The sequence below is a fragment of the Cnephaeus nilssonii genome, assembly GCF_951640355.1.
Source record: "Cnephaeus nilssonii genome assembly, chromosome: 2".
Taxonomy (NCBI): Eukaryota; Metazoa; Chordata; class Mammalia; order Chiroptera; family Vespertilionidae; genus Cnephaeus; species Cnephaeus nilssonii.
Genome location: NC_137073.1, coordinates 109,489,740 through 109,633,918, shown reverse-complemented (window position 1 = coordinate 109,633,918; position 144,179 = coordinate 109,489,740). Strand labels below are relative to the sequence as shown.

Here is a 144,179-nt window from a genome sequence, read left to right as displayed (position 1 = left end):
GTCCCGTCCTGGAGCCCCGGGAGAGGGAGCACCCTAGGATAGCCTGCATGTCCCCTCGCTCTGAGCCCACCTTCTCTCTTCCACGTGGTGTTCAAAGCACCTACAACAAAGGCGTCCTCCCTCTGTGTCGGGTGGCAGGAAGGAGGGTGCTGGGGGGTCAGCTTGGATCTTGTATGAGGTCTGAATGCTGACCAAGCCCAGCACCTCTCAGGGCACTGTCCTCCGGCCCAGACCAAAACACCAGCGTCCTGGCAACCCCCGCCTGGTTTCTCTTTCCCTTGCCCTACTTTTTTTTTTTTTTTTTTCCCCCAAGCCCTTTCAACACAGCCTTCCCTTTGGACTAGAGCAAGGAGGGACAGAGGTACAGTGATGGCAGCTCCTGGTCACATTCTCGCCGGGACTTGGTGGCCTGCGCTTGAGGAGCGGTCACCCCATCCCTAGACCCCCACGCTGCCTGAGTGCCCACCCCTGCTGGCACTTGGGCGGGGTTGGGCCGCAGTGTGGTCAGCTGACACTGTCCCCCTTCCCCTTTGCTCCATTTCCCCTTCCTCGGAGAGCTTTCGCCACGGCCACCGCAGCTCCAGGCCCTGTTCCAGCAACTGCTGCAGGACCGTGCCCTTCTGCCAGGGGCCACAGCTCCCTGGCGAGTGCCAGAACCTTCCTTAAAAAGCCTCCTGGAGAAGCCTGTTCCTTACGACCCCAGCTCATAGCCTCCTCCTTCCAGAACCACAGCAATGCTCTGCCAGAGCCAATACCTCCATACTCAGGACTGCACCTGTACTCCCTCCGGAGAAATTCAATGCACACCCTCAGGGGGAGTAAACTGAGGCTAAAAGACGAGTGGCTCGAGGGAGGGCGAAGGGACCATCTTCTTCAGTGTCTGAGAGATACTCCAGCTCTCCCTGCATGATCCTCCGGTAAGGGTGGCTTTGGCTGTTTACTGAAGCTCACAGCCGTGAACCTGGCCCCTCCAACTCCAAACCCAGTGTTCTTTCCACCAAGCCAGAAAGAACACTGTCCAAGATCTCTGGGAAATAAGGACTCCTCACTCTCCCACACGCATTGTGGAAACGCTCCCACCTCCCACAGCCCCAATAACCATCATAGCTGCCTTTCTTCATGACTGTCTGGGAGGAAAGGCCAATGGCTTCTTCCTCCTTATAAACAACTCCCCTCTCCCACTTGGAGGTTCTCAACAGTATTTGCTTTAAGGATATCTATTAAGACAGACAGGAGAGCGCTCATTAGTATTCAGGCCAGGCTCATACATAAAGGGGACCCGCTGCTAATATGACCCACCCACCCAGCACCATTGAAAACATAACAGCTATCCCCTTCTGTCGTTCCATAGGGTTCAGTAACAGCCTCTATTACAGCTCTTGTCACAATATGGCAATTCAATTTTTTGTCCTATTTCCCTCCTGGACTGTGACTTCATCAAGGACAGGAGGCCATGAAAAATATTAACATCAGCTAATAGTTAATGAGTGCTAAGCATATGCCAGGCACAAACTAAGATAGACACAGATTGTACAGATATAGATAGATATAGATATAGATATAGATATAGATATAGATATAGATATAGATATAGATATAGATATAGATATAGATATATAGACATTTATATATAATTTTATGGGTGTGTATTATATAGAGAAATACATAATCTTATTTAGTCCTGACAGAAATCTTACGGATGTACTATTTTTATTATCTCCATTTTATAGATGAGGTTTACAGAGGTTAACTAACTTGCCCAAGTTAATACAACAAGTAAAAGCAGAGCCAAAAATTCTAGGAAAATGGTTTTATTATAATGTTACATTTTTTAAATCAGATGCACAATTTTACGTATTATATTATTCCAACTAGCTATTTTATTAAAAGGAAATACCATCCAGGGTAATTGTCCTTGGCTAGTGGAAGTATGCATAGCTTTTGTTTTCTAAGGATGCTTAATATTTTTCAAGTGCTCTATATTGAATACATGTTTCTATTGTTTATTTTGTTTACTTATTTAAAGACACAATAAAAGCTTTTGTAAAAGTATTGCTCCCAGGAAAATGGCAGATGCATCACCAGAATTTTTTTAAAAAGAGAAAATACCTCAGAGAAAGCACATGGGAAAGTGAGAGAGCCATTCTGGCTGCCTGCACCCCATTCTCGCCTCCTCCAAACCTCCTTCTCAAAATCTAGTTCAGGTCCTGCCTTCACCAGTAAGAACTACCCCAACTTAGGACCTGGAGTAAAAAAAAAACAAAATAGGAAAACTACACAAATAATGAATAGTGTCATAAGTGGTAAACATGAAGGTAAATATAAAAGACATTTCCTTTTTAATATTTAGAGTTTTTAAATGATAGCTGACTTTTGAAACAAACAAACAAACAAACAAAAGTACTCTGAGGTTTATACCATATGGAGTAAAATCCATCACAATAATAAAATAAAGAAAGGAAGTACTAGTATATGGCTATAAAGTTTTTAAATGTGCAGTAGTATAAAATCGACTTCCTACCTAACCCTCTTACCCTTATACTTTCTTATTCCATCAAATCCTAATGAACCCAGTCTTTGTCCTCACCATGAGTCCCAGCCCCTATGCTTCAACTCCACCAGCATCGCTCCCTTGCCTTCCAGCTCAGCAGGGCCCCAGGCCACAACCTAGAACCGTAGATAAGACAGTGCTAAGGGTTGGCCATTATCCATTGCAAAACCTCCCTCTATAGATAAACAAAGAGAGTTCAGGCTCCCACTACTTCCCCTGAAATGATGCTCTTTCCGTGGTCCTTTGCCTCCATGGCCAATGCTCCTTTTGCCTTGCCAAGCCCTGTGCTGTGCAAACATCTCCACGCAATTTCTCCTTCTCTTTATGCTCATTGCTGCAGTGAATTGCTTAAGAAATTAATTAATAGCATCAAGAACCTCTATTGATATTTTCTGCATCCAACCTCAGCCAAGATTTTAAACACAGCTTTGCATTCCTTTTGTTCATCTCTATTTAATTTCTTACTAGAATCCATAACTTCAGTCTCAGATGCTTACCTTGTAGTTTTCCTGAATCTTCACATACCCTCTTTCCTCCTGCAGTGAACATCTGTAAAGTTCTGTTTTCTGGCATTGGAACCATCCATACACCTTTATTGTTGGGGATTTCCCCACTGTGGAAGGCAGACTTCTAAAATAGCCTCTAGGATTCCTGGCCGCTGCTGTACACACACCTTCTCCCAGCTATTCAGACACTCACACTTGAACTCCCAGTTATTCAAACACCAATTTCAGATATAATTAAATTCCTGAGTCAACTGACTTTAAAAGAGGGAGATTATGCAGGTGAGCCTGACCTAATCATGGTAACCCTTTAAATCTAGGTCTAGAGATCAGAGACAGAGGAAGTCCGAGACATTTAAATCACTGAGAGAGGTAATCAATGAGAAAGTCTCAATCGCTGGCTTTGAAGATGGAGGGGCCACATAGCGAGGAATGCAGGCAGTCTCTAGTCTGAGTGGTGACTAGCTGAGAGCCAGCCCAGGAAGCGAAGCCCTCAGTATTACCACTACAAGGAACTGGATTTTTCCACAACCACGTGAGTTTGGAAGAGGACCCCAAGCTCTAGGTGAGTGATCAGTCTGACCAACACCCTGATCTGAGTCTTGTAAAACCCTGAGCAGAGAACCCAAGGCTTCTGACCTGCGGAACTCTGAGTGCTGTTTTAAGCCATTAAATTTGTGGTGGTTGGTTATACAGCAGAAAAAAGCTATCCCACGGTTACAAGCAGAAAACAGTCCCCTGCAGGAATATGACTTTTTACTAAGCGTTAACAATATCGTCGTTTTAAAAACGACAGGTCAGGTTCCAGTCACTCCCAGAGTATGGTGGCTTACACATGTTCTTGAACATTCCGCCCACCCTGGAATAGAGACGGACCGTGTGATGAACTGAATGCAGTAGAAATGCCACTGTGTAACTCCGCAATAAACAGCAATACAGCTTCTCCTTGGCTTCATCTAGAGTGCTTATTCTAGGGACCCCATCACCGGGCTGTGAAGAAGACCAGGCCACAGGGAGAGGTCACATACCTGTTCCTGGCCAACAGTCCCAGCTGAAGTCTCAATCGATAGTCACCGGCAACTGCCAGACACGTGAGTTTTTGAGATGATTCCAATTCTAAGCCTTTGGCCATAACTGAATGAGAGCGCCTGACTGATAATCACCTCATTTAGCTCAGACAACCCTAGGAGCCAAGAGAAATCATAATAATAAATGACTGTTTGGGTCTGTTTTATGCCACTAAGTTTGAGACAGTTTGTCAAGCAGCAATAGATGGGTTTATAGTCTAGTGGAGAAGAGCAGCCATTAAACAATCATCCAAAAACATAAATTCAATCATAAGGGTCCAATGAAAATCTCTCCTCCCCTGGGTCACAAGACACTCCCCCATCCCAGCTCTTCTCCTCCCTTTTCCCAGCGTCCCTGTCCTTAATGGTGTCACTGTCCTGACAAAAACCAAGACTGCTAAGTTTGAGTCCTTCTTGACCCATTTTCTTCACATCCATACTCAGTCAATGATCACATCCTGTGGATTCTATTCCCAGAGGTGCCTCGCCTCTAGCTGTGTCTTACTGACCTCACCACCGCCGAGGCCTAGTTCAAGCCCTCAAAATCTCATCCCCGGTTTAGTGAAATGACTTCCCCGATTGGCCATTCACTTCCTTGCCTATTCAGTGCTGTCTTTTCCTCCCCTGCTTCACAACAAAACAAAACAAAACAAAAAACCTGTACTATCTCTCCAGTGGCTAAGACATACGGTCCAGATATCTCAGGCCCTTCCTGGCCACTGCTGGCCCATGCTCTGCTTTCTTCCTACACAGTTCTGCTATTGCCCACTGCATTCGGAGAATCCGGACTCTCTGACGCCTCTGAGCGCTCCATCCCTCTACCGCAAGTGCCTTTTTCTTACCCCACGTGTCCAGGAGTCCACCTCCTATGAACTGCCAAGGCGCCTCTAAGGCACTAGACCTCTGGCTAAGGCATAATGACAGCTGCTGCCGAGTTGGCTTGTGGCCCACTGTTTCATACAACAGATGTTAGGAGTTTTAGGTGAGCTCATGGCCAGTAGACCACCCTTCTAATACAGCTTGACACATCATGTGAGTAAGTTCTGGAAAAAGGAATATAACCAGAAACGGTATGTGCCCTCTGGTTATACCCTTAAAAGGAACAAGCATGCCCTCCCCTGGCCTTTTGCCTTTCTTGCTGGCTGCGACATGGTAAGGGCTGGAGCACTATCTTGGTTTTAGAGATGGAGCTACATGTTGAAAATGAATGAGAGTCTGACCTTTTACCTCTGGACAGAGAAAATGAGCTTCTATTATGCTTGGGCTACTGGATTTGGGGGTCTCTTTGCTATATCCAGCAGCTTCATCCAGACCCTATCTAACGTCATAGCTCATCTTTATATTGAGAGTTTGTTATGTGGAAGATATTGTAGCCACATCATTTAATCCTTACAGTATTATGAGGAAGGGAATAGGAGAGATGAGAAAACTGAAGCTCAGAAAGGGTTTGCAGTTTGCCCACGGACACACAGCTAGTAGGTAGCGAAGTTAGAACTCAAATGTCGTCCACTTGATTTTAGAAACTGTACTTTTAGTCACTACTTGTCCCTTTGCTTTGATCCACAGCCATAAGGCATAGACAGACCTCATTGAGATTTGCTAAGTGTCCACATAAACACTTAGAAAAAAACGCGTTGTATGTAGTGGATACTCAGTATACGTTTGTTGAATGAATGATTGATCGGGTTTAGGGAAACAGTCTTTCTGAAAGCCCCTAAGTATAATAATACGATACAGTTGTTCCTGGCTAGTTAGTGGTCCGGCATCCCGGTTTTATACAGAACTCTCTCCAAAGGGCTAATTCCAGACAGTTTTCTCTCGGACCATATATCGCAGCACCTTTGGTCCGCGTCTGTATCCATTCTACACACAACCCACAGAGAGCCTCTGAGGATAGCAGGCAGTGGGGAGAAGCGGCCGGCCTGCTGCAGTCACCTGCATCTATTTACACAGCTGTTCTTCCCCGTGTCCCAGCAGCAGACTCTGGCCCAGAAATCAGAGATGGAAATAAAATTAGGGGCCTTTTTGAAGACTGCTGTGCAGTATCCTGCATCCTGGGCTCTCAGCGGGCATGTGGGGTCCAGGGACTTTCAAAGTCTTCCTTTGTGCTGTGTTAAGGGTCCTAGTACAAAGTGAGGAGTGCTGAGAGCTTGGGGCTGTGGGAGAGGTTATTCTGAAGCACGCATGTCCTGCTGGGAGGGCTGAATGTGTTCCCTTCTTCAGGGCTCTTATCTGGAGCCCCTCGATAGAAAAGGAATAAGAACAGAACGCTTCAACTGTTCTGGGGTTGCCGTCAGCCCTCTCCTGGGAAAACTTGTAGCAATAAACACAAATCAAGAGGAAACTAAAGAATGGTTTTTTAAAAAGGGTCTTCAAACAGCCAGGCTTTATTTTTTCAAGTGGGGGGACTAAAAGACGAAATTAGAGCCAACTTTCTTTCTAATTAAGTTCTACGGACCTCCCAAAATACAGCCCAGATGCTGGGATGAGCATGAACGAGCTCCTTCCGCGGAGTGTGCTTGAATTCAGTCGCCCTCAAGATAGAGAATGACTTTTAAAACCAAAAACGAAAACATAAAAACCATCACGCAGAGACAGAGAGAGACCATAAAAACTGGTTGTAATCTCATGGCTTGCATTAGTTGTTTGGGAGGTTACGCAATAAAGCGGAATGCCTTTTCATCAGTACACGCAAAGACAAATTCACTCTTCCCTTTTGATTCCAATAATGATGTACATTGAAGATTATTCTTTCTTTTCTATGAGCACCTACTGTAGAAAAAGTCAGCACTGAACGACATAAACTGATGAACAAAAATAGATCCAGAGACATAGAAGCATCAAACAGACCATCAAACCTCAGAGGGAAGGAGGGCGGTAAATAAACCTCAGAGGGAAGGAGGGGGTAAGAGACCAACCAAAAGACTTGTATCCATGCATATGAGCTTGACCAATAACACAGACAATAGGGAGGTAAGAGCATGTGTTGGGGGATGGGAGCAGGCGGGGAGAGGTCAATGGGAAAAAAGGGAGACATATGCAAAGCTTTCAACAGTAAAGGATTTTTTTTGAAGTCAGCATTATTTTGTTTCAGAATATATGTTTGAGAATAACGCCCCTGCCCTGGAGTTCCCTGGAGCCCTGTGTCTCAGGGCTGAGGTGCGAGGGTTGGAGAGGTCAGATGGATTGACCACCATGTGGATTAGGAGGAGCTGGATGATTATCGAAGAGGCATGTTTGACTGACTGGCGGTCAGTTTTCTGCAACCAGATCTCATGGGCTAGAAGTAGAATGAATGTAGAGTAGACGATTGCCCCTGGCCTCAAGGTCAAGAACTCAGGGAGGATGCTGGGTCTTCCTCCTCACCACTTTTAGGGTCCACAGCAATAATCCCATCGATACCATCAAGGACATGAAAAACACCCGGTGTAGAGGGAACCATGCGTGGTATCACTTGGAGGTTAATTCATGTGAGGTGAGAGAGTCAGGCAGAGCCGAGCTATGTAATAGTTGCCAGGAAAGATAGATGATGCTGTCTTGAAATAAGCAGCATTGGAAAAAGTTGAACTCAATGTCAGAATTTTAACTGGAAGCAGTTGAAGTTTGGGCTGAAGATTATTTGTCTGTAAGACTGTATTAAGGATTATTTGTAAATCATTTTAGTGTAGGGAAAACACCAATGGAGAAATGCATATTTATGAGCTTTTTCATGTTTACATTGGGTGAGAGAATATACCAACATCATTAATGTAGGGGATTTGTTGAAGGCAAATAGGCCTTGCATATGAAATGAACTGAGGTAGAAAATAAACATTTCAGTGTCTCTTCTTAACATCTCTGTGTATTATGCCTCTCATCTTAAACAGTGAAATAATAATTTAATCCTACCAGCATCGAATCATCAGAAGGGAAAATCTGTTTCCTTTCCTATGAAGGGTAACTTCCAAGGGCTCTTTCCAACCCCTCACTCACTCATCTTCAACGGCAAAATTCCCCAATACATCCATTCTATGAAACAGTGTGGGGGCTAAAAAATAGATTAATATTTTTTCTCCTACTTTCTGAGTTCTTCTAGCTGGGCTAATCATCAAATTCACAGAGACAGATTAACAGGAGAAAATCAAGGTTTTCATACATGAGCACAGGAATCCACCTGGGCATGAAAATGCCAAAGGAAGTGAGGCAACTTTGGGTACAGAAGGCATTTTGCACAAAGGAGGAAAGGCAAGGTGGGACAGAGTAATAGTTTTCAGAAGTAAAAATGGGTGGTCACAGGTAGTTGAGGAAGAAGGAACCATACATGGCAAGAAAATCTTTACTAGTCAATTCAAAAACCATGGGGCGCAGGGGATATCTAGCCAACAGGTGCCTGCCTGAAGCCCTCTATTTCAAATAAGGCTAAGGCAGCATCCTAAACTCTCCTTCCTGGAGCAGATTTCTCTGTCTGAATCTCTTGGGCAGGAATAAGGAGAGGGTCAAAGGTTCTTTCTGAATCTTGTTTCTTAATAAACAACTTAAAATCCGTATCCCAAAAAGGCAGCTTCAGGGTGGCAAAACTTTGGTTTTCTTCAATAGCAAAAGCAAACCAACAAAACCCTTAACAATTCAATAGATAAGCAGGTGAATGATATGAAATAGAAATGGCTCTTACAGGTAGGAAAAGATGCCCTGTATCATTCATCAAGAGAAACACGTAAATAACTCTACAATTACGTTTTTGGTTTTTTTTTTTGCCTATCACTATGGCAAAAATAAAACACCTACATAGAACAATATGTGGAGGAATCTGCGCTATCAATATATTATTGGCAGGAGTAAAGTTGATACATTCTCCACCGAGAAAATTTGGCCATATCAGTTATAAGTGTGTACATCCTTTGACCCAGAAATTCCTCTTCTAGAAATGTATTCTACCAATATATTTGCATATGTGCAAAATATTTAAGGTATTGTGCTGTGTTATACTAACTGCAACACTATTTATAATAGCAAAAAAATGAAAACTATGCCATTGCGCTCAATTAATATTTGACAAAGGAGGCAAGAACATACAATGGATTCAAGACAGTCTTTTCAATAAATGGGGAAATTGGACAGATACACGCAAAAAAAAAAATGAAACTAGACCACCAACTTACACAATACACAAGAATAAACTCAAAATGGATAAAAGACTTAAATGTAAGTCATGAAACCATAAAAATCCTAAAGGAATCCATAGGCAGCAAAATTTCAGACATCTCTCATAGCAATATGTTTACAGCTACGTCTCCTAGGGCAAAGGAAACTAAAGAGAAAGTAAACAAGTGGGACTACATCAAAATAAAAAGCTTCTGCACAACAAAAGAATCAAAAAATCAACAAAACGAAAAGGGAGCCCACTGTATGGGAGAACATATTTGGCAATGATACATTTGATAAAGGGTTAATATCCAAAATATATAAGGAATTCATACAACTTAACAAAAGGAAGACAATCCAATTTAAAAATGGGCAAAGGACCTAAATAGACACTTCTCCAAAGTGGACATACAGATGACCAAGAGACATATGAAAAAATGCTTAAAAGGCCCAGCCAGTGTGGCTAAGTGGTTGAGCATCAACCTATGAATCAGGAGGTCACGATTCCTGATCAGGGCACATACCTGGGTTGCGGGCTTGATCCCCAGTGAGAGGCATAAAGGAAGCAGCTGATCAATAATTCTCTCTCAACATTGATGTTTCTATCTCTCTCTCCCTCTCTGAAATCAATTTTAAAAAAATATGTATATATTTTTATGGCCAAAAATACTGTATTTTTAACAAAAATATATATATTTTAAAGGCTCAGAGTCACTGATCATATGAGAGATGCAAATTAAAATGACAGTGAGGTATCACTCACGCCAGTCAGAATGGCTACCATCAACAAATCAAATGACAAGTCTGGGGAGGATGCGGAGAAAAGGGAACCCTAGTGCACTGCTGGTGGGAATGCAAACTGTGCAGCCATTATGGGAAACAGTGTGGAGTTTCCTTAAAAAATCAAATATGGAACTGCCATTTGACCCAGTGATCCCACTTCTAGAAATATATCCTAAGAAACTAGAAACACCAATCAGAATGTATGCACCCCTATGTTCATAGCAGCGCAATTTACAATAGCTAAGATCTGGAAACACCCAAGTGCCCATCAGTAGATGAGTGAATAAAAAAGCTGTGGTACATTTACACCATGGATTATTATGCAGCAGTAAAAAAGAAGGATCTCTTATCTTATGAGACAGCATGGAGGGACCTGGAGAGTATTATGCTAAGCAAAATAAGCCAGTTAGAGAAAGACAAGTATCACATGATCTCACTCATATGTAGAATCTAATCCTATATAATAAAAGAGTAATATGCAAATCGATCGAACAGCAGAACCACCGGTCGCTATGACAGCACTGACCACCAGAGGGCAGATTCTAAAAGCAGGAGCTGCCCCCTGGTGGTCAATGCACTCCCACAGGGGGAGCGCCACTCAGCCACAAGCCAGGCTGATGTCTGGTGAGCGTGGTGGCAGGAGCCTCTCCCGCCTCTGCAGCAGTGCTAAGGATGTCCGACATGCCCTCAGGGCCCAGGCCAGGCTGAGGAGACCCCCCTCCCCAAGTGCACGAATGTCGTGCACTGAGCCTCTAGTGAACATAATAAAATAATTAACAAAATAGAACCAGAGACATAGAAGCATGAAGCAGACTGCAGAATCTCAGAAGGAAATCAGAGGAGGGTGGGTGAGTGGGTGGGTGGGAAGAGATCAACCAAAGAACTTGTATATGTGCATAACCCATGGACACAGACAATAGGATGGAAAAGGTCTGGGGTGAGGGTGGGACAGGCTAGAAGGGGTTCATGGGAGAAAAAAAGGGACATATGTAATACTTTCAACAATAAAGATTTAATTTGAAAAAATAAAATAAAAATCAATGAAAAAATATCCTCTGGTGAGTATTAATAAAGGATATTACATTATATTTAGATATTATGTATAAAATGTAGATGTAAATTTTATTGCATTACAATTGAGAAAAATGTTACCAAAACCATGAATTATTTTGTTTTACAAAAAAAAAATCATTTTATTGCATTAAAATTGAGAAAAAATACTACTACAAAAAATAAAACTAAATATTCATTATTAGAGAACTAGTTAAATAAAATATGATAAATCTTATTAAAATATAAGCTCTATGAGGGAAGGTATTTTTATTTGTTTTGTTCACTGCTATATCAGAGCTTAGAAAAGTGCTTCACACATGGTATTTCAATAAGTATTTGTCGACTATATCCATACAATAGAATTCTAAGTAGAAATAAAAGAGACTAAAGAACCCTTTAAATACAGATGTGAAATGATGTCCAAAATATATTAGGGAAAAATAGGAAGGTGAAAAACAATGTGTATTATATACTATTGCATGTGTGAACAGTACATATATTTGCTTATATATACAAATATTTCTATTTTTGAATAGTCAACCTTTTGTTTACCATATTTCAGCAGCTTTGTGTCTTTAATTTTTGACCCAAGTGAATGTATTCACTATTCAAAAGGTAAGTATGTAAAATTGAAACTAGCCCTAGCCAGTTTGGTTCAGTGGATGAAGCGTTGCCTGCAGACTGAAGGGTCCCAGGTTCCATTCCAGCCCAGGACATATGCCCAGGTTGCAGGCTCAATCCCCAGTGGGGGGTGTGCAGGAGGTGGCCAATCGATGATTCTCTCTCATTGTTGATGTTTCTAACTCTCTCTCCCTCTCCTTTCATCTCGGAAATCAATAAAGATATATTTTTTTAAATTTTTTTAACTATTAAAAAATAAAAAATAGTTCACTATCTTGATTGTGGACATATATCAAAGCATTAATTTGTAGTCTTTAAATATGAAGAATTTATTGTATATCAATAATACTTCAGTAAAGCTGCTTTTATAATACGGTAAACGAGGAAAACACTGACTATTCAATAAACGATGTTGGAATATTTGGCTACCATTTTAGGAGAACAAGTTAAAATTAGATCCTTACATCACAGCAGACATGAAAACAATTCCAATTGGATCTAAGTGCTAAATGAAAAATAAAATAAAACAAAACCCTATAAAAATGTTGGAAACGTCCAAACCTGTAAGAATTTTTATGAGTTTATTTGAGCCAAACTGATGACAATTGCCTGGAAGCAAAATCTCAAGGGGTTGAGAACATGCTCCAGAGAATGGCAGTTTTGCACCTTATTTTATACATTACATTCAAAAGATGAGGCTTAAGGGGGTTATAGGAAATTCACTCGTCATAGGTTATGGAGGCAGAAGAAAGCAAAGTGAGGAAATCTCTGTAATTGGATATAAAAATAAAACAAGTAGACACATACTTCTTTTACATAGGTGGGGTTAGGATAGTTAACAGTCAACAATTAACCTGATAACAATAACAATGAGGGGCTCTGTGGGCTCGGACTCTGTTGGGAGAGTGTGCCCTGAGGGGTCTGGGAGAGGAAATTACCCTGACATTTCAAAAAGGTATGTAATCACAGATGCAAAATGACAGTAGGCAAACTCAAGTTAAGGTAAAGATTGACCTTTGTCAAGAAAGATACCTGCCAGAGGTGACCACCTGCCATGACCTCCTTTTAGTTATGTTGGCAGTGGAAATGGGGTCCCAAGAAAAGCATTTCTGGGGACCCACGCATGGGAGGATGAGGTATGGTGGTAAGGTTTCTTAAAGCTGGAGCAAACACAAGGGACTGTCCCCAGGTGCCTGGCGTCTGGGTCTCCTCCACAGCCAGGCGGTTCCGTTGCAGCTGCTGTGGAAGAACTCCAGCCCTGTCTTCAGCAAGCCCAGAAGGGCCAGGGGCCAGAACTTCTGTGCCATCGGTTCCGTCCATGCCACAGCTGAGCTGGGTTCAGTCTCCGGTCCCTTCAGGCTAGCTTACCAGTCAGCCCAGGCTCTCGCTTGGAGCCTGCTCTGGGCCCTGTGCTGCTGCTAGGCCCGCGTGGCTGCTATGGGGAGAGAACAAGTGAAAACAACGGGCGAATGAGCACAGTTACCAAGAGAGAGAAGCCTCTGTTACGCTTTGATTATAGTACCTCAGGCTTTCCAATTGACCAATCTCAGTTCCAATCCTTCTGCGGGTTTGTGCTGGGCCCTCCCGCTAGCTAATCCGGCCTCTCTCCCAGACTAGACTCCTCCTCCTTATGGTCTCCCGCTGGGTTCCCACTGAGCGTTCCTCAAAGCCGACCTCCCCTGTGCCAACTTGGCTTCTCCTGGGCATGCACCCAGCAGAGGACACCTCTCCCCCAGAGTCCAGGGGAGTGAACTGGTGGTACTCCAGGTAGACTGGGAAGCCAGTCCTTCCTCCCTACACGTGGGGGTGGGGGTGATGGGGGTGTTAATCCCCATGGCGGGGCAATGCTGCTGGCCCCTGGAGTTTGGGAAGCTGTAGCTTCCGACCTAATTAAGCTTGGCCAGTTTTGCTCCCCTCTCTTTCATTAATGCCGACGCTAACAGAAAGTTTTCATGTCAGACCATCCTATGTTGTTACTTTAGGTCCTAAATTTGTAAGGCTGCCAGGCAGGCCTCCCCTAAATTGGTCAGGTCTAGTATGTGGCCCTTGTGTTGGAGACTATAGTACTTTTATATCTTTAAACAGGGAAAGGTCTTTCAATAAAGGGGATTAACACCCCTCCATCACCCTGCGTAGGGAGAAAGCACTGGCGTTCCAACCTATGGGGGGTACAACCAGTTCACAGAGGCCATGGAGAAAAAAGTACCAATATCCGGTTTCACCGTCTAAAATGTAAAACCTCAGGTGAGAAAAGACACCATGAACAAAGGTAATGTCTTTGACCTGAAGATACTCAAGATACTCAGCAGACTGCCATCCCATCTTGAAGAAGTCCGTGGTGCCGAGAAGGGGAGCGTGTGGAAATGATCTGAGACAGCAGGGGCTCTCCATCTTTCTGCGCCATGGTTCCTTCAGACAATTTAATGAGGTCTTTTCTCAGAATAAAATAAAACATGTAAGTACATAAAATCAAACACAGCAGACATTCGAAGGACTTGTCATGTATGAGATAATCGGACATATTGGACAACACTTCCGCTTTTTCCTCCCCTACCTCACTGTCTCTCTTCCAATGCCTCCATTTCTTCTCCATGGATAGACATTGGAGAGCTCCCACGGCCAGTCCTTGATGATCTCTTCTTCATCATCTATTCTCTGGCTACACTCCCTGCGGTTAAGATGACATCCACCTCATTAACATTAAACTACAATCGTTTTAAACAGTCTAGATGCTGATTATTCTCAAACTAGACCTCTCCCCGAATTCCTTCCTTACATCTGACAGCCTATTTCACAGCTTTACTTGTTTTGATTTCCTGCCCTGGCCACAACCCACACATATCTGTTCCTGGCCTTCCCCAAATCAGCAAATTACAACTATAGTCTTACAGTTTATCAGGCCAAACCCCACCCCACCCCCCCCCAAAAAAAAAAAAAAACCTTACTGTTCTTTTTGAGCCCTCCCCTTCACCCCCCCAAAAAAAGCCTAAAAAAATTTGGCTATCTAATTTAGCAATTCCATTAGATATAATTCTAGTCTTTGTAATGACGTCATAGTACCCTTTGCAATAGTGTACTTAGCATGTATAGTGTTAAACAAAATAACCGTGACTCTTTTAGTTATAGTGCCATTCCATTTCCATTATGCATCTTCTAAGTCTTCATGCACGCTCATGCACGCACTCCCTCGATGCTCTCCTGCAGAGCTGTAGCTTTTAATTCCATGTGTGGGAAAAGTCCCAAATGCGGGATTCCAGCTTCCTCTCTATCTTGAATGCCATTGCCAGCTGGGCATCTGCACTTGGAGATCTGAGAGGATCCACAACAGAACTCTTCATTCACCAACCTCCTCCCTGAACCTTTGGCTCTCCACCTCATTTCAGTGTAGCTCTGTTTACCCAGTTGCTCAAGCCCCAAATCTTAATTTTATCTTTACTGTTCTCTTTCTTTTATACCCTTTGTTCAACTTGTGGTCAATTCCTGACAATTGTCTTTCAAAATACTTCCCCAAATGAGGCCACTTCTCATCACCTCCCTGGTTAGGCACCTTAAGCCCAACCACCAGCATATTTCACTGATGCTTTTTCAGGAGCCTCCTAATGAATCTCTCACCCTCCTAAGCACTAAACTGCCCAGAATGGGCCTCACCTGCTAACTCCAATTTCCTGGAAGAATTTGAAAACAGAACCAGCAGTAAAAGTTCTGAGTCCTAGTGGATTTGGTAGAGAAAAGATGCAAGTATAAGCCGCCCTTAAGAAAGGGGGCACTCCATTCACGTGTCCAGGACATGAGGAGTGAGCTCTGTCTTAAATATTGCATTTTAAAAACATGGAAGACGTCTGAAAAGGGATCCCAGTAGATTATCTAATAAAAGTCTTCACCTCTTCTGTGTCTGGTGAAAACTGCTTTTTCTCATCTTTGCTACCTGCCTCGTACGTGTTAGCAATTGTTATCCCTTGGTGAATCTATTGCCCTGAAACAGATTTTCCTCTGATGGAATAGAAGGATGCCAGGATTTTGAGCAGAGGGTGGATTGGGGTGGGGGCAGGGAGGTAAGAAGGCATTCTGTTCCTGCTGATGGAGATGCAGGAATACAAAGACTGTTGGCCACCAGGAAATTGCTCCCCTAATGTCTTTGTGACATTTGGGTATATTCCTTTTGGTTCACGAAGAGTGGGTAGTTCTTGGAAGATTTTAGGGGCTGAATTGGTTGTGGTTGGTGTTATTGCTTGTTAGGACAGATTCTAGAAAAAAAAGAATTTAGCATTCTACAAAACACATTAAAATACGGCTACCTTTGATTTTGAAAGTCCCACCTGAAGATTTTTTTCAACTGAAGAAATGCTGTTTCCAACTTCTCTACTTGTCCAAACATGGCATGCTCTGTGTCTCCCGTCCTTTCTCTCACCTTTGCCACGTGTTACTAGCCAACCTGGAGTCCTTGCTGGTCCCTCACACAGCTCTGCGTCTCTGCTCCTGCTGGTTCCTCCACCTGCAATGACTCTCCCTCGCTATTTTCAACTGTGGAGAAACTCCCTCATTTTTTTTTTTAATTTTAATATATTTTATTGATTTTTTACAGAGAGGAAGGGAGAGGGATAGAGAGCTAGAAACATCAATGAGAGAGAAACATTGATCAGCTGCCTCCTGCACACCCCCCACTGGGGACGTGGCCGCAACCAAGGTACATGCACTTGACCGGAATCAAACCTGGGACCTTTCAGTCCGCAGGCCAACACTCTATCCACTGAGCCAAACCGGTTTCGGCGACTCCCTCGTTTTTAGAGTTCTTGTTGGAATGCTGCCTCTTCCATGAAACCCTGCCTTTCCCCCACAACTGAAAATAATCTTTCTCCTATCTGCCTAGAGAATTTTATTTTTTAATCTCTCATTTGGTCTTGTTTTGTCACATATTTCACATATGTTTTCTCTCTGATGCTTGAAGATGGCAACTATTTGGCCCTTCTCTGTGTATTCCACCTCCCTCTAGGCCTTCAAGCATATGGGCATTTGTAGAGCTCTGAGGGCAGTATTTTCACTGGGAGAGGGACTTCCAGCAAAGCAGATCTGTGTGGCACTCAAGTGCCCGAGCTTTCAATGCAAGCGGCCAGGGGTGGCTCCCAGTCCAACCACTTAACCAGCTTGTGACCTTGGCTGGTTGCTCAGAACCCCAATTCCTTCATTGGTAAACTGGGAATAATAAAACTTAGTAACAATAGGGTTGTTGTGACAAGTAAATGAGGCAAATGTAAAGCACTTGGCATAGTGCCTGGCACATAGAAAAGACTTAATAAATGGTAGCCGTTTTTATTATTATTATTGCTATTACCATTAGCACTGAATCTCTATGCAGAGACAAAAATATTCTCACCGCATATCACTCTATTTAAACAAATTGGGAGAGAATTAACTGGAGAGGGATTTTGCTAGCTCTGATAATTCCGAGGATTCCCCGATAAAGAGCAAATACCTCTATACTTGTAAAGAGAAATCACTATAGAACAATGCTATTCCATAGAAATATGAGTCCCATGTGTAATTTAAAATGTGCTACTAGTCCCATTCAAAGGGGCAAAAGAGCCTTAGGCGGTTTGGCTCAGTGGATATAGTGTCAGCCTACAAACAGAAGGGTCCCGGGTTCAATTCCGGTCAAGGGCACATGCTAAGGTTGTGGGCTGGATCCCCAGTAGGAAGAGTGCAGGAGGCAGCCATTCAATGAGTCTCATCATCGATGTTTCTCTCTCTCTTCCTCTCCCTTCTTCTCTGAAATCAATAAAAATATATTTTAAAAACTAAATTTTAAAAGGGGGGCAAAAACAACAGACAAAATTGGTTTTGTTAGATTTTAATAATATATTTTATTTAATCAATATCTAAAATATTATCACTCTAACATGTAATCAATATAAATAATTATGAATGAGATATTTACTTTTTTTTATTAACCCTTCAAATTCCTTTGTGTGCGTTACACTCACAGCACATCTCAGTTTGCACTGGCCACATGCAGGTGCTCACTAGCGACACGTGCCTAGTGACTACCATGTTGGACAGCACAGCTTTCCGAGACTAGATTTAAAAACATCTGTCTCAATACTGACTCCAAGCATTCCAGGCTTTCACTGAACATAACGGGTGTTATCGGACAACATGTGTCTCTGAAAATTATTGGGGCTGCAAGTGAGCACTGGGTTCTGCCCTTGACTTATTTGACTTTGGTCAAGCCATTAATTTGTCCTGCGGCTTAGCTGGGTCACAAGGTCATAAAAAATATGACTGGTCCCTCAGTCCAATCTGTCTTATCACCACCACCATCCCCACACTCCCAGGCCTAGGCTTGCGACCTGCGGCACATACACCCACACAGGTTACCTGTGGCTGAATGTTCTAAACAACTCATCCCTCTATAAGATGTATTAATTGAGGCATCACCAATACTGTGGGGTCTTGAGAGTCTACTTTACACCTTCTGTCTTTTCCTCAGAGCTTATTCCAGCTTATGAGAGTGTTATTCTTAGAATTTGAGTTGCCTGATCTAGTCGTTTCCATCTTGCTCTGGGCACCCACTCCAGAGGGAGGTCCAGATGCTGGTGGGGAAGGGAAGGGTAAGAGAAGAGGGACAGGAAAAGGAAAGTAGAGGAAGGGCCAATCTGGAGGCTCTGGGCTCCCTGGCCTAGGCTTATCCATGATATGCCACATTGCTGTTCATTTCATCATGAGATTTTATTTGAACAGACTAGAGGCCCGGTGCACAAAATTCGTGCACGGCAGGGGGGGTGGTGTCCTTCAACCGGGCCTGCACCCTCTCCAATCTGGGACCCCTCGGACATCCCTCTCACAATCCGGGACCACTGGCTCCTAACTGCTTGCCTGCCTGCCTGCCTGATCGCCCCTAACTGCCTCTGCCTGCCTGCCTGCCTGCCTGCCTGCCTGATCACCCCTAACCACCTATGCCTGCCTGCCTGATCGTCCCCTAACTGCCCTCCCCTCCTGGGCTGATCACCCCCAACTGCCCTCCCCTGCCAGCCTGATCACCCCCTAACTGTTCTCACCTGCCAGCCTGATCACCCCTAACTGCTTGCTCCCCTAACAGCCTCTGCCTCGGCCCCCGCCACCGTGGCTTTGTTTGGAAGGAAGTGGGACATCTGGAAGATGTCTGGTTGACCCAGTCTAATTAGCATATTACCCTTTTATTAGTATAGATGGTTTTTTTTAAAAAGTTTGAAACCAAGGTCTTATTTCACGTTTATTTAGATGGGAGGACCACAACATTTGCCCAAACTTACACAACTCAGTCTCAGTGAATTTTTATTCGAAATCTTATTACCTCCTACATTCACCTGTTAATCTTAAGAGATTTAGAAAAACTTGCTGGACTTACTAATAGAAATACCCTTTGACAACTGAGGCCTGTTGACAGGAATGAACTGGTCACCTTCAGTTAATTTCACATGAGCAGGTGTGAACTTGTGTGGGGAGGCAGGTGGGTGAGGAAGAGGGCTGCTTTTGCCTCTTCTGTGACCCAGAGGTGACCTGCCGCACCGGACAGCAGTGCCTCTGCCCCACCAGGGAAGATGGCATCTGTACGGATGCTGGAGGCTTTCTTCCCTGGTCCTCCTACTGCGAATCAGTCCATCAACACATTAGCAGAAGAAGGAGTTAACTCAGGAGCACAACACAAATCTCAAATGTGTGTTTTAAAGCATACACTAACTTTATTCTGACCTTACCCCAGATTATTATAATAACGTCCAATGACCAAAAGTTATTTCAGCCACTAAGGTTGATTTGTGTTCAAGGCCCAGACAGCCTCTACCATTCACCCTGTTTTCTCAACTCAAAGCTGCATTTTCTCTTGCTTAAAAAATTTGCATATTTTCTCAGTGCCTGTTTCTGACTCACAATAAACAATGCCCAGACCTCCTGCCAAAGAAATGTCCAAATGCGAAATAGTTGCCATAATGGTCGTTTTTGTGATGGCAACTTTGCGCTGTGTGCTTTTAAATTGTAATTACTTTTTTCCCTTACAAAAGATGGGTATCTCTTGTGATTGCTGCAATTATGATTCTATATGAGCAAGCACTTATGAAAGATTCATGTCATCGCTGTGCTTCAGAAAACCCGGGCCCTTCAGTAAGCTTCCTTTGGTGACTGTTTATATGTTTGTGTTTAATTTGTGGCAGAGAAATCTAATGAGAAGCCATTAATCACTGAGTGCATATAAAAATCTGTGTCTTTAACTAAATAGACCAAAGTGAATAGGGCAAGCCCGTTATTGGCATGAGTTGATTTAGAATCACAGGGTGCTAATAGGGAAAGCGACTTGAGAAAAATAATCTCTCTAACCTCATTTTATAGACGATATTCAAAATTCGGAGGGAGGAACGTGTGGTTTCGTGATTGAAAACCCAAGCTCGAAGCCTGGACCTGGCACTAAGGAATCATGGCACAAGACAGCTTGACTCCTCATTCACGCGTGTTTTCAAGGCAGATGGGTTGAATCCACGCATTGATGAAGTGCCTTAGGGCCCACCTGAGGGAAGAAAGAAGGGAACCCTGAGCTAGGCTGATCCCACCTCCCACCTAGTCCGTTAGAGCAGCCCCACCTGGGTCTATTTTATCTTGTAATAATTGGAAAGGGAATTTTTTGGCTTTCTTCACTATCCCCCTTTTTAAAAAATATGTTTTTATTGAGTTTAGTGAGAGAGCAACGGAGAGGGAGAGAGGGAGAAAAGCATCAACTGGGATCGTGCAGTAACCCGGGCATGGGACCTGACTGGGAATAGATCCGGTGACCTCTCCGTGCATGGGACCATATCCAACCAACTGAGCCACACCAGCCAGGGCTTTCTTCCTCCCTTTTAAAGTTTGATGTTTACTGAGGTCCTTTGTCCAAGTCTTAGGACTGGAGATGGATTGATGAACTCTCATATTTGTGGCTCATACAGCAACTCTTTACTGAGCACCTTTTGTACTGGTAACCGCGTTTACAGTGTTTATAAGCACAGGCTCTGATCTCAAAGATCCCACAGTCCAGAAATGGAGAGTCACAGAACAGGGTGGTAGCCACTCTGGGAATGTAAGCCCAGGAGGGAGCCTTGGGTGCACATAGGAGGAGCAATCAACCTGTCAGGGAGAAGAAGTTTAGAATTGACTTCCCAGAAGAAATACCTGATGGTAGACCTTCCTTTTAATGTTCCTTACTTTCTTTTCTATCTGTCTTTAATAAAAGCTACTGGGACTTCTTTTGGAAAAAGATGAGAAACCAAAGATTCAAAAACTGTTAACGTTTGTCACTCACTGACTGGAATCCTGGGCAAATTCTTTAATCCCTGTAAAGCTCCATGTCAACATCTGGATATACTGGCCTAGTAAATAATAGAGTGTACCTCTATTGTCACAAAAATTAAATTAGATAACACAAGTAAAAGTGCTTATCCTATGTAATAAAGGGCTAATATGCAAATTGTCCCCTTGACCAGGATTTGGACCAGGAGTTTGACCAGGGGGCGGGGCTGGCCGGCCAACCGCCTGCGACCCCTGCCCTGGGCCGGCCCCAACCCCGATTGCCCCCCACCCCTCTGATTGGGGCGGGCTGGTAGGACCCCACCCATATCCAAATTCCTGCACCAGGCCTCTAAACTATCTAATAATAGGGTAATATGCAAATTGGTTGGGACGCCATCATGTAATGACTGATCAGCAGGCTATGTGCGCAGCGAGTAGGCGGGGCTGTGTGCGCAGCGTGTCCACAGGTGCCAGCGAACCCAGCCCTTCCCCTGGCCTCACCCCTGATCAGCCTCTCCCACCCCAATTGAGGGTGGAGTGGCTAGCCAACCACCCTCCCCCACAGCCCCTCACCCAGGCCGGCCATGCCCCCACACTTTCCTGGGGCTGGGGGTACCCCAGGCAGGCTGCAGGCACGGTGTTGGTCAGAGGCAAAGGTCCTGGCTATCCCAGGCTTAGAGAGTCCCTAAAACCTCAGCAGTGACCAGAGACCAAGACCGAGTGGAAAGGTCCCTGCTGGCGCTTACGGCTCAAAGTGTCAGAGGGAGGCGGAGCGTCTTGAACCTGCAACCCTGGCGTCTGCACACCAAGCCTTGGGGCACACCATGCCATTGGCACTTGTGGGTGAAAGGGGGAGAGCAGGGAGCTGGGGTGCAGAGCTGGCGGTGGGGGGGGACCTAGAGTCTTCGGGAGTAGCCCCCACACCTGCCCCCTGGCTGTGGCGTCAGGGCGTCGGGGAGAGCCGCCTGCCGAGGTTGCTGTGACCCGTGCTGTCTGGCCACCAGGCCCTGCTCCCGGCCCAAATCCGGGTTCCGACAGGTGAGCGAGTTTCACCAACTCCCAGCCTCAACTCTCCCCAGCTGCAGGAGTGGAGGGAAGCCAAGCTCTGCTGTGCGACACAGCGTGCCGGGGACCACCACACACCCTGGTTTCCTACACCGGCTCCTTCAGCTTCCAATGTCCCAAGCCCAGCTCGGGCTTGGTCAAAGCCCCTGGTCAGCTCTGCCGCTTGCCTTCCAGGTGCGGCTAGCCCTGAGCCGGCTGGCATTGCGCTCAGAGAAGCAGCTGTCCCTGGACGCAGTTAAATAAGAGAAATCAAAGAGCCGAGAGTAAATATCCTCCCAGCCCCTTCCTACGCCCCCGGGCGAGGAGGGCTGGGGATGGGGGTAATGGAAAACGGCTGCTGCTTTGCATTTTATAATGAAAAGACTCCTGCTATGTAGAGAGGAGAGCTGATTCGTTCCCAGCAACACCTGGCGTGTTCCCTGCCCCAGCCCTGAAGCCTGACAGCACCTAGCAAAGGTGTGTCCGCACAGCCACATTGGTCTGTCTCCTGGAACTTTGGGAGCAAGTTTAAGCTGCACTGATTTAAAAAAAAAAAAAAAGTGAAGATTAAAAAGCACCTCTTTGTACTCAAATGGCACTATAAAATGCAGATTAAAGCATCTAATTTTGTCTTCTGTGTTGATTTTGAGGCAGAGTGCAAATAATTTCATGGGAAAAGCAGAAAAACAAAGGGAAAGGCAGAGGATTCTGCTGTCCACAGCACTGAACGTTGTTTTTTGTCATTTTTCCTTCTGTTCTTCAAGTCAGTACATACCATTTAAACCACTTTATGGCGTTAGGTAATGAGCTAATGCTTCCTCTATTAAGAGCAAGCAACAGTGCCTTTCATATGAGTCTCATACATTTAATCCATTCAAATGGAGCATACTGAGTGGAGAGAATGGTATGTGTCATTATATAAAGAACTTGGCATTATGATGCTATATGGCTAAATATTTTATTTATTTTGCAATTTAGAGAACGTAGACAAATCAGGCATTGAAAGTGAACGTGCATGCTTAAGTGCATTGCGGGGGCCAGATGCGGCGGGGGCCAGATATGGCGGGGATCTCCCTTTTCCGCGTCCAGCACGGAAAGAGAGATGAACGAACCGGTTCTAAGTGGAGGCGGCCAGGAGAAATAATAGAAAGAAAGAAAGAAGACGCAGAAATAGATTTAAAGCTGGGAGCCAGGTGGGACGCCATTCTCTCTGATGGAGAGGCAGCAACGACCAGCCAACGCAGCACATTTATTTTATACCCCCAATACCAGGAAGTATCACCAAAACTTAGGATCAAAGGAGCTTATTTGCATTCTTGAGTAGGCCGAGCATTCCTGGTGCTTGACTGGATTTATATATCAAAGTCCCCTAAGCCGACACCTGGACAAAGGTAAGAAGTCAGAACTGATAACACCCCCCCCACCTTCTTGGGGAGGGTGTAACTGAGACGCGGCTCTGCCAGTCGCCTCAGGCTCAGCTGACAACAATTTAAAGAATGTCCATGTGCCTTCCCAGGCGGCCCTCTACAGTGCATGACTTTATTTTCATCCGTAATGACCAAACGACCGGTCACCAGGAGGTGCATTGTTGGGTCCCATGCCATGGCGGGTCTGGGATCTCATAGTGCTGCAGGTCTGGGTGAGGCTGCATGGTGCAGGCCAGGGCCGGGGGACCTGAGGCCACGCCCCCCACCCTGGCACCGGGACATGAGGCTGCATCCCCCACCTGGCAGGGCTTGACGGGAGTGGGGCCGGCTAGGTCTTGGTGTCACCCAATGGGGGTGGGACCTGCTGGACACTTCTATTAAAGATAAAGGACAAATAGCAATATGAAAATATTTCCTCTAATTAATTCCCCTTTAATGTATATGAATTTCATGCACCAGGCCACTAGTAAAACTATAAAGCCTTATAAAAATGTTGACTATTATTGTTGCTAGCACTCTGCTGAAGGCTTTAATTCCAATAACCTACACAATCTTTTCCAATTAAACCAAAATTCTTGTCCTTCTGAGGTTTGGCTCATGTTGAATAACTGGGGAAAATGCCACTTCCCAATCTTACCTAATAATAGACAAACATGTAAATTGACCATACCTCCGCTACGCCCACAGCCAATCAGAGTGAGTATGCAAATTAGAAGGCCAAAGATGGCAGCCACCCAGCTGCTCCAGGCGCGAAGTGGCCAGGCGGGGCAGGATGCCTGCTATGAGAGGGAGGGCAGGGGGCGAAGGGATCTACAGGAGCGGAGTGCCGCAGAGAAGACAAGACTGCAGACTCTGGAGTCTGTAGCGAAGATGAAGATGGCAGACTCTGGACAGAGTCTGCAGCAAAGACGAAGAAGGCAGACTCTGGCCGGAGCAAAGGCCTGGGTCCCAGGTGCTGGAGGAAAACTGGTGCTGGAAGCCAAGGGAAGCAAGGCCTATTGCACGAATCTCTTCATGCAACAGGCCTCTAGTATAATCATAATTAATAACAATGACATCTTCATTAAAATGTAGACCCGTTTAGTTTTAATATGGAGAAAATGTGTTAAATTTCTTTAAACCACCATTATGTCCAACACTTAGCTAACTTGCAATAAAATGGTTGGTATAACTTCTCATCATCTGCAGATCTACTTAGAGGTTCCTCTTGTTCTTCTTCCCTTTTATGTTAGGGTTCCCCAGGCCTCTGCCCTTGCTCAGACTGCTTCTTTAAACCCCATCAGAGGTCAAAACATTAGAATGTACCAGGAGATCATGCTGGTGACTAAGACGAATGAAGTGGGCAGGCCACGTGACCTGGAGAGCACACACCTCCTGTCCTGGAAGCAGTCTGGACTCCATGCCAGCCTGTCCCTTGAAGGGCCTCAATATTGTGAGATTGCCGGCATTTTCCAATGGGATTTGTTTTTTTAAATGTGAGTGTGAACTATCCCAGTTTGCAAAAGCTCCTCCTCTCTCTTGCCTAACAGTAAAATCACTTCTATGCTTAAATCCTGTAACTCCCTCTTGCCTTGACTGGGAGTTCAAGTTCTTTACTTCGGTGTTTTGGGTCCGCTGCACATATAATGCTGAGCCAAGCGCAGTGCCTTGGAGGAGCGCTCAGTCTTGTAGGGAGACCTGGTAAATAGGCCTTCACTCAGAGGGCTGTAACTCTCTGCGGGGCCCTCCCCTTGCACACTGCATACTGAGGTGTGTTCCTGGGCTCCTTGAGGAAAGGGACTGGTGTTTGGAGCTTAAGGTTTGTTGAATGAATGAATGAATGAAATAGAAGTTCTTCATAGTTCACCTCTATTGGGGTTTTCCAGGCTTCACATAGGCTAAAATAAACCCAGTCAGTTAAAAATCCAACTCACCACAGTTCACTACAGATTTTTCTGTTGTTGTTGTTTGTTTGTTTGTTTGTTTGTTTGTTTTTACATTCAAACCCAGAAAGGAAAACATTTTTAAGACAAAACGAAAGACCAACTATCACAAGTGCTACTTTGAGTCCTACTACTTTGAGTACTTCCATGGGGGTTAAACCTGGTCCCATCCACTGTCATCACACTCTGTAATTTCCAACTTCTGGAAGGAGAACTGACACACTTCATGATGATCCTAAAGGCAAGCTATTTGAAGAAGGAATGACAAAATCCCTTATGAAGTGAAAAGTAAAAGTGAAAAATATTTGATAAACTTTAAAAGGTCTGCCAACCCATTTTCTTTCTCAACTTCCACAATTCCCTTATCTTGAATGTTGAAATTTGACTGTTCTGTACTATATTACAGCACTTGTTTTTTTAAAAAAATATGTTTTTATTTATTTCAGAGAGGAAGGGAGAGAGAGAGAAACATCATGGATGAGAAAGAATCATGGATCAGCTGCCTCCTGCACGCCCCCTAGTGAGGATTGAGCCTGAGACCCAGGCATGTGCCCTTGACGGGAATTGAACCTGGGATCCTTCGGTCCGCAGGCTGGCGCTCTATCCACTGAGCTAAACCGGCCAGGGCACAGCACTTACTTGTTAATCATGATCCCTCACACTTCAAACTAATGAATGGGAGGGTCGATCTAAGGTTAGGTTGGATTTGGTTGTATCTTGTTATAGTGACATTTTTTCTCAAAAAACAAATTACCTATAACATGCTTAATAATAGTATATTCAAAGGAAATCCTTAAGAGATTTTTCAAAAGGAGCAGCATTGCCAACATGAGTTTTTCTCCACTCTGAAATACCAAAATTAATATGACTTCCTGGCTCTGTCTCCTACCCAGAGTAGCTTTAAATGGCATGCAGTCTACAGAGGCTTATTATAATTTCCTGATCTTCTCTCATTCAGTACTTCTGAAGGGAAAGAAAATGTCTTACACTCAGGGGTTTTAGTTATAAAGGAGGGGGAAAGGTAGAAATGTGAGCTGAATAAACCCAGGTCGCCCCGAGGGCACTATCCTTATAGCTTTTCAAAAGGGGAAGTGGTGCTTAAAAGAAGTCATTCCCAGTATTTCCCCTAGACCTGTGGTCGGCAAACTGCGGCTCGCGAGCCACATGCGGCTCTTTGGCCCCTTGAGTGTGGCTCTTCCACAAAATACCACGGCCTGGGCGAGTCTATTTTGAAGAAGTGGCATTTGAAGAAGTTTAAGTTTAAAAAATTTGGCTCTCAAAAGAAATTTCAATCGTTGTGCTGTTGATATTTGGCTCTGTGGACTAATGAGTTTGCCGACCACTGCCCTAGACCCTTGTCATTCAGATGAACTCTGAACTGAGACTCTTTGCATCTCGTTTTCTCATTAGGTTTTATTACAGCCAACGAAACTTTCAGGAGCGAAGTACTTCCCTTCTCAAGGGTACACCAGACTCCCATAATGTCTGTGCAAACCAAAATAATGAAATGGTTTTTAATCAAGCTTTAGGGATTAGAAAGAAAGTGAGAAACTTCCGGGGGGGGGGGGGGGGGGGGACTTGGATCTTCTCATCTCTATGCTAACCAAAGTGTGGTTTTTCTGGTCCTTTTTCTTCCCTGGGGGCTCTGAGGGGTGGGGTGGGGCTGCAGGGAGGGGGAAACCAGGATTAAAAAGCGGAAATGCCCCTTGGCTTGAAATTCCATTTAAAATAATTTAAAGATTTCTCTTTAAATTCCCTGGAAATACAGGTCACTTCCTCGAGAAATGTGGATGGATTAGCCTTAAACCCATGGCCCAGGAAGGATTTAGTATAGTAAATAAACGCTGTAAAATGAAGTCACCGTATTGGGAAATGGCATCTGCTCCACACGCTTAGACCAGAAGCGCCAACATAAAATCCAGTGGTTGTGTTTGAACACGGAAGGTTGAAAAGCATTTTGTTTCCTACCCTTACAACATGCCATCCACTTAGGAGCTATTTAGTGTTTACTATGCATCAGGCATAAGACTGGTTCTTGTCCTCCAAGAACTTATACTTCGGTTGAGGAGCCAAATTGTAACAGGATTTTTAAGAGAAAGGAGCAGTAGACGACCATATAAGTAAGTGGTGAACAACGTGGCACAGATGCTAAGTGACCTGGGATGTGAGTGGAAGAGAAAGATTGCTGAGGGCCGAGACTCTCAAGAGTATGTATTTTCAATCAACTCTGCAGATGATGCCAAATTTAAAAGTTGTTATACTTGCTGCTAATTTGTCGTTTGAAAGCATTTACGTGATTCACCACGGCTTTCAAATGACAAATTAGCAGCAAGTATAACAGCCGGCAGCTGTTCCAAAGGGCCGTGGAAGCAGGCAGGGGACCGAGCTTCAGGCTCTCCCCCTGAATTTACTAATGAAGGAAAAAGACATCCTTTCTTCTTGGGTGACAGACACAAAATCTGAGCAGATTTTGCATGGTGAATATGCGAGTCAATGAGCAGGAATGCAGACCCCTGGCTGTTAGTTTTGGTGTGGGTTTTTGCTCCTATTAAAACTTTTTTCTTCGTGTTAAACAATGTCTAAGCTTTGGAGAGGAGCCGGTCTTAAAATCTATTTCCACAATCGATTTTCCTTCTTAAGAAAAGTGCACTTGAACGTGCCAGATATATTCTCAAGGCAATGAGAAATTTCTCGTTCCTAGAAACGATGGGGGCGGAGGGGGACATGTAGCATCCTTTAAAGTGGAGGCATCCATCTGCACAGCAACTTACCTTTTGAAATCACAAACCTTCAAGTGTGTACTTACACCCTGGGTCATAAAAATTGTTTCTAGTCTGTAGTTTTTAGCAAATAACCTGGTCTCCTTGGGTCACCATTTTAATCTTTGCAAGGCAGGCACCTTGAGCTACATTAGATTGGTTACAATAGAGTTGAACCTGCTCAAATAGGGGCATGTCTCAGCTTGTGTTTTGAGTAACTTTAGGCACGTTTGGAGAATTGTAGTAAGCAAGCACCCCCCCCCCCCCCCCCCCACACACACACACACACACACACACACCCCACTAGATTGCGTTCAGGGTCTTCCCAAGAAATGCCAGTTACGTCCCCAATTCCAAAGAGAGGGACTCTTTCCTAACAGTGGTACAAGCAGGCCAAGGGGCACGCTCTCGTGTTTCTCCGAGGGGAGGGAGCCCGCGGGAATAAAGCGAGGTCCTTACAGCAGCCTCGGAAAGGGCTGCCTGCAAACGCGCCGGCCAGCCCTCCGGCCCGCGGCGTGCGCGCGCCTCCCCGTCCCGGCCTCCCCGCCCCCGTTTGCATTTCTAATGAGAGCGACCCGACCGCGCCAGAACGTGGTCTCGGGGGGCCACCCCAAGCCAGCCAGCCCGCAGCCGGGGCGCCCCGATTCATCCCTAGTGCAGAACCCCCGGGCTTCCCGCTCCGGCCGGTGCCCCCCGCCCGCCCCGCCCCGCCCCGCTCCGGGCGCAGACTCCGCCCCGCTCCTTAAGTTGCGGGCGCGTCGCCCGCGGTCCCAGAGCACATGCCCGCGGGCTCCCTGCGCGCCCCTCCGCTCCTACCTGCTGGGCTTCCCGGGGCACCGCCGGGGCGCCCTCCCACCCGGCACAGGGTCCGCCCAGGTAAGTCGACCGCCCGGGCTCCGTCCCGCTGGCGGGATGCCCCGTCTCCCCGGCGGAGGAGCCGCGAGGGCCAGCGCTAGCCACGTTGGCCGGTCCAAGTCCGCGCGGGTCCCTGAATGTCACGGGCGCGTGTGGGGTCTCCCGGGGCCGGGCCGTGAGTGCGGATTTGGAGCTGGTGCCTCGGGGCGCCGGGGGGGGGGCAGGTGGTGGCTGGAGATCTGGAAGAGGATCGGGGCTGGGCGGCTCTGCGGAGCAGCGACGGGCCGGTGGAGGCGATCGGAGGTCAGGAGGGGGAAAGTCTGGTCTTTGGCGTCCCCTCTTCATCCCTTCTCCCTGCGCGTCCGCTCTGCGGGGAGGTGTTTCCACAACGTGCAGGTCTTACTACCGCTGACGCCGCCCTGTGATTGTATTTAAAAGTCAACACGGTGAAGCAAGTCTTTTTTTTTTTTCCCCCTTTCCACACTTGGGTTTGCCAGAGGCGCCCGAGGGTTTGCCAGTGACCTCCCCCACGGTCGCACACGCAGGCTGCTGGTGTTGCCAGACACACACGTCCACGGGCTCGGTTGGTTGGTTGGGGTTTTTTTGTGTTTTTTTTTTTCTTGGCTTGATCCGTGGTAGAGATTAGGGATTAGAAATCTTGTAAAGCAGCGGGAGGTATCCCTTTTGATATTTCAAAAACGATTTCCACCTCTGCAAAGAGTTCCTTAGGTTTTAGTAACCTGGGAACGCCGGGAAGAAAGTAGAAACCGCACGCCGTCACGTTTGGGGTGAGAGTTGGACGCCTCTCCTCTGTTCTAGAAATCCTCACATTTAAAATACTCGGAAGTCGGGATGGTCTCCTCAGAAGACCTCAGTGTCTTTGCCACAAAGGCAAAGACTGCTTTGCACTTGCACTTGTAACAAACGTGGGAATTGATGATGACTTCAGGTGGTGGATAGATGTGCCCAGAGTATTTTTCTTATTTTCCAGAAAGAAAAGAAAAAAAGAAATTCAGAAGTTGCCTTGTGAAATAGTCAAATGTGGTTGCCAAGTCCTGTGGCTTACTTGTGTTCTTTTCATGGCCATGTGTACTAGTTGATATTTATGATGATTTTTTTTTAAATGAAGAAAATAGCTGCTTCATTATTTATAACAGGAAGCTCCAACGGTGAACTATCAATACCTCAATTCACTTGATTGACCTGGTTATGCCTTCGCCATGCTTACAACATAAGCCAGCAAGTAATTATTGAGTGTTTCCTGTGCATTCAGTTCCGTTGGACATTTATTGAGGGCGAACATTGTGGAAAGCACTCAGCTAGGTTCTGGGAAATAGGGTGGGGGTAGGAGTGTGCAGTCATCCCAGCTCTCATCAACCCTTTTGTAGCCTCCTTGGAGGGGGGAAGACAGATTTCTTAAAAGTAGAACACAGGTTTCTGTTCATATATTCTGCATTTATGCACATTTCCCACACGTGGCCCGGTGGGTATGCACAGCCGAGGCATTGTGATTCCTGCTGAGATTGTGCGGGTTGCCCCGTTCCTCCTGGTGCCCAGCTCGCTGACCTCTCCGCCGGAGATGTAACCCTTGTCTCTTTCTCTCGCTCTAGGTGTGTTCTCAAACACCAAAGAGGCCTGGCTTTCTGGGGCTGATTCCGAGACGTTGTGGTGCAAAGAAGAGACCCTCCTGGAGAAGTAAAGGATGGCGAAAAGCAACGGGGAAGAGCCCAGGGCGGGCGGCAGGATGCAGAGGTTCCAGCAAGGCGTCCGGAAGCGCACACTCCTGGCCAAGAAGAAAGTGCAGAACATCACCAAGGAGGATGTCAAAAATTACCTTTTTCGGAATGCTTTTGTGCTGCTCACCGTCACCGCAGTCATTGTGGGTAAGTCATTGGATAACAACCCAAAAGACTCGATCTTGTTTCTCAGGGGCCTCCGGCGGCCTGGGAATGCTATCAGATGGACTGATTGTAGGTATTCAGCCTGATAGCCCAGGCGCCCTTCTGGCTTTGAAGATTCCCGCCCCCCCCCTCCCCCCAGCAAATGACAGTCCCTTGGCATGTTTGGAGCAATAAACGCATGGGAATCTGAAAGAAGCGTCATTAGGCATTCTGAAAATCGATTGATTGATTGTGTGGAAAGGGAAGTAAATCAAATGTTTTCCCAACTCATAGAAGGACAAAAGAGTAATCATTTAATCATCAGGCCTGAGCAGTTGAATAACAAGTTAAAAAAAAAAAAGAAAGAAAGAAAAAGGCAAGCATGCTAGATTTGGCCAAAATGTGATCATCATACAATGTCACTTTCATTTAAAACTGATTTATACAATTAGTACACCCAAAATGAGATACACGTCTCTCAAGAGTAATTATATTCTAACTGGTGCTGATTTGAGTAGCCACCTTTTAGACGTAAAGGCCGAATCTTTAAATGTGTTTGCACTCTCTCATAAAGTGACTAGGAAGGGCAAATGGGGGAAAGTGTTGATCTCTTTCATTCATTGCCCTGAAGCACCGGGCACAAATAGCTATACCTTTTTGAAACATCTCAGCCTCTTACAAATTTAGAAAGGTTGATAGCAATTGGTATTAATAAAACATTATTGTCTTGTTTGATGTATTGGCATCTGAAATAGTAGTTTGTTACTTATGGGTAGCATTGATCCTACTTTAAAATATAGCTGAAAAAAAACCACTTACCTACTTGGAACTTTTGACTGACCCCATATAGAAATCCTTTGGCCAATAAACATGTAAGTCAATGCCATGCTGTAAAAAAAAATTTTTTTAAATGCTTTAACTTAAATTTCTAATAATTTGTCACCATAAAATGGGCATTTTTTATAATTTCAATCTCTACCTTTGGTGTTTGCCAAGATCTCCCATCAAATATAAAGAGATAATGACAATAAAAACTAAGAAAATTTTGTAGCATGTAAATACAATTATAACTTCCCCCTCCCCTCCCAAAATAGGATTCTTCAATTGCAGATAAGTAGGAATACAGTGGAAGAGTAGTTTATCACAAGATCTTAGCCATATTCCATTTCAACATCTTTGGCTCCTGTTAGTAATAGTTGGTGATTAATGACTTCAGTTCATTGTAGAGATGTTCAAAGACAGTGTCCAGATTGAGGTAGGGAGGTGATGGCTTTCTTTAGTAGGTGCCCAGCTTCAAATATGTTCCTGGAAGAAGTATTCCAGCACTGTGTCATTGCCTTGGACGTTGATGTAAAATGCTGTATGCTCACCTCGTTTTTTGCTTTGAATTACGGTCGTTGTCAAGACAAGCAATAGCTGCAGACTAATAGTGACCAGCTATAAATAGTACCATTCCACCTACTTTCTAGGTGTTTTGTGTATATTAGCTTACTTATTCCTTAAACAAGCTTCTGAAGTGAGTGGGTAGGGATGAGGACTGTGATCTTTATTTTATAGATGAGGAGACTGAACAAGGGGACATCAAGCAACTTGACCCAGGACATGCTAGGGCTGAATCTTGAAATGTGTTTGCACTCTCTCATAAATGCTAGTAAGTGCTAGTCAGACTCAGGCTGTCTCCTACCGGAGGCCATTCTCTTCACCACTCTGCCAGCCACCTTTCTCCTCTGCTGACTTTTTGACATCTCGTTAGAGGTGCCAGGCGGGGAAATGTTGGTGTCTTGGTGGAGGCCACGCGAGCAGTGCCAGTGCATTCATATAGCACTGTCATTTTACTATATGATTTACCCATTTAGACTCAGCAGAAAACGTCTAAATCTCCTACAACCACATCCCTCTCATTCATTTAACAAATAACCCACTTATTTTGCAATCCTATACGTGTAATAATAGAGCTCAGTGATACGGGAGTGTGTTTGGGAAAGATGCAGAAACGCTTATTCAAAATGGTATTCCAAACACCAGGAGAGTTCAGTTTCTGGACAGAAATGTTTCGGTGAAAGAATAGGGGAACGGAAAGGAATAAAACCTGAGCCCAGAAAGCAGACTGATGGAGACGTGAGTTCATGAGGACAAACAAATAACGTATCTAATGGAAAGAAGATAATGTCAGCATTGGAGAACCCGTTTTCTCTGTGCGCCGGGGGCCACTTCCTAGCCCAACGAGGACGTTCCTGGGATTGCTGAGAACTGCAGTAAGTTGGCTGAGCTGGCCGAGATGACTTGGCAGGATGCCCTGGTGGTTGGCTTTTCGAATGGAAACTGAGGAGGCAGACGTAACAAGAAGAAGGCACGAACAAAGGAACACATAAAAAGAGCTCATTGACAGTCAGGGCGACCACGGAGTCTACAGCAAAGACTTGGAATCACAAATGGACAACTTAGTAGCAGACAGAGTTAGGAGAGAAGGAAGAGCCCGTCGGTTATCTTGGGGTGCATCTCCCATGGGGGGCCCCGTGGACACAAAGGCTCCATTTGGCTTGTCACAGGGTACCATGTCTGAGCAGCCCTAAAAGAAATCAGAGGGAAAGGACCTGTCTAAACACCGACTCTTAAAGTCATATTGGAACAATAAAAATAAAATAAAGTTTAAAATAAAAAGTAAGGACACAGTCCTCGGGTTACGTTGGACTTGACGTACGTCGTTTCGTGATTACGTCGCCATCTCCCGTTTATTTATAAAAAAAAAAAAAGTGCCATCATTTTGACGTATGTACATACGTGCTTTATGTTTTTTATTATTTATTTACCACAAGTGACGTTCAGGAATTGTTCTCTTTCTTTTAATTTTTTTCTACTGTGTCACGTCATTACTGCCGTGTGTGCTCCATGTGAGTGACGCAGGTGCTTATGGAGGTGGGTTCAGACTTACAGCGAAAATCGCTTACGTCGCCATAGGAACGGCTCTCCCACGTAACCCGAGGACCTACTGTAGACATCACCTCTCTAATTTATTTGCTGTCGGATAGCAACAAACTGGAAAGAGACTAGCGAGGAAGAAGAAAATAGCTGCTTTCCCCAAAGATGAGATGAGAAGAACTATAGCTGTTACTTAGTTTTCAAATTCTTATGTTTTAATCACTTAAACATAAAAAAGACAGGAACCCTATATATTGAGGTAATTTTTTTTTTGTTCAGTCTGTTTTGTTTTGTCTTTTAGAAATAAAGTAAATGGACCTTTAGTATGTAGAAATGGAAACTAGGAAACATTATGGAGGAGTAGAGACCTGGGACTTTTTTATTCAGAATAAAGCAGAGAGTTGGAAATATTTCCTACCAATTCCTCTGCAAGCACAGGCATAGACCCACTGATGTGACGTCTTTCTAAGCAATGACGTTTCTGACGTCATTTCTAAGTGATGTCCAAGTCTGAGTGTGCCATGCCGTGTAACACAGCCCATGTAATAGGAGCAGGCTAGCAACCTGAGAGAACGCAGCGCCAAGTGCTAAGTCCCTTTAAAAGTCCGTTACTAAAGTGTTAGATCGGTGCCTTCCAGTGCCGTTGCAAACCTCTGCCTGACGAAAATGACGCTGGGAAGAGTGGTTTCTGTCCTCCCTCCAGGAAGCACTTCTCTTGCTTCAAATTGTAGTAAGTTGGAGTAACCTCAGACATCTCGCTGAAAGACATGGAAAGTCCTGTGTCGTGTCCATGTCACAGAATGCCTACTCTTTACATGTCCAGGGAACAGACAGCACAATAAAAATGAAATCTCGGGCCAAAGCAATGGATCATAAGCTCAGCTGGGAGGGGAGGGAATCTGTAAGTAGAGTTGCATAGAATCGGATGTTGGTTTGTGCACACACACACACACACACACACACACAGTTTATGTTTGGGTTATTCTTTTGTGAGTTTGAGAGAAATTGGTGTCTTTTTAGAAAAGAAAACATACTGCTTACATGTGCATAAAGCATCTTTGGCAATAAATTTAAATTTATTAATGCTGCAAAGACATCATTGCAATTCCCTAATATCTCTGAAGAATCCTATATAATAAAAGGCTAATATGCAAATCGACTGAACAGCATAACAACTGGTTGCTATGACACGCACTGGCCACCAGGGGGGCAGACGCTCAACGCAGAAGCTGCCCCCTGGTGGTCAGTGCGCTCCCACAGGGGGGGCACCGCTCAGCCAGAAGCCAGACTCATGGCTGGCAAGTACAGCGGTGGTGGTGGGAGCCTCTCCCACCTCCGCAGCAGCAGCAAGGACCCCTGGGGGATGTCCACTTGTCCACGGGGAGTGGGCTAAGCCGGCAGGCAGACATCCCCCGAGGGGTCCTGGGCTGCAAGAGGGTGCAGGCCAGGCTGAGGAGAGCCCCCCTCCCCCCAGTGCACGAATGTCGTGCACCGGGCCTCTAGTATATGTATAAGAAACTAGTCACCATGGCTGTCTCTTGAGATAGAAGCTGGGTGTCTGGGGAATGGGATGGAAGAAAGAGTACTTTCCTCTAAACTTTTTGAAAGTTAAACTATGTTAACCACCTTCATATATTATTTCCTAGTACTGTTATCTGCTAAATAAAAAGTTTCTTTTTTATCAGAAGATTCTATGCTATTCAGCAATGTAACAAATATTAAGTGCTGCATAACCGGCCCTCTGCTGCTATGCAATGGGGAGTCTGCCCCCAGGTAGTTTAGCAGGAGAGATGGATGGAAATGAGACGACAAAGGAGTATACAAGGTTCATAGGGAATATTAGGGAAGTTGGTCATTAACTCCAAATGTTTGTAATGAGATCGTAGTTTGCATGCTGTTCTACAAAAGTCTTTCTGTATCGGCACTTCAGAAGCTCCGCTTTCTTATTAACAAGCCAGACGTGCCGTGTGGAAGAGAATATGAATGTTGCTTTCGACCTGGATTCATGGGCCGGCCGGCAGTGTTATCTAGTAGCTGTGGGATCCTGAAGGAGGAGTTGCACTGCTCCAGCCTCGGTTTCCTCATCTACCATTGCTCGGATAATACGTACCGCACCCTTCCCCTGTGTGCCGCCACTGCTGTGAGTGCTGGTAGCATGTTAGCTTCATTTCGTCCTCACAGCATGCCAGGCAGGGAGGTATTCGTAGTCTCGTTTTGCAGATGAGAAAACCGAAGCTCAGATTCTTATCCCTCAGCTGAAGCACAGTGACTGGGATTCCAGTCCACCGTTCTGGCGCCAAGTTCACACTCAACCACCACACTGTCCCGGGTGCTGGTGGCTGTCCTCAGGGGATGTCCACTCTTGTTTTATTGCGGCAATTAGCTAAGGCCGTGCATGGAATAGGAGCAGCGGAGAGGGAAAGGAGAGGATGAGTGGAGCCCTCTTTACGAGGGTCGTCCTGAGCCCTGGTGATTGGCTGCCAGGGAGTGTTGACAGGGAAGGTGGACTGCAAGCCGATGGCCCAACTTCTTGCTGGGGTGGCTGAGGCGTGATGGTGCCGTCAGTAGAGGTAGCATAGAGGAAGACACGGGAGGGGGTGATGATACGCTCAGACAGGGGCATGTTGAGTTTGAGATGTGGGATGCCACTGCAGGGGAGACGCAGTGCAAGAGGCTCCCCATGAGGATTTGGAAGGTGTTCTTAGCACCTCCAGCCAGAGAGAGGAGCTGTCTTTGAATGTGAAATGAGTGAGGACCCATGAATGGGGTTCTCCTACTGCAAACACGACCGTAAGTAAGTCTGTTCTCAGAACAGTGTGAACCCCATGCCCTTCTTTATGACTGAAAGCAGTCCTCCCCCCGAATGCCACCGCGGAATTGTGTCTCTCGGACACATGGGCTCTCTAGGGAGGCGGTTAGCTCAGCCACCCGGGCCCAGGGATTGGCCAGCCATCAGGACCAACAGGCCAACTCCTTGAGTCGGTGGTGTGGGCACAGCCTGGCGCCCACGCTGACCTCCCTCTGCTGATGGAGAGAAGGCATCGCCACACAGTTCGGACAACAGGAATCCAGTGAACAGATCCCCGGGTTCGGATTTCTGGGGTCTCCCACGCTCCCTGGGAATGGGAAGGGAGCGGGGGAGAGCCAGGGGCTGGGAGGGGAGGGTTAGGCCCTCAGAGCTGAGAAGCGGGGATGGCAGCGCCCTGCTCTGCAGAAGTGACAGGAACAGGGTGTAAGGCCCAGAGCCTGAGGTTCCTCTGCTGCCGCTTCTCCCGCGGGGGCAGCACCCGGAAAAGCTGTCCGGGGAGCCATCCTGCCATGTGCTCACGGCACCCTTGGGTCCCAGCCTCTCTCCCACCTTCTCATAAAGCCTTGGGGGGTGGGGGGTGCCTCCTATGGTGGGGTGCGGTCCATGCAGCCTTGCGGAGAGGATCAGAGCTACGGATTCCGGACACTTAGGTGTATGTCCACTTCCGGAACTGCGCCTGTTGCTTCAGGTGTGAAACAGAGCGAGCCTCACACCTCTGCCAAGATGCATATCTCAGGGCGGCCGCTTACAGCCCCGTAACCGTACACACGGCCCGCCGCGCCGGGCAGGCGGCATGTCCACAGAAACCGGAGAGCCCTGGTCCTTTGCTTCCGCTTTGCTCTGGTGTCGAGTGAGAACACACTGATTTGATGAGGCTGGTCTGCAGGGAACGGAGACCCAGGGACGAGGCGGGTGGGGGGGGACAGGCCGGTCCTCTGGTTTAGGTCTAGAAGTGGCTTCTGTTTCCTTGGCTAAGGAGAGAGCCAAGAGGGTTGTAGGAAGAGACCTAATAGTTGTAAAGGGCTCCGAGAGGCAGAGATGAAAGGCTCGGAGTAAGCGATACTGTCGTTTTCCATCCCTCACCTACCCGGCCTCCTGAGCCAAGGCATAAAGGGATCCCCACCTCTGCTCAGGGGAGGGGGCGACAGCTCAGGGGAGGGGACGCCGGACAGCAGGCGCCTCTCAGGACAACGGGGAGCTGCTGAGAAAACGCTTCCGATCCGCCTTGAACATGCCCCACAGTGATTGCTTTCATGCCACCTGGGCAGGTGAGAGTGCCTCCCTCGTGTCCTTTCCTCCAGTTTCTGTGTCCCCAGCTCATTCACTGACCCCCCCCTCCCCCCCCCCCCCCTGCCAGGCGCGAGGAGGGGATCGGGAACTTTGGGGGAAATGTTGCTGATTTCTAGCACAGTTGGTAAAGGTTATGTTGAAGGTGTGATGTTCCGAGAGTACCTCTGGATTCTATTTTGCTGTTTCCTTCCTGTTAACCTTTTGCACTCGGGTGTCGAGTGTGACTCGACATGGTTAGCATTAGAATAAAGGAATCGAGAAAAAAGCAAGCGAGTGCAAAGGGTTAATACAGATAACGAGCAAACGGAGCAGGCCATTTCCAATGTGTTTCTCCTTCAAGGGGGTAATCAAATAAGCAGGCGTGTCCAGAAGAGCTGCCTGCGGCACTAACACCTCCCCTGTGGCGGGGTGTGGGGCGGCCAGGCCCCGCAGAGCGCCCCCACCCGCTCCACAGCAGCGAGCGTCCGGGCCTGCCCTCCCCCTGCGGATCGGTGCCCTCGAGGGTCCCGATGCGGCTGAGAAAGCACTGAGCCTACCGTCCTGGTTACAGACCCGGCTCTGCCATCAGCTCCTCACCTTACACTTTCAGACAAGTCTCTGGGCCTCGTATGTTCCCAACAGCGAAGTACATTTAGACTATTGTCGGCTTCCAGCTGCAGGACTCTGCCATTCCAAGTCCAATGAGCCCGCCTCTTCAGCAGAATGTGTGGGGTCGAACCCTGTACAGTCGGAGGGACCTTCTTCCGACACTGACCACCCCTATCCATCCTCTCCAATCTGACAAGCAGCCTGTTTCTCTTGCCTTGACTTCCGAGGACCTCTGGGTGTGATGGCCACGGGTAGGGGGCACGAGGGAGGCCACTGCTGCCCTCCAGCCTTCGGCCGGCCCCCGTCGGTCAGAGGGAAGCCGTGGGCCTTCATCTGGGCTCCAGAGTAAACAAGCCGGGAAGAGCCTGTGCTGCTGGGAAGAGGCGACTGGAATGTAAGCACCGGCTTCCAAGCCGTACATTCCAGGTGCCGGGCACTCGGTATTTTTGGAACACGGAGATGCTATCATTCATCAAGTATTTGGCCTGGCAGCTAGGTGAGCAGTATCATTGCCCTGAGATGGGGAAACACACAGGGAGTTTCAGGACACCAAGTTCCGTCACTGCGCTTGCTCACCGAGGGAAGACATTAGGAGCTTATGTCAAGCGTCAGTGCTGTCAAAATTGCCCCGGGCTTATTCCCTAGGGCAGTGGTCGGCAAACTCATCAGTCCACAGAGCCAAATATCAACAGTACAGCGATTGAAATTTCTTTTGAGAGCCAAATTTTTTAAACTTAAACTATATAGGTAGGTACATTGTTATTAACTTAACTAGTAGCCCACTTGCAGGAAGCATCCTGCAAGCTGCCGCCCGCCCCGCCCCGCCCCGCCCGGGCTTTCCCTCTGGCAGCCACCTTGCTTTCCGATTTTCCTCACTCTTCCTTCTGAGTTGTCTTCGGTCTTCACTCCTCCCTCCCTCGGCGTATGCAAATTAACCGTCATCTTGGTTGTGGTAATTTGCATACTTGCCCTGATTGGCTGGTGGGCGTGGCTTTGGCTAGTGGGCGTGGCTTGAGTGTAGTGAAGGTGCGGTCAATTTGCATATATGTCTATTATTATGTAGGATTAGGGTACGTGGTATTTTGTGGCAGAGCCACACTCAAGGGGCCAAAGAGCCGCATGTGGCTCTTGAGCCGCGGTTTGCCGACCACTGCCCTAGGGAGACCAAGACCATTCCCACCAGGATGCCCAACCAAGAGCTCCACTCACGTGGTTTTGAAACCAAACAGAGAAGAGGAACAAAGCGCTGGAGCCAGATAAAGGAAGGTACACCCTGGGCGGACTGAGAGAAGGTGGGGAAGGCCACTCCTTTTTCTCACTGGGCATCCTATCAAAGATTCGGGGTAAACTGAGGAGCCGCAAGCTGAAAGGCGCACTGGAGTTTTGAATTTCAAGGCTGAGTTTCTGTCTCCACAGAGGGCAACTCCATTCTTCCTGTCCCCAAAGAGACTTCTCCAGTTCCCTGCAACGATGCCAGGCCGCGGTCTGCTGCCTCCCGGGGAGAGCACACTGGGCTATTAGTGAGAGACTTTGTGTTCGGGATCTTGTAAGATGAGGCTCATTTACCCCAAATGAGAGCGGCGATGGACAATTGCTGCCCTTCTTCCTCCGAAAAGATGGCCCCTGCTTTTAGCATCTCTTGAAATTCCATCTTTAAAGCAAGGAAGGCAAAACCCTGGTGTCTTCAGCTTGTCACCGAATGTGAAGGCGAAGGCATCAAGAAGGAAATGACGAGTCCTTTAAGATTCTGCTTCTGGCCAGAGTTGTCTCTGTACCGACTTATTTATTTTTGTGTTCTCAGATTTGCTTTGTTAAGGCAAATGAAGTAGTCGTGTAAACAAAGCTGAGAGTCAGTAAACTCAGCAGGGCTCTGTAAGTCCTGGCATTGCGGTGCTTTGCACAATGTGATGGGTGGTGAGCCGGCATGAGACCTCCGCCACGTGGCTTGCCATGTGAGTGCTCAGCCTTGGTATCCTTGCAACTCCAACGGCTAACTGGTGGAAGCAGCCCAGGAGCCTATCTGTAATGATTGAGTTCAAAGTTTTTTTTAGAGCCACTTCCTGGTCCAGAAAAAAAAAAAAAAGCTGTTTGGTCAGAAAGTGATCCACTCACCACCAATCTGAGCACTAGTGGCTCTCCTCGGTCATGGCCCAAACTAAGTAAACTCTTTGTGGAAGCAAATTAAAGCGGCCTTGAGGAGAAGCCAGCCCAGACCCAAAGTGACGTTTTAGGACGATCAAAGCATCGAACAGAAAAGATGTAGAAGACACTTCAGTCAGATTTTTTTAAAAGTGTGGGCCATGTCTTTTTGCTTCTTTCTTTTGTTATGTTACCTATGAAATGCATACATGTATACTGCCCCAGATCAAAAGGTCCAAAACCGTACAGAGTAGGAGTATTCCACCCACGCATGTCCCCGGGTGTTCAGTGTACCCTCTTACCAGTTTCTTCTGTGCCTTTAGAGTTCTTTTATGAGCATAAAAATGCACACTTTTTTTTTCCTTTTGTACACAAATTGGTGGCATGGCGTACATAGCCCACTTCACACCTTGCTGTTTTCCCTTTGCACCATTTCTTGGGTCTTGTTCCCTGTCACCCCAGAAAAGGCCCCCCGTTCTGCCTTGGGGCCGCGTTGCACGGGTGCACCATGTCGCCTTTGAGCAGTTCCCAGGGAATGGACACTTCGGTCGGTTCCAGCCTCTAGGTATGATGTTTTAATGGTGTAGTGGATAATTTTGTATCATAGTAATCTCATCCAGGTGACTGTGAGCCACATCCCTAGAAATGAAATTGCTGAGACGGAGGGTATACACATTGGGAATTTTGATAAATATTGCTAATTTATACCCCACGGAGGTTGCCATGTACTCCTCCAAACGGTGGGATTCAGAAAACAGTTTGGCCCGCAGTTGCCACTGCAGAGGTAAGGATGCGCGTGCTTTGCCACGTGCGAGCAGGCAAGCGCACGACACACCAGCCGAAGGTACAGGGGAACTTGGGAACTTTCCACATCTTCCACTTCCAGCTTCTACTCACTCGGAACAATATTTTTGGCCAGAAAGGAAGATAATGGGTTCCAAGGATTTTATTTCTGATAATTATTTCTCAAATAGAATATTAAAATATATATATATTATTTCAGAGAGGGAGAAAGAGAGAAACATCAATGATGAGAGAGAATCATTGATCGGCTGCCTCCTGTACACCCCACACTGGGGATGGAGCCCGCAACCCAGTCATGTGCCCCGATGGGGAATCGAACCCTGACCTCCTGGTTCATAGGTTGACACTCAACCACTGAGCCACGCTGGCTGGGCTAGAAGACATTTTTAAATGACAATGGTGTGGGCCTTTAGAGACAAGTAGGGTTAGTAGTAAATTACATTTCCATTCTGCATAGCCTGTGGGAGTGCCATGTTAGGAAGACAGCACCAGGCCTTTCAGGCTCCAGGGACCCTCGGGCGCACGTGTCTCTCAGGTCACCCGTGCGGGCGTGAGCCTGCACCTGCGCTCCTTGGCCCTCAGTCTCGGGGCTGGCTCCTCAGGGCACCACGGCTGGGACAGGCTCTCACAGGTCTTCCCCCCCCCCCCCCCCCCCCCCCCGCAGACTCCTTTTGCAGGTAAATTCGTTACGATGCCCTTGGCCTCTTTGTGAAAACAATCCAATGGAGCTTCAATGTCCACCGGCCTCATTAGGCTGATAGAAGACAGGCTTGTGACGTCTCCAAAATGGGCTACAATCAAGCCGAGTTCTGAAACAGACACTCTTATTAGGTCCCTCAAATAATGATTTATTGCATACCTGTCATAATTACTGTAATGACAGATTGACATAGCATTTTTTGGACTTCTATGTTTTCATATACATTATCCAGGACTGTAGAATTCATTAGAAGAAACAAGATGAACTCATACAATGCAGCTAAGCTTTGTAATGCTTTATCGGTGTACATGGTTCTTTGATTCCTTTAAACTCAGAATATTGGCTGAGAATATAAATTTCAAGAAGATCTTAGATACCGCCTATTCCTATGGATCCCTCCCATTTTTCAGATTAAAAAAAAAAGCTAAAAATGATTATGTGACGTGAAGATACTGGGCTGTGGAAACAGGCAGATCAAAGTTTGAGCCCTCATTCTGCCAGCCTCACTCAGTGGCCATGTAACCTCGTACAAATGGCTTATTCTTTCTAGGACCCAGTCTCCTCATCCGCAGGATGATGATATTAAATCCTGTAGGTTGGCTATGAAGGTTCAATCACTTCAGTAAAGGATTTACTGGCATAATTTACTGGCAGTATCAGGTCCAGAAACCTCCTCTGTGACTCTCAGTCCATGGTCTTTCACACCTGCTGGCCTTCATTTAAAAACAAAACAAAACCTGCCTGTGAGAGAGTTAGGGATCGGGAGCTATCAATCCTCATTTGTGAATCTAGAAATATAAGCATGAGTCGTCATAGTTCAGTCAAGAGCCAGTTTCACAGATCATGAGAGAGGAATGACAGTTTGGAAGAGAGGGGTGTTTCTGCGTGTAGGCTGCTATGCTCACGGAGGGCAGTGGGGAATAAGATTGACTGTGAAGCACAATGATTCCTCCATCCGGGACACTGTTCAGCACCAGCTGGGGGCCAGGCACTCATGCATACTGGTCATCTGAACAGCAACAGCCATCCTGAGTTCATTTATTCAACAATAGATTGCGCACCTGCCATGCCAGGAACTGTTTTGAGGGCTTAATATATAGTGAACAAAACTGAAAAAACAAAGAAAATCTCTGATCTCATGGAGCTTATATTTTAGCAGAGAGAGATAATAATAAACAATAAGCATAATAAATTAGAAAATTATATTGTATTTTGGAAGGTGATAACAACTACTGAAAGAAATAAAGCGAGACAAGGGGAAAGAAAGTTCAGGGTAGACCTTATGAAGAAAGATGACATTGGAACTAAATCGTAAAGCAAGTAAAGCTTGTGACTACCTGGGAAGAGTTCTAGGCAGAGAGCAGAGTACAAAGGCCATAAAGTGGGATTGTGTGAACAAGGAGGCAGGTGTTGAAGCAGAGGTGAGGGGGCGAAGGAGATGAGGTCGGAGCGTAGTGGGGCGAGGGAGGCAGGCCAGGTACAGACGGTGCGTGGCCTAGGCTTTCACTTCCGGGGAGATGGGGAGCCGGTGGAGGGAGCAGACAGGAGGTTTTCAAGGGTCCCTCTGGGTGTTAGACTGTGGGGATCCAAAGTGGAAGCAGGAAAACCAGTTAGAAGGTACCACAGTAGTCCAGGCTAAAAAGACGGTTATGTTTAAACCCTTCTTTGTTTATAAATTGGGGGGTGGGGGGATCTGAGGCATATAGAAGATCACATGAGAGGTAAAGGCAGGGCTGGGGCTAAAATCCCAACATCACTCATTCACCAAACATCTAGAGCAGGGGTCCTCAAACTTTTTAAACAGGGGGCCAGTTCACTGTCCCTCAGACCGTTGCAGGGCCGGACTATAGTTTTAAAAAAACTATGAACGAATTCCTATGCACACTGCACATATCTTATTTTGAAGTAAAAAAACAAAATGGCAAAAACACCCGCATGTGGCCCGCGGGCCGTAGTTTGAGGACGCCTGGTCTAGAGAGCATCTCCACGAGTTTGTCTACATCACGGGAGAAGTGGCTTGGTGAATAGGCGTAGAGACTTCGCAGGTTACACAGACCCCTAACCACTCTGTGCCGCTCACCTGTCAGAGTAAGTGGGACCTGTGGCCTTGCTTCTAACCAAGAGTCTATGGCAAAGGTGATGGATGTCACTCCGGCGATTTTGCTACATCAGACAGCGTACCTAATACATTGCATCTCATGATAGTTGTGACCTTGAGACAAAGTAGTGCCAGGTTTGTTTTGTTGTTGTTGTTACAAAAGTGGGGGGAAAATTCCTAGCTGAGAAATAGTAGTAGGGGGAAAATTCCTAGCTGAGAAATAGTAGTATTTTGTCATGTGAAACCAGTGACCCACTATCAGCAAACATGCTTGATACTTGTATTTCCTTGAGCCGTCTTGCATACTAGTGGCCAGCATGGTCCCTTTCTGGCTAAAGATCCCTAGGCCAAGTTTTGCTGCGTCAGCGTTCGGATGCCCGTTGACCGGTGGGCAGTGTAAGGCTGGCAGAGCTAGTGGGCCCATCTCCGGTGGGCGTTTGGTGGGTTTCTCATGGCCAGCCTCGGAGCGTGAGGCCTCTCGAGACCAACGCCACGTTACTTTTAGATGCTCTGCTGGCTTCTGAGCAGTCTGGGGGCACCCTCTCGTTTTCTGGAGAATTTTGCATTCTGAATAATTACTCTAGAAGGCACTGGTCTGCCAATCTGTTCATGACCCAGTTTGGAGGTGAGGTAGGAACTTTACTAATATTTCACTATTTCAAACTCCAGCGTTTGCCAAAAGGTAAATTGGGTGATTTGCTCCAAAGTTTACTTCAAATTGCCCTCATTTTTTAACTCTTAAATAACTTTCTAATATTTTCAGTGTGTTTCTTTTGTTTGTTTGTTTGTTTTTCAGGTTAAATATGGACCAAATGCTTAAAATAGGTCTTTAGCTTTTAAGTGTGTGTGTGTGTGTGTGTGTGTGTGTGTGTGTGTGTGTGTGGCTTGCAACAGCAGACCCACGATGTCCCCTCCCTGAGGCCCCAGCGTGCACATTGTGTCTTATTTAGAAAGCAGAGTGATATTTAATCTCCCAAAGAAGCGTTTGTTGTGCAGACTCCCCGGGGGAAACAGGAAACCCCTGACGGACTCTCTTCTGGAGCTTTCCACAGTAGGAGAGAGAAAGTACTTAAATAAAAATGCATCTTTTTTCATAGCGTTCAACCAGAGTTCATTTCGATCACATTAAGCGGTCCAGTTATTTCCTAGATTCTAGAAATCTGGTTAAAATGTGGAAACGAGAATGAGAGAAGACTGTTGACTGAGCGTGAGCAGTCTGGTCATTGCTTGTGACATCTGCGTATTGTCTAATGTCACCAAGGTGGAAACTCAGCACAGTTAGCTTCAGCTCTCACAAATCCTGTTGGGAAGTCGTTCTGCGTATTACTGTTATTTTTGCAGAGTAATCAATAATAAGCATCCGTTCTTTTGCTCTAAAGGTCGGGTGGCCGCAAAGGGTTTCATTGGCTCTGGGAATATCAATCAATGTGCTGCACGTAAGTGCCCACTAATGGGGCTCCGCTCTGCAGAGGCCATGAGCTGCCTCCCCCACCACCACCACCACCTCGAATCGATCTGAAGGGCAGGTGGGGGCGCTCTGAGAAGCCTGAGCATCAGGCTGTGAGAACGTGCTTCAGGGAGAGCTTTCTGTTCTGGGATAGAATGTGATCAGAACCCTGGAGTGCTCACCCCAAAAAAGCAGATTCGCATTCAGAACATTTCCTCTTGACTGGATGCTGATAGCCGGCCAACCTCATCACCCCGAATCCACCCTAATGCTGTGGTGGGAGCAGACAGCCGAAGAAAAAGGTCTTTTAAAAAACACATATATTTTTATTAATTTCAGAGAGGAAGGGAGAGGGAGAGAGAGATAGAAATGTCAGTGATGAGAGAGAATCATTGATCAGCTGCCTCCTGCACACCCCACGCCTAGGGATCGAGCCCACAACATGGGCATGTGCTCTAACCAGGAATTGAACCGTGACCTCCTGATTCATAGGTCAATGCTCAACCACTGAGCTAGCCAGCCAGGCAAGAAAAAGGTATTTTGTTTGAAGTTGGTGTTTTGTTTGAATTGGAAAATGCTAGAAAAGCGTATTTTGTTTGAATTGAAAAATGCTAGGTGTTGACTTCATTAAGTAAGATCAACAAAACCTTTTCCCAGCTTAAGCTCTGCAGTTAGTTACCCTAATTCAAAATAGAACAAAAAGCCAGTCATTGTATGGTGTACTCACTTGGGCCCTTTCAGTTAGTAGCATGACCATAGTGAGTAGGAGTCCGGGGCCTGGATTGGATAAGTGGGTGTGAAGACTACCTGGGGCACTCACCTGGCCTTGGGGAAGCAGACTGACCCCTCTCTACATGGACCACCGCTCCAACCTGTGCCATCTGTGCGGTTTTGGCAGTTTACCTGGCCTCTCAGTGGCTCTGGTCCTTCATCTGTGGGTCCTGGGCACTCATAGTCCTGGCCTCCATTGATCTGTGAGGCAGTGTCCTTGTGAGGTCTTGGGGTCTTGCATGTGCTGAGGACTGTTAGCTGTTGTCATTACCCACGGGAACCTGAAGCAGGTTTTTATGGAATGTCCTTTCCACCTTTGCTGCTGATGCTTTCCAAGAATTCAAATGTGTGCAGTGGAGGGAAAAGGTGGGCTATTTTAATCAATAAATTTCATACAAGTTAAATCGTTCCGTAAAAGGGGAGTTAGTGTAGCCCTTTTAAACAGTGACATGGTACAAATAGCCATATTTTGGGGTCCTCATGTGTAGGACCTGAAATGGGTTTCCAGATGTGCTGGGTGCCCCCAGGACACCTCTAGCAGATCCAAGATGACCACTCCAACGCTCCCACAGGTTAGAGGCTAGAGAGGCTGAACACCCAGGAGCCAGACTCAGGCTGCAAGGATGTGTTTGTGTTGAAGAGGCATTAAAGGTAGTAGAAGGCTTTGTTTAGACTCCCCACTTCCTAGCTCTGTAAACTTGAGTAAGATGAATTCGTGTATTCATCTTGAAAATAGACAAGATAATATCTACTTCATACAGCTGCGAGGAGGATCATGCCCCCATTAACACATACTAAGGGCTCAATAAATCTTCCCCTTCCCCAACATGATCTCTTCCCCAAGAGTAGACATGGCTCACTTGGGAAACCTAGAAATAGTAAGCAGATCAAAGCATAGTCAGGAACAAAACTGATTTAAAGTATTAACAATATTTATTAGTCTAAATAACTCCTGTTTTCAAAGCATTTGACTTAAAACTAGGCCTTATAAATAAGTGATATCTTCTCTGGTGTCCCTACCATAAATAGGAGCTTTTAGAAAATGTGGTTCCTGCACTGGAGAATGTAAAGAAACTGAGACAGACTAGAGTTGTTGATATCAGGACTGTACTTCCAAGCAAACAGGCTTGTTGACTGGAAGGAGACAGGGAAAAATCTCACCACCTCTTGAGACGTTGGCTCCTGGACTGTCTTGCTGTTGTATATTAGATATTTATTTGGCAGATTGGGGAGTTAAGAGACTTTATCATTCATGCGATGCCCAGAATCCATTCACTGAGCTGGCTGACTTTGCCTCCTAACACCTAGACGAAAACTGGTTGCACTGAGTAAATGTGGGGTTTGATGGAGGAAGAGGAGAGACGATAACATGGAGCACCAGGGAGAGAAAAAGGAGGGAAGCGTGCAGCTGGTGTGGTTGTAGAGGGGAGTAAAGTCCGTGTTGGCAAAGATTGGACCTTGGGGGTTGGGATCAAGTGCCCCTAGTGTTTAGAAAGAATAATCTCAAAAAAAAAAAAAGAATCTCTTCCTCCATCTACACTGGCTTGTTCCTTGCTTAGCCTAGAATCTGTGTCATTTGTAGAGCAGCTATTCTACCCATTTTTTCTAAATTATAACTTAAATAGATCTTCTGGATTAGTGTGGGTCCTACTCACCTTTGGAAATGTTGTACATGAATAGAGACATTTCTAGAAATAGCCAACTTAGAGATGACCTTGTAAACCCAAACCTGGTCTTAAATAGTTACTTGGAGGATATAGAAAAGTTCTGATAGCTTGATATGTTCAAATTCCAAGTGACCAAAGCGAGTTTCCTTTGTATATTTTTTTGTTATAATTGAATGACAAAAGTTTTAATGCATTTAACTAAAGGCCAGCAAACAGAATTCCAGTGAAATTACATGTGACTAGAAGTAAAGTAAAATGTATAAATCTTTATTGATTTACTTTCTTATTAGAAGATAAAGCCTCGGTATGAATAAGCAGGCAAGACCCAGGTATAACCAGAGTCTTGTACAATTCCTGTGCACACTGAAACTCCGAAGTCCATGCCTTACCCTAATCCAAGTTCAGGAAGATGAAAAGTTCAATATCTTAAAACAAAGCAAGCAAACAATCAAAGAAGTAAAACTGAATTAAAGATGTATTAAACTTGGGAGAGGGAGGGAAATGAAAGTTTATAACTCTTGAAGAAACCACCTAATAAAAAAGGTATATATATATATATATATATATATATATATATATATATATATATGCAGTGACCGTGATGACTGAAATGACCATGTTGTCTTTCCCTTAAGTGGAGAGGCAGGAAGTATGTGAGGTCCTCAAGAATGTGAGATCTGCTCGGCCAGCATGGCTCAGTGTTTGAGCATTGACCTAGGAACCACGAGGTTACAGTTCTATTCCTGGTCAGGGCACATGCCCGAGTTTATGGGCTCAATCCCAGGTAGGGGGTGTGCATGAGGCAGCCAATCAATGATGTTTCTATCTCTCTATCCCTTTCTCTCTCTCTCTCTCTCTCTCTCTCTCTCTCTCTCTCTCTCAAATCAATTTAAAAAAAAAAAAAACACAGAAAAATCAAAAGGATGTGAGATCTGAGCCCAAACCACCTGGGCTTAACTCCCAGCTCTGCCACTTGAGTAGCTACTTGACTTTGAGATTGAGTAGCTGTTGGAATTGGACAAGTTTTAAGTTCCCTGTGATTAGATTTCTCCATCAGTAAATTAGTGGTTAAGCAGCACCTACCTCCTGGGGGTTTTGTGAGGACTAAATTTCCTAACACAAGTAAAGCACAGCCAACAATGCCGGGCATATACTAAGAGCTCAGTAAAGCATGAGCTATGTGCTATGTAAGTGGTGGAACCAAGATGGGCAGTCTTTTGCTGACACTTTTCTACATTTTCCTATTCAACGTTTCTCTCTCGAACATATTACTGTTACATTAGGGAAAAAAAGCAATACATGTTTTCCTGAGGACCCTGAACACTGAGTGAGCCAGATTTTGTTTTTAGTCACATAGATACAGACTCTAATTAGAGTATCAGAGTGTGTCATCAAAGAATAGGTGCTTCATGGCTGCTGAGAGCCAAGAGTTGAAATTGGAGTTGCAGTGACAATGGAAATGAACTTTGTGCCCCATATCATAAGAAGTTAGGATGGTGCAGCTTCCTGGAAAGACTGCTTGCATCCTTTGGAAAAGCTTGTGTCTACCCAGTATTCTCTCCCAATCCCCTAATCAGTAGCTTACATGAACAGCTACATCTAGACACATTTTAGTAATAGCTGGGCAAAAAAATAAAAAATTACAATAATGGAACAACTAAATTTTGGGGGCAAAGAACGTAAATTAGGACAAGGGAGAAGTAGTAAAATTTATTCACTACCTTTGTTCATTTCCAAGTATTTCAAAAGGTAGCATGTGCAATTTGATTTACACATAAAGTTATTATTTTAAACATATGTTTTAAAGTTTCAGGAGCGGAAGGAAAATTAAGGAGAAAATTGCTGTCTCTTTCCCTTAATTTCCTCTAAGGTTAAGGGGGAAATTGTTGGGAAAAAAGTCTTTACCCACTTTGCAGTGTTCTCTTGCCAGCAACTAACAAGTCTGTACAATACAGTTGCCCAGGCGATGCCAAGACCATGTAGAAAGAGTGGTGTGCGGGCACAGGAGTGATGCAAATGGGTCAGCAGTGTGGACGAGAGGAGGTGTTTGGTTTCTTTTGGAAAAAATAAAATTACACCACCCATTATAGGCCGTTATGCCGGCCGTTCTAAACATCTGCTGTACGAAGGGACTTCATTATACTAAGGCTTTTGTTTCTTTATATGGCCTTGTTCGGGCATACATCATTTGTCTCCTAGGTATCCCCCCATCTTTGTAACTCTGTACTGAGCCATGTCCAAGCTGATTCCACTGCATTGAAGTCAGACAAAGAACTTTCCCATACGTTCTACTTGGAGCCCTGGGTTCAGCCTTCCCCTCCCAGACCGACTGGAAAGATGGGCACACCTATTTGTTGCTTCAATGAAGTTACTCTTGTCCGACAGGCATGATCACCAGACAATCCTTATTCCATTTTCTAGGACTGTGACTTCGGTTTCTAAAAGACTCCGTTTTTCTTCTTCTTCTTCTCGTCCCCCCTTAGGGACAATCCTTGGATTTACACTCCGGCCGTACAGAATGACCTACCGGGAGGTCAAGTACTTCTCCTTCCCCGGGGAGCTCCTGATGCGGATGCTGCAGATGCTGGTGCTGCCGCTGATCATCTCCAGTCTGGTCACAGGTACCGGAGGCGGGTTGTCAGACGTGTGCCTCAGGATTGCTCAGGAAAACACGCTCTTTGGGTTTCTGCTGGGTGCATGCTCTGTTCTAGGAAAAAAAAGAAAAAAAAGTTCCTTCAAAATGATGGAAAGGCGGCTTTAGTAATGCATGAGTGATAGCACCTTGTGTTTTACCCATCACAAGAGGAAACATTGAAACAGGCACGTAGCCCTGGCTGGTTTGGCTCAGTGGATAGAGCGTCGGCCTGCGGACTGAAGGGTCCCAGGTTCGATTCCGGCCAAGGGCACATGCCTGGGTGGTGGGCTCAATCCCCAATAGGGGGCGTGCAGGAGGCAGCCGATCAATGATTCTCTCTCATCATGATGTTTCTATCTCTCTATCCCTCTCCCTTCCTCTCTGAAATCAATAAAGAAATATATTTAAAAAATAAATAAAAAAAAGAAACAGGCATATAATCTGGTCTGCCTGGCCACGAAGGAGGGGTCCTGCTAAACCCTACAGCACCTCTCTGACCACCGCAGCCTAGGTGACAAGAGCGTACAGAGGTCTGTTTTCTCACCCTCTCATCCCACCCAGAGAGCGTCTGGTTGGCCAGCCTGTTAGCTATTGATGCAGAATGCTTGTTCTCAGAGCCACCAGGACGGGAGCGGAGCCTCCTGGGAAGCCCTGTCGAGAGGTGATGCTCACCACGCACTCCCAAGCCTCCCGTGTGCGTGTGGTTGGTGAGCGCACACGGAGCCAAGACGCCGCAGGGAAGCGTCGCCGTTCCTTCTGCCCACTCCTCTCCTTCCCCACCGCCCATCGCTGACTTGGAGGAGGAGTGCCCATAGGCGCTGCCCAGCAGGGTGGTTTCTGGGCGGTAGCTGAAGCCCAGAGCTCGGGTTTTACTCACCCTGATCTCTCTTCCACCCTTGGCCCACAGTCCCCCCTTAGGCAAGCCACTCCTCCTAGGTGAGCTGGCTCTGCGCCTCTCTCCCCTCCCAGGGAGTTCTCAAGGGCGTTTACAATCTCCTCGCAAGACATCTGCGCAATGGGAACTTCACAGGACAGCTCAAAGGTCATGGGGCACAAGCCCAACCACTTCATGCCTTGGGGGGCTGGCCCTGACTCGGACAGAAACTATGTCAGATTCCTCCTCCACGCCTGGCCGATCGATGCTGGCTCCCACTTGCCCAGGTATTTAAACGAGTGGTTGCACGCACAGGGAGCTCCCGTTGGAGGGAGACTGGCCCATAAAACGATCATGCGGAGAGGATGCCCTGGGAGGCTTGTTTTTGAACCTGGCCTGGCCCGCTGCTGACCAGGGGTGATCCCTGCCGCCTTATCACAGAGGCTAGGTCAGTGCTCACATGAGGGCACAACCGCATTCTGTATCCACACGCCGCTGTTAGCTGGAAACAAGCGCTTCGCAGCAATGCGTGGACAGAGCCCACCTCCGCCGTTGTATTTTCTGGAGCGGGGTCCCCCCTCCCCATCCCACGGGCTGGCACCTGGACACAAACGGAGGCGTCCCGGTTCCTTGATCCTCTCTCTTCAAGGGAGGCATCGGTGTTTCGAGGTTCCCGCTTTCTGGTAATTGTGCTCAACACCCCATGTTACCCTTTATGAGGGGAAAGCCCTCACTAGGAAGCATTTGAGAAAATACTACTCCCCCTCAGCAGCCATCCTAGTTGATGGTTAACTTGAAGTGGCATTTCCCGGTATTTTCTAATACTTAACACGTCAAATTTATGGGAGGAATAAGAGACTTCATTGAGTAATTGTGCTGGGAAAAAAATATTACGATGCAATCCCTTTTGCATGGTTAAAGGGACATTTGTGGGCAAACCTCAGTGAATTCATCAATATTTATAATGTGGTTGTTAAAGAGACAGGCATGCTAAGCTGCAAACAGCCCATATGAAATGAACTTTTAAAATGTAATCAGATCCCAGTCAAGAGGCTGTTACCTTCCTTTATAAATTCATTAAGGGAGCTTGTCCTAAAAGCTATGGCTTTAATGCAGCAAGGCTTGGTAATTTTCCAGAGGAGGTTATTCAAAAGGGACATAGAAAAGCAAGAGAATTTGAGAAGACAACTCGTTCACTAAGATTATTTTGGGAAGTTTGCCTGGCTAGTGAAAGGTCGACTATAGATGCTGAAGCTGTCCATAAGTTGCTGACTTTGAGGAATTATAGACTATATCAGAAGCTTTGAGTTGGCTTTTTTGACAAAGGTGGTAAATTCAGACAACATTACAATCCAATAAACTTTTTTTTTTTTTTAAGTAACCTAATGGCACGTTGGGGATGCTGTCACTTGGGGCCATTAAGAAAGAAGTGGCAGCTCTTTCTCCAGGCCTGTGTGAAGACAAGGGGCATGATTATTTCGTTTGCCAAAGATCCTTTTAAGGTGTCAGTCTCATAGAAGTCATTTCCAAGCTACACAGTAACTTAGATACTTAGGGTTCATTGGAATGCCTGATTGATTCAATGAGCATTTCCTTCAGTTTTAAGCGCAATGATTCTACACCAAAGTGGGGTATCACCCGGCGAGAAGGAGAGGGAGGAGGTACTTCTGCAAATTACACACCCTCTGGAGGGTCCCCAGGAGTGTTGGGAGATGTTACTAGGGAACGCGTTGCGGAGGAGGGAACAGACTCAGGGTCCACTCTTCTAAATGGGAGAAGCAAGCTCAAATGCCTCCCGTGGCCAAGCAGGTGACTCCACTTACGAAACTGCCATTTCCGGCTGCTGTTCGGTTTCCTCCTCTGCTGGGGTCATGGACTCAGAGAAATGCTCCTGTTCGGCAGGAGAAGTAGCATGGACCAGTGCGATGATACGGGGGAAGAGGCCCGGCTGGCAGAGCAGTGTAGGCAGAGGGAGGCCAGGAGACTATTGGGACCTGAAAATTACCAGCTCCAGCCCGTCGTTTCCAGGTGTCAACAAGGGCCCAGTCTTCTAGGTTTTCAAGAGGATCCCGAAATCCTGAATGTCCTAAGAACCTCTAGAGTTTTATGTGTTCATACAACTAACAGAACGAAACACTGCGAGGCAACGGTTCGCCTGCAGACCCAGTGTAACCCTTGGGGCTTGAGTGTCTGAGATAAAGCAGAGATGCACTGATTAGCTCGTGCATCCATGGGGTCACACTGGGTCTCGCACTGAGTCTCATCGGTCACCTTATTCCACTGTTGACAGTCCCATGTCAGAGCTTAACTCTACATGAAATCAGCTACTCAACACCAGGTTCATTGGCCACAGAACAAACAGCCGCTGGGAAATCCCTCTTCTCCGTCCTCTGGGGTTCACCGCCTTGTGTCCTGGCTGTGCTGGGCTTTTCGGCTCCTGACGGGAACCCAAGAATAAGGACTCAGAGGTCACCCTTTCATAGGAAGTACTTCCCAACAGGAAAGGGCTCAACAGCCTTCGTGCTCGCGAGGTCAGACGTGCCAGGGCCTGTGCAGGCAGAGATTGCAATGCACGAGGCCCTTCTCGCATCTCTGGGGTCAGGTGCTTCGTTGGAGAAGATGCTGCACATGTGATTGAACTTACGTCGCATTTCGACTCTGGGGAATCTGGGTTAGGTTTTTGTCCTCGAAACCTCACGTTTGAGTCGTGGCCCGAAAGCCCCTGCGAGTCGTGTTCTCTTTCTCCTGAAGTTGGGAGTCCAATCCTTCCCAACATCGTTGGTGTGTGTTAGCGTTCCAGAAGCTGCTGGATTTGTACTCAAGCACCTTTCTTATTTTATTTTTTATTTTTAACAAGAAGAGTATGTCTGTGCCAATACGCCACACAATAAAACGGGAGTTTGGCACTGGTTTCCGTTGATTTGGTTGGGATGGACAGCCAAGCTAGATATTTCATGCCAGAAATATGAGTTGGTTTGGCTGGCTTCGTCTGATTGAATTCACTAGATGATAATTAAATTCCATTTCAGGTTGTGCTACGTAGGCGGAATTATCGCCTCCTCTTTACCCCTGAATCTTTTCTGAAAACTAGTGCTCTCTTCCTTTCTCATTCTAAGTGTCCATTCCTCTTCAGTCCCTTACCTAAAAGGAAATCTTTCGGGTCACCGGTTTTCTGGAAGGGGGGGATCATCCCTTTTGACAAGCAGTCACTGTGGAGTTGGGCAAATTGTAAGTAAAAGGTTGCTAGGGGGCTGGCAACAGCACCAGTGATGTCTGGGGCCTGTGGAAAGCACCCAGGAGGCAGGGTTATGGAATGCATGAAGTTGATCTTGGAACATTCACTCATTCATTAACAGCTACTTTTTGAGCTCTTACTACATCAGACACTGAGCTAGGCACAGAGCGTACATGAGTACAAAGGGCTAGGACCCAGCATGATGTATGCTGGGCGGGGAGGGAGAATTTCCCTGCCTCGCTTAAATCACACAACTTACGTAAATTCCAATTACAACTACAAGGGAGGGAGGAAGGCTGGGCCTCTGTATTCCCATCAAAAAAGAGACAATTTGATTGATTTTAAGAAATTGATCTCAAATCTGATTTTTCGAGTCATGGCAATCTCCATCATTTACTGAAAATGTTCTTTAAATCAACATACTTTTCTTCTAATGCCTCAAATCATTGTGGAAGCGGGACACCCCCTGTCACTTGTCTGATGAAGGAGATAATAGATCACAGTGTAACGGGAGTATAGATGATGCTGTTGGCTGCCAAAGACTCTCAGGGCCTGAGACCTGGGGGCGAAATTGCAAGTGTGAATGAGGAGGGAAATCCACATGAGCACCAGATTAAGACTCTGTTTTACCTGTAACCCAAAGGAGCGAATGAGAATTCCGAATGACTTTCTCACTGTGTGGTTTTAAACTAAGGAGGGGTTTCTGCACCAACCAGGATAGATAAATAAATGCCGCTGTGTTCACTCCATCTGGGGAAACTGATCCAGCCCAGTCATCCCTTCCCAGCCATGGTCCGGCTTCTGCCTAAGCATTCCCAAGGACAAGAGCTCTTTAGAACCCATTTGTCCTTGGGAAACTCCAACAGTTCTTTTTCGCATCCAAAATGAAACAAACGCATTTTTTTAAAAAAATCAAACAAAACAGAACGCCTGCCTGCCTGCCTGTAATCCCTCCTCCGTGCGACAGGCTCCGGGATGGGCCACATATTCCTTAGCAGCTTCCTTCCGAATCTGTAAGGTGGGGCTTCACCGAATTGGAAGCCAGCAGGCCGCCATAAATAAAACTAGAGACAATAAACGTACCTGAAAGCATGGCCCGTGGCTTCACAGAAACACCGTTTGCAATAAGAGTGTCGTTTTTGTCATTTCATTTAACGCGAGAGGGCAAAAGATGAGCCGGGCAATTCTTACTTGGCGCACATGTGGAGGGTTTGCTAAGGACTTGCCAAAACTGAAGAAACATTTAATAAGCTACTCATCGCCGTGACTCTGCTGGGAGCGGAGGCCTGTTTGAAATACTCCAGCACTTATGTACAAGGAAAGGAATTGTCGGTTTGTTCCCTCTCCCCACACATACATTTTATTGGTGTGTGTGTGTTGGGGGGGGGGGGGGGTATCTCTCTTGGGCAGGGAGGAGGTTCTTTGAGCCTCCCTTTCATTCTCTGTAAAATGAAGGTGAAAACTGCCTATGTCATGGGGTTGTGAGGATTTGCGGATTGCCACCGGGCACGTAGCATCTGCTCAGGTGGTGGTAGCTTTGGCAGTAAGCATATTGCAGTAGGAGCTGTCCTGTGGTCCGCATCGGATAAGTGAAAATGCTAGAGCAAGAAGAGAGGGCTCACTTCAGGGGCGTGTAAGTAAGCCTCCAGATTCCACACATGTCCTTGGCCTGTGATCCCTGCAGCCGTCACTTTCCTATGAAAGGGAAATTGAAGAAACCATGAAGTTCATCCAGTAACAACATGGGAGCCAGAGAATTCCTTCCTCCCCGCCGGAGGGGACTGGTCTCTGCCCTGCAGCCTGGGGTGTGATCCCCTCATCACAGTGCCTCGCCCTGAATACTATCAGTGGTTATGCAACGCCCCAGTCTATTATCCTGAGAAACTGTGGCCCCCGGAATCCACACGGCAGGCAGCAAACTCCACGCGCTGCCTCCGGGCTGGGAGCAGAGCCTTCCGGCTCACCAAAGCTTTACAAACCCAGTCTCTCCGCGTGTCAGCACTTGTCATGGCGCCTGGACACAAGCCAGGAAGCAGCTCAGCCCCCAGGCAGGTCCCGCTTTCTTTTCTCTCCAGGGCTGATCAGAAACCCGGGAGAGGAGGCCACGCAATGGCCATCGGAGAGGGAGGTTGTGGGGTAAAATGGGAAGACCCGTCTGAGGGGTAAAGAGGTCACCTGGCCTTTTTATGTCATATAGAAAGGAAATCTGGGTGATTCAATGTTTTTTTTTATTGTTTTGCTTTTTGTTGCTTTTTGCTTTTTTTTTTTTTTTTAGTGGATTTGGGCTTTGGTGAGGTGTAGACAAAGCCATTGAAGTCTAGCTATCCCAGAAAATGTCTACCTTTCCATTGCAGACAGTCTCATTCAATAAGCATTTGCGGAGTTATTTTATGAACCAGCCACTTTTGTGGGACTCAGGGTACCGAAATGAAGAAGGCGAGGTCCCTGACCTCCAGAAGTTGTAAGTGTGGTTGGGAGATAGACTTGTGATTCCATAGCACAGGGTCATGTGACCGACTTGTGATTCCATAGCACAGGGTCATGTGACTGAGGCAGGGCAGGCCCAGTGGGGACCGAAGCAGAGAAGGAGCAATGCCACCATCCCTCTTCCTGACCCTCCAGTTTTCCGGCTCCCTAGTCAGGAAACAGCTCTTTAGCAGACAAAAAGCTTTTTTGGGTTCGGTTGGTTTTGGTTTTGGTTTTTTGGTGCTGCCTTGCTTTTCTCACCCCTGACTCTTTCACCATTCAACGCGACACGAGCTGGGGTTCCCAGCAAAGTCACGTCAGGGATTGTGGCCTCACAGAGGAGGAGTCAGGGAGAAGAGGCGCCTGACAGGGTTTCAACCACAGAAACTTTCCCTTCCAGGGGGGAGCCGGGGCCCTGAGGCTGTCTGAGGCAGGTGGAGGTAACCTGGCACCCAGAGTGGGAATCCCCTGCCCAGCCTGGAAGGTGGCCGTCAGCCGCCTCCTGAACATTCCATCCTCAGATGGTCCAGGCTCCCGAGCGGGAGTCTGCGTCCTGTGAGGCCCACCGTGGTCCTAACTGCCCCCTAGGGAGCAGGAGACAATGAGGTTCTTTGGATGGTTTGGGGGCACACACCTGAGCACGCGGAGGTGTCCCAGTCCTTCTCCTGTGCCCAGGTCTTCCAGGCCCTTCACCACCCTGGCTGCCCTCCCCCGCACCCCTTTATTCCCAGAATTGAACCCAGTGCCCAGATGTCACGTGACTGGGTCGGGACAGTGACCTGGACCCAGCCCTCTGGGAATACCAGCTGGGGTTGGGTCGGCTGTTGCATTAGCTGCCACAAACCCCTGGCTCAGGATTCAGCCTGTGGTCACCTCATCCCTCAGAAATGAATGTTGATGGAAAAAATAATTGTGGTAAAAATGGAATTAGTGTTGATTTGAAAGATCAGAAGCCCCGGGCTCCAGGTTCTGTGTGAGAGGAGACTTTCCAGAGAGCGTGGGCCTGTGTGAGCCGGGATTTCTTATCCGTGAAGTTCAGCTGCTTCAAGTTTGCCTGTGGTTTTGATTGGTTCTGGTTTGAAAGAAACTTCTCAACGTTTCTTTTTTAAAAATTACAAAGAAAAATTTAAGGTTTTCTTTAAAAAAGAATTATTCTCTAAGAAAGATAAGATTTTACCAATTTGATCATTTCCGTCAAACCACTGTTGGAACCGCGGGTCTGTGGGAAGTGATGCTTTCCTTCTGTGGACACAGAATGGTTTCCAGGAGAGCGCGTTGCCTGGTGAACTCACTGGAGATCTGGGCTTAGGGCTAGAAGAGGTGGTGGTGGGGGGGGGGTGCTTCTGCATGAGCCACCCGCTGGTGTGCCTCTCACTTCTGGCATGCACGTGAGAATTTGTACCGTCCGATTCCGGTCAGTTACACTACATGGGATGTAGCCCCCAGACTCCACCTCCCACCCCACCCAACCCCAGAATTATTCAATTAATTGGTGTGAAATGAGGCCTGGGAATCGATGTTTCTTTACAGTTCTCCAGGTGACTGTACTGTGCACCCAGGCTTGAGAATCACCATTTTACACTTTTTCTAGAATTGTTCTCTGGAATGTTCAGGTCCTTATTCATTCAGATACCCCCTCTTCCAGGAAGCCTTCCCTGGCTTTCCCCTGGCCCCTACTTACTAACACATGCTCCCAAAGGAGTAGCTTCATTATTTATTCCATACGGTTTTAGTTAAAATCACTTCAATAAAATGAATGCTTACCACTTGTATAAATGAAATAATACAGAAAAACGCAGAGCAAACCACAGGACTAGACACACATGCCCGTCTGTTGACTCAGATTTAAATGGACTTCTGCTCGGTGAACTGCTTATCCTGGAAATTATTGGGAACCTGTATTCCATTATGAAAGGCTTCTCTGTGTCTCATAAAGTCAAGTAAAAAGATGCTGGCATTTCTACCAGCAGAAAGACAGAGAGATAGACGGGGGGGGGGAGGAGGTCTTCCAACCAGACAAGGCTTTCTGTGACAGTGTCATGCATTATATGTTTCCGGGACACAGTGCCTGCCCTGTCTCCCCTGTGCTCCATATGTAGTGGGCATCCTACATAATAAAGAGCTATTATGCAAATGGTCATCACACCCTCACGCCATAATGGCTCAGACATTCAACACTGGGGAGAGAGGAATGGGGATCAGCCAGGCACAAATGAGCTCGCGAGAGAGGAATGGGGACCAGCCAGACTGCAGTCCAGGGCACCAGCAGCTGTGACTGCGGCCCAGGAAAGGGACAAGCCGCCCGCCCCAGAGTCCCAGGTGCCTGTGGCTGCGGCCAGGGTAAAGCCACCCGCCCACGGTCCCCCATGGCTGCAGCCGGCCAGAGGGAGGGACGCCCGGGTCCTGGGCGAGGCAGAGGTGGTTAGGGGTGATCAGGCAGGCAGGAAGTGGTGGTTAAGGGCGATCAGGCAGGTAGGCAGAAGGATTAGGGGTGACCAGGCAGGCAGGCAAGCGGTTAGGAGCCAGCGGTCCTAGATTGTGAGAGGCAGGTGGACATCCCCTGAGGGGTCCCAGATTGGAGAGGGTGCAGGCCGGGATGAGGGACCCCAGCCCCGTGCACAAATTTCGTGCACCAGGCCTCTAGTTTCATGATAAGCAGCAAGAAGGTTTTGGTGGTGGAATTCTCCGCTGGAGGATTGACCTGCCGAAACGACCCAGCCAGTGTTGAGTCTGGATAGAATCTAGGTTCCCAAGTCTTACGGGCGTGTCTGCAAATTCATTTCTCCAGACAGGATCAACTTCTCGTTAGCTTCTCCGTGGAGAAGATCTTCGCGATAATCTCGGGTCCCCAGGCTGCAGGCCACATGACCTGCTTTCAGGGGTTCGTTTCCTGGACTTCCTCGTGAAGGAAGGAGGTCTGGCCACCATTGTGTTTGTTTAATTTTCTAAACAAGTGCTTGCATTTCCAGCTGAGTTTTCTCCAGAGGGAAGAAACTTCCCCCAAATTACTAAGGAGGGTTCCTCTCGCAGGCCATTGGATTCGGATTGGCTAGTTAGTCCCTGAGCTCTGTGACTCTGGGGCAAGTGAAACAGCCAGAAGGAGCTGCTGGCTCATCTCTTCGGATGATTCTCTAAGACAAGCAGGGTGATTGACGGCCTCCAGCCTGTTAAAATGACATCCGTATTAGCAGGACTTGTCAGTACTGTTGGGGGGAAAAACTGTATATATAGATGTGTACACACACACACACACACACACACACTCACACACTCACACACACACACAATCTTGTTTGATCTGTAATATGCCTGGGCCCCCTCCCCCACATACAGTCCCTCCAACTACTGGATTATTTTGAAGCAAATACCAGATATTTCATTACATTTCTAAAAGCAAGGACACATAAGACAGGTGTAATATTTTAAATTATTTTAATATACTTTATGTTTGTACACACACACACACGTCCCAACTGCTGTCAGTCACTTGAGGAAAGTGTTGCCAACCAAGTTCTTTACTTTCCTTCCACTCATGGCACAAGCTTCTCTATCAGCACTTTATATTAAGTACCCAAGCTCCCCTGCAGCCAGAACATGATAGGCCTTTAATAGGAAATAATGCAATAAAATACTTAGGCTATGAAACTTTGGGATAGTTTTTCATTATGGCACAGTATGAGTGTGTATGTACACACATAGCTTTGTATGTTTGTTCTTTTCTCCAAAGTCCTTCCAAACCTAAGAAGCACTCTAGTCTGATTGTGCCTCTACTGTTGGTAATTCTGTTTTAATTTACAACTTTTCCAGGATTTGTTTCTGTGTTTTATAAGGTTTCTCAACTAGATTATTTCTATTTAAGCTGTAATTTGAATGCATTGTCCTCAGAGGTGTTTGTGGTAAGAGCTCAAGTTTTATTATTTTTAAAGCCATCTTCCTGGATGTATATTGCAAAATTTCCCCAAATTGTAATATAGTGATACATACAAAAAATTCTTAATATCAGCATACCTAACCTACGCACACTAAGTACTTAAGAAAAAATGGAAACATTGGTAGCTTCTGTACTGGAATCTTGGGATCCATGCTTCATGACATATCTGAAAGCATTCCTTCGGTATGGACCCCCAGGGTAATCTTAGAGCCAGACATTCATGTAGTAGTTCTTAAACATGTTTTGGAATAAAACTAAAAATTCATAACACTCTTATAGGTACATAAACAATGTTTGCATATTGGATTCTGTGTGACACAGGAACACATTTACTGTGAGAGGATATGGCTCTTATGCAGAATAAGAGCAAGACTATAAGCACATTTCATGAACAGTATATGCTATTACATCTAAGCATGAGTGACAATTTCAATTTTTCTACTATCGTTTCGGTATAATATTTCATAGTTTTCAACCCCTTATTCTGCTGTCAGTCGGGTGAAGAGAAGGCAAGAATCATTTAAAATGTTTTTATAGTGAAAAATCTTTAAATTGAGAAAATTCATTCTATTGACTTTAATCTATTCATGATCTCCCTCTGAATTGGACACCTAGTGTCAATGTTTGTTTTAGCAGAAAACATTGGGGTTGAGCTTCCAGAACACAGATGTTCTTTGGGAACGTGGCTTGAAGTCCCTATGTAATTTCCCATTAGATACACATCTGAGCACCACCAAGCGAGGCCAAGTGCCTGGAAAGTGCTGTTCACATCACTTAAGCCCAGTTTTCCTTCGTGAAAGACGAAGGCACAGCCACGCGCATCGGACTTCCCACTTCTACAGACACACTTATGTTACTAACATTTGCCATTCACTGCTAAGCTCCTCTGTTCCTTAGAATGATAGAGATCTATTTCACAATAGAGAGGCTCTTTTTGTTTATACAAATTCCCTAGTTATTTCTTGGAATTGGTTAATAAGACAGATTTATCTTATTTCAAGATTGCACTTATTTTTTAATAGCTTTATTGAGAAATAATTCGCATGCATACAACTTACACATATTAAGTGTATAAATCAGTGGCTTTTAGTGTATTCAAAGTTGTGCATCTATCACCACAATCAATTTTAGAACATTTTTATTACCCTAAAAAGAAACCCAAACACCTTAGTTATCAATCCCTACGAATCTCATTCCCCCAGCACTAGGCAAACACCAATCTGTTTTCTTTCTCTTTAGATCTGTCTGTTTAAGACACTTCATATAAAGGGAATCATACTATACTAGTATACGGTTCTTTGTGATGGCTTCTTTCATTTAGCGTAATGTTTTCAAGGATCATCCATGCGGTTGCATGTATTCGCATTTCATTCCTCTTTATGGTCGATGGTATTCCATTGTATGGACATACCGTATTTTATCTATCTGTCCATCAGTTAGTGGGCATTTAGGTTGTTCACTTTTTTCCTTTTGGCTATTATGAGTAATGCTGCTATGAATTTCATGAACATATGTTTTTATTCCTCTTGGGTATATACTTTGGAGTGGAATTGCTGCCTCCTATAGTAAATCTGCTTAATCTTTGAAGAACAGCCAGACTAGTTCCCAAAGTGGCTGCAATATTTACATTCCCACCAGCAGTCTATGGGGCTCTAATTTCTCCACATTCCCGCCAGCACTTGGTTTTAATCTGTCTTTTTTGGTTATAGCCACCTCGTTGTGGTTTTAATTTGCATTTCCCTGATAGCTAAAGACGTTGAGCATCTTTGCATGTGCTTATTGACTGTTTTTATGTGTTCTTTGGAGAAACATCGGTTCAGATCCTTTGCCTGTTTTTCAATTGGGTTGGCTTTTTATTATTGAGTCTTATCTATGAAAATTGAACTTCTTAAAAGCTCTGGACACTAGACTATATACAGAGATGACTATGAGCTTATCATAAATCATAGTTATGGTCATTCTTGAGAAAGATTCTTTACTGTGATTAATCCCAGTATAAATAAGCACTTTTAAGGTTTTTGTTACAAAGTATTAAGCAAATGATAAAACAATGGTAAAAAATGACTAGTTCTATATTAGTATGTTCTTTTGAAATAAAACTTCCTCCAAAAAAGGAAATAGTTGAATGGCATTGTCTAATACAGTGGCATTTTGTTTGTCTTCGGTGTAGGAGGACTCTTGCTCTTCCCTATAAAAATTTGTGGTTTTGCTAAAACTTTTGAAGTCATAAGATATGTAGTCTGGGTATTATAATTGCATTTTATGTTTCAAAATGGTAAAATTCAAATATTAAGTCCTTGGCTGTCCTAAAATAGTTGTTGTAATCTTTTAAAATGTAGATGTAGAGGCATAAAATAGAACTTTTTGGTACATTAAAATACAATGTGTTAATTTTCTTTTTAGTTATAGTGAATAAAAGTTAAAAATAAGGCCGTGACAAAACAATGTGAATACACTTAACACTTCTAAACGGTACATTTACAAGTGACTAATATGGTAAGTTTTATGTTTTTTACCACAAACTTTTTTTCAGTAAGTTGGGTATTAATTTTTAATGTCAATTCTTTTGAAATGGGCATTCTAAATGGCTGTTTGCTTATCAATCTAACCTTCCACCGAGTTTTTACACAAAGCTTTGGAAGAACATCAGTTAGCTTTTCCCCTATTTTCTCTCTAATTTTACTTTTGGAAATGTGTATACAGATACTTGGGGTTATCCAGAATGTTGGTTCTTGAGGCCAGTGATCAGATAATCTCTAGAAATTGAGACATTTCTCAGCTGCCCTCGTGGTTGCCCCGAGGAGGGAGGTGGGGTTGGCAGTGGGGGAGAGACAGTGGGAAGCAAGAGGACCTCTGGATTTCATGCTCAAATTCCCCCCAAAGAATGTGGATGCTAAGACTGGAGTGCGGATACAAATCTCACTGGCCTGAAGTGGATTTTATGAGCTGTTCAGGGGTCTGGTACATCTCAATTGACAGAAAGGGCCCGGGGCTGGAAGTTCTGTTCAGGTCTGTTACAATACTGTTGAATTATATGTATTTATTGTCTTTTTATTTTGAGCTATAGTTCCAGGTCGGTTGTTTCCAATTCAGACAGAAGGTAAATGTCTGCTTTCCTTAGGTGTGTGCACCTGGGTGACGGCAAGAAGAGCCCCGCCCGTTGTCCGTCAGGGCACCCCCTTTGAAAGCACTAGCTAGGCCTCGAATTCCATTCTTGAACTCCGCATCTTTGAAGAATGACTTCTACTTCCTTTGTCGTTAGCCAAAATGTACCTATTTGGATAAAAGATGGATCCCATATGACACCACACTGCAAAATACCCACTTGTAAGAGCTGTAATGGAATTGGCCTCTGCCCGCCTCCTGCTCCCACACTGACCATTAGTGAGAGCCACGGTGAGGCTTGCCCCTGACCACTCTCATTGATTTGGGGGTGGTTGTTGTTTTTATCCATTCTGCTTCTATCTCATGTCTGGGATTCCCAGCAGTGAGTTTTACTTTTAATTGTTGGGCTATTTTATCACGGTACTAATTATTGCTAATTTTTCTACCTAAATATGGCTACAGCCAAGCAACTTCTTGCATTGATGTTGACGTCCTCTTACCGATATATAATTAATGCACCAGCTAATTACAAGTCATTTCTTTGTGTTCATTAAAGAAAACCCCTAAAGACTCTTTGGTGTAAGCTAAATTTAAGCCACTGAATAGTATTTAAATTAACAAAACTATCCTGGTCAGAAAAGCTAAAGACGTTTGCATCTTCTGAATTTGATGCCAAGGTGGGCAATGGTGGTGCTGGTGCCAGGGACGGGATGGATTATTGGTCTGACCAAGAGAACGCTGGAATTTTAAAGAACGCCAATAAAGTATAACAGATTATCTTCAAACAAGGGCTGCCCTTTTTTTCACCAACAATTGGTTTCCTCTGTTTATTTTGCTGTTTCAGATTATCCTTTCTGTGTGGAAATCCACGCAAGGATAATAACATTAAAAACCTCAAAAAATAAACAAAATATCCCAAGCTTTTTGGAAAATGAAATGTTAAACATTACTCAGTAATATCTGCCCTCCCATGATTGGACAGAGGCACGCTCTGGTATGTGCGTTGGCTCTGTGCTCCCGCCTGTGCTGTGCTGTTGGTGGCTCGGGGCCAGAGTCCACTCCAAGTGCAAGCTGCATGAGGGCAGAAGGCGCGTCTCCCTCTGATGGGGTTTGGCAGTCAGCTCCTCAGTAGGTGGCTCAGTGGCCTGATGCTGCGTGTACGTGGACGGTGACCATTTAGCCTCCCTCCGGGGAGATGGGATTTGGATATTAGAAGGAAAACAATTTTCAGCATCATATTTGTGGTCTCTTTAAGGAGAAAATTCCAAGTGGTTTCTAAGTCTTTGAAAGCTTTCTGTTTCAATATTTCTATTTCAGGAGTAGTCACAAATAATGTTCAGTGGGGTGTTTTTTGAGAAAAAGAAAAGATCCCTCGAAACGTTGTGGGTATAAGTAATTCCTGCCTCAGTGGGGTACAGTGGCACCATGTGAGCAGAGCAGAGGCATGGGCAGGAGTTTAAAACTGCACTGTATCCGCCCTTATACCGCTTGATGTGAGGTCAGGGATAGAATTGGTCCCGTAGGATGCTGTTGGGATGTAAGATCAGAGGTAGAATTGCTCCCCTGGGATGTTTCTTGTTGAAATCGCCTCTGTGCACAGCCCTGGTTGGCACTAGCCAAAATGTATCTACTCTGAAAATATGGATCCCATCTGACACCACATTATAAACTACCCACTTGTAAGGGTTGTAATGGAATTGGCCTCCGCCCTCCTCCTGCTCCCACACGAGAGATGCAGAGAATGCTTCGTGATTCTGAGGAATTGAGTTTTAGGTTTTCATTTGTTTTTCTTTGATTACCCTATTGGCAATGTGCGGTTCTTCTTTTGTAGCGTCAAGTAAGAGTCTAATTTAATAATTTTCCTCTTAAAATACTCTAGGAGCCTGTGTGTATGCAGCAGACACTCACTGTTGACCAGATTCTGTTTTCAGCTACATGCCAGCCATATGCAACTTATTAAGAGAACCGAGTGAAATAATGCAATTATTTTCAATGTACAGAAGGCAGAATTAGCTGCCATGAATTTCTCTGCAGCAAAGCATACCTAACCTTTCCAAATAAATATTTCCATTTTTGACATTCAATCAAGATACACTCAAATTCAAATACATCTTTTGTTAAGTAGGATAGATATTTCCTTTGGCATTCAGAATGATTCCAAACTTTGCTCAGAAAAGAAAGGAGAGCGATCAAACGTATGAAAGCAAATTGAATCAATTTTACTTTGGTACATTATTCCTCTCTATTTATCCATAGGCCTACTCACACCAGAGTATATATAAAAATTAAGATAGAATCAGTAAGTGTTTCATGGAAATAGATTTTAGCACCAGAAAAAGTTCAAACTTTGACTGAGAGACTATTATTTTCTTAACAAACATCCAGACTCCTCCAGCCATTCCTTTTATTTTATTTTTACAACTAAAATCAGTTTTAGAGAAAAGGCAGCAGTCACACTTATGATACTTTAAAAGAGAGCAGTTTCTCTTATTGCAATTTATCACGTTAACTTCATGGCTTTTTTTGTTTCTTGTTTTTAATTGATCCCAAACTTTATGTGGAGTGAAATAGGCTCTGATTGCTGTAGTGAGTATTTTGGGATTCTGTTATTTGGATCATGCATTATTTTCTGTAGCATTATAAATATATTTTTTATTGATTTCAGAGAGGAAGGGAGAGGGAAAGAGAGATAAAAACATCAATGATGAGGGACAGAAAAAAAAAAGATGAGGGAGAATCTTTGATTGGCTGCCTCCTGCACACCCCACAATGAAGATCGAGCCCACAACCCAGGCATGTTCCCTAAGCGGGAATCCAACCTCCTGGTTCTTAGGTCGACGCTCAACCACTGAGCCATGTGGGTTAATCAGCTATTCTGCATTTCTATGTGATCACTTAGAAGTTTGTTGTTGTTTTTTAAATTAAGTTGTGTGTGTTTTTTTTAATTAAGTCATTACTTAGCATTAAGCTTACCATTGGTTAATATTTATCCTTTTTTTCTTTTTAGGGCCAAGCACATAGGTGTGCAAGAAATAGTATTTTGTTTTTCTAAATACCTTTCTGTTATTGTTTTTAAAAATGATTGTACTGTCTCAGTGTTGAAAGGAAATAAAAAAGATTCAGATTTCAGTTATTTTATCTACAGGCAGGACTATGCCACTCTGATTAACAGTCTTAAGTTTAAAAACTTAGGAACTTTTCAAGGAAATTTGAGGTTCGTTTCAATAAACCTTTCTTACTGATGACTAGCATCATTTGAAACAAAAATTAATATGGTGATGACTCGTATAATCTGGAACACAGATTAATTTGCGCCTGCAAAAATCTACCATTTCCACTCCCATGAGTAGTCAGATCTTGGACGAGCTCCACATGCTCTGTGTCCCTGCACCTCCTGCTGTCGTCTCTGCATCGGGTGGACGTTTGGCTTCTGCACCCTTTTGCTGCCCTGGGGAGGTTTTTAAGACTTGCATAGGCTTTGTTTACACCCAGAGTGGTCTTGCAGGATAAACCCTCTGGCCTCCTGTGACTCTGAGCTACTGACACAAACTTCCCACATGCACAGACAGTCCAAATCCACATTCAAACAGTGCAGCCTCGTTAGGAGAGAGTCCTGTTTGGGCAGGAACAGGCCCAGTGTGTGACTGGCCCTTACAGATAGCGATTCTCTCTGTTTTTCCCTTCAGCCACATACATTATGAAGAATCGATGCAGGAATGTATAGGATTTAATGTCCCATGACTATGTTGAAAACCTGGGGTTCAAGGGGTACTAAGATTTCAATAGAAAAAGAAAATACACACATGCCAAAAAAAAGCAACACACAGCACAAATATACACTTAAGTACTATATAAAATGAACAGTCCTAATTGTACAGTTCAGCTCTTTACTGGAGGCCTGATGCACGAAATTCGTGCAAGGGGCTCGGTCCTCGCAGCCTCGGAGGACCCTCGAAACCCCGGCTTTGTCCGGAAGGTCATCCAGAAGGACATCCGGAAGGTTGTTTGGCTGTTCGGTCTAATTAGTATATTAGCTCTTTATTAAATAGGATGTGTGTGTAAGTATGAAAGTCTCTCCTAGCTGAATGAGTTTATCTGATTGGCTTGTTGGTAAAATAGTATCTGAAAAGTTAATTATGTCTATCACAAAAAGGGACAATTGGATTAAACTCCTATTTTTAGTCTTCCCAAAGAAAAACACAATCTTATCCTCTGTTGGCTGACAGGATCAAGTTTGAAAAGTGAGCAGGGTTCTAGCCTTTCTCTAGCTTGTTTGTCTATTAAAAAGAAAGATATTTCTACCTCTTTCAGGAACTTTTCTTACCCAACAAGTTTGTTCTAAAACAGTTCTTGCCTGTGTTGAAAGACAAGGTATAGTTCACTTAGAGAAAATACCTCCCAAAAAAAGTCTAGATCAATGGTTCTCAAAATTTTTCTAGTCCCAGCATTCTTGAGTGATAAAAATCACTCCGCCTAGTAATTAATGGTAGCTAATATAATCTCTTAATTTTGTTTTTACCGGTGTCGGGAGGACAGAATCTGTATGGTTTCAAAGAATTCTAAAGATTTTTCTGATACCCTGATACTCATGCCCCCCACTCTGCAATCCTTAAGGGGAAGTATCTTTCCAATTGAGGATAATTGTGTGCGTTTTCCAAAAATAAAGAATTATAAGATGTTCCACATGGATTACTTTAGTGCAGTGGTCGGCAAACCGCGGCTCGAGAGCCACATACGGCTCTTTGGCCCCTTGAGTGTGGCTCTTCCACAAAATACCACGGCCTGGGTGAGTCTATTTTGAAGAAGTGGCGTTAGAAGAAGTTTAAGTTTAAAAATTTTGGCTCTCAAAAGAAATTTCAATCGTTGTACTGTTGATATTTGGCTCTGTTGACTAATGAGTTTGCCAACCATTGGTTTAGTGCATTTAAAATTTGACTCAAACTTTGATACACTCTCGGTTGACTTTCAGGAATAAACTGCCAGGCAGACGGGAAAGCAGAGTTTGGGAATGTCCGTCTACTTCACTGTTATCTGGGGCCTCCAGCTCTCAATGTAGAGGCAGATGGGGAAGCCAGATTAAATGTTGGGTGAACTTGTCCACTGCTTCTACCTTGACCTCTAGCTCTGGGTGAGAGTGAACGCCTTCTCTCCTAGATATACGACAGGGATTTTCTGTAGTTGTTGGGAAAGTCTGGTTTCTGTTACAGTCATTTATGTCTAAAAGATAGGGATTCTTTTCCCTAAACATAACCATAATCCCCATTATCTGTTATTTGAAAATGAGCAATAATCCCTTCATAATATCCAGTCAGCTTTCAAAAATCTCCATTTCTTTTTCTCCTTCTCTTTTTGGTTTGTTGGTTTGAATTAAGCCTCATTTGTATGTTGGGTTTGTTTTACATATCCTTTAAGTCTCCTAATCTATAGGCCTTTTCTCTTTCTCTCTCTCTCTCTCTCTCTCTCTCTCTCTCTCTCTCTCTCTCTCTCCATCTCTCTCTCTATCTCAATCTCTATCTCTTTTCTTTTGCAATTTGTTCCCCACAATCTGGATTTTGCTGATTCCATTTCTCTACTGTTGCTTAGCGTTGTTCTCTATCCCTGGGACCAACTCCTTTAGACTCACAAAAATCCTTTCTTTTGTTTCCAAATGGGACAGAGCTACATGATGAGTCCCAGGTGTATGTATAACTAGAATTGTCTGCAAAATGGGCATAAAGATACACGTAAGGCTTTATAATTCTAAACCCTTCTCCCTTCCTAGAAAGGACCCACTGGTGTCTATAAAGACTTTACCGAGCTGGTTCATTATTATGAAGACGATGAGTGCATGTAGAATAAATGTATTCCTGGTGAAGGAGCACAGATATGGAAGAGAATTCAGCGTTTTTAGGTTTACAAAGAGAGTAGAAAAATATTAAAAGCTGATTTTATAAAATCAAAGGAAATGTAGAAACTAGGGACTAAGGGAGAACTTGGCCGCCTGCTCGGCCTCCTCCCCCACCCCCAGGCTTGTCGATGGGACCTCCTGACTCTGACTTCTCACTATGGCACCGCCTCCACCTGGTGCGGACAGCAGCTCAGTCCAGTTCTACAGCCGCAGCTCCCTTCCGGTCTCCCTGCCTCCCCCCTCCCCCTAGGGACTCGCCCTTTTCCGATGGGCGCTTTCACATGGAAACTGTATGATCTTCCTAAGACTCAACTCTGAGCTTATCCCCACATTGCTTTCGGAGTACCGGTCATGTCTTGTGTGGCTCCTGCTTCTCTCTTTCCATCTCATGTCTCACCACCTCCCCTCATGTCTTCCTCTTCCCTGGAACCCCTCTTCCCTCCTGTCTTACCTTGGATGTCACTTCCTCCAGGAAGCCTTTCAGCCCAGGACTTAGGGGGCTCCCTTGGCATTCTCCACCTCCTCCGGCCAGCTGTAAGTTTCATGAAAGCAGAGGACCGTTTTGTTGGGCACTTCACCCCTGGGGACTGGCAGCAATCATTTTCTGAGACCCCAGAGAGGCTTCGGTTATTTTTTCTTGCTTGTTAAAATATATTTTTATTAATTTTAGAGAGAGAGGGAGAGAATCATCGATGCGTGAGAACCACGAATCGGCTGCCTCCTTCACTCCCCTGACTGAGGATCAAGCCCACAATCCGGGCGTGTGCCCTGACCAGGAATCGAACCAGCAACCTCGTGGTGCATGGGTCGATGCTCAACCACCTGAGCCACACAGGTCAAGGCAATCTTCCATTATTTTAGAATCACGAAAGCCTCCACTTTCATGTAAAAACCTATGATACGCTGCATAGCACTTTTCAGGGAGGTTAGCATAGCAGAGGAGAGTTCCAGTTGCAAGGTGACCCAGCTTCTCCTGGAACTATGCCCCGGCTTCCCTGGGCAGAATCAGACCAGAAGAGCCAACATTTGGACTCCTGACGTAGAGAAATATTGCACCCTGCTGCCGATTGATGCGGCTGGCTTTTTTTGTTTTTTCTTTTTTCTTTTTGACTAGGCAGAGAGAGCTTTGCCATGCTTTTGCTGGAAAGATTCCCTGATTCAATCTTTCCGTTCCTGCTTGGTGGAGTGCCTGCTAATGCCACGGCATGCAGGTCTGCCCGAGGGCGTGTGTGCCCTGAAAACACAGCCTTGCACGGGAGGGCCTGGGTGCCAGCTAGTTGGCTTCCCGGATAGGCATTTCCGGATGTGAGGAAAGATGTGCTCTGGCACCCCCAGCTCCAACTGGTATGCACGCACACACACACTCACACACACTCACACACACACACACACACACACACACACACTTACCCACACACACACTTACACACACACACTCACATACACTCACACACTCACACACACACACTCACTCACACACACTCACACTCACGCACACACTCATGCACACACACACACACACGCACACACTCACACACACTCACACTCACACACACTCACACACACGCGCGCACTCACACACGCACACATTCACACACACACACACATTCACACACACGCACACACACACGCACACACTCACACACACATACACTCACACACACGCACACACACACACACTCCACACTTTCTCCCTCGGGCGGCAGATCAGCTGTTCCAGTTGGGCCACTGGTTACCCTGCAGCCGGACAGCTGGCTCTCGCTGGCTCTCAAGGAGAGGGAGGGCGTGGGTGCCTGCCCTGGACTGAGCGCAGCCCTTAGAAATAGAACAGCGCGTGTCTGCTGGTTTCTTCCCATCCTGGGCATCGCTAGCAGGTGTCCGGTGACACGCACAGAGCGAGATGCACCCCAGCGCACCCCCACCCCCACCCCGAGGTCCCAGAGCTGCCAGGGCGCCCCGTTCCAGGAAAGGAACCCGAGACGGCGCCTGTCACCAACACGCGAGTCACATGCCTCCCTGCTCTCCCGGAGGGCCTCGGGGTGCCAAGGCCAGGGGAGGAAATGTCACCGAGAATGCCGCCTGGGCACCAGAAGCAAAATACAGCCCCCCCACCCCCACCCCCACCCCCACCCCACCCCACCCCGGAAGCTGGACGAGGGGCACTCACGGCTCCGGGACGGCGCGGCCTCGGGGGTGAGGGCGGCACGGAGATGGAGCCGCGGCCACGGGAGACCCCGGCGCCGCTTGGGAGACCCACGGGGCGGGGGGGAGGGGGGGGGTGGCGGACTTGCCAGCTGCTTCCTGGTGCCTCTCCGGGGTGTGGCTCCCGGGGTGCGTCCCCCTGTGTGTGACCTGCAAGCCCTGGCCTCGCAGGTGCCCGGAGCCCGTTCAGCGAGGCCGCGATCAGACGGGGCTGCGGGGCCAGGAGGTCTGGCTTCCCGGCAGCTGCTGGCAGCTCCTCCGCGTCTCGGAGGACGCGGTTCCTAATAAATGTGATCAGAGGCGACGTGTCCGGCAGCCTGGCGAGGGGCGCTCGTTTGCAAATGTGGGCGATTTCGCGTCTCCTAATGGAAACGTCACCAGCCTCCGCGCCTTCGCCGTGTTCCCGTGCACAAACGCCCGCCTCCGCCTCCCCGTCCCGCTCCGAGCTCTCCCGCCGGTGCATGGCTCTGCCCGTGGCCCGCGGAGTCCAGCCTGGTGGGCACCCTCGGGCACAGCCGGCCTGGCGCTGCCTGTGGCTCCTGCTCTCTGCATGCGCTTTGCCATCGCCCCTGACCGCCAAGCCCGGGGTGGCCGGAACGCGCGTGTACAGGTTATTACCGTCCCCCACGCTCCCCTCTCCTCCTGCCCCGCCCCCCGAGTGTGGCTCACCCACCCCGCACTGCTGTGCCCGCCCAACTCTGCGCTCCCCACGGGCCCAGCCTGGAGAGCCAGCCGGGGCTGTGGTTCCAGCCTGGGCCTGGGCCTGGCACAGAGTACGCGCTCAATACATCTGTCTCCAAGGAGCCAGGTGTGGTGACCCAAGAGAAATGCAAAACGTCCCTGTTTTCTTATTCATCAGCTCCGCCGTCAGAAGACAGACTCACTGCCCAGGGGCTCGCACACCCCTGCAGGGCCGCTGGGAGCGCCCAGAACCCTGAGCCAACAGCAGGTCCGCGGTGAGTGTGGTGAGGGCCCGTGGGAATGTTCCCAGGCCGCACAGCGTGAGGAGGGGCGTGTCTGTGCAGCGTGGACTTCTCCCATTCATCTCACTCTCACACTTGACCTCCCTACTTGAAATACTTGGCATTTCTGCTCATTGGAGAGTTGGTGCACGGCATTCCTGAGGCATTCACATGGGCGCTGGCTTCCTGAGGCTGGGTTCACTTCTCAGGGGCACGACCTTTACTTCCCGGGCAGACCTGTGCTTGCCCTGACGGCATCTGCCCTGTGTTGTCGAGCTTCGTTCCCTTCCGTGTCCTCACTGCACGGGGCTCTGGGTCACGCACGGTCACTGTTGCCCAGTTGAGGTCATTCATTCATTCATTCATTTAGTATGGCGCCCCTCCACGCAGGGTGCTGGGTGCTGAGGAAGGGGGTCTCAAATCTCCTAAACATGGACTCCAGCCCCGGGTCTCCCTCCTCTGCGGGAGAGGCCTGAGAACATTCCCACCGGCTAACATTCCCATGCGCCTGTGCTGATCCCTGTTTGGGTCAAGATCGCAAACTTTCCAGACTCGTGTCTGCACAGTTGCAGCACTGGCTAGCTCTGGGGGAAGTCGCGCCGGCATTCAAGGTTCATTTGTGGAGTGGAAAGAATAGTCGTGGTAGCAATAGAACACTTGTCATCCATGCCCAATGGGGGACCCCAAAGGGAGCTCGTGGCAACCATGGCTGTGGGGGGTTAGGTGCACGGTAGGCGCTGCCCCAATGTGAGCGATGGCTGCCACTCTTACTCCACGTCAGTACAGTCAACATCAAGGTTAAAGGCCTGTGGCTTCCCTGCTAGAGAGTATCCGGTGTGAGGCCTTTCTCACCTGGGCATCTGGGGTCCATCTGGGGTCCAATCTGGGGTGGATCCTTTCCTCATCTTGGCCAGGTCGGCTGGTGGCATTCTCCTTGGCCAAGCCTTGGCTCTGTACTCATCGGTAGCCTGTTTCAGAGGTCGCATTGCTTGTCCGTTCACCTCCTTTCAGCCGACTTGCTCCTCCCTAAGTCATGCTCGTGGCAGCTTGTCAGTGTTTCTAGACAAGAAAACTGCTTGGAGATGACCCCGAGGAAACAATCGAGGTCACTATATTTTTCTGCGTTAGAACAAAAAAACCATTTGCCAAGAAAGCTCGTGACGTTGCAAGGTTGGGAGAACTTCATTTGTCGTAAATGGAACCCGTTTCGAGTTAGTGTGTTAGAGCAGAGCTTGAAAGTGCTTTGCGGAAGGCCGTGGGGAAGCTTTCCTTCGGCCACGCCTCGCCACGAGCCACTGGTGTCATTCTGTGCATCGTTGAACGTCTTGTTTCGTGGCCTTCCTCTCCGAGCCTGGAGCTCCTCAGCCACGGCTAAGCCCCAGTTTCAGGCATTTAATTCTGGCTTTTCGATAACAGACTTGGTTTCCAAGGGTGTTTGCAGATCCCCTGTGGGATCATGGTCTCTACAGTCAAGGTTCCCTAGCAGTCAGATGTGTGCAAATTAGAAACAGCGCCACGTGGTTCCCTGAGCCTGGGACAGAGCCTGGCACATGGTAACTCTCCATAATTCGCTGTCAGTGTCTGAGAACATTGGTGTTGCCATTCCGATTGTGTTACTCTCTCCCACCTTAAAGTAGCAAAATGATCATCTTGATTGCAGATGTATCCTTTGATTGGTCAGTGACATTTTTTAATTTCACCTGCATGAGAATTGCTAGCAGTTAAGTAAGCATAAAAGACAGGCCGCTCGTTGAAAGGACATACTTGTTATTCCTTCTGCTACATCGTTATTATCTGTGTTTTACAGACCAGGAAACTTCCCAAGGTCTCCCTGCCAGCAAGTGCTGAGTCGGAATTCACACTCAGATCCGTTTGTCACTAAAGCCCCCTCTCTCAGTGAGGCCATGCAACCCCTAATGGGGTGTGGCCTCGACACCATTTGTACGGGATCAGTTTATAATGCGAAAGTGCATCTGTTGTCTTAATTTGCGCCTCTGATAAAAAGCCTATTCTCCACATGAGCAAAGTATGGTCCACACTTTTCTCACACTTGTGCACTTAACTTATGCCGTGTGTGGTTGAGCATTCGGTTATTTGGTGAGAATATGACTTCTTTACTCAACAAAAGAACTTTTTGAGGGTGGGAGCCACTGTTAGAATACACTGAGTGAGTGGCCAGATTATTATGATCTCTGAATGCATAATAATCTGGCCACTCAGTTATATATATTAGAGGCTCGGTGCATGAATTCGTGCATGGGTGGGGTCCAGCTAGCCTAGCCAGGGGGGAGGGGACATGGGCGGTTGGCCAGCCTGCCTGCTGGTCGAACTCCTGGTCGAGGGGACAATTTGCATATTAGCCTTTTATTATATAGGATATACACTGAGTGGCCAGATTATTATGCGTTCAGACATCATAATAATCTGGCCACTCAGTGTATTTGCATCCCAGCACTAGTGGCGGTGATGAGCTCTTGTTGTAGTAGATGTTACATAAAGAAGCCATGGATATGTGCGTTGGGTACAGCTGCTGAATTAGTCTCACCCGCTGAATCTGCAGACTTTGTCATTCATCCTCTATTCTCCAAATACCTATTGAGTCTCTACTGTGAAAGCCACTGGGCATATAGAAATAGAGACCATCATGTGTATTTATAGTTGAAGAACCAGAACCTGGAAAGCCATAAGCTGATAGGGCATTGCGGAAGGAGTAAAGATGAATTAAAGGCATTACTTTTTTTTTTTTTTTCAGAGTTCAGCTTTTTATTGAACGTGTTACAAAAGAGGTTTAGTCAAAAAGACCAAAAGCCTATGTCATCATCAGATTCCTCAGATTCTTCTTTCTTTGCTTCCACTTTGTCCTCCTCAGCTGGGGCGGCTGGGGTGGAGGGGACAGAACCTCCTGCTGGTGCAGCCCCAGCTGCTGGGCAGGTCCCCCAGCCCCTTCATCACAGAGGAGGCTCCTGATGTTGACATTGGCCAGAGCCTTTGCAGACAAGCTTGGCCCGAAAGGCTCCCATTCACACTGGCTGCTTTAACGAGGGCATGGATCTTATTCTCCCCGACCCTCACCTCATCATCCTGAAGGATGACGGCTGAGTAGATGCAGGTGAGCTCCCAGACCACGGACTACAAGGAATCTCTTTCTATTTTTTAAATACTTCCCATAATGACATTTTGCTGTAGAATTCCTGATACAGTTTGTTTTCATTATTCTGAAAATATTTGAGTCTTCAGTAATACCTTTGACAATAAAATAGAACCTAATAAAACAGCGAAGTAGATTTTTCAACTGGCTGAACATTTGGACCTATTGCGGGCTTAAGGCTCCATCTCAACTTGGGAAGATGCCTGGTAAAGTACCTGGTGGATTTATTTTAAATCCTGTTCTGTTCCTTTTTTTTTTTTTTTTTTTAATCAGCAACTTAAAGACCTAGCTCCTTATTACGCTTATACATGGTGTTTTTCGATGACATAAGTCCCCCCAAGGTAGTTTCTACCACATGTCTATGATCATGATTAAAAATTACTTCAATAGGCTGCGATGCTGGATGGAAACCAACAAGATGAAATTGAGCAGGGAGTAAACGTTCATTCCCGCTTTTAGACTCAAAAGGCAATTTCGCAATTGCAGGATGGGGAGCAGCTGAGCTTGGCAGCCGTTCCTGGGACTAAAAGCTCAGTATGAACCCACAGTGGGATGTGGTGGCTAACAAGAATAAATACAGTCGTGTGCTTCCTCGGTAGAATTAGTAGTTCACTGTACCGGTCACACTGCATCGGGAGTCATTTGTTTAGTTCCGAGAACATTCAGGAGCAACTTTGACAAAGCCGAGTAGCTGCTAAGAGGGTGTTGAATCCAATCCAAGACACATTTATTGGACTCCGGTGTGGGGCAGGCCGTTTGCTAACCAGTGTGGAGGAGAATGATGGGAAGAGACTGCCAGTCTCGCCTCAAGGAGTTGAACATTTAAAGAGAGAGGCCGGCAGGTACATACATGACTGTAAAACGAAGCAGACGGTGAAGCCAAGAAGCACAAAAGAAGTGCTGTGGGAATTCAGGAGCTGGACCAGCGGTAGAATTTCCACAGGACAGCGGAATCCTTAAAAGCAACGAGGCAGAGACAGGGAAACTCAAGGCAGGTCTAGACTTCCTGGAAGAGTAGGGTAGGACTTAGTAGGAAATGAAGCTGAGAAAGAAGGTGTAGACCGGAGCATAGGGCACTGACTGGCAGGCAGTGGGAGGGACTATAAATTGGGGAGCATCTGGAAATAATGACAGGTGAGGACCAGTTGAAGAAATGAGGTGCGCTGAGTCTGAAGAAAAGAACACCAAGGTCCCCCTGGGAATGTGGACCAGACTTACCTGTGTTCCTCCAGAAGCAAACGTTTATCTCAGGGGAAGAGGGTTATAAGGAACCAGACTTCAGTTCTTTTTAAGAAATCAAAGCTGCCCAACAATGACTAGCTAGTCTTGGCGAAGGTGAGTGCCATTGTGGGTAGGCTGAGCGGAAGTTTGAAGCCGACGCTCTGCAGGGAATGTGGGGAGGGGTGCTGTGGCTTCCGCAAGAGCCCTGGGGGTTCTAGGAATGACCCACGGCCTCCCAGCATGTGGTGATCCATTGCTGAGTTTTCTTTCTTCTTCGTTAGGTTTTCCATGAGTATAGCAGCCTCTGGGTAAAGCTGGCAAGTCTTGACTCTCCAGTTCAATGAGATGTCGGACTCCCTCAACCCAGGCAGCCCCGTGCTTTGACAGTAGCCACTCATCATCATTGCTTTGCTTTCCAACACATGCACTACCCTTTTCTAGCGTGGCGGCCCTTTCAAATACGAAATGAACAGATTTTTGCGAGAATTCCCCATTAGGTGAATGAAATGCAAATCAACAACTGATCCAGGTCCAGTGCAAAGAAGACTTAATTCATAAAGAATCTCCAGGGCAGTAGGTGTAGAGTTTACACAGTGGGTTCTGGAGACGCAAAGACTTGAGTTCGAATGCCAGCAATGCCAGTTACTAGCTGTGTGATCCCAGGCAAGTGGTGTGATCTCCCTGCTTCCTGGTCTATCGATGGGGATTGACCATTGTTGGGCCCGACCCACAGGTGGTTTGGGTGGGTTAAGGGAGATAAAGCACTCAGCTGGTGCCTGGCAGTATAGGATCCAGTTACACTTACCGAGTTCCCACATTTCACAGCGGTGTTCCAAGGAGCCCTTCAGAGCTAAAAGAATTCTTTACAAAACGAAAACATCACCATCGTCATGGCTAATCTATATGTGCCAGATATTGTTCTGAGGCATCACACGTTGAACTCATTTAATCCTCAGAACAACCCTATAAAGTAAATACTGTTATGATCTCTCATTTACTGAGAGGTCACCTATCTTGACCAGTCCAAGCTAATACATGAGGGAGCCCAGGTTCAAACCAAGCAAACTATCGAGGTTATTTCAACCATTTCCTAACAACTTCACATTTGGGAGACAAATATCCCTACTTTCTTCCCAGTTTCATTCCAAATACTCTGCTGTATAATTTCAAGCTATTTTATTTGTTCAGGGCTGTTTCACACTAATATCTTTTTAAGTCTTACTTATTACACTAAAACACGAGGGCCCTAATGATCATGTCTTTGGCCAGAGCATTGAGAAGTTCCTTAATAAAAGTAGAGTGATGCATAAATAAGTGAAAAAAATTAATTATAGAAGCAGTTAATTTTTAAAAATATATATTTTTATTGATTTTAGAGAGGAAGGGAGAGGGAGAGAGAAATGGAAACTTCAATGATAAGAGAGAATCATTGATTGATCAGCTGCCTCCTGCACACACCCTACTGGGGATCAAGCCCAAAACCTGGGCATGTGCCCTGACTGGGAATCGAACCGTGACCTCCTGGTTCATAGGTCGTCACTCAACCACTGAGCCACACCAGCTGGGCTCTCTTTCTCTGTCTTATCATGTAGTGTTTCCAGATATTCCTCAAATGTACCCACCCACTAGCTGTTTTCAAACACTGGTGGCTGCATCATTGCCCACCCTACCCATAAATTCCAAGTTAAAGAATAATCTTACCAATCCAATCCATGCTACATCCGTCTCACATCAACCAAACACCATGTCCACATCCTTTCTCTGACACCCTCCTAGATCCCTGAAGACTATTCAGGATAAGTGAAGTTTGATGTAAGGGACTGCCCCTAATTTTCTTTGGAGAATTTTTTGGGAATTCCTAAATACCCCTGGGGCGGTAAAATCAAGATATGAAGCCAAGACTCACATAGAAACTATGTACATAAATATTACAAAACTAAAGGAGAATATGTGGAAATAACTCCTGTCTGTAGAAGGGAAAGACCTGTGAGTGTTGCCCTACTGCTGGTGGAATATACCAAGAATAATCCATCCCATTGTCGGGCCCAAAAATGCAGCTTTTCCTGTTCCAGCGGGAGAGTGTTCTCTCACCTGCAGTGAGGCCGAGGTGAAGGTTGGGGGTGGGGGGAACCGAGTTTACCACAGACCTTTCCACTCTGTGAAGCGATACTGTGTTCATTGTTTGGGTCAGGTGGCTGGGAGCGTAACCTCCCACTCTGTGGGTGCAACTATTCCTTTATAGATTAGATAAGAACAACTGATGAACTTTTAAACATTGAGAAAACTAATCAGAACTGAAAGGGAGGAGGGCTCTTGGCCACAGCCCCATAAATATGCCGACTGAGATGAAAGCACCTACTGAACTTTTCTCCGCCCCATACCTCTTGCTCTTTAATCTCCCTTTCTTTCTCTTTCTCTTTCCCTTTCCTCTCTCCTCCTATCTGTCAATGTCTCAACTCTCTTATCGCCACAATCTTCTCTTCCTTCTCTGATCAACTCCAACTCTATCCTCAAAGACTTAATTTTGCACACTCCCTTAACTGGCCAAAACTTGGACTTACATTTTTAAAATTTTATTCTTTTATACAAATACTTTCTGGATTTAATTTGGAAAAAAAGCTGTGGTGAGCACATTTTATTCTCACTTGTGAGAGGCCCAGTGCACGACATTCATGCACTTGGGGGGGGGGGGCGGTGTCCCTCAGCCTGGCCTGTGCCCTCTGGCAGTCCAAGACCCCTAGGGGGATGTCCGCCTGCCAGTTTAGGCCTGCTGCAGAAGCCGGCTCGCTGCTCCTTAGCACTGCCGCTGCGCTCGCCAGCCGTGAGCCCAGCTTCTGGCTGAGTGATGCTCCCCCTGTGGGAGCGCACTGACCACCAGGGGGCAGCTCCTGCATTGAGAGTCTGCCCCCTGGTGGGCAGTGTGTGTCATAGCGACAAGTCATTCCACCATTCGGTCGATTTGCATATTAGAGTTTTATTATATAGGATAGGATATGTCTTTTAAAAAGATCTCCATTTCAGTTTCAGGCAACAATCTTAACCTCAGTCCATTCAGAGTTGTCAGGTTGGTTCTGCTTCCAGGATCTTTTGGTGGCAAAAAATTGGGGGTGGAGGCAGACATAGGGTCACACAGTGTGTGTACCTCCTTTGGCCCCAGGAATCTCTGCTTTAGCTCTTCTGGGAATCAGGGCCAGGCTGCACTGGGGTGCGTGTGCGTGTGTGTGTGTGTGTGTGTGTGTGTGTAATTTATTTTTTATTGATTTCAGAGAGCAAGGGTGAGGGGAAGAGAGATAGAAACATCAATGAGAGAATCATGGATCAGCTGCCTCCTGCGCACCCCCTTCCAGGGATCGAGCCTGCAACCCCGGCATGTGCCCTGACCGTGACCTCCTGGTTCATAGATCGACACTCAACCACTGAGCCACACTAGCCGGGCCTCATGGGTCTTTAATGTCCATCTGTTGCTTTGAGTTGCTGTGAGGCTTTCCTTCTGTGGGAGACAGACCTTCCGCCGGAAGAACGGGCGCCCCTGGAGGCTGCCGCGTTCTGCAGGCCACTTGCGGCGCCTTTTGCTGAGCTCTGAACAGGTCGGCCCAGCGGGAGCGTCCGGTCCCTTCAGCATCCTGCGGCGAGGACATGCCGTCTCCATCATCATCTTCCTCAGGTCCCTCAGGACCCAGGACATAAAGGCCTTTTCCACCGCGAGGAACACGATGCAAAGCCACAGGGGCTCTTCGGGAGCTGACAGACTCCTCCTCCCGTGGCTGGCTGTAAATCGTGATTCTTTGGGGGAGAAGGGAAGTGGGGGTTAGGTCCCTGGCCCTCCAAGAACGTCCTCTCATTAAATCAAAGGAATTTGCTCTTCCTGCTGTGAAGGGAGTCACCTCACTGTCCCACGGGGGGCGCTGCTCCTGTGGGTGCTGGTGGCTGGCGTGTCTTCCCACAGAGTCTCCTTCCAGAGCCAGGCAGCCCGGTGCAGCCGGGAGCCGGTCTGCTGGGCCCCTCGCCCCGCTGCCCAAGCCGCACTTTGCGCTGCTGTTTTCCGCGGCCCCGGGCTCCTGAGTCTTGGCAGGAGGACAGTGCCTCCTTTGTGCGGTGTGACAATGAGGTAACCGAAGAAAGGGTCCCGGTCCGCGCCTGGCAGCTGTTGCTGATGGGGATGCCAGCTCCTCCTGGCCCGCGCGCCGCTCCCTCTTGCTCTGCTGAGCGCACACAAAGAAGACCAATTGCTCCCGGCTCCTCTTCAGAAGAGCATCTTGTGCGGCGCATTCCGATGCCGTGAGCGAAGGCTGGGCTAATGTGCGGGCCCGTGGGCATCTCAGCCACCGCTCGGCCGGCTTGCGGGCAGCTGTGGCCTGTGCGAGGGCATTTCAGAGCTGGCCTGGGAGCTGGCTGCGAGGAGGAGGAAGAAGGAGGCTGAGCCCGCTGCAAGGCTCTGTTAGGCTGTGATGAGGTCTGACGGATGAAGGCTAGTGTGGATAAAAGCAAAGCTGGGCGCTCAGAGGACCTCAGCGGCCGGTTACCCACCCTGTAGGTGAAGGCGAAGCTCCTTGCTTTGGAGGTACCAGCAGTTAACTTTGGACGGCAGTCTCCCCTCCGCCTCCCTGTAGGAGAGTTCATTTTCAAAGGACGCCCGTAGCCAAGGACAAGGGATCGTCGGCTTGGTCCTACCAGAGTGAGGATAAAAGGTGACTGATGGGACTTTTTCTGCCACGAATACTACTGTCCGCTCCACTGATGTTTTTATTTAACCATCTTCCAAAAGAGAACGTTTCCCTTCACCTTCCCCACCCCCTTCTTTTCACTCGCCAACACTAGCGCTAGAGGGAAGACTTTTGTTGACAAGTTTGAAGGGTCAGATTAAAAAATCAGTTTGCCTGACAATTTGCCTGACCAGCTCAAGCAGTGAGGTTGTAAGGAGGCTTCCCGGTCATTGCAATCCAACCTCATAGAACAAGAGGTGTTAGAGGCCGATGAAATGGCAAGGTCTGTGATGCTAGAAACAGCCACAGCAGGAAGGAAGCCTTGGACAATGTGAAAGTGTTTGTGCTTAATTGACTGCGAATGCCACAGAATCGTTCCCAACTCTTTGTGGACATGGTTTTAACTCTCTTCACTAAGAATCACCGATTACCCACAATTCCAGGAAGCAAACCTTTTCCAAAACTTTTTCCCTCATTACAATGTTCATAGAATTTCTGCTCAGATGAATTGACCAGATACCAGAGATCAGCACGCGCATCTTTGGTCTACACGAGTGAGATGCAGTAAGGCGGCTTCTTGGGTATGCTGAGCACCCAAGGTCATAGGAAGAGAAGATGCTAGAAAGACCAGAGCTCATGGTTCCTTTTTAAAGCCTCTACTATTAACTGAAGGGGTATATATCAGTGTTTGCAAACTTTTCTTTTTGTTTACCAGAACCGACAAATAAAATATAAATGTATTTACACTGTGACCTGGCCACACTCCTACACACACACACACACACACACACACACACACACGGCTTAAATAATGTTTCATAAAACTGAGGCTTACAGAGGTCATACAGTACCAGGGCCAGTAGCGGCATCCAAGTAGTCTAACCTCAGAGCCTGAACTCTTTATCACTGTGACATAATTTTTAAAAAAAGAATGTGCTTCTAAAATACCTTAATCAATAAAGAAATTTTAAAAGAGGAAATAGCTACATCAGCCATTAATATGATGGTTTAAAAATAAAATAAAATTGCCAGCGATTGGCTGGAAGTAACTTGAAATATTGCCTTTTAGATTAAGCCCAGAGGCTATAGCCTGCTTATAAATTGTGATTCAAAATTGAGATGTGATACAATCACTTATTCCCAACAATTTCTAACCTAACTTTTAAAGACTTGCCTGTGTACCAGACGCATAGAATCATAGAACTTGACTTTTTTATTATTTTACAACCTAGTCTATCAGGAGTCCAGAAGGATATACTTTAGTGAAAAGAAGAATACACTACAGGCAGAGATTCCATGGGATTTGTTTCATGCCCACCCTCCTGCCCCTCACTGCCTTGGGCCCTCTTGCTCACTCACCTTCCAGAGGGGTCCCATGTGCACTTGCTCCAGCATTGGGCTGCTGCTTTAGGACACAAGACCCCAGTTTTCGATCTGTAGCTGTAAAGTGTATTGTATTTTTAGAGTTCAACTTTCTTATTGAAAAGAAAGAAAAAAAAAAGACATTACTTTATATTCAAATGAATACGGTACTTGCTAGAACTCACCCTTGAGCCCCTTGCTGTGAGTCTGCCTATCATGAAATTCTAGGAGGACTGAGAACAGGCGGCTTTCATCATCAGATGAGCGTTTGAGAAGCCCACCGTGGAGAAGGAGTACATCTAAAATAAAATAAAAACAGAAACAGAACAATATTCTGGAACCAGCAGCTGCCATCCCCCCTCTTCCGTTGTTTCTGGGCCGGATCCAATGGCCCTGCACGAGTGCTGGAACGCAGTGAGGATGAGAAAGACAGTTCATAACAGACGGCGCCTTCATGAGATTTCATGTTTCAAAGCCAGGACAGGAAGCATTGGAGGACACACTGGTGTGTAGGACATAGGTTCTAGCAGAGGGAGAATAAAATCCATACAAATAACAGAGCCTTGGGAACTTGACATTATTTATGTACTAGAGGCCCGGTGCACGAAATTCGTACAAGGGGCTCAGCCCTTGCAGCCCCAGCTTTATCCGAAGGTTGTCTGGATAGTCGTTCTGCCGTCCAGTCTAATTAGCATATTAGCTCTTTATTATGTTTATGTATTATTCTTTAATACTTGGCTGAATACATATTTTATTTATCCAAGAAGCTATACTAAATATTATGTCAGAAGAAATCTGACTTAAAGTACAGACTTGCAGGCTTCCATGTATATATTTATGAAACACTTTACCCATCTCCGCCTCCAAAAAAACATGAATTTGGTGTACATATGTTGTGCCGAACTGATTGCCAAAAGACTGTCTTCATCAATAAAAAGGCAAATGCATATGAACCCATTTGCATCAAGAAACTCTCTTCCATTCCTGTCTTTTCAAAGTGACTGTGGCCTACAATACCCAGCTCTCTCGGAATAGCTCTACGTCGGGAGCAGTGGGCAGGAGCCTCAGAGAAGGGATGGTGTGAGGATGGACAGGCACACAGAGTAGAAGGTGGGAGGGAAAGAATGCATGGCGGAGGAAGAACGTGCTGCTGCCTGGTACTCCCGGCAGAGATGTGCAGCTTGTTGTGTCCATGCCACTCGCCGGCCGAAGAATTGCAGGCCTCAGTGGTGACGAGCTCAGCCAGTGATGGGAAGGAGAGAGGACCCCTCCTGACGGAAAGTATTTGAAGCAGAGGGAAGACAAGATATGTTTGAGGTGTGGTTCAGACCTGAGGATGAAATGGGGCATGGGATACTCTGAAAACAGATTAGCTCATTTTTAATGCTGAAGTGTTGAAGTAGCGTCATCCCAATAAATGGATACTTACCCCTAGGGCAAGGATTCAAGAAGCCAAGTTCATACACTAAAGCCAGGGTTGGCCTCCTGGTCTGGGGGAGCTGTAATTAGTTTTTTCAGGGGAAGAGGGTACAGTAAACTCAGTCATGTAAGGCCTGGGTTCACGTTCCCACTCCATTTCACTTGGTGTGAACTAAGGCCTCGGAGAGTGACCGAATTGTCTTTTAATCTGCCTTATAGGTTGTGGTTAGAAATAAGAATATATCGGGTGCTAAGCAAGTGCTTACTATGGAAAGTATAAGTGATATGATTCAAATACAAATGAAATCATAAACGGACGTTCCTGGCTTCAATTCCCACACAAGCTCATTACCATTGTATTAAGATTTGGGGGCAAACCCAGCCAGTTAGCTGGCAACCATGGACATGATTTTTTCATACTTTACCTAACTCTAACTATTTTGGTATGAACAGGTCACTACCTAAATGTTAGCATCCGATACTGATCATTTAATTATAATATAACCTTTTCATGTATTTCTAGAAACACCGTTTTAAATAGCACAATGAACTATAATTGGTTAGCCTATAACTGGATTTTACTGTGGTAATGGGAGGAAAAAGTAAGAAGGAAGAAAATAGCTAATGAAACAGGAGAGCCCATAATAGTATCTTTTGAGATGTTTGTGTCCTTTGCATTGTTTTTTCCATCCAGAGAGGCATCAAGATAATGATCCGTTTGACAGGAAACCTTAAAAGTCATGCCTCCTAAGATAACACCTTGCCTGAGGTAAACTGTGAACATGTCCTGAAAGTGAGAAGAATGTTTTACATGACATGAGGTACTCCAGGCCTGTGGAACAAGGTGATGGAAAGCAGGGTCCAAAAATGAGAACCCCACCCAAATACTTCCTTTTTTTTTTTTTTTAATATGTTTTTATTGATTTCAGAGAGGAAGGAAGAGGGAGAGAGAGATAGAAACATCCATGATGAGAGAGAATCATGGATTGGATGCCTCCTGCAAGTCCCCCACTGGGGATCGAGCCAACAACTGGGGCATGTGCCCTTGACCGGAATCAAACCTGTCAGTTTGCAGACCGACGCTCTATCCACTGAGCCAAACCAGCTAGGGCCCAAATACTTCTTTATAAAAGGTTTTGAATAGATGAGATGAAATGAAACAGCAGGGAAGCGATTGGAGAACTTAGGCCTTATAATTCAATTGTACTTTAAATACAAATTGAAGAACCCTAGTTGGTTTGGCTCAGTAGGTAGAGTGTCAGCCTGTGGACTGAAAGGTCCCAGGTTCGATTCCGGTCAAGGGCACATGCCTGGGCTGCGGGCTCAATCCCCAGTAGGGGACGTGCAGGAGGCAGACAACCAATGATTCTCTCTCATCATTGATGTTTCTATTTCTCCCTCTCCCTTCCTCTCTGAAATCAATAAAAATATATTATTAAAAATAATAATTTAATGGCAGTTAATCTGTGTGAGTCACCACAGTGCTTGGATTTGAGATATGCTTAGATTATCCTGCCTGAAAATGTTTGTAAGTCTCTCTTCATCCACGAGCACATACACGTACACACACACACACACACACACACACACACACAACATACTACTTACTATTCACACTCATAGCTTCTCCAACTACTAGTGGTTGGTGTGATGGTAGTGGTAACCGAGGAAAGAATTTTATTGCTTTTTCAAATCATTCGAGAGACACGTGAAATCAACTCTTGAGGCGGAGAACGGGTGATTGTGTGTTTGCGGAGCAGCTGGCACTTAGCCATTCTGTGGCTTTCCCCCTTCGCCTGAGATGCCCTGATTAAATTGGGCGCCAAGTTCTCATAGCATGTATGAAATCCCATTGCCGGGTGGGATGAGCGTAGGGAAGTGTAGAAGGAAATACTGTTCCCATTCCCTTTCGCTGGAGAATCCCCTGGACTGACTTCCTGAAAATCTCCTTCTGTTTGCCTTCACCAGGAATGGCGGCTCTAGATAGAAAGGCGTCGGGGAAGATGGGAATGCGAGCTGTCGTCTATTACATGACTACAACCATCATTGCCGTGGTGATTGGCATAATCATTGTCATCATCATCCATCCTGGGAAGGGCACAAAGGAGAACATGCACCGAGAAGGCAAGGTTATACAAGTGACAGCTGCAGACGCCTTCCTGGACTTGATCAGGTACGTCCTCACCAGCCCGTCCCCTCGGGTCCATTCTGACCACCCAACCCCTCTTATTTGGGGGAGCTAATCAAGCCCTGAAAGTGGGATCCAACTGAACCCGCCTTGCTGGGCTTAAAATGGTCACATCTTTACTTTGTTCTAACAGAACTTAAAGTTAGGATCCATATTCAGTCTTAGGAGGAAGAGGTAAGAAGAGCAAGGAGTGGACATAGATGGATTTTGAGAGCCCTGCTTTTAGGATTTAAATCTGATCGCTCAGTTCCCCTCTCAACCCTTCAGCTCCCCTTGGAATGTTAATAATTCTTTACTTACTTTTCTTAAGTCTTGCTTTTTAAGGCTAGCTTTTATTCAAGTGTAGCCTGTTTATTGGACTCTTCTAATTCAGAACCTGTGATGGGTATTATCATTCATTACACATAACCATTTCTTTCCAAAAGGGACTTTAGAGATCATCTAGTCATTCCTATTTCAAGGTCTTTTTTTTTTTCCTTGTACTGTTTATGAGAAAGGAGTTGGCCGAGCAGTAATAAAAGGTTAAAGGATGACTTCTTTAGCATTGTTTTATGCACTAACCACACACGGATTATAATTGAGTCTTATCTAATATTGAAGCAAACTTGGTGATCGAGTTGGTCTTACATGGAACTATGACATATGTCAAAGTTTGATCCTGGGACCCTCTGCTTGCTCTCTCTGCCCTTGCATCAGTCAGGTCCTGGCAGGAAGCATATGGCATTTTCAAAAGGATCATTGAGAAGGGCTTGCACCGGTGCAGGCAGAGTTAAGGCGACTTACGAGGGATGGTGGGGCACCAGGGGACCAACAGCGATAGGAAGCTGTTTTGTTGAGGGATAAAGGCAGGAGCTGTTACTGGGACTCAGGAAGAGCTGTGGCCTTGGGAAAGGCCCTTGGGAGAGGAGCTATAGCTCTAGGGTGGAGGGAGGGAGCTGCTGCCCGCCCAACCTGTTAGAGAGAGAGCTGGAAGAATATGAACATCCACTTCTCTCTTTCCTACTCTGATCTTTCAGAGCGCCCCCTGGACAAACCCAACAGGAAGCCATAAGAAAACCCACGTGCTATAGTCCTGGGTCAGCCTCCCAGGGCACAGAGCAGCATGGAGAGTGGATCTAGAAGGGCGAATGGAAGATATCCCAGCACAGGCCTCTAAATTCCCACCTGCTTAGCATCCCCCACCCACCACGTAGCCCCACCCAGACTGTCGACCCCAAACCTAGTCCTTTCCTCCCTTTCTTACAAACTTATTGGCTAAGTAACTGGTTTACCAATCCTAGATACCAGCCCAATGGGGATCCCCATTGATCATCTGAAAAAGGATCCTCCTAGAGATTTTATTTCATATGCCAACTCAGCAACCGGGTCTGTGACAGGTAGATTCAACAGAGAGTTGGGGAACAGAGGGCCTCTTTGGCCATACTTCTCAATTCCTACTATGGGTGACTTTGTATGGCCCAGCCCCACAGGGCGTTAATTGCAAAGATCGGAAGATAACAAGCTACCCTATAAATTTCATATCAAGTTGTCACCCAATAGCTATCTCTAATTTAGTTCATACAGTTAATTAAGGCTTTTCACCATTTTTTTTTCTAACTATTTATCCTCAGGTAGTTTGAATTAGACGTATTTTATATATTCTCTTTCAGTACAATTTCTATTCCTTGTTTGAACTGTTGGGATCTTGTCATTCCCAATCTGGTTGATCCATCAGAGTACCATGTGTTCTGCCCTTCCTCGCTACAGTGGTAACTATATGACTAACCTGTCCCCACCCAATCACGTGGCTTAAACATTCATCCTACAATCTCCTGAACTCACATTTCTCTTGAGGTGCATAGAAGCAAAGCCATAGAGTGTAGATGGAAAGGGATAGGAAACAGGATGGTCTAGGCAGTAGGAAAAAAAGGATAACAATTAATAACCTTCAAATATGACTTTGACAGCATACAACGGCTACAATCTCAGACTCTACAGCTGCCCGGGACGTGTCTCCTTCCCCCACAGTCTTCAATCTTGGAGCTCTTATAGTTTAAGCCAATTTCCTCTTTAACAGATGAGTCACTGAGACCTAAATGGGTGCCATGACTTGGCCAAGGTCACGCATCTGGTTAAAGACTCCTCAGCTAGCGTGTTACTCCTTATCTTCTCCCTGCCATAAATTCAAACACTGCTCGGAGGAAGTGACAGATCTGACCACAGAGGCCTCAAGGTCAAATTTTGTGGTTCTTCCTCCCATTAGTCAACAGAAGAGCCTCACAAGCTCCAGCAATTCAGTGTCAACGTCCCATCCCCCAGGGGACCTCTAGGAGGAACTCTTGGAGAACAGAATTCCACAGTCTGACCATGACATGGCACCATACCAGAATGGCCATTACTGAATAATAACTGCAATGAACCAGAACACTTTTGACAAAAGGCATTTCTATTCTCACTTTGATTCTTCCAAGGAACAGGGTTTTGATGATATAATATCTGAATGAAGAATCCCATTGTCTGACAAGAGGACAGGTGAGTTAAATTTGGGACTTCCCTGAAAAATATGAACTACATGGGCCACACTTAGGGATGATCGTATGTCGCATTTTAAGTCATAAAGCCCACCAAAATCTTTCTCTTTTTCCATTTGCTGCTTAGATCGATGCAGTCTTTCCCTTAGGCAGAATGAAACGTATTTAAGGCGTTAACTTATTTGGAAAAATTTTCCAGTGACTGTTATTTTCTTTGCAGGAATATGTTCCCTCCAAATCTGGTGGAAGCCTGCTTTAAACAGGTAAACTCTCTACAGCTACTAATTACCTTAGTGATTCCTCTATGGCATACCAACACAGCAGGGCCCTCTTTCTTATTTTATTTTTGTCCAAATCTCTGCAATAAGAACTTCTCAACCAGATGGGAAAATACTAGAGTTTTCTAATGAATTTAGGAAGCAGGGGTGGGTCTTACCTTACACTGAATGCTTATTAGTTGCCAAATACTGCATGTCTTACATACAAAGAGCTTATTGAACCTCTGTTATTTATAAGAAGGCTAATCAGGACACTCCCTCTCTCTTCCCACCCCCACATCCCACACACAGAAGCCCACCAAGCAGGCAACCTCCAATATGAAATGCATTTACAAGCTGTTTTAAAGGTTAGGGGATTATTCAAGTTTCTGGATTTGATTTTTTTTAAATCATTGGGCAATTTTTTTTTAAGTCTACTAAAGGCTTATGGATTCTAAAGAAGTAACTATATCAGAAAGAAATGGAATCTTTATGAACTGAATGCCACATAAGTATGATGGATGTCTTTGTCTTCATTTCATTGATGAAGCAGCTCATCTAGGATAACTCAGGGATTATATGTATAATGGGCACAAGGTCTCACAAGTAGTAAATGACAGCCCCAGATTCAAATCCACTGTATTGACTCCAAATTCTGTCATCTTTCTGCTCCAACCATCTGCTTCCGAGGAAGGGGTACCCAACCTGGAGGCTATAGTGAGCTCCAGTTCCTTTCAGCCTCGGATATCCAAGCTACTCTTGGCCCTCTGTGTTTTGAATACAAATATCTTAATAATATAAACGTAATATGCTAATTAGACTGGACGTCCGGGACGAAGCTAGGGCTGCAAGGGAAGCCCAGGTCCCGGGTGCCAGAGGGAAGCCAGGGCCAGCAGCTGGGGGAAGGAAGGCCTACTGTTGCATGAATTTCGTGCACTGGGCCTCTAGTATTTTACTATTAGGGGATACACTTCATAAAGTTCATTCTAACCTCACTTGAATGAAAAAAGCTTTGTTGCCCAGGTATTAAAAGGGAAATAATTAGACTTTCTGGGTTCAGTAATAGTTCCCAAACATTTTTCCAGATGGTGTCATTTTACCCTCGTTATAATTCCCTAACCTCTCTGCTTAGGATCGGTAAAGCAAACAAAACAAACTCCCAACTTCATGGAGGACCAAGTTTTACACTTATAAGCCACCCCTTGTTTTTTCCCCCCTTTTTAAAAATTCTATTGACTATTTTTAATAGGTAATGCATGCACACACTGCAAAATTCTAACAGAACCCTTTCTTTAAAAAAAAAAAAAGAGCCTAAGAGGCCAAAATCTAACTTCTTTTATTCAAAAACAACTGTAACCATAAATAAAAAACACTTTTTAATCTGACCAGCCAAACCAGTACTCGGGGGCTGGCTCTTCTAGTTAGTCAGCTGGCACTGGGGGACATCAAAAATGCTGGTTTCTGGCGGCACTGGGGAAAGTGCTGATGACTCGTGTAGATTTCTTGCACTTGGTTTTGGATTCCATTTACAGGATTTTGAAGGGGAAGCAAATGTACTTTCCCAGATCTATTTCTGGTCTTAGGTCAGAAATCGCCTGTGGCTACAATTTCTTCATCAACATGAAAGCCAGGAATTCTGCTCGCATTAAAATCATAGAGGGATGGGGGCTTTATTTGGTAATACATTTTATTTAGTAATATACTTGACATCTCCTGTCTGGAACATTTATGTAGAATCTATGGGGAAAGACCACCTTCTGAATAAAAGCAGAAATACCACTATGGACAGAGAAGTGGGTTCAACTATTAATCGAGCACCTATTCTCAAGAATTGATACTCTCGGGGATGCTTTAAAGACTGTTGTTTGGAGATTTAAAAATTTTAATACCCCCTGAGATCTCCAACTGAGTCTAGTCACTGAAGGGCTCTGTTATTGAACACCATTAGCCACCATTAGTTTAGTACTTTAAAATTTACGAGATGTTCTCATATATTCTATTTAATTTGATTATCATAACAACCCTGTGAGGTAGAACCAGCACAGTTATCCCTGTTCCACAGCTGTGGAACATGAGCAAAAGGATGTTAGGTGATTTGTCCATAATCCCATAGCATGAACCCATTGAGAGTAAAGGGATACAGTATTGTGAATATTTGGGTTTATAGGTTTTTTTAAAGCTGTTTATACTCATTTTATTACGGTTTCAGAATAAAGCCAAAGCACATATGTATGTTTAGTCAAACATCTTAAACCAGATATGTCTTTCCTATTATGATTTGTTATGTGTATTAGTGTGTGTGTGTGTGTGTGTGTGTGTGTGTTTGTGCTGAGGAAGTAGTAGGGGTTTGTCAGAGATTAGATAGATAGATAATAGATTCTTTTAAAAATACTTTTATTGATTTCAGAGAGGAAGGAAGAAGGAGAGAGAAACAGAAACATTAATGATAAGAGAGAATCATTGATTGGCTGCCTCCTGCATGCCCCACACTGGGGATCAAGCTCACAACCCGGGTATGGGCCCTAACCAGGGATTGAACCTTGACCTCCTGGTTCATAGGTCCACGGTCAACCACTGAGCCACACCAGCCAGGCAACAGATACTTTCTATGACACTATTATTTAAATGCAGAGTAATGTATATAATATAAAATTTGGACAACAGAAAAGTACAAAGAAGAAAAAATATCACCTTTAATCCCTATTGTGCCTTTTCCTTTTAAGTTTAAAACCAACTATGAGAAGAGAAGCATTAAAGTGCCCGTTCCGTCTAACGAAACGCTCCTGGGTGCCGTGATCAACAACGTGTCGGACGCCATGGAGACGCTTTCCAAGATCACAGAGGAGATGATCCCCGTCCCAGGCTCTGTGAACGGGGTCAATGCCCTGGGCCTGGTCGTCTTCTCCATGTGCTTTGGCTTTGTGATCGGAAACATGAAGGAGCAGGGACAAGCCCTGAAAGACTTCTTTGACTCTCTCAATGAGGCCATCATGAGGCTGGTGGCAGTGATCATGTGGTACGTATTTCCACTTGCTGTATATGCGATGCTCAAGATGCGTGTGGCCATCAGCATGGGTTCTGTCTGAGGAAGATGCCATCAGGCAGGATGGCCATTGCAATGATCTCATTCTGATAAGCACAAGAAAAGCAATGGCTTTGTTTTTTTTCCGGAAAGGAAGATAGAAACATCAATGATGAGAGAGAATCATTGATCGGCTGCCTCCTGCACACTTCCCACTAGGTATCGAGCCCACAACCTGGGCATGGGCCCTGACCAGGAGTCAAACCATGATCTCCTAGTCTATACTCAACCACTAAGCCACACCCGCCGGGCAAATCAGTGGTTTTCTGGGCGTGTAGTGGTCTTGAACTCACCTGTAAGCCTCTCTTAATAAATTTGCTTCCCTGTTTCTGAAAGGTGTCAACTCCTTTATCCCGTGCTGATGGGATCCCCTCTCTCGTTCCTCAATTTAAAATCTCCTTAGTTATTCATGTAAGGTATATTTATCGAGTGTCTACTATATACCAAGCATATCATGCCAGGCACTATGGATATAGCCATGAAGAAAACCTGTAGGAATATCCTGGATCGTACATTCTTTTAAGGGAGACAGAAGATAAACAAATAAATCAACCACATGCTTCAGTTGCAGGTGCTGTGAATAAAAAATAAAACAGCAGGTTTTGTTTTATGTGATGTGATTAAAAAGCGGGGAGGAGGCATCAAATATGTTTTGAAAAGGCCTCTGAGGAGGTGACCTTTTTTGCTAAGACCGGAGTGACCAGGAGAAGACAACCATGCCAGGTACCAGGGGAAGAGCATTCCCAGTAGCAGGAGAAACAAACATCGAGACCCCTAGACCCCCAGAAAAACTGTGATCCCCTGCTCCGTTTGAGCCCTGAGAAAGAAATGCAGTGTCTGCTAATGCCTGAGGCACTCCTGGGCAGTCGTATAGAATGCCGAGCCACAGCTTATAACAAACGTCCTTCAGATGGAGTGGAGAGCAAGGGACAAAGGAGAAGACGAAATCCAAAGAGGAACATTGACCTTGAAAAGAAAATTCTCTCCAGCGGGGAGAAAACCCTTTGATTGGCTTAACCTTTATTTTTAATCCAGATGCCCGCTTGGCACCTGAGGCAGGAAGCCATCCGTTTCTAAGACAAACACTCCCCAACATGATGAGAAATATTCTTTGTCTTTGTTGCCACCAAAGCCCAGGGACATTCATTTTCCAGGAGTTTCCACACGATGGAAATGAAAACTTGGGCACAAAGAGCGATCAGAATGCGGTCTCCACAGGAGCCCCCAAATGAAATCCTGGGGGCCCTCCTCTGAAATCCTGGCAGGGCTGGAAGTGGACATTTATCTTCACGTTATTAAAATGCCTGCACCTTTCACCTCTTTTATGAAAGAAGCCCATTCAAGGCTGCTGCATGAACCTCGCAGGGCGCGTTTCTAGCTGTGCATTTTGCCTGCACGTTCAGCGTTGAGTTATTCGACATTTCTGCAAACAGGTTATCTTATAACTCCCTGGCCTGTGTTTTTAACGGGCTTCTAAAGGCAGCATTGTATTTTTCTATCTGAAATGAGTTTCCCCCACTTCCCAGCAGCCCCCTCTCCTTGGAGCACTGGCCTCTCGGGTTCGGGTACTGAGTTTGGTTGTCCTTGGCTGCCCACGTCAGAGGGAGTCGAATGCCGGGCAGCGGGTCCTTTAAGCAGCCGGGCCGCTCCAACATGCACAAGCCATGCTTTGTCTCGGCCGGCCGTTCTTGCTGAGTCTCCAGCGGAAAGATCTCCAGTGGCCCCAGCCGCCTGTGGTTAATAATTACTTAATGAGAACACCTGCAACCTGGTTGTGGTGGATACAGGCATGTTATTAATTTCGGTAGCTCTGAATTTAGTTTCTGGTCGCCTTCTACCTATGGCAAGTGGTCCTGGTTTTCCATTTGCACCGTCACAGCATTTCCTCTTAGGAGAAATTTGCGTACGAGAGTTGAAGCCGAATATGAAGTAATAGTGTGAGTCATGTGTAACGTGGGAAGACATAATAAAAGCGTCCTGGAGTGAGAGCGCTGACTGCACGTCTAAAACACTGACAGGCACCGGGCGCCTCTTGCTGTCGCTTGGGGCTTGGGCTCTCCTGGGGGAAATGTGTCCTAAAGTCTGGGTCTGGGTGGATTCCGGCGGTTCAGAGCACCGAGCAGGGGAGCGGGTGGCATCGAGGACCGGGAAAGGGACCCAGGTGGTGAGAATTATCTGGGGAAAAAGAGGCGGGTAACCAAACCTCTGTCCTCGTCTTCTCTCACCAATGTGCCCTAGACCAGTGGTCGGCAAACTCCTTAGTCCACAGAGCCAAATATTAACAGTACAACCATTGAAATTTCCTTTGATAGCCAAATTTTTCAAACTTAAACTTCTTCTAACGCCACTTCTTCAAAATAGACTCGCCCAGGCCGTGGTATTTTGTGGAAGAGCCACACTCCAGGGGCCAAAGAGCCGCATGTGGCTCGCGAGCCGCGGTTTGCCGAGCACTGGCCTAGAGAAGTTCTGGGTGAGAGGAAGGCCTGATTCCGCAGCGTTTACATTTAAATTTATGTCTGACAAAGAAAAGAAAGAAGTGCAGTTTCTCCCAGTGCGAGCAGTCGTCCTGGGTGGGAAGGTGTGGCTAGAACTCCGTGTCACTCTCTCTCCTCCCCGGGCACCTGCGGCAGCGCGGCCTGTTGGCAACCAGACTCCCCATTGTCCCGTGTCCCCCGCACAGGTACGCCCCCCTGGGCATCCTCTTCCTGATTGCAGGCAAAATAGTGGAGATGGAGGACATGGGCGTGATCGGGGGCCAGCTGGCCATGTACACCATGACCGTCATCATCGGCTTGCTCATCCACGCCGTCATCGTCCTGCCCCTCCTCTACTTCCTGGTGACGCGGAAAAACCCGTGGGTTTTCATCGGAGGGCTGCTGCAGGCGCTCATCACGGCGCTGGGAACCTCCTCCAGGTGTGTGTGGCCTACTCCCATCAGGAAATGGACCTCAGACTTGACTGTGAGCCAGAATCCTGGGGTTCAGGTGGAGGGAGACCCTGGTGGGGAGGGCGGGTTTAAACCTCCAGGCGTAGGAATTGACTTTTTCACTCCGGATGCTAACCAGACTCCCTTTGGGATTCAGGGAATGGCTGGCTATATCCCTGTGGGGGCACAAAATGGAAATGGACTCGCCTTCCAGGCCCACTATCATCTCCCTCTTCCCGCTGAGCTGGCCGGAGGGAGAGATGGCATCACCTGGCACAGGCTGTGGTGATGGGAAATGATGACAAATGAGGCCTCACAGAGGGTCCAGAAATGGGAGAGTTGCCAGGGGACCCAATAAGAGGACCCCCACTGCTCCTGACCAGGCTTCCCTAAGTATATGGGTGCTGACTCTGTTCCTTGAACAGGAAGGAACTCTGTGTCCAAAATACCACACCCTCAGGCCCGGGCCGCACCGTCAGGCTGGTGAGCTGACATGCCCTGTGTTACTGTCCCCAGTTCGGCCACCCTGCCCATCACCTTCAAGTGCCTGGAAGAGAACAATGGCGTGGACAAACGCGTCACCAGATTCGTGCTCCCGGTGGGGGCCACCATTAACATGGACGGGACCGCCCTCTACGAGGCTCTGGCTGCCATTTTCATCGCCCAAGTCAACAACTTCGACCTGAACTTTGGACAGATTATTACGATCAGGTACAAGGAAAGTTCTACACATTTTCTTAAGATTCACTTTCAATGATGAGCCAGTGATCCGGGATCAGCTGAAGAAACTGGTGGGAAGGGACTCACACATAAATGGGAGGGTGGGGTTTGTGGGAATAGGTGTATTTTTTATATTTATTTTTATTTATTTTTTAAATTACAGATGTGCACATTCGTTAATAATGAAATTCTAATAATATAGAAATGTATAAGGTCAACCATGAAACTTGCCTGCCACCATCGCTCCCCATCGTGCTGTAGGTGGCACTGTTCATGTTTGGTGCACAAAGAATTTTGCTTATGCGGAGACATGCACACCCTTTTATTTGTGGTTAATGGAATCACACCACACTTAGCACTTGCCACTTGATTGATGTACTTCTTAGCGTAACATCTATAAATATACCTCGCTCTTTCTCTTTGAAGAAATACACAGAAATATGTAATATATAGAAATAGAAAAATACATCTTTCTGCAGAATAGATAGCATGGATATTTCTCACTTCCGTTTTAAAGGCATTTAAATGAAGTAACAGTGACTGCAATGAGACAGAACTGCGTTTCTCTCGTGTGAGCTCTGCTCCACAAGCCCTCGAGGCTGGGAGGTGTCCCATGTGCACCAGGCCCCGGCCTGTGGTTCCATCGTCCCTGGGGCGTTACCCTCACCCAGAGGGTCCAAGGTGGCTCATCGCCACCTCCAAATTTTAGCCACAGGGAAGAAGAGGAGGTGCACAGTCGCTTGATCGCTTTCATGCATGTCTCATTGGCCAGAACTGTGTCTAAAGGAGTCCAAGGGAGCCTGGGAAATGTAGTCTTCACTCCGAGCAGCTACACACCAGCTACACATCCCAATCCCGTGGAAGGGGACCAATGTGGGGGAGCCATGAACAGTCTATTATCACTTTATCAATACTTTACACCTACGTAAGACTTAACTACTTTTAAAACATGTTCACATTCTCACACCGCCTATCAAATAGGTCTTTAACAAACTGAGCCCCAGACAGGGATTATGCCTCACAAACCAGGTCCACACTGTCTCCATAAAAAATATTTGTAGTGCTACAGAACTTAGTTCACAATCACTTCGCTTTTTCATTGATAAATCTGATTTTTTTTTTCTGACCTCATTAACCATGCAAGTTCAGTATGTTTACAGTCCTCCACTTGGACAGAGAAATTCTTAGAAACAATTTGTTATTGAACTATACAGTATTTCATTATTTCATTTTTTAAATATATTTTATTGATTTTGTACAGAGAGGAAGGGAGAGGGAGAAAGAGTTTGAAACATCAATGAGAGAGAAACATCCATCAGCTGCCTCCTGCACACCCCCCACTTGGGATGTGCCCACAACCAAGGTACATGCCCTTGACCGGAATCGAACCTGGGACCCTTGAGTCCACAGGCCGATGCTCTATCCACTGAGCCAATCCAGTTAGGGCTACACAGTATTTTAGACCTTATAAAATATTTTCAGGTACGTGCGAAGTCTATAGCCACCAGTTTCTTCATTTGGAAATGGCAATCATAATGGGACCGACTTCCTCAGGGCGGGTGAGGATCCAATGCGATCAGCCATGTAGCGTATCAGATGGCACCCCGTCAGCCCTTCAGAGATGTTAGTGAACATGATGGCTAGTTCAGCGGGTTCCCTACGGGCTCACATTTTCTTAAAGCACACCCTCGTCTGTTGGCTTGGCCAGTCGGACATTGCATGCTGGGTGTTTGCAGGGCACTTGGGGAGATTCGTACTAATGGTTTCCGTTCGGGAACTTCTTTCAACAGCATCACAGCCACGGCTGCCAGCATCGGGGCGGCTGGGATCCCGCAGGCAGGCCTGGTCACCATGGTCATCGTGCTGACCTCCGTGGGCCTGCCCACCGACGACATCACGCTCATCATCGCCGTGGACTGGTTCCTGTGAGTACACTCGGGCTGCCGGCCCGCTGCCACGGGGCGCCTGGCACGCCTGCCAGAAGGGCTCCCCCAAGAGGGGCATCCAGGCCAGCCATTAAGTTGTCTTTATTGCGTGAGCCCGAGCCCCAGACGCCGTGTGCGTCCAGTCCCTCATCGGCCTGTGGGGCACAGGTGGCTGCTGCCCTTCTCACTCCATAAAGCCGCTCCGGATTGGGAAACCCGCCGTCCGCAGAGCCAGCACAGCCAGCAGGCCCTCCTGCATTGCACAACCATCCCCGCGCGGGGGCAGGACGGCAGGCCTCCACGCTGGCCGGCCCTGCCTCCTGTGCCTCCCATCCAGTGGCGTGAGGCAGCACACGTGGTCCCCTCTGAGCCCAGCAGGCCCCGGGAGAGAGCAGCATCCTGAAGCGGAAGTGACTTTGGCTCTGGGGAAGGTGCCCACCAGTACCCTCCAGGCCCCAGCCCTCACCCTTCCAGCTGACGTCCTCCGCCTGTTTTCTCTCCCAAGTCCCCGTCCACTTGCAGCAATGCCTCCCCGGGGTTCCCAACGCGAATGCCTGCAGGGACACGGTCCGTGCGGAGTCAACACAGGTTGATGTCACCAGGTCTAATGACCACAGAGCCCCACCGTGTGCCCAAGGCAGGACGGGGGCGGGGGCAGGGGGAGATCAGCTGCAAGCATGAGTTCCACGTCCCTTGGATCTGTGCTCACATCCCGGCTCGGTGACACTGCCCCGGGCAGGTTCCCAGCCACCCTGGCTTCTCCTCTGTGAAACGGGCACGATGATGTCATCGACCCTCCACACTCCCCGTGATGCTGGGGGGACTCAGCGCAATGACCCCACAGCCAGACTCACCTGATGTGAGGCCCTTCCTCGCAGACGGCTGTGGTCCGCAAGGTGTTGGGTCTCAGGACTCCCAACACTTGAAGGTTATTGGGGACCAAAAAAGCTTTCATGTGGGTGGGTCCTCTCCATCAATACGTAGCAGATTAGAAAAAACAGAAAATCTTAGCATGTTGACTTTCATCTAAAGGTTACAATAATAAATTCGTTCCATGTCAACATACATAACCTTTTTATGAGAAAAATCATTTTCCAAACCAAAAGTGTGGTGGAAAGAATGGTTTCATTTCACATTTCCCCAAATCACCTTGATGTCTGGCTTTCGTGCAGGACAGCCGGGGCCTCCCAACGGCTCCTGTATTCAGTCAGTTGCATCTTTTGCGTCCTTCTTGTATAGTCTTTGCAAAAACGCTGCCAGACATTCTCGAGGAGATGAGAGTAAAAAGGGCACATAGCCTCCTCGCGTTATTATGAAAAGAGTTTTGGCCTCAGGGACGCCCAGGGGGTCTCTGGACTACACTTTGGGAACCGCTGGTGTAAAGGAAGGCGAGTTGTAGGAAAGAGAATCCAAGAGAAATCTTAAATAAAAGGAGAAAGGGAAGGGTCATTCCCCACTGTTGATACCCTAATAACTGAAAATTAATCATCTATAGGTCCTCCTCACTTTTAATAACTGCCATCATAACGGTGACGTACAGATGATGTGATGCGGCGGTTGGGGGGTACCCCACGCAGAATTTTAAGAGATGCTTCTAAACTTCCTGGGAGGTTCAAAATGCAGCTGGAGTCACCTGATGGAGCCTCATTGTTCCTCCTCCCCTCCCCCCAGGGACCGGCTGCGCACCACCACCAACGTGCTGGGAGACTCCCTGGGGGCCGGCATTGTGGAGCACCTATCTCGCCACGAACTGAAGAACCCCGATGTGGAGATGGGTAACTCCGTGATCGAGGAGAACGAAATGAAGAAGCCCTATCAGCTGATTGCCCAGGAGAGCGACACGGAGAAGCCCATCGACAGTGAAACCAAGATGTAGGCCGCCAGGGGGAAATGCTCTCGGGAGCAGCAGGGTTTGACACCCGTGACCACACGTGTCCGTCTCGTCCCGGCTTATCCTCCCCCGCCAGCCCCTTGCCCCCTTGTCCTCCCAACTCCGGTGGGATTTGCGAGTGCGCTTCCAACACCAGGGCGGGCTGGGCAGCGGCCAGCGTGTGTGGTGTTCATCCCACATCCGAAGGTGTCAGGTCTTTTCGTGTTGGTCTTACCTAAGAAGGTACCGAGATACAAAAAAAAAAAAAAAAAAAAAAAAGTCTTGATCAGATTTTGCAAGTGTATGTGACACACAATCCTGTGAATGTGATATTTTTATACGTGAAAGAGTCAAACAAAGAGAAGGCTAAACACGTGCTCAATGCAACTTTCAAAGTCCCTCAGAACACACACTTCAATTTTAGGATCAAAACAGAACAAGTTGATAAACTGCCCTTGGTTTTCAGTTGGACGGAAGGGTTCTCCTCCCTTTCTGCCCTGATTTGTGTTTGTGTTTTATCAGTAGCAGGGCCCTATGAATCCACACCTAGCACAGCTGTGAGGAGGTGCATAAAGTGACACGTCCACGTGGCCGGGGGCAAGTTACGTGTTCTCTCTAGGCCTCGGTGTCCTCATCTGTAAAATGGGTGAGTTCCCTAACCGCCTTCGTGGTCGCCAGAGCCCAGATATCCTGCGGCATCATGACGAGCCCGTCCTCGATCTCCCCTGGGAGCATCCAGGAGCAAGCATCGTCCCCTGGGTGTTGATGGGGAATGACCGCTTGAGGAGGGGCAGGCCGCGGTGCGGGTGGCCAGGTCCCATATCCAAAATGTCAGCTGTGTACGCCCCCAGGCCAGAGGAGGCGTGGAATTGCTCCCAATCGCTTCACTCAGTTCGTCCCAACAAGGGGGAGTTTTCCCTTCTTCCTACCCTTCCCTGGGCTGGGCTGGGAAGGATATTTCCCACCACCCGTCAACTGACGATAGACGTGTAGAAACTAAAATGTAAGACTAGCAACTAGCACGGGTGCTCATGGCCTTACTGTGGACCACGAAAGAGCCAGCTAGGGAGGACCATTCTACAGAGAGGATTTTTCAATATCAAGGTTACATAGAGGTCGTCTTTAAGGAAGAATTTTTTAATGAAAGAGGTTCTTTTTTTTTTTTTTCCTTAACCAGAAACACTTTTTCTCTTCAGTTCAGAAACATTCCCCAAGGAAGTCTGCATATCAAAATATGAGATTCCTTCTTATATGTTTTAAACAAGTCAAATGAATGAGCGCTCTCTTCTCTAATAGAGGTCTGTGAGCTGGGTGGGTGGTCTCTCATTTGAAAAGGTTTTTGACTGTAATCAAAAGTTCTTGGAATGAGGGAAACAAGATATTCCTTTGTGCTGGAATCCCACCTACGTAACCATTCAAAACCTTCAGCTGGAGTGGGGTTTGGTTTGGTTTCACTCGTGTCCCTGAGAGAAATGGTAGGCGAGGAATCAGGATAAAGACATGGTCAGTGTGGTGCCAAGGAGAAAACAGCCGGGCATCCGTTCAGGCAAGGCCGCTCCCGGGTTTAGAGATTAGTGTTTCACCCCCCGAGCAACAGCCCGCAAACACGGGGAGGGGAGCTGCCGGACCGGGCTGGCGGTGTGTGAGCTTCTGATCGAAAACGGTGGAGGGTGGACTTAACAATGCTAACAGACTGAGGATCTAGACATGCGTCCTCCGGCCTGCGATTAGAGGTATTGTTATATAGCCCCCGAGCATTATGTACGCGTAAAAGTTAACATTAGGCTGTGGTGGAGTAACCCTCTCATGTCCAGGCTCTATTTGGGGAACACGCTACCCAAGTCCCTGTACACGGATGTCATCTTACATCGGTAGAGCAAACATTAATTATGTCAAGTGACTTGTTACGTGATGCGATCACTTTTGTACACTAACCATTTCTTACGGAGCGCAAGGCCTCTCGGCCGAGCCGCCCGCCCGCCCATCGCAGGCTCTGCGGGGACACGCACCCGGGTGGGCGGGAGCCTTACCTTGTAGATGTATTTTCAATAAAGAAAAAACTAGTTTTACATGACACCTTGGCACGTCGTCGTTATTCTCCCGGGAGGAAGACAAGTGTTCCTTTCAGGGAAGGACGGCAGGGAGCTCGGGGCAATGCTGGGGACGGGTACCCTGCAGAATTGTTTCCTTTCTTTTATGACGTAAAATCTACTCAGGACCAGGCGGGGAAGCCAGGCACAAGGAAATAGGAAAGAACACCCTCCCCCTGCCCACCTCCTAGACCCGGACGGGGGACAGGAGGGCGTGCGGGAAGCATTTCTCAGGCAAACCCGGCCGTTTCCACGTTGGCAGGAGAAACGTGGAATGCCACCACCGGTGCGTCTGAAATAAGTGATGTCCTGTCCGGCCCTGAAACCGGGGAGATTTGTCTCTGATCGCCACTGCCGTTTGTGAAAGCTGCACGCGGTCTCAGGGAATAGGTCAGACGCAGCCACTGTGCCGCTGCGCTCGTCACGGGGACTGACGGATGCCTGGCCCTCCCCATCCTGCCTTTTAACTAACAAAGCATTGGCGGGCGGTGTCCTGAATGCCCAGCCCCGGGTTGTTTTAACCCGACCCCCTGCCTCCAGGTGGCAGCCTCTGAGGACAGGCCCCCGGGATGGGCCGCTAAACCCTAGGCCTGTGGTCGGCAAACCGTGGCTCGCGAGCCACCTGCGGCTCGCGAGCCACCTGCGGCTCTTTGGCCCCTTGAGTGTGGTTCTTCCACAAAATACCGCGGCCTGGGCGAGTCTATTTTGAAGAAGTGGCGTTAGAAGAAGTTTAAGTTTTAAAAATGTGGCTCTCAAAAGAAATTTCCATCGTTGTGCTGTTGCTATTTGGCTCTGTGGACTAATGAGTTTGCCGACCACTGGCCTAGGTCATCCACGCGAAGACTTCCGTGAGTTCACGGAGCCCTTGAAATAAATCATGGGAGAGTTTTGTGCCTTTGCCTTTTTCCGGGGTAGAAATCTTTCATTTTCACCCATTTCTCTTAAGGAACTTTGGACCCAAGAATGTACACGCCACTGTTTGATCAGTGCATCCCGACGCTCCCCCAGGCATCGGTGCTGTTGGAGTGGCTGGTGGGGGCCCTGGAAGGAAGCTGCTCGGCTCAGGCCTCCCCAGGGAGCCACGCCTGCACAGCTGGGCACACCTGGGCACAGGCAGTCAGGGAAGCGGGAAAAGATGGATGCGCTGCTGCTAGGGGGCTTCCCACTGCCCGCCGGTCCCTTCCTTCTGCCCCAGGCTGGTTTGCCCCTCACCGCGGGAGAAGCTGGTGAGCAGCCTGTGGAGAGCGTGGAGGCGTCCCTAAGGGACAGGGCAGCTGTCCGTGTGACTTAGATGCTGGGGGGCAGTTACTTCACCACAGCCTAATGTCCGTGTGACTTAGATGCTGGGGGGCAGCTGTCCGTGTGACTTAGATGCTGGGGGAAGCAAGCACTGATCTCTCTCTGCGGGTGGAGCGACAGATCTGTTCACAGGTGGAGCCATGGACATCTCTTAGGTCCGTGGTCAGCAAACTGCAACTCGAGAGCCACATGTGGCTTTTTGGCCCCTTGAGTGTGGCTCTTAGGCCAGCTTAGGAGGACCCTAATTAAGTTAATAACAATGTACCTACCTATGTAGTTTAAGTTTAAAAAATGTGGCTCTCAAAAGAAATGTCAATCGCTGTGGTGTTGACATTTGGCTCTGTGGACTAATGAGTTTGCCGACCACAGTCTTAGGTTAAGGTGTTTTAAGTGTTCCTGATAAGAAAACACATCCCTAACAAATGTTTCCAATCCTGCACTTGGAGGAATTGGGGTCCATGTGCCCCCTGCCCATGTTTCCCCATTCAGCACCACGGCACCCCCCGCAGCAGGCTCTCTTTTCCAGACTGAAAAGTCTCTTTCCCAGTCAAATCCTTTTTGGTGAGTGTTCATTCGCACACGCCGCGCGGAAACCAGATCCCAGCGCAGTGAACTGCAGGGTCTGCAGGAAGGGCTGGCTGCCCGCGGCCCCGAGCGGATGGAGGGGGGGATGGAGGGGGGTCCTGCCGGCCTGCGGGGAACGGGGGGCCCAGCCTCCTTCCGGCCCCCGCTGGGCGCTGGGACCCGAGGCTGCTGTCAGTCATCCGGCCCCCGGGCTCCGCGCAGCGCTGCCCCTTCTCCCAGCCGGGTGGCCCCAAACTGGGCAACAATGCCCAGCTCTGTGCGGCCTGTTCCGGGGGCCAGAGCAGCTGGGAGATGCCACCCCGTAGGCAGGCCCGATGAATAAGCCGACAGAGCGAGGAAGGAAGAGCGAAGGAAACTGATGGGCCGACCTGTCCGTCCGTCCGTCCGTCTTCTAAAGGGAAAGTGGGAGGTGAGGAATCTCTGGGATCAATGAGGGCGGTTGGGGCGATTCCTACAATGGCCACCAGGGGGAGCTCGGAGCCCTTCGAGCGGAGGGACTGCACTGAGTGGCCAGATTATTGTGATCTCTGAACGCATAATAATCTGGCCACTCAGTGTGTATGTATGTATATATATATTAGAGCAGTGGTCGGCAAACTCATTAGTCCACAGAGCCAAATATCAACAGTACAACGATTGAAATTTCTTTTGAGAGCCAAATTTTTTAAACTTAAACTTCTTCTAACGCCCCTTCTTCAAAATAGACTCGCCCAGCCCGTGGTATTTTGTGGAAGAGCCACGCTCCAGGGGCCAAAGAGCCGCAGGTGTCTCGCGAGCCACAGTTTGCCGACCACAGTATTAGAGGCCCAGTGCATGAATTCGTGCATGGGTGAGGTCTGGCCAGCCTGGCCAGGGGGAGGGGACATGGGCGGTTGGCTGGCCTGCCCGCTGGTCGAACTCCTGGTCGAGGGGACAATTTGCATATCAGCCTTTTATTATATAGGATACACACTGAGTGGCCAGATTGTTATGTGTTCAGAGATCATCTTAATCCGGCCACTCAGTGTATTTCCTCTGAAAGAGAACTGGCTGTAAGGGCCTATGGGGTTCCCAGGTCTGCAGGGCCCAGGCCGGACCGATATGTGAAAGCCATCAAGGGTTTACAGTTCTGCACTGTCCCCGTCACTGCTCCCCTGTTCCTGAGGGTCACCCGCTGCTCCAGCGGTCTCCGCCGGGAGCCCCTTCCTTCCTGTTTCCCGGACCCGGGTACTAAGGAAGCAGCCTGCTAACACTTTCAGCTGATCTTCCTCGTCTTCCCCAGAAAACTGCTGACTCTGCCTTCAATTTGGAAACAGTGGCGTTTTAGTGAATTTACACATAGGAGTAGGGGTGTCGATAAAATACGAGACACCCAGTTAAATGTGAATTTCAGATAGGTGACAAGTAGTGTTTTAGCATAAGGATTAAATGGCAAATAATGTTTTAGTGTATTTCCCCAAATATCGCATGGGGCAACCTGGCGTGTTATCTGTAAATCTGGCCACCCTTCATAAAGGGAAATGAAGGTTCGAGACAATATCCCATGGCAGGGGCATTATAGATGAAAGAGTTGGTGGCATTATTGAAAATAATCATCCTAATTTTTAATTTCTCTCTGCAGGTAAAAAAAAAGGGGGGGGGGCTTTCAAAGGCAGCCCAGATCTGGGACATGCCCTGCTATGTACTTGTTCTGGAGCCGTTATCGCTCATTGTGAGCTCATAAATCTCGTGGCTGCATTTTAAAAGCCTGATTAATCACCCTTAAGACTTTGCAGAACGGTCTTCAATAAATCGAACAGTTTCAGTTGCCCAGGCTGGCAATACTTAAAGACTCACATCTGTTCTCTTTTCTTTCTTCCTCCTTTCCTTCTCTCACTCCTTCCTCCTGCCCCCCTTTCCCACTTCAAACGTAAAATATTTTCTGCGACCCATTACGAGGCGGGAAACGTTGGCATTCACCTATTGTTTCCCATAGTGGACACATTGTTTTGTTCCATGTGGGGCTCTCCCTGTAGAGGAGTGCCCATATTTTTTTCATCTTGTGCTTTTCCAATACCAGCATTTTCCAGCCGTTGTAGAGTTGGGAATGAGTCGTTTTTCAGAGTCTCTTCAGGGAACCCCAGCCTCCACGGGTGGGCGTCACTCCCTCCAAAGCCCCTTCTTTAAGCCAAAGCTAAAGGGTATGAAAAGCAGAGCCCAGCGGATACTGCAGAGAGATACCATATGCCCCTTCCATCATAAACGCTTGCCCTGGCGGTTTGCCTCCGTTGGTTGGGCATCCTCTGTACCCTGACAGGTTTCAGGTCCATTTCCCGCTCAGGTACACACCTAGGTTGTGGGTTCCGTTCCCTGTCGGGGCACATACGGAACGCAAACCATCCATGTTTCTCTCTCCCTTCCTCTCTGTCCTCAGTGTTTCTCTCTCTCTCCCTTGCTCTTGCTCTAAAAAGTCAATTAAACAAACAAACAAACATATCCTCCGGTGAGGATAAAAAAATAAAACGATCAACTTCCAATCACAGTGACTGTGCAGCCATATTAAGGAGAGTGGCGAGTCTCGTGGAAGATTTCTTTCCCAGCTCAGTAGGTTGAGGGCATCATGCAATGCCCTGGAGGAGCTTGCAGACAGACGGACAGGAGACAACAGAACCTTCCAGGCCCCCGACAGCCCCCGAAGGCACTGAGCATGGGTGTCTGCCCGGGAGCACTGCGCTCAGAGGCCCTGCCAGCAGCACAGGTCTGCAAACCGTCACCCGCCCCGGCACCCCGGCACCCCGGGGCTCTGTGGGAATGGTTAGGAGGAAGGGGGAACCTCGGGAAGGTCTGCCTGTCTGTTCAAAACTAACACGGCCAGAGAATAGCTTCCTGCGCCCTCAAACCCAGGGCCCTCGCTCCGGCAGGTGGTGAATGCAAACTTGTGCACAGCGCTGGGCTGCAGCCACACCTGCTCCCCCAGAATCCTCCAGAGCTTCCTCGGGTCCCTGGACCGTCTTGGCTAGGTTTGAACAGCCTTTGACGTCGTGGGAAAGGCGCTCCACCGGGCGGACGGAGTGGGAGGCAGACCTGGCGGGAGTGTGAGCGCTGGTCTCTGGCTCTGAATCCAGGTGGGGCCTTGGCCTGCTCATTCCGTTTCCCCGGACCTCAGCGCCCTCCCCTGCGCTGTGGGGCTGGCTGCACCCCGCAATCTCTAAACTAATTCCATATCAGGGCCCCGCATACGACGGGCGGTGGCGTGGAAGTGGGGTCTAGGGTCAACCCAGAGTGGCGATGGAGAGGAAACCCACTTCCTCGGCGTCAGGGAGGACAATAGCCCCTTCGCAAGGTGGGGGGGGGGGTGTGTGTGAGCTGAACAGAGGAAAGGGTCGCATGCTCTGCTCGGGGCGCCTGTGTCTTGGGGAGACGTCTAGAACAAAGCCGCCCATGGAGGAGGAGAGGCTGGAGGTGGCGCTGGGGCGGGAGGGTTCCGGCTCCATCGGGGTCCAGGGAGCAAACAGGACGGAACTCCGAGGAGGCCCAGCTGAGCGGGGGGCTGTGCAGACTGTCGCCCTGGAAACGGGCATCCTGGGGCCCTGCCAGGCTGGTCCAGGCCTTTGTCAGGCGGCTGCAGGGAGGCCTGGTGCGGGGCCCAGGGCCACACTCCCAGACCACCCAGCTTCCCCGCGCCCCCGAGAACAAACCGGCCCCTCTGTGCCAGCGCCTCCCCTGCCAGGCCTCCCCCCTCCCTGCCAGGGGGAGCCGAGGGGCAGGGGGGCCTGTGGGAACCCGGCCTGGGGTGCTGAGGAGCTGCCCGCTCCGGCCCCTCGCCTGGCGCTGCTGCCACCGTGTGGCCGGGGCCTCCCCCGCTCCTGGGGCCGTGCCCGCCCCGATCAGGAGGACAGGGCATTCCCGGACGCTCATCAGGAGGACAGGGCATTCCCGGACGCTCATCAGGAGGACAGGGCATTCCCGGACGCTCATTGCTAGGAACTCCAGCAAAGGCCAGAGACGGGAAGTCGCTCAGAAGTGGGAGAAAAGGGGACCTAAAGCATCCTGTGTCCACAGCCGTGACTCAGTGTGGTCGGCCTTCGGAATGCGCACTCTCGGCTCCCACCCTCCACCTCCCCAGCCAGCAGGTGGGAGAGCAGCCTGGCCGGTGTGGCTCAGTGGTTGAGCGTGGACCTGGGAACCAGGAGGTCAAGGTTCGGTTCCCGGCCAGGGCACATGCCCAGGTTGTGGGCACGATCCCCAGCAGAGGGTGTGCAGGAGGCAGCTGATCAGTGATTCTCATCATTGATGTTTCTGTCTCTCCCTCTTCCTTCCCCTCTGACATAAATAAAAACGTATTTTAAAAAGAGACAGAAGCCCTAACCGGTTTGGCTCAGTGGGTAGAGCGTTGGCCTGCGGACTGAATGGGTCCCGGGTTCGATTCCGGTCAAGGGCATGTACCTTGGTTGTGGGCACATCCCCAGTAGGGAGTGTGCAGGAGGCAGCTGATGGATGTTTCTAACTCTCTATCCCTCTCCCTTCCTCTCTGTAAAAAAATCAATAAAATATTTAAAAAAAAAAAAAAGAGAGAGAGAAGAAGAAAGTGGGAGGGGAGCCCAGCCGTGGTCCCAGCAGCCCTCGGGGTGGCTCTGCTGCCTCTGAGGTCTGAGAGCCGCTGGTCCCCAGTGGTCCGAGACCGGGGTGCGGACTCGGCACTTCCTCCAGGTGAGATGGGATGTCGCTGGGAGAGGGGCAGGAGGCCCGTTGTTTGCTCTCTGACCCGCCTGCTCCTCCTCCGGTTGGCAACCCCAGTCTTGGCCCTCCTCGTCTCCTCTGGGTAACTTTCTACTGAGCTTTGGGTAACTTCCTATTTAAATGCTCAGCATCTTCCCGTGCAATCCCCGACTCCCTGCTCCGCCCTCTTCTCCACACGCTTCCTCCAGCCCTGGAACATGCTCCCACCAAGGCGGGGTCCGGGCGAGACCTGCGGGCTCCACCTGAGGTCCACAGGGCACAGGGCGTGAGAGTCTCGCACACGCTCACCTCTCGGCTGGCGCCGGGGCCCAGCACAGCGAGGGAGACGCAGGCTCCCTGCCCACCCGGCCCTCCCCCTCAGCTGGGTGACACCTGCCCCTCGGGCAACATACTTCTCTCCTCCCTACCTCCCGAAGGGGCGTATTTCTGTTTCCCACTCCTCTTCCCACGGTGAATTTCCCCGGGATACCCCTGGCCAGGCCTGGGCCTGGAAAGCTAAGGAAGGAAGTGGAGGAATTCCGAAAACTCTCTCTTCACAACGCCTGCTCTCAAGTCTACTGCCTTGAAATAAGGCCCTGTTTGAGAACCAGAGCATGAATGCTATCGATTCCCTCCTGCCGTCATTGCCCTCATTTCGTGAGGCAGGTGAGCGCCCGTGGCTGGCGTGGCACAAAGTCCAGGGTGGGCAGAAGTAGGTTTGCAGCTGTGCATACCCGAAACACAGAGGTTATTCTTGTACTATTGTTTATTAATGATTGTATTATTTCCCATATGAACAACTGTGAACCTACTTTTGCTCCACCCTGTATACTCAGAAAAGCAAACGAGAAAATCATGTCAACTTTTCCCACCAAGCCATTTTATAATTTTTAAAATAACTATTATTATAGAAAACTGAGGCCTCGTAGGAGAGAAATTTCATTCAATGGATTTTCCCAGTGTCTTTTCATAGACTGGGTGTTTTTTTTTTTACTTCTGCTTAAGAAGTCCTTATTTCTCCCTTTGAGATTTATTCACTTATGAAATTCAGACTACTTTGGGCTTCGTGGCCTAGGTTCCCCCCACCCCCTTCATTCCCTCCACATGTGGCCCCAGAGGGTGTGACCTGCCCCAGGGCACGCTGCCAGGTCTCCTGGACCGCCTGGCTGCCTGGAGAGGGCTCAGGAGAGAGGAGGCCGAGGACCCACGCTGGAGAAGGAGCTGAGAAGCTGTAGAGCTCGAACCCCGTGAGGGAGCCCACGCTGGGCCTTCTGACCTGCAGGGTCCTGCCTGAACCAAGCCTGGCCATGTCCTTCAGGTCAAAGCCCTCTGGAAGTGGACAGGAGGCTTGAAGTAAAAATAATGGAAATGTTTTTCAGGTCCACCCCAAAAAAAGACCAAGGAAAACTTTGATGTGGGAACGAAGTCACCATTTACTGTTCGTTTCCTGCCCAAATGGACATCAAAGGCCAGGATGGCACTCACCTCTGTCAGGGCCCTGGTTGGAAGACACCAAGGCATCTGTCTAAGCAGAGCGGAAGAGATGCCCTTCCCCGTGTGTCTCACACTCCCAGACTCCAAGCAGGTGCTTCCTGTGCCCGCCTGTCCCAGCTCTGAGCGTAGGAGACGGCGAGTCGCCCGGAGTGGGTGAGCCTGAGCACGAGCTTTGCACAAGGAGCTCCTAGTCCCAGTCAAAGCCCCGCCCCATGCACCCTAAGTGAGTTCATGGCTGTCAACCTGTCCCCCTCTGGCGAGGTATCACTGGGAGCATGACATTGTCTGGGGGTTTAATTAGGTACCACGTAACTCATGCCAGCACATACATGTGCTTAGTACACTGCAGCTATTCCCGGGGCTGGAATGCAGCCGCCAGTCAGTGCATGGGTTCAGCCACACGGGTATTTACCGCCGTGGCTTTCCGACGGCTCAGCATCCACGCTTTAGCAATTGCATTTTTACTGCCACCTCTGGCTACTGTTAGCACCAGTGTTATGATTGCTTTTGTTTTCACGCTATGGGTCCAGGGTGGCTTTTTATGGAACGAGAGAAAGAGAGAGAGAGAGAGAAAGAGAGAGAGAGAGAGAGAGAGAGAGAGAGAGAGAGAGAGAGAGAGAGATCTCACTACAGGATGGCAGCAAATAATCTCCAAAGTCTTTCCCAGCTCTAAAGTGTCATGAGGCCCTAACCGGTTTGGCTCAGTGGATAGAGCGTCGGCCTGCAGACTCAAGGGTCCCAGGTTTGATTCCGGTCAGGGGCATGTACCTTGGTTGCGGGCCCATCCCCAGTAGGGGGTGTGCAGGAGGCAGCTGATCGATGTTTCTCTCTCATCAATGTTTCTAACTCTCTCTCCCTTCCTCTCTGTAAAAAATCAATAAAATATGTTTAAAGTGTCATGAGCCCCTGAGAAGGATGGAGTCAGGCCAGGGGACTGAGTAGTAACACCAGCCAGAGTGGGAGCCGGAGGAGCCTCCTTCCCCGCTCCTTCCCAGGAGTCTGCGGGCGTCCAGGGAGTCCGGGGCTTCCTGAGGCTCCGAGGGTTCTCCACCTCCCGCCCTCCTTCTCTTTACTCCCCGCTCCCCCATGATTGCATGCGATCACTCGTCTCTCTCTCCCTTTCTCTATCTCTCTCTCCCCCTAGCCCTCAGACCGCGGACTCAGAGCCTAGCATCTTTCCATTTCTCTCCCCGCCCTGGCATCCTCGCTGGCATCTCCAGTGCCCGAGCTCGGTGCTCTGAAGCCATGCCCCCGGGCCAGGCCCAGGATCCTGGAACACCCAGTTCCAACCTGGGCTCGGCGGTCGGTCAGGCTCCCACCTGTCGGCAGGGAGTCAGGCTGCACCCTGGGATTCGTGTCTATGACCTTGACCATGAAAAGCCAGTCTTCCAGCTCCTCCCTCGGCCCCGCACGGGGCCTCTCGGCTAGAATTCTGCAGAGGGGACGGCCGCCCCACATCCCACTCATTCCTAATTGGGCACTAATTCAGCAATATTTCGAGTGTTTCCCAGCCAAGCGCAGATCCTGCAGGGAAGATACGTAATGAGTGAAGCTCTTGGTGAAGTAAGTACCTGGAGAGGGACAGACAGGGGATCCAGTGACAGCATCGCTGGAAACTGGACAGCCCTTCCTCCCCCAACCCGCTCGGCGGCGTTATTCCAGCACGCGGCCTCGTGCGATCGTGCCTGGACCGCACACGCAGGTTGACTCTGTCCTGAGGATTTCCAGTCACAGCGGGGAGGATTAACCCCCTTCTGCATCCGAATGCCCTCCGTTAGTGACATTGTAAAGCTCTCTAACCACAGATCATAGGACGCCCTTCAGGTGCAGGCGGGAAGGCATGGGTTGAAAGCTGCTACATAGCAGACACCTCACCACGCTCCTGTCAGCAGGACGACTGTATCCGTGTTACACGAGAAGCTGCCGCTTCAGAGAATAAAGAACTTACTCGAGGAAAAGGTGCAATTGGAGTCCAGGTGCAGATCCAAGGCCAGGCGTTGCCCCTTAGGCGACTCTGATGCTGGAATGAACCGCGATGAGGCATTGCACGCCCAGGACTTCTCTGAGCCAAACGGCCAGGTTCCCTCCCAGGTCACTCTCTTCAAACTGCGGGGCACCAGCTGGGTGGGTCCCAACTAGCCTTTTTTTTTTTTTTTTTTAATGAAAGAATAGAATAGATTGGAATAGAACAGGAAATATCAGAGTGCCCACATGTTGTCAAGTATTATTTCAGGGGATTTTTATTTTAATCGTGTATGTGTGTGTATAGTTTTGCCTTGTGAGTACATTTCATGATTTAAAGAATTTAAAGCTACAGTCCCATACCTTTGCTGCTCAGTCACCAACAACCAATCAATAACTTTTTCACTTCATGAGTCCATGGGTTTGGGTGCCTTTCAGTTTCCACAGCTGACCTCCCTCAAGGAACTGCCATCTTCCAAATGCAAGCTGTTCCTTAGGAAGCGATGATTTGGACTTTTAAAGAGCCAACTGTCCTACCACCACACGTTTCCCCAGTTCATTTCTGGTCCCCGCTCGCCTAGGTCCCTCGGCCAGCCTCCAGCACCCCTCCGCCCTCGGCGAATTTGAAGACGGGCTCCCCGACCAGATTAAAACTTCCCTTGCGTGGCCGAACCTGCCAGTGACCTCTCCAAAGGAGGTCATCCTGCTCCCTGGAAACTGGCTCTGGAAACAGAAGCCGGGGGAGGAATTCGTTGTTAGCACTGCCCTCTGGTGGCCGCCATGAGGCCAGCACCCCAGGATCTTGAACTTGGAGGAAAGCATTGACCTGGTTCCCAGACCCCAACCCTGACTGCACATGAATTGATTCCTCGTGTCCCCACACCCCTCCAGGGTCACATCCCTTCTCCTTGTAGCTGGACACAGCAAGGGGGAGGGAAAGGGCTGGGACTTAGAGCCCAGCACAGCCAGGGTCCATCACCTGTCACGTGATCCTGGATAAACTACTTAAACTCCGTAGGGCCCAGCTCCAAATCGGGATAAGAAAGCAACGATCTACAGTGGGCAAAGGGGTGTCTTATCTTAGTTGACCCTCAAAACAGCTTCTTTGATATTAAGCTCCAGATACTTATTAAGCATTCGAAAAACATTGGTTCTCAATTGGTGGTTGCCAGGGGGTAGGGGGTTTGGGGAGCTGGGTGACAAGGTAAAAGGGATTGAGAAGTACAAATTGGTTGGTTCATTGAATGGTCTCAGTGAAATTGTAGAAGGTACAAGAAAACGGAACTAGATAACTTAGGCTGTCAGCACTGAAATTTGGCTGTGTTATTATTATGATACTAGAGGCCCCGTACACGAATTCGTGCACAGGTGAGATCCCGAGGGGGGGCGCCGGGACACGATCAGCCCTCCAGGTGAGCAGTGGGACGCCCTTGCTGGCCCAGGATCCGTATCCGTCCAGCTAACATTCGCACCGGTTGTCGGAGCCACCTGGTGGCAGAGCGACTAGGGAGGGGAAGCGGCTGCAGTGCCCACGGCTGAGTTCCAGGAGGCCCCGGTGCTGTCGGGATCATGCCTGGCCGTTCTCAGGAGATTGGACCTGCAGGACTACTGAGGGAGTGAGTGGCTGCTGGCAGGCTGGTGGGCCACCGGGACTGGTCTCAGCTGAGTGGCGCTCCCACTGTGGGAGTGCGCTGACCACCAGGGGGCAGCTCCTGCATTGAGCATCTGCCCCCTGGTGGTCAGTGCACATCATAGCGACCAGTCATTCCAGTCGCTTAGGCTTTTATATATATAGATTGTCACAGGAGAAAAAAAAAAGAAGTACAAATTGGCAGATGTAAAATAGTCACGGGATGTAAAGCTCAGCATAGGGAATACAGTCAATAATATTGTGATAACTATTATGGTATCAGATGGGTACCAGGCTTATGGAGGGGGTCACTTTGTAGGTTATATAAATGTCTAATCAGTACATTGCACATCTGAAATTAATATAATATTGTATGTTCATTGTAATTGAAAAATGGTACAAGTTATTAAGAATGTATTGGTTCTCTTCCCCTCCCATCGTTTTATGTCTGACACTCACTAGTGGTCCTTCAAAGTCTGGAGCCCTACATCCTCCCCTTACTATGTGCCAGGAGATTGCTGAGAGAAATCTAAGTGAGTTCCGAGAGGCTTACATAGCTCAAACCACGTCGTGTCAGCCCTCTGGCACAGGGACTATTATTGTTACCCATTTTCCAGAGTTTAAGCAGCGAGTTTAAGTCGGGTGCCAAGGCCACACACTGTGGGACTACATTTTAAACTGGACAATGACGTCATCATTTAGGTGAGACAGTTCCTGGGCGGGGACTGCCCTGGGAACCACAGGCTTTGGGCATTCCTGACCCTGGACAGTGCTAGTCATTCCCCACCCCTCTGCCTTCCCACCACCCCTCCCACTTCCCACCCTCTCATTCCTGTTGCTATAGCAACCAACCCCCCCTCATATATTTCTAAATGTTCCCTGGGAATACAGTCAATAATACTGTAGTAACGATGTACCTTTCCCAGGTGGAGAACCCGTGTAGCTGAAAGGTGTTCTTGCTCTAGATGGAATAAACTTTTTCTAAATCAGGTATTCATGGTGGTTGCCGAACTGTGATGTTCTATCTCTAACACCTTGGCTTGTCAGGTATTACATGAAATTGGAAAGAATGAATGATTTAAAGAATTTAAAGCTATAGTCCCATACCATTGAAGGCCCCTCCCAGCCAGGCACTGTGTTCTGTCTGTTTCATGAGATACATGGTATTACGCAAGATCCCATTTTCATTTATGAAATCACAGAAACCCAACTCGCTTAATTTTTCCTTTTGTCTAGCTCTTTCAGCAGTGCAGTCCATACCATGTGTATGTATTTGTATACACACACATATACACACACATACATGTATATATAATATCAACAAACATATTGAACACAAGAACAATTCAACAACTTTTTTTAAAATTGAGGCCTTCATGACACTTTGGATATAAGCGGCCTTCCTGGCCCTGGCCGGTGTGGCTCAGTTGGTAGAGCACTATCCCGCACACCGAAAGGTCACGGGTTCAATTCCAGTCAGGGCACATGCCCAGGTTGCAGTTTAGATCCCTGGTTGGGGTCCGTAGGTCAGGATGCATACAGGAGGCAACCAATTGATATATTCCTCTCATATTGGTGTTTCTCTCTCTCTCTCTCTCCCTTCCTCTTTCTCTAAAATCAATTTTTAAAAACCATATCTTTGGGTAAGGGTTAAAGAAAAACAAAAGAGGCCTTCCTGGGGTGTGGTGTGAAAGAAAGAAGAAAGAAAGAAAAAGAAAGAAGAAAGAAAGAAAGAAAGAAAGAAAGAAAGAAAGAAAGAAAGAAAGAAAGAAAGAAAGAAAGGAAGGAAGGAAGGAAGGAAGGAAGGAAGGAAGGAAGGAAGGAAGGAAGGAAGGAAGGAAGGGAGAATCATTGGCTCCAAAGAATGAGGACAGCAATTGGCCCACCCAATCCTTGGGTGACTTTCCTTTTCGTTAATAAGCTGTATTCTTTTCCTATGGCTGCTGCAACTAATTACCACTAACAGTGATGTGAGACAACACAAATTTATTCTCTTACAGCTTTTATTCTCTTACAGGCCTGCAGGTCAAAAGTCTAAAATCAAGGCAGGTGTTGGCCGGGCTGCATTCCTTCTGGGGCTTCCTGAGAAAACCTATTTCCTGCCTTTGCAGTGTCTAGATGCCTTTCCTGCCTCCCTGGTATAAGCATCCTTGTGGTCCACCCAGGTAACCCAGCATAATGTCCCATCTCAAGATCACTAAACATCCCTTTTACATGTCAGGGAGCATAGTCACAGGTTCCAGAGGCTGGGCATGGACATGGTTGGGTGACCACGCGTCGGCCCACCTCATAAGCCTTGGCCAGGCCTCCTCGCCTGAAGGAGTTTTCCAGGTCAGGGCTCTGCTTCTCCATGAGGCCCGGCTCCACACCCATGAAGTGAACCTTCCTTCACTCTCCACAGCAGAGCAGTGGGCTCCGTTCTGAGTTCAGCTCTTGTCGCCTCTGATCAGCCGGACACAGGGAAGTCACGGCACCTCACTCAGCCTCCGTGTCCTTGTCTGTGCAATGGAAACGCCATCTGCTCTCAGGGCTGACATGAGGATGGAAGGTCAGCTCTGGAAAGGGCCTGATCCGTAGAAGGATCTGCAGGAGACCCTCTTGGATGGCAGTGAACTTGAGCTGCCCTGAATAGCATTGTCATGATGATAGGGGTGAAGGGTCAAAAGAGGAGGAGGAATCCAGAGAAAAGAAACTGCTGGCCCCGTTGCCAGGGGAAGAATGAGGAGTATTTTCCTTTTTCCACCTGACCTGCTTTGTGAGGACAAGGAAAATCTCTTCCTGCTTTCTCGTTAGCCCCTGTTAACATCACGTACACAAGCGGTAGCCATCAGAGCTGCGTCAGAGAACATGGCTAAGCCTGAAGATGCCTTGTGTTCAAAGATGGTCCTGGGATTTAGGAGGCTTACAAGTCATGCTGACTATTCAGTCTTGCAGATACCCGGTTTGATTGGGAAAGCAAAAAGCCTCAATTGATTGGTAGTCTGTGTTTCCTTCTTTGCAAATGAGGTGGGGTTTTTTAAATACCATTCTTCCTAACTGGGTAGAACACAGAGGAACCTCAAAAAGTTTTATTAATGAGTGTGCCGTTCATCTTTCTATTTCGAAGGGCAATCATTGCTTAACTCAGGACTTGTATCTTAGTCGTCAGCGTCAGCACATGAAAGGCCAGGCATGAGGCTCTGCTAGGAATAAGATCCTGAAACTCTTCTGTGGTTCCTGCTCTACTCACAGGCACTGCTCACTTTCACCAAAGCTTAGACACCTTGCTTAAAACAATTAGCTTTGCCCTAACCCCGTGGTCGGCAAACTGCGGCTCGCGAGCCACATGCGGCTCTTTGGCCCCTTGAGTGTGGCTCTTCCACAAAATACCACGGCCTGGGCAAGTCTATTTTGAAGAAGTGGTGTTAGAAGAAGTTTAAGTTTAAAAAAATTTGGCTCTCAAAAGAAATTTCAATCGTTGTACTGTTGATATTTGGCTCTGTTGACTAATGAGTTTGCCGACCACTGCCCTAACCAGTTTGGCTCAGTGGATAGAGCATCGGCCTGCGGACTGAAAGGTCCCGGGTTCAATTCCAGTCAAGGGCACGTACCTTGGTTGCGGGCACATCCCCGGTGGGAGGTGTGCAGGAGGCAGCTGATCGATGTTTCTCATTGATGTTTCTAGCTCTCTATCCCTCTCCCTTCCTCTCTGTAAAAAAATCAATAAAATATATTTTTAAAAAAACAATTAGCTTTGACAACACATGTATAAGTATTACATGAAATTGGAAAGAAACAAACAAACAAAGAAACAAAGAAAGGAAGATTTAAAGAATTTAAAGCTATAGTCCCATACCTTTGCTGCTCAATCACCAATAATCAATCAATCACCAATAACCAATCAATAACTTTTTCAGTTCATGAATCCATGGGTTTGGGTTTCTTCTTCCCGGCCACACATAATAGATAACAGAGACAAGAAGCGTAGGTGGAAGAAGATACCGACTAATTTCAGGGCATTATTACGAAGGGAGGCCGGTGAGGGTTCTGTCTTTTTGACAAATGGAAGGAAGCTGGCAGAACAAATCTTGTTTCGGGCGCCTTTTCACCTGGCTGCCCCTGGAAACGAAAAGCGAAGTTCTTCAACCACCAAAGGTAAGATGGCAAAGTGGGTTCCCAGCAATACATTCTTGGCAGCTACTAGTGCTCTGGGGAAAGAAAACAAGGAAATTGAATTTGACAGAAATGAAGAGGAGGGGAAATGAGTTTTTTCCAGTTAGCATCTCAATGCCTTTGAAGGGGTTCTAGGGCAATTTGGTAACTGACCACGCCGGAGTCTCCCCCGTCGTATGCCACAGGCACGGATGTCACCTCAGCGGGGCTGCCACCCTCTCGACAGCGGCGGTGTCTACATGGTTACCCGCAGATTGATTGTGTGGCCACTTGCGCAAGACAACTTGAGAACGAAGGTGAGCCAGGACCTGCTGGAAATGAACTGTGCACCTGCCACCAGCCCTTGTTTCTGTTCTAAGAATACACTTCTGCAGAAATCTCACACAAGCCTGGTCCCCAGCTGAGCTTCGGGCGGAGGAGCTTGTGTGTCCCGTGTTAGGAGCTGTGCCGCCCAATACGGTGGTGCTTACTTACATCTGAAATTCGGGGGCACTGGCCACACTCCAAGGGCTCAATAGGCGCAGGTGGCTAGTGGCTCCCGCATGGACAGCACACATGTAGGACATGTCATCGTGGCAGAGCCTTATTCGTTGAGTTATTCCCGAGCTTTTGATAGTGAAGGGTGGGAGCTGGGAGAAGGTACAAAAGGAATACAGTTGCCTGGCCGGCCTGGCTCCGTGGTTGAGCGTCAATTTATGAACCAGGAGGTCACGGTTCGATTCCCGGTCAGGGCGCATGCCTGGGTTGCGGGCTCGATCCCCAGTGTGGGGCGTGCAGGAGTCAGCCAATTGATGACTCCCTCTCGTCATTGATGTTTCTATCTCTCTTTCCCTCTCCCCTCCTCTCTGAAATCAATAAAAGTATATATTTTTAAAAAGGAATACAGTTAGAGAGGAGGGGTTGCAGTGGACTTTCATGAGCAACCAGAGAAGAATTCAAGTCAAAAAAAGGATTGCTATGTATTCCATGAGCACCAAACCCGAGAGAAACAAAGATAAATGAATAAGATGTGGTTCCTGTCCTCAGGCAGTTCGGCGCAGGACAAAATAAACAAATCCGCATTACAAAACCACTTTAATGCAAGTTACAGCACCAAAAGGGACATATCGTAAGCGAGTTATAGGGGCACTCAGGGGGTATTGATGGAAATTAAAGATGAGAATATTTAAGGGCTGAAGGGTGGTGGGGGAAAGGGGGACCACAGGGAAGGAGAGGTTCCCAGAAGGGAGACAACAAAGACGGGAGAGAAATGTCCGAGTGGCATTGCTGACAAACACAAGCCCAATGCAGAGCCAGGCCGGTAGGGGTACAGATTCCCAACATCACCAACCACCTGCTTTTTTGCTCTCACCACTGTTTTGAAAGATGATTGCCATAATTACCTGACATGATAGTGCTCTGGAGTCAGAAGAACTTGGATTCACACAGCTGGTAAGCTCTACTACTTACCAGCTGTGTGACCTTAGGCAACTTACCTAACCGCTCTGCGTCTCTGTTCCCTTCCTCAGCTACAGAGCTGGGGATTGTAGGAGCTATTTCTAAGTATTGCAATGAGGATCAAATGAAATAGCGTATGTGCAAGTTGCTTACAGAGTGCCGGGCACAGAGTAGATACTCTGGGTTTGAGCAGGGTACATAATCACCTAGAACAAACACTACATTTCCCATCTGGCCAATGGAATGTGAGCAGAAGCGATGGGTGTTCTTCCTGGGTTGTGTCTTTATGACTAGGGATGTGCCTTCCCCACCCACTCTTCCCCTTTCTGATTTCCACATACACTTGGGGGTGAGACCTCTTGGGCCATGCAAATGAGGACCACACCTGGGGATGGCAGAGCAAGCCAACCAAGGAGTCTGAGCCTGACCGCTCACCAGGGCAGGGCCACCACGCCGGCTCGGACTGCCACAGCCGAGACACAGACTATGTCGTTTAAGCCACTGTTATTTTGTGTCTCTTTCTCAAGAGCCAAACTGATTTCCTATTAGCACAGGAAATATTACGCAACTACTTTAAATGATTCTTTAAGAAGATGTAAGTTTGAATGTCCTGAAAGAATGTTTATGCTACATTCGGTGAAAAAAAAACTAGACATTAAATTGTATGTGTAATACTAGAGGCCCGATGCATGAAATTCGTGCAAGAGTAGGCCTTCCTTCCCCCGGCTGCCGGCACCAGCTTCCCTATGGTACCCAGGATCCGAGCTTCCCTCCGGCACCTGGGACCCGGGCTTCCCTCACAGCTCCAGCTTCGAAGCTCCAGCTTCTTCCGGAAGGTCGTCCAGAAGGACATCCGGTCTAATTAGCATATTATGCTTTTATTATTATAGATCCGTGGTTGGCAAACTGCGGCTTGCGAGCCACATGCGGCTCTTTGCCCCCTTGAGTGTGGCTCTTCCACAATATACCACAGCCTGGGCGAGTCTATTTTTGAAGAAGTGGCGTTAAAAGAAGTTTAAGTTTAAAAAATTTGGCTCTCAAAAAAAATTTCAATTGTACTGTTGATATTTGGCTCTGTTGACTAATGAGTTTGCCAACCACTGTTATAGATGATCTCAGCAATTGTTTTTTAATTCGTGGCAAAACAGCAACAACAACAAGGAATTACGCCAAAGTATAAATATGTTTAAATATTGTCCTTCTACTTGTCTATACTTTTCCAAATTTTCTGTAATGTGCATCCAATATGCACATTAAGATAAATCGAGAGAAGATAAAGTATAAAAATTCCATCTATCCATATTTCAAGACAAAGCTGCCCCAGCTGCCAGGAATGCTTTTCCTCTTCTAAAAATAAAAGTTTATTTAAAAAAAAAAAAAAAAGGAATACATGTATTTGAAAAATTCCAAACAGAATCAGAGTGTATAAAATAAAGAGGACATCTGCCTTTTACTTTAGACTCTTATTCTCTTGGTTGCCCTCCCCAGAGGCAACCATGGCTTTTCTTGTGCGTCCTTTTCTACAAGTACATGTAGGTACCGAACTATTTTCATGACTCAAAACTCTAGCTCAGTAAGTTCAAGTTAGCTACGTGTATTAGAGGCCTATGACTTCTGTAACAGATTACTACAAACGTGCTAGCTTACCACAACAACGTTTATTCTCTCACGGTTCTGGAGGCCAGAAGTCTCAAATCAGCATCCCTGGGCCAAGGTCAGGGTGTCAGCAGAGCCGAGATCCCTCCAGAGGCCCTTCCTTGCCTCCTCCCCCTGCTGGTGGCTGCCAGCATTCCTTGGCTTGTGGCCACATCCTTTCAGGCTCCACCTCTGTGGTCACATTGCCTCCTCCTCTTCTGTGCATGTGAAATCTCTTTCTGCTTCCCTCTTACAAGGATTAGACTGTCATGACGTAGTGCCTACTGGATAATCCAGAATAATCTCCCCATCTCAAAGTGCTTAACTCAATCACATACCTGCAAAGACAACTTTTCAAAATAAGGAAACAGTCACAGGTTGCAGGGATTAGGACCTGATCTCTCGGGGGACCATTCTTCAGTCCACTATGTAAGTCATGTTTCATGTTGTTGCCGTTTCTTAACATCAAAGTTTTCACTCACAAGTGAACGACAATAACAAGAACCAACTGTTGTCCAGACCTCATCCGTGTCACTAAAACTAAGAAAGGCTAATATGCTGATGAGTCTCTAACATCCCTCATTCTTGTTCCCTGAGTGACTTAATTGTATTCCCTTTCAGATCAGCTTAAACGATGGGGGATGATCTCAGGGAACATGCAGCTGGCAATTTACCTTCAGTGCCTCAAGATATGGTTCTTAATTTTCCGTTCTGTCTTCCCTTTCTCGAGGGCAACAACTCTCAGGCCTCCAGCCAGCCCCACCGGCCCGGTTGCATCAGTTTCAGCTGTGGTTGTTCCAGCCTCATCGTCAGAGCGTCAGAGCGCCGTGATGCAAGATCTCTGCCATCTGATGCAAGGCCGCGCTCCCTCGGGGCCCTGTGCCCAACAAGCGGGCCCTCTGCCCCGTGAGAACCGGGCTGCCTGACTGGGGAACACGTGCCTGTCCCCCAAGCCCAGGTCCTGACTTTGAAAGCAGCCGGCAGGGCTTTGCCTGTGAAGCAGGAGAACTCTGAGAACTCGAGCACAGGTGGCTTCCCCAGGACCCTGAGGGGGGGGGGGGAAGGGGCTGCACCCTCCAGGAGGAGGTGAAAGCAAAGACAACCCCAGCCTCCTCCGCCCTGCCATCCGCCCTGCCATCTGCCCAACCCCAAGGGTCAGACCTTCCAGAAACCACCAGGCCGCCCTGCCTGCAGGTGTCCCAGAGGCTGTGTGCTTCTGTTTTCTCACACGATTCAGCATTACAGAGGATGCTTGGTGCCCAGCCTGTGAGAAATCAAGGTCAGAGCTAGCACTTCCTACATCTTCGGCTCCTCTGGCTCAGTCTCACCAGTGTTTGTGTGACTGCAGGGGAGGAAGCAGTTAAATTTCAGTATGAACAACGGCTCCAGAACTTGCATTCAGCACCCGCATTTACTGGTTGGGGGGCGTGGGGGGGGGAGGATTAAAAATACATAGAAAACATTAACTCCAGTTCCCCGTAGGCTGCCCACTACTTCTTTTCTGTAGGCAGCATCCTATTTACCATTAAATTTCAAGCCCAGGACGAAAAAGTTGAGAATACCAACAACTTAGTTGTTTGGGGTGCCGACCAAGGGCAGAGCGGAGCTGGGAACCCTCACGTCTGACCGGGCTCCCCACAAGGCGCCATCCTCCTGGCGGGCCGCGGGAGGACGGAGGGAGGTCATGCATCAGGGTGCTTCGCACAGCCTGGCAAGTGGTCCAGGCTCCACAGATAGCAGCCATCGCTGTTGTTAGCACAACAGGCCCGCGTGGAAGCTCCATCCAGCGTCAGGAGAGTGCACAGCCGGGGGTGGGGAGGGCGAGAAAGAGGAGAGAAAAAGAGAGGCTAGAATCAGGCGGGTTTTACAACTTCTCCTCAGGCTAACGCGTACCCTGGACGCACCATCCAAACTGACCTTTGTTATCTGAGTGTGAGATGCTGCCGATGGAGATAGGATTGGATCTACTTTTTATTTACGTCAGAAAAAAAAATGGCAAGAGTGGGAATTCAGTTAGCTGTATTGCAGGATCATTTTTTCGTTTTTTACAAAAATGAAGGAGCCAGGTAGTAATTCTTTCCACCGACGCACGTCTGAGATGAACTCGTGGTGTGTTCAGGGTTCGTGGGCCACGTGCCTACCTGGAGCATTCGAAAACGAGCCTGATTGGGTAAAGCCCCCCCTTCTAAGCCCAGCAGCAAGACCTCCTTGATCAGCAGACTGAAATAGTTGAAATTGGCTCCATTCCCCCTGCCCTTTCCATGTGGTGGCGTAAAACACACAGCTGACCGTCATCACCAATCCCTCAATGGAGAGAGGGACGTCACTGTTACTCTTCTCTATATTGGTGTCCTGTATTCATCCCTCTGTGGAGGATTTGAGGAGCTTTGCAGCAAGAACACGTACAATAATATGATGACACAATACAGATGAGCACACGGAATCAGCAGCAGGGACCGTGTCCATAAAAATAGAAAGTCAGGAGTGGGGAGAGCTCATGACAAAGCTTACCTGGAGCCTATAATTGTGCCTCAAATTCAGCCAGGGACAGAAGTTTCCAGGCAGCCAGAGCAGCCACCTAGAAGACAGGGCCCAGGAGGCCAACCTCACGCCCGGAGAGGAGGAAATTAACCGCAGGAGCCACCGGAATGGCAGGAAGGATTGTAGGGCAAGAGCACCCGAGGGCGAAGCTGAAGGACCTGGGAGTCTGGCCTGGGGCAGCCAGTGAGCCAGGTCCCCAACTTTGTTCCCATGATTGCAACCTAACTCCACTCCACCCCCTAAGTGTGGCCCCAGGAAACACAGACCACTAGCTTCCAGTCAGGCCCCCGTGTGCAGACAGTCCGAGATGCTGGCTAAGGATGGATCCCGGTGCCTCTGAGATCAGAGGAGCAAGTGGTTACGAGGGTACCTGTGGACAAAGCCAGACATTTCCTCAAGATACAAGGTCTACTCTTGCATGGCAACAAATAAATACTAACGTGGCATGCTAGACCACGGATCATGGCTCCGATACTCCGGGCATGGAATATGCTCAAAGCAGGTGCTAGCAATCATTCAGCAACGTCAAAACAATCTCACAAATGCCCTCATGAGCCACAGCTTCCCACCGAACCTGCCTGGTTGCATTAGCTGCCCCTGCAGGAGCAAGATGAATTAGTCTACAGCAGTGGTCACTAGATATAAAGCAATACATTTTGGAGGGTATCTGCCAGAAGAATACTGTGAGTTTTGGAATGGTTGCTATTGAATTGCTCTTAAAAAGAGAAAAACAATTAGCTAGCAGGACCACCTGCTCCTACCAGGCCCCTCCTGGTTCCTAACAAGAGGCCACAGGTCAGCAACCGGAAGGTTTAATGTTTATGTCCTCCCATCATCTATAGCCCAGCATCCAGGGGATTGCAAAGAACTTTCAAAGCATTGAAATATAATTTTGCAAATAGGTGAAAAGTGGCAAGACTAAACAATCTCAAATTATTCTCTAATGTCTTAGCAACTCGTCCTGGCTAGCCCTGCTTCTCACAGAAGTATGAGTGTACAGTGTGCAGGCTTCCCACCCTCTGAATTAATAGTATGGTAGAAAGGACTTGTGTGCATGCATATAAGCCTAACCAGCGGTCACGGACAACAGGGGGGTGGGGGCATACGTGGGAGGGGTTTGGGATGGGAATGGGGGGATGAGGACAATTATGTGATACCATAATCAATAAAGAAATTTTTAAAAAAAGAAAATATAAAACAATAATTATGAAAATAATTATGGGCAAATATGGTTTATTATTCCCCACATATGGCTCTCAGAACTCTAATTCTGAGAGGTGTATAGTAATTAAAGGGATTGCTTGAAAAATAAAAATAAAAATAGTATGGTAGTGTCTGAGCCTTGGCCCTTCCAGGCGCTTCTTCTTTCTTTTTCTTTTTTTTTTTCCCCCTAATATATTTCACTGATTTTTTACAGAGAGGAAGGGAGAGGGAGAGAGAGTCAGAAACATCGATGAGAGAGAAACATCGATTAGCTGCCTCCTGCACACCCCCCACCGGGGATGTGCCCGCAACCAAGGTACAGGCCCCTGACCGGAATCGAACCCGGGACCCCTCAGTCCGCAGGCCGACGCCCTATCCACTGAGCCAAACCGGTCGGGGCCAGTCGCTTCTTCTGATACAAAAAGTGTGGGGAAGGAACCCCTAGGGTGTCTGTGCCCCAGTGCCCTTGTCCCTTATTTCCTCGTGATAAATAGACTAAGGGCCCCAAGACATCCACATCCAACCCACCGAACCTGTGACTACGTTAGGTTACAGGGCAAGGAAGCATTAAGGTTGAAGGTGGAATTAAGTTGCTAATTAACTGACCCTGAGATGGGAAGATGAACCTGGATTATCCCAGCGTATCCCTGGATTATCCCAGCGTAGGATTATCCCAATGTAATCATAGGGTCCTTAGAGTGGAAGAGGTGGGGGCAGAAGAGTCAAAAGCAGGGAGATGGCATCACGTGAACAACTCAACCAGCCTTTGCTGGCTTTGAAGGGGGCTAAGAACCAAGGAAAGCAGTAGCCTCTAGAATCTGGAAAAGAAAGGAAACAGTTTCTCCCCTAGGGTTTCCAGAAAGAACTCCCGCTCTGCCGATGCCTTGATTTTAGCCCAGTGAGACCCATGTTGTATTTCTGACTGGGAGGTAGTAAATTTGCTACTTTACTAGGATGTTATTTCTCCACAACCGCAACGCATACGTAACCCGGGAATTCACCTCTCTCTCTCTTCCCAGACTGCAGTGGTTCTCCGACCCTGGATACCCGTTGGAATCACCTAGAAGACTCTGACTGAATTGGTCTGGGGACAGCCCAGGAATCAGGCATTTTTTTTAACTCCCCATTACTCTAATGTGCAGGTGAGTTTGAGAGCGACTGTCACAGAGGGTGTGACATATGTCCTCATGAGCCCTGCAATGTCTCAACAGTTTTCGATCTCATATTCCTCAAACCATAACCGTTTCCCATCAGAACCAAAGGCTGATGAAAGAGAAATAAAAGACATGAACTGCCCTGGCCAGTGTGACTCAGCTGGTTGAGCATCATCCCCTGCAGAGAAAGGTCATTGGTTTGATTCCCAATCACAGCACACGCCCAGGTTTCAGGTCCCCGATCAGGTGCACACAGGAGGCAACCGATCAAAGTTTCTCTCACATCGATGTCTCTCTCTCTCTCTCTCTCTCTCTCGTCAATGAAAACATTTTAAAAATAAATAAATAAAATAAAGGACATGAACTGACATGTAATTTTTGATAGATTTCTCTCCACAGCAATAGACAGCATGATGAGCAGCAGTGGAGAAGCCACACCTGAACCCTGCTTGTTCCTCATGTAAAATATTGGCATGAAAAGTGAGCCCCTGAATCCCTATATTGATCAGGGTGTGCTTGCAAAGAACAGACTCCATTATAGCCGGCGTAAGCAGGAGAAAGACTTACTACTGGCTTACTCTAAAGGAAAGCTGAAGAAATAGCCTCCAAGTCAAGCTTTTGGGAACAAAAAGCCACAATGCAGAAACGGGTCACCGAAGGGGGCTCTGCCTCTTCTGTGATCAGGAAGCAGCTGGCTCCAGAATCACACCGCACCGCTGCGATCAGGAAGCTGCTGCAACCAGGAAGCTGCCACACGGGAAGTTGCATGATGCCAGCTCTGACACACCAACGGGAGGGAGGCCCCATGCTCTGCCTCAGTACTCAAGGCAAATGAGTTATAGACACTGGTATCGAGGTTAATGCTGCTGCGGGGGGTGGGGGGTGGGGACACAGATCCCTCTGTGATTGTGCTTTCTGGGAAAAAAAAAAAGAAGAAAAAAAAAGCAAGCACAGCAGAAGTACAGCATCTATTTCTCTTCTGCCTTCCAAATCTTGCTCTACTGTGTTTGACTGTCTCAGCCTAAACAACATTCAAAATTAGCTGCAAGAGAGTCTGGGTAAAATAATTTTTTTGCTTTCTAACTTCTGCAGAACAGGAAAATGTATAGCAGAATGCATGAATGAATATAGAACACCAATCTATGATAAATGCCATTGACTATTTCTCTGGCTTTTCAACTTCTATACTTACCTTCTCTCCATGTTTAAACGTCCAAACAATAATATCATAACCACCCTTTGTAAAAAAAAAAAAAAAATGTACTCACTTTCCCCAAAGTCTCACAAGTCTCTGCATCTATCTTTAGACGACATTCATCCTTTCTCTAGTCCAGTCACAATCCCACCATGATATTCTATAATATATAAATTAACTTTTAAAAGTAACCATCACCAGTAGACCATTTATAATATTGTGATGAAAGAGAAAGGAGGAAGGAAAAGGGTTTATATATATAAAATATACATAACAGAACAACGAAGGAACCACGGTGGCTGTGACAGTTCTAGTTTTAGTCACAAGACTATCTGCAGTTGGTATTTACCACTTTTTGCCTCCACAGCTCATTATAGATCACTTTTGATCTCAGTCAGCACCACGCCTGGGCCAGGTTATTTAGCTGGTAGATCACCCAGACCGTCACTCCTAGCAGATATGAACCTTGGTGATCCTGATCAGACTAGATTTCTATACTCTTTCATTCAAAGTTAATCTTAAATATACAATTCAAATAAATATACAGATTAAATATATATTTTGATATTCGATAACCTTTACCACTGGGCATGGCATACTATGAAATACCCCAGGGGTTCCCCTAGTTTCCAAAAATACTTCTTGCTGCTCCCACTGTGTAACAGCAATCTGTTTCCCCTTGATAACCAGCTTAATGACCCAGCTGACATAGTAATGACCTGTCTTTAGCCTGTTGGTTCATTTGCACCAGGTGCCCAAAATGGTGAGTGGCAACCTCAAATTCCAACTGAATGAGACAAATTGATATCACGTGCCTCCTGATGTTTTGATTGAAAAGGACACAATATTAGTTATGTGGTCTTCCTGCCAAAAATGCACAACCTGGACCTAATCATGAGGAAACAATCTGTCAGACTGGGGAAAGAGGCTTACAGATCTCCACAAAACAGGTCAACGTGTCTCATTCATTTTCCAGCAACTTCTCCTCAGAACATGCCCTTTTCTGAATAAATATATGGGTCACACATAGGCTCATATTGTGTGCCCATTGTAGGAGTTCAATTCTCATACCTCTCCCCAGTCCTTCTTGACATGAGTCCTCCAATCTTTTTCCTTCCAAACCTCTGACCATCCAGATAATCCTGTGCCCATAAACCATTACCAATGAATCTGTGTTGAGCTGGACCTCTGAACATCTTTATTTTCAGGCAACATTGACAAGTTCTTCCCAATGAGAGGTTTTCTTTTCCTATTGCCCTTCAAGGTCACCTCTGCGTGGGGCTATAAGGACACAGAAGTTGACTTCCATGTGACACACATATATCATATGGAACATATCCATAAACCAGGCTTTGTTTTTTTTTCCTTTTCAGGTAACTTGTTTATTGGGCCTGCCTTACGAATCTATAGGTATTGACTGAGTGGGAGTCAATGCATCAGTAGGTGATACCCCGGGAGTGTGAGCTCCATGTTCAATCAATGTACTTGTACCTTCAAGACCACTTAATGATGAAGTGCTGAAGAATGAAGAATGAGAGGACTCATTCTTATGGCGTGGGTCATCAGATAACACCAAGCCCAGGATGGAGAGCTCAGGTGGCATAATCACTTGTCGTTCTGTGAGAAACAAGCCAGGCCTATTTCTTAAAGGGAAAGTGATCAACTGACAAATAGGGCATGCATGTGTTCCAGAACCCTAGGGACTTGTACTGTAATACTTCTCTGAAGGCTTGATGCAGGCTCTATGCACCATCCTCATCAGATGAAGATGCTTCAGTCACCATTAGATCAGCTGGGTTATTAGGGGAAGCGCTCTGTTTGCACGGCAACCTGCACCATCGGAAAAACCTTTTCACACTCTGGGTCCCACACGAAGCTGGCAGCCTTACAAGTTGCTCAGTAAATGGGTCTAACAGCACCCAGCTGTGGGATAAGCTGCCGCTAAATACCAAAGAATAACCTTCCAAGTTTGTGCCTCTTTTTTCATGGAAGATACAACTAGTCTTTCTCTTTGGATGGGATCCCTCAAAATACTCCAGACCACTGGCCTTCCATACCAGTGGTCGGCAAACTCATTAGTCAACAGAGCCAAATATCAACAGTACAATGATTGAAATTTCTTTTGAGAGCCAAATTTTTTAAACTTTAACTTCTTCTAACGCCACTTCTTCAAAATAGACTCGCCCATGCCGTGGTATTTTGTGGAAGAGCCACACTCAAAGGGACAAAGAGCCGCATGTGGCTCGCGAGCCGCAGTTTGCTGACCATGGATAAACCTAACTGAGGTGACAGACTCTTATATTTCTATGATTTTTAAAATATCCTCTCATGCCTGCATCTTACAAAGAACACCTTACTTCTTTTTCACCAGGTCCCACCTAATGCTGTCATCAATATGGTGGACCAGTACGATGTTCTGCAGCATGGTGTGATGATCAACATCCCTGACAATCAAAATATGACTGAGAATCTGAGAGCTGGCGTAGCCCCTAGGTAAGGAAAGGGAAAGAATACTACTGTCTCTGTGAGGTAAAAGACGACTCTTTCTGGTACCCTGTACTAACATTTTAAAAAAGTATTTGTCCAATTTATAGGTCCATACCAGGTGCTAGGAACTGTCTTAATTTGCCGTGTGAAATAGCAAATACAATTGGAGTTGCCATCTGATTAAGTTGACAGTGATCCACTGTCATTCCCCAAGACCCATGGTGGTTCTGTAGAGGCCAAGTAGATGAGTTAAATGTCAATATGAGAAGAATCATATTCCCTACACTTTTTAAAAGCCTTCTCTGATGGCAGCGATCTTTGTGATTTCCTCAGGGTGCAGTATTGTTTTGGTTTGCTGTTTTGATAGGGTTCCAGCTTCCACCTGACCCTTCACAGTTAACAGCCTTTACTCCACAAATCCAGTGTGGCAACTCTGCAGTCGCTGAAACATCTATGCTGACTATGCAATTACAAATAAGGAATATAATTACCAGAGGGCTTCACAGACCCACTGGGACCACTGAGAGGCAAATCAGACCCACACGCCATTTGCCACCTCTAGAGAACCACGGTGGTATTGAGAGTCTTCGGGGATTGATGTTAATGACAGCTAGAATCCAATAAGCCCTCAAAAGTCTGGGTGGTTCTCTTTTCCCACGGCAGAGTAAAGTTATTAAAGAGTTACAGGTTTCTCTGAAGAGTAGGAGAAAGATTTACACTACGTTGTTTTGAGAGGATCCAGGGTTCTGGTGTCCCCTCTATTCAATGGCTCTAGGTTTATGACTGGCAAATAAGTGAAGGCCTTTGACTTTTCACCATTGTGACTTTGGTTGGGCTTATGCTTTTCAGATCTACAGTATTTTTTATTATATATATCAAGTTGGATTCTGATAGAGTGGCCACCTAGTCATTCCTAGAAACCTCATGATAGATTAACTGCCAGCAAAGATCAGATTCCACTCAGGCTCTGCTGCTAGAAGCTGCTTCCACCATGCTTCGGATGTTTAAGTATTGCCCCTTGTCCGCCGCCCTCCAGGCTCTCAACAGACCCAGTGCAATCAAAATGTTCATTTCAGCCCAGCTAGCATGGCTCAATGATTGAGCATCGGACGTATGAATCAGGAGGTCATGGGGTTTTTGTGTGTATGTGTGTTTTTAATATATTTTTATTGATTTCAGAGAGGAAGGGAGAGGGAGAGAGAGATAGAAACATCAATGATGAGAGTCATTGATTGGTTGCCTCCTGCTCACCCCTTACTAGGGATCAAGCCTGAAACCCAGGCATATGCCCTTGACCAGAATTGAACCCAGGACCCTTCAGTCTGCAGGCTCACGCGCTATCCACTGAGCAAAACCAGCTAGGGCAGGAGGTCATGGTTTGATTCTGGGTCAGGGCACCTGCCTGGGTTGTAGGCTCGATCCCAGAGGGGGTGGGGATGGTGGAGGGGGGCATGCAGGAGGCAGTTAATCAATGATTCTCTCTCATCATTGATGTTTCTATCTCTCTCTCTCTCCCTTCCTCTCTGAAATCAATAAAAATATACACTGAGTGGCCAGATTATTATGATCTCTGAACACAGAGATCATAATATATATATATTAGAGGCCTGGTGCATGAATTCGTGCATGGGTGGGGTCCGGCCAGCCTGGCCAGGGGGAGGGGACATGGACGGTTGGTCAGCCTGCCCACTGGTTGAACTCCTGGTCAAGGGGACAATTTGCATATTAGCCTTTTATTATATAGGATAGACACTGAGTGGCCAGATTATTATGCGTCCAGAGATCATAATAATCTGGCCACTCAGTGTATATTTTAAAATGTTCATTTCAATAGCAGCATCTCTCACCGTCATTCCTGACTCCACTGCAATACTTTTCAAGGGTGTATTTCTCCTAATTTTGTTTCTCAATGCCTTGGTGAACAGAGAGTGAGTTACTTAGTGAGTTCCTGGGTCGCATGTGAAATGCCTACCCTAATAGTCCTTTCTCCTAAGCACTTGGACTCTTCCCCCTACGTCACACCATGGATCTCTGACGCCTCCCTTTCATTCCACACAGGCCACCATTAAGTTCATTTCTACCCCATCAGCCAGGCCAGCAGTCAGACCCATTTCCAGCTGCATCCACTAGAACAATAAATTCAGAATGGTTGGAAAATACATCCACAATAATCAGTTAAGCCAGATTTAAAATTATGTTTCTTCTTGCCTGGCCTAGATTCTCATAATCCATCCCCACAACTATTCCCTAGGGGTTTTGCTGACATGAGTGAGCAAAATCTCGCCATTCCTTGGGTGTGTAAATCTTTGCTTCATAAAATAGATACTGTGCTTGTCCTTCTGGGGACATGCTGGTGGTTGACTCTAGTTAAATCTAGAACACTGAGTGGTGGGAAATGGGGGCAGGAGGAAAGCTGGCATCTCTTTGCAAGGAAACTACCTCAGCAAGGTCATTACAGAGTCTCTAGGCGAGGCTGGACCGTCCCATCAGGCCGGGGAGGAGGAGATGCTTCCATTGGGAACAGAAGTTAATGTAGTTTTGAAGATCTTGGTACTCGGGTTCCATTAAACCCACCTAAATGGCTCCAATTCACAGATCCCAATTAATACCCCAACTTTGGCACAAGAGACCTAGTGATCCTGTGAGTTCAGATTATTTTTTAACCATCAACCCACAGGATCAGATCGCATCTGAATATAGATGGTATCAGCCCTACAGCCACATTATATCAATGATTCCTCTAGAATTCATAGGATCTTAGTCCTCTGGTCTTGCCTCATGCAGGGCAACTTTAAAATCTTGAGCATATAATTTTCTTTCTTTAAGTGCTCCAATGTAGGTGGACACAGCCACCCAACTCCACAGTCCTTGTATTCCCAGGGACCAGTATTTGAAGGAACTTTTCCCAGGGACCAGTATTGAAGGAACTAATTACCACTCCATATCATACACTGCCAGTGTTCCCTATGCTGATGCTAACAGAATCATTGCTCCTTTCACACCCAATCAAGTCCGAAAAAACAAATCCAGTTTCTGATGTCTTTAGTCTGTTGCCTGTAATCCTTCTGGGTCCAATCACAGTCATGGACGGGGTTCAACTACAGGGAACATAAGCCATTCTAGCAAGTTGGAGCATGAAAGGATTTATTACAGGGTATTTAAAAGCTCACTGAATCACTGAGAGGGCCGGGGAAACAGACTGAACTTGTTGGCTCCTAAAGCCACGCCCAAGACTAGGAAACGGCTGCCTCTTAAACAAGAGATGATCCCCCAAGTGAGGAAGCCACCGTGTGGTGTCCCTCGTGGACAGAAGCTGGCTCCACACGAAAGCAGACGTGCTTTCATCCCCACCTGCAGAACGGGCTCCTGTGAAACCCTCAGACTTCTGTTAATGCTGCCATAGAAAATGCTTCTTGAAACCCTCAGACTTCTGTTAATGCTGCCACAGAAAATGCAAATTCCTCCACCACCGAACTTTTAAAGGAAAAAGCAGCAGCAAAAGCATGGCCTCTGCCTCATGTCTGCCTTCTGGACCTTGCACCAGAGCAACAGCATGGCTGAACTTCAATCCCATCCGGAGCCCCACGGCCAGGGGAGTCTGGGAAAGGTGGTGTCTGGCTCTCCAGGCACTACCGTGCAGGGAGGTATGTTAGAAGGGAGGTGGGTGGGCACGAGGGGGCAAATCTACCAAATCCATCACAAACCCCCCATACTGAGTTCTCATCTTAAGCTCTGACAAAGAACCCATGAAGACGTCCCTTTGTTTACAACCAGTGTTCACTGCTTACACTCCTTTCATGCCCCACATACCTGGACAATCCCTTGTCAGTCATAGGGAAACTGTAAATCCCAACCGAGTGAAGGATTGGCTCAGGTTAGAAGAATATAACAGAAAGGGACGTTTCTTCTGATTTTTCTGACTCATTACTAGACATCGCTGGGAAGTGGCCCCTCCACACAGCTGCAGCGGAAAATGTTGTCTTGATCCCAGAGGGTCTTCTGAATCATCTGAGTAACAGTAAGTTCTATTTGGTAGCATTGTAGATTGGAGTACTTTGTACAATAGACTCATTTCTGGAAACTGGTATAGGGAACCAAAACACCCCTCTTCTCCATTCCCTTCAGAAAACAGAGCGTTGACTCTCTGAAGGGCAGACACACTTGCATGGCCTCTTGCCTCGAAGTCAGTCATGTGCCTCAGGAAAGAGTCCCAGTGGGGCGGACCGTCTGTCTTCGCCAAGCTATCCCCTTTCTCAGCTTGCATCCAGTTGTCTGGAGACTCCTCAAGTCTCCGGAGTAATCGCTTTGCCTGCAACAGAGAACATCTTTGTGAGTGTTGTCAGCGGAACAACTGTCCCAGAGAAATACACGCCTCTTTCAAATTCTGCTCTCAGCACCAAGACCTATTGCTTTGGGGTGTGTAAATACCCAATCCACACAGCGTACCCACACTTTGCACAGACCACCAGCCTACCCAGAACTGGGGAAAGCCATGATCATCCTGTCCACCCCCCTGCCTTGAGTCAGCACTGGGAGAAAGCACGCCTGGCCTAAACAAAATTGATTGTGATTTGGGAGTAAATCTAAATGGTCATTTTCTTTTCAAGTCAGGTCTTCCCTGTTACTTCCTACGCCACTGATTGAAAGAGAAAAGTAGCTAGTTAAAGGGGAAAGCTTCCATTTCAGAAGCACCAAGAAAACCTGGACAAGACCCATATGTGCCCCCAAAATGATATTTCAATGATGACTGTGCTTTCTCAAAAAGTTAAGGATGTAGGAGGCAGCCCCCACCCAGATCTGTCTCTGCAAACAAAGAAAAGGAGAGAAAGGAAATGGAGATAATTGTTCTAGTAATTCAATAGCTCCCCTTCCTCCCGAATTTCTGGAATAATTGCCTCGGGCTTTAGTGGAGACTGGATTACAGCTGAGTGGCTGCTTTGGACTTGGGCCCTCAGAGCTTGGGGTGGAGAGTCTTCCCTTCTCACGTTCCCACGGCAAACTTCATGTTCTTCGGCAATGCACACATAACCACCCTCCACCTTCTCTCCTTACACACACTCCAGTCTAAATTTCCTGACTAATCCTACATTCTCAAGGCTTGTCTGTCAAATGGTGCTAGGCCCCAGGGGGTATTGGCTAGGATGGAGGTTTAAGGCTCCAAAGGAAGGTGTTTAATATAGCCTTATTTTAAAAGGAATCATTAGGTGCCATTTCTACTCCTTTTTAAGAGGTCAGGGAAGAAGTGAGTAAGAAAAACCCTTCAAAAATCTCTTGCTGGAATCCCCTCTGGCCCCCAGGCAAGACAGCTGTGGCTTGTTGCTTTGCGACATGTCTGTCACTGTCTTCCAACTCTCCCCCCGAATACACACCAACGGAGGTTTCTGCACATTCTTGCTTTTCTGAACGAAGTTTTGCCCTGCATTCTCCTCCCTATAACATCCCCAACCACACACACATACACACAACGATCCTCTGTTGTGAGGCCGACACCATCATAAAGAACAGTGGCTTCAGAGCTAAACTGTGTAGGTTTGAATTGTGGCTCCACCATGTACAAATCGTTGGCAAGTTCTATGCCTCAATTTGTTCATCTGTAAAGTAAAGGTAATAATAGCATCTACTACCAAAAAAGTTGTTTTTGAGGGTTAAATGTATGAATGCTAATCAAATGCTTTGAAAAAAAATGTCTGGCCATAGCCAGCTTGGCTCAGTGGATAGAGCATCGGCCTGCGGGCCAAAGGGTCCCCGGTTTGATTCTGGTCAAGGACACGTACCTCAGTTGCAGACTCCCTCCTGGCCCGGGCCCTGGTTGGGGCTCATGCAGGAAGCAACCAATGCATATGGCTATTTCTCTCCGTCTTTCCCTCTCTCTTCTACTCTCTCTAAAAATCAATGGAAACATATCCCTGGGTGAGGATTTAAAAAAAAAAGGGTCTGGACAATATATATTTTCTTTTATTATTATGGACATGGCATCTGGATGGTATATTGAATAATTACATTTCCTTCCTGTCCTAATACACAATGAAGCATTAGGTACTGGCCATGCCCACACCTCCCTGTAAAGGAAAGTAGTCGTGGGTAGTTCTTCCTCCATTAAGACACTAGAGCTGATGGTCACTGAAGCAAAGATGAATGCCCAGGCCACAGGCAACCATGTGTATGTACGAGGAACATGAGCAAGACCTATGCCAATGAGATGACTTAAGTTGAAATGCCACCTAAAAGGTGTACCGCATATTGAAGGTAGGACTCCACGCAATGTCTCTCAAACTGTGTTCCTCAACCAGCTGCATCAGAATTCTCTGAAATGATCAAGAATATTGACTCATGGGCTCCCTCTCAGACTTAATGTTTCAGAATTTCTTTGTGTGGTTTTTAAATACATTTTTATTGATTTCAGAGAGGAAGGGAGAGGGAGAGAGAGGGATAGAAACATCATGATGAGAGAGAATCATTGATTGACTGCCTCCTGCACACCCTCCGCCGGGGTTCAAGCCCATAGCCTGGGCATGTGCCCTGACCGGGAATCAAACCATGACCTCCTGATTCATAGGTTGACACTCAACCACTGAGTCCACTGGCGGGCTGTTTGTTTGTTTTATACAAAGTAATTGTTAACCAAGAAATTCTCATCACAATAAAGTCTGAAATCCTCTGTCTATGGAGATCTATGTGGTCCTAAGTGGCCAGGCAGATTTTTGGGGGGCACACCACCCCTGCCTTGTCCAGTTCAGAGCTCTCAGCCCAATGCTGGCTCTGTGTCACTAATCCTCCTTCATTCTGTACATTTGAGTCCATGAACTGGTGGGGGTGAAAAGAAACTGAGAAGAGAAGAAACATCAAGGAATTATAATCTAAGAAGTTCACTGATGAGAAAATGAACTTGACCCAAGAGTAGACAAGGACAGTTAAGTCACTGCAAACAGGTATGCTTTTCAGTTCTTTTCCCACATTTGTGTATGGCCTCATAATTTTCTTGCAGGTATCCTGTGTGATAACTCCATAGTTATCCAACAAATACTCTGGAGTCAGGGAAGATTCATCTAGTTGCCTGATTTCCATTGGGAATGTAAAAGAAATTTGGCTTGGTAACAAAGCTGTGTATTGTAATACTAACACTATCCTCTTCCATTTGCAATGTAATTTATGGTTTAAAACAGCCTCTCAGGACAATATTCTTTTGAAACTTTGCATCGCTGGAGATATCAAAATTATAATTTATAGATGAGTAAAGTTAACAGCAAACCAGGATTTGGTTAGCTCCGCCAAATAATTTCTTTTAAACACACTGAGGCCTTGAAAATCAAATCAGAAAACATTCTTCAGCTGAGATATGAGATACATGCAAACTCTGACTCACAGACTGAGTTTTCCAAGACAATCCTAACATCCAGGTATGTAGTCAATGGCAAAAAAATAAAAATAAAGTATAAATTTAAAACAATTGTGATTTGCCAGAAGGAAAATTAGCTCCTCTGATTCACTGGATTTGAGTGGATAATTTTGTTAACAAAAGCACCTGCCATGAAGCGGGTTCTAGGAGACACATTATATCTGAAATCACTTCCCAAATGCATTCCAATCTGCCTGTTGAAGAAAGGTTCACTCTCAACATAATACCTTTGACCACAAATAAAGTCTCTGCCATCTGTTTTCACGCTGGGAAAACACAATTTGAATTCAGTGGTGAAATAAAAAAATCCTATTCACATAGATCCAGATCTTGGTCTCTTACCCTAGGATATCTGCTGTTGAAATTACGAAAGAAAAATATTACTTTGTTATTTAAAATGATGAAGTGCGAACACGTGTTATTCAAAAATAAGGATACCTCCACCTACATTTCCAAATTATTAACATTCACACAGCCCTTGGATTTTCTTTGTTTATTGCCAATGAGAGCTTTTTAAAATCAGGGCTTCAGAGATCATCATTTTATCAGACACCACAATACTTTGGAAAATGGGGGAGAATGTCTTTATTTTTATAGTTTCTTTCAGCTCTTTGCACCAAATATTTTAAGGATATTTATCACTGAGTATCTTATTGAAATGAGAAGACAGAAGTAGGTTAGAACATTAAAGAACTATAAAGAGGGATTTCAATCTGATTACACAAAAGACAGATCAATATCATGGCTGATTAAGGCAGATTCTGAATCCTTAAATCCCACCCCATTGATGACTTCTGCTCTGGATTAAAAGGAGGACATCGTTCGAGGGCAAACAGCACAGCTTGGAGTTTGGGCCCCAAATTCCTAGCCCCTTAGTACCCAGCCTAGAATAAGGGCAGGCTGGATAGACTATTGCTTGGCTCATTTCTCCCTGACCTCACCATGTCCTTGACTCTCACATCTTCCCACCAGAGAGGAAACATGGGGATGTGTGAAAATGGGAGTACGTGCTTCCCCTGAGCTACCCGCTCCCATGCTTCTTTTCCCTGGTCCCACCCACCAGGACTTGGAAGGGGCTGGGGGCATACTCAGGTGGTGCCTGGACCCTGACTTTCCATCATCCTGAGGCACACAGGCCATGCAGAGTGGTTCTGTTTATAATCTCTCCACTTCTCCCAGGAAGAGCCTCACTCTCTAGCTTACAGGTTCCAACGGGTGTAACTAACCTTCAGCCGCATTCCTCCTTTGGGGGATAGATATGGGAGGTGGGAGGAGGTTTGATCTCCGCACCGTGGAACCCTGATCAACCCAATGTCAGGGCCACACACAAATCAGAGGCCCTCCTGCCACCTCTACTTCTGGCCATGGCCCCACCCTTCTCTCAAGGATGAACATTCCAGGCCATGCTTCTACCTCTGAGTTCCAAATTACTTCCAATAGTTCTCCACATCGTCCCTCCGGTCTATAGCTTTCCATATTTACTGTGTCCAGCCTAATTCAGGCTTTTATATTTGCGTGCCAGGATTTCTTACAAGAGACTCTTACTGGACTTCTTCATTCATCCATCTCTCTCTCTCTCTCTCTCTCTCTCTCTCTCTCTCTCTCTCTCTCTCTCTCTCTCTCTCCTTCCAACTGTCTCTGCCTGAGCATCGTTGTCTTTAAGTTGTGCTTACGTACCCACCTTCTGGAGCTCCCTGTACCCACCCATTGTGGTGTAGGGAGCTAATGAGAGCACGGATTCTGGAGCCAGTCTGCCTGGGCTCCAATTCCGATTCTGCCACGTCTTCGCTCTGTAACGTTGGGCCAGTTACTTAGCCTCTCTGTGCCTCAGGTCCTCCTCCTGAAATGGGGGTGATATAGTATATATTTCACAGGATTCCTGTGAGGATTAAATGAACTGATATAGAATGGGGTCTGGTATTTAATAAGCATACAGTAAGAAATAGATGTTATTACTATCGTCGGAATGCAGGCCAAGCTCCTTGGCCCAGCATCCATTGGCCTATCCAATCTGTACCCTGAAACTACACTCTTGAGATGGTAGATGCTACCCTGGAATTCTCTACTGGCTTCCAAACAAATTCGAAAGCCGCTTACGGTGATAGGCATGGTGGCCGATGAGTCCTTCTCTGCTCTAACGGAGTATTTCATTTGAGCCAAGAGCCGAGAAGTGCAGAAAGCTGGGAGAAATGGTTTTCTCCCCTCGGTTGCTCCCGGGGACACATGTTATGCTCCGAGAAGCCAGAAGGGGAGATTTGAGCTGATTATAATCTAATGTGGCTGCCAAATCAGTTTTACTTTCCAACACAGTGGAGTGACTGGTGAGTCCCGTGGGCCCGGAGCCAGGATTGTTTTAACTGGTGGCGGTATCTGGGTCAGACGGGTTGGCCTCTGCAGGGAGACTCTGGGCAGTGCCATCCGCCCAGCCAGGAGGGAGCAGCCCTTGCCGCTGAAGAGACAGCGGTGCCCCTGGTGCGTGGAGGGCAGCTTCTGACCCCCTGAAATGTCGCAGGGGAGGCCACGTGGGAACAATGAAAGGGAGAGGAGAGGAAGAAGGTCAAGGACACAGCATAATGAGGGAGCAAAAAGAACAACACAGGTGGGATGGGAGTTCAGGGGGAGAGCGGGGGGGGGGGGGGGGGGGGTAAAAGAAAAAGAGGTAAAAGGAACTGAATAGGGGAGTTGGGGGACCAAGGCATGTCTGGGAAGAACCAGAACTGCCAAGGGGCTGGACCGCCTAATGGATTCTGGAGACTTAAAATACACAAAACCAAAAAACTAAAACGCTCAAGACAACAGACCTCCCTTTGTAGTCTAAGTCCGTGGTCGACAAACCGCGGCTCGCGAGCCACATGCAGCTCTTTGGCCCCTTGAGTGTGGCTCTTCCACAAAATACCACGGCCTGGGCGAGTCTATTTTGAAGAAGTGGCGTTAGAAGAAGTTTAAATTTAAAAAATTTGGCTCTCAAAAGAAATTTCAATCGTTGTCCTGTTGGTATTTGGCTCTGTTGACTAATGAGTTTGCTGACCACTGGTCTAAGCAGTGCCATTGGTAAGTATGTGCGAGTACGCTTAGTGGGGTGCTAAATGGGAGATGACCTGGCAGATGAGAACGTGGGCCAGCAGGTGGGGTTCCTGCAGCCTCAGAGCCCTCCTCTTCAGCCACTGAGGGCGGCATGGGCGAGAGTCATTTGGGGGTTCCCCAGCGCTCTAGTTCCTTCTGCTACTTGGAAGCCAGGCTGTCCGATATGCTTCAGGTCCCCACCTCTGCGGCCCAGAGGAAGTGCATTCAGAGTGGGGGGCTGCCCCCGAGGGGTGGTTCCCCAGCAACTCCTCTGTTTACACAACGGCCTGTGGAATGGAGGACCTTAGCAGCATCAGATACTCTGGGGGACATGACCTCGCCACCCCACATTCTGGGTCTCCACAAAGTAGTCGCCAGCTCTCCACACTGCACTAAGGAGAGATGGCACAAGAGCTTATACATAGAGAGAGAGAGAGTTGCAGGTAAGAGATCAGGGTTCTTTTTTATTTTATTTTATTGATTTCAGAGAGCAAGGGAGAGAGAGAAACATCAATGATGAGAGAGAATCCTTGATCAGCTGCCTCCTGCACGCCCCACACTGGGGATCGAGCCCAAAACCCGAGCATGCGTCCTGACCGGCAATCTACCGTAACCTCCTGGTTCATGGGTTGACGCTCAACCACTAAACCACACCAGCTGGGCAAGAGCTGATATTTCTGAGCTATCTGTTCCCCACGTAGGATAAATTCTTCTGAAGTGAATTTGCAAAAACAGCCACTGCCACCTTGCCTGCCAAACCATCTCCTGCCAACGTTGTATCAGGGAGGGAGATTAGGATTGTAAATACTTTTTGCAGAGCACTTTTTCCAAGAAAGGGAGGCAGCATTGCCACCGGGAGTTACCGTCGTTAATCCAGAGAGCGCCCACGCGTATCAGATCTCAGGGACAGGGCTAGCCCAGGAGACGCACAGGAGCGGCAAAGTCAGGGGCCACGGGGGATACTGGGCGAGGGGCAGGTTTGCGTTGGGCCTGGTTTCCTGAGGCCCCGGTCCCCTTTGGGCATGCTAACCTGTGCCGTGGAGGTGGCTGCTGTGTTTAAAGGCGCTCTGCCAGTTGGACAGGCGCGGCTTTGTGCGAATCTCCCCGTGGTTAGCACACGTCAGGTGTTTTTCATCTGAGCTCGTCGGCGGGGCAGAGCTCTCTGTTGCCTAAGGTTCTGGAGAGGTGACCCTGCCACGCGTCAGCCACGACTATTTGCACAAACGCATGGGCCTGCGGCGACTCTCCCCCGCGGGGCTCGGACGCACGCAGGGCCAAGTTCACAGGAGCCGTTTGGGATTTGAGCTGCACGGGAACCGACCCAGCACTGGGAATCCTCCACGGGAAGACGGGAGAGCCATCAGCCGAGAGGCCAGAGGCTTGAGGCCGAGTCCCAGGCCCGCCACTTAACAGCTGGGTGGCAAGTCACTCAAGCTCTGCGAGTCCCTTTCTTACAGAAAACGAGGCTGCAGTCAGACCGCAGAGGATTGGCTCCGAGATGAAACAGGATGTGAAGCGCCTGACAGGGGGCGGCCCGCAGCACCTGCTCACATCACCCCTTCCCAGGAGCAGCGTTTTCTCCTCAGACACACAACTGACCTTCAGCTCTGCCCCTGGGTCCCTGCGCGTCTGGGGAAGGTGGCTACCCAACCTCCAACCCAGGGCTGTGGAGTGATGACCCCACACAATCCCGGGGAACCCCAGCATGGGTGCCTTCGTCTCCTGCTGCTTGTAAGTGCATTTCATGGAGAAAAGTATGTAGATCCATACCAGGTTTATGCCAATGTCACGTTCTCTGAGAGAACTCGGTGTCAAAGGCAGCAAATAAACATCTTTGGGCAGTAGTTGCTTGACATTAATTCACATAACGTGAAATTGATTTCAAAACATTTTCTGCTCAAAACTGCTAAAGGCAAATGCAGCCAATGTTTGCGTCACCTCTTTCTTACAGTTTTGGACCTTTATAAAATATTTTATATAAAAAAAAAAAAACAATAACAATGCCAGGGTAAATTCAAGCTTCTTTTTCCTCTTGAATTCGTCCACTCTGTAAAAAGTAAAGGATTCCCAGTGTTACCACCAGAGGGCACTGGTGCCAAGTTGAGTCACAAAGTCACCCGAATGCTCCCCTTTAAACAAATGCCTCCTTTTATTTAAGCAAAACTTTGGATACAAATAACTCACTCTAGCATGGACTGAGAGCAAAATGTCTAACTACATGCAAACAGTAATATACACACAACTTATTCCGGAACAGTATATTTAAGGGTTTTCTTATTAAATGTAGAAATGCATAAAATTAAAAATGGGGTGACGCCGGGAATACGGTCAGAATAACCAGGCACTCATCTCTTGGGCTCGTTTGTCGGGTCCCTCTTGTTCTCACCGTTTGTACCACACCTTTGGGTTTAACGTCTAATAAGCTCCAGTGCAGTGATTAGACAAGATCTGGGTTTGAATACCAGTGTTTCCACATAATAGCTCTGTGACTTTAAGACTGTCTCTAGGGAGAAGGGGGTCCTAATATAAGGTGACAGGAGAAGATTTGACTTTGGGTGGTGGGCACACACATGGTACAATATACAGATCTTGTAACATGGAAACCCACACCTGAAACCTATATGTCCATGTTGACCAATGTCACCTCAATCAATTAATAAATAAATATATTTTTTAAAGACTGTCTCTAGACCTCAGTTTCTTCACCTGTAAAGTGGAAGCAGTAATACTTTGCAGAACCGTGGTGAGGTATAGGAGACATGCTTATCATACAGTCCCCGGCACATTCTGGGTAGCTAATTGAGTGCTGACATTGACTAGGATTGCATGTGGGATTCATGCAAATCAAGATCCGGGGAAAGGAGTACTAATAGTATTCCTACATAAGACATGAAAACCGACTTAAATAACATGCCAAAGGTCACGCAGCCAGCCGGTCGCAGGGTGCTGACAAAGCGCATGTGGTTGGAGGGTGGAGGGTGGGTAGGTGGGCACCATATATTATGCTTCTCTGCACCTCTGAGGCTGATAAACATGTTGATACTCAACAAATACTGGTGAAGAAGATGAATATGCATATGTCGCAGCTTCTGGGGAAAATTAAATAAAAATATAATTTGCTGTGAAAAAAATCAAAGAACTTTACCTAAGCAGTGTATGGCTATCCTCATCATTATTGTCATTATCATTATAATTAAATGCAGCACCGATGTGGTAGATTGCAGGGTAATGATACGCAGAAACTGTAATTCCGCCTAAGCCGTGCTAAATTTCCAAGAAAGAGAAAGAAAGGGAGGCCCAGCTGGGGTCCAGGTAGCTCCGAGTTTCTGAGCAGGGAGAAGAGCTAGACCTGTGCAGGGAGAGGAACCGAGGGGCACCAGGACACGCACAGGTAAGTTGGAAGTCACCCCTGGATGAGCCATACCTCCCCAGTCAGACCCCAAGG

The 144,179-nt window shown here is 47.2% G+C and overlaps 1 protein-coding gene across 1 annotated transcript; it reads left to right on the top strand.

Moving 5' to 3' along the window:
* Window positions 1–28,822: 28,822 nt before the first annotated feature.
* Window positions 28,823–102,808, top strand: SLC1A3 (solute carrier family 1 member 3). The gene is made up of 10 exons (XM_079792211.1): window positions 28,823–29,015; window positions 30,605–30,877; window positions 50,590–50,727; window positions 87,225–87,429; window positions 90,175–90,217; window positions 92,935–93,227; window positions 95,974–96,207; window positions 96,736–96,930; window positions 98,730–98,864; window positions 100,536–102,808. Exons 2-10 carry the CDS (start codon window positions 30,697–30,699, stop codon window positions 100,738–100,740), a joined length of 1,629 nt encoding a protein of 542 aa, XP_079648337.1. The 5' UTR covers window positions 28,823–29,015; window positions 30,605–30,696; the 3' UTR covers window positions 100,741–102,808.
* The last annotated feature ends 41,371 nt before the right edge of the window (window positions 102,809–144,179 follow it).

What these genes read in the sequence shown, in the direction of transcription:
- SLC1A3 (XM_079792211.1), top strand. Translation starts at nt 30,697, where the DNA reads ATGGCGAAAAGCAACGGGGAAGAGCCCAGGGCGGGCGGCAGGATGCAG. An exon ending in CATCTCCAGTCTGGTCACAG is followed by an intron (nt 50,728 to 87,224) that starts GTACCGGAGGCG and finishes TGCCTTCACCAG; the next exon opens with GAATGGCGGCTCTAGATAGA. An exon ending in GCCTTCCTGGACTTGATCAG is followed by an intron (nt 87,430 to 90,174) that starts GTACGTCCTCAC and finishes TTTTCTTTGCAG; the next exon opens with GAATATGTTCCCTCCAAATC.